General features: G+C 37.4%; 4 protein-coding genes and 2 long non-coding RNA genes across 9 annotated transcripts; 2 read left to right on the top strand and 4 right to left on the bottom strand.

Moving 5' to 3' along the window:
- Positions 1 to 10,871: 10,871 nt before the first annotated feature.
- Positions 10,872 to 12,208, top strand: LOC135418442 (homeobox protein vent1B-like). The gene is made up of 3 exons (XM_064663846.1): positions 10,872 to 11,109; positions 11,270 to 11,514; positions 11,654 to 12,208. The coding sequence occupies exons 1-3, from the start codon at positions 10,872 to 10,874 to the stop codon at positions 11,963 to 11,965; spliced, it is 795 nt and encodes a 264-aa protein (XP_064519916.1). The 3' UTR covers positions 11,966 to 12,208.
- Positions 12,209 to 20,513: 8,305 nt separating this feature from the next.
- LOC135418439 (homeobox protein vent1-like) lies at positions 20,514 to 22,013 on the top strand. Its single transcript, XM_064663845.1, has 3 exons — positions 20,514 to 20,751; positions 20,918 to 21,144; positions 21,654 to 22,013. The coding sequence occupies exons 1-3, from the start codon at positions 20,514 to 20,516 to the stop codon at positions 22,011 to 22,013; spliced, it is 825 nt and encodes a 274-aa protein (XP_064519915.1).
- Positions 22,014 to 24,558: 2,545 nt separating this feature from the next.
- Positions 24,559 to 25,983, bottom strand: LOC135418437 (homeobox protein vex1-like). The gene is made up of 2 exons (XM_064663844.1): positions 25,582 to 25,983; positions 24,559 to 24,945 (listed from the first exon to the last, which is right to left on the bottom strand). Exons 1-2 carry the CDS (start codon positions 25,981 to 25,983, stop codon positions 24,559 to 24,561), a joined length of 789 nt encoding a protein of 262 aa, XP_064519914.1.
- A 9,718-nt stretch (positions 25,984 to 35,701) lies between these two features.
- LOC135418452 (uncharacterized) lies at positions 35,702 to 37,460 on the bottom strand. Its single transcript, XR_010432449.1, has 4 exons — positions 37,111 to 37,460; positions 36,457 to 36,648; positions 36,119 to 36,163; positions 35,702 to 35,921 (listed from the first exon to the last, which is right to left on the bottom strand). It is a non-coding gene; the product is annotated as an uncharacterized LOC135418452 (long non-coding RNA).
- A 9,882-nt stretch (positions 37,461 to 47,342) lies between these two features.
- LOC135418088 (uncharacterized) lies at positions 47,343 to 55,070 on the bottom strand. The gene is made up of 3 exons (XR_010432310.1): positions 53,695 to 55,070; positions 51,324 to 51,519; positions 47,343 to 49,347 (listed from the first exon to the last, which is right to left on the bottom strand). It is a non-coding gene; the product is annotated as an uncharacterized LOC135418088 (long non-coding RNA).
- Positions 55,071 to 83,280: 28,210 nt separating this feature from the next.
- On the bottom strand, positions 83,281 to 129,388 carry LOC135418087 (heparan sulfate glucosamine 3-O-sulfotransferase 1-like). Of its 4 annotated transcripts, none has more exons than XM_064662984.1 (3): positions 128,640 to 129,244; positions 90,479 to 90,698; positions 83,281 to 86,140 (listed from the first exon to the last, which is right to left on the bottom strand). In XM_064662984.1, exon 3 carries the CDS (start codon positions 86,020 to 86,022, stop codon positions 85,093 to 85,095), a length of 930 nt encoding a protein of 309 aa, XP_064519054.1. In that variant the 5' UTR covers positions 86,023 to 86,140; positions 90,479 to 90,698; positions 128,640 to 129,244; the 3' UTR covers positions 83,281 to 85,092. The 4 variants fall into 4 exon arrangements, with proteins under 4 accessions (XP_064519054.1, XP_064519055.1, XP_064519053.1 ...); XM_064662985.1 differs by lacking the exons at positions 90,479 to 90,698; positions 128,640 to 129,244 and adding exons at positions 119,964 to 120,031; positions 121,143 to 121,188; XM_064662983.1 differs by lacking the exons at positions 90,479 to 90,698; positions 128,640 to 129,244 and adding an exon at positions 129,267 to 129,388.
- Between the last annotated feature and the right edge of the window lie 14,791 nt (positions 129,389 to 144,179).

Raw genomic sequence — 144,179 nt, 5'->3', positions numbered from 1 at the left:
GAATTCGCAGTTGCCACATTACATCAGGCCATTGCAGTAATCTAGTCTAGGATCTGGTCTTTGCATCATTCTATTTATTCTTTTTTAGTCTGATGTAAATGATGCTTTTGTAACTTGCCTAAAAGGCAGGAGTTTAATTATTGTCTTGTAAACCTGTCCTGTGTCTTAGCTGTAAGATTATTTAATTTAATTCTTATCCTAAGGTTGGTCTCATTCTGATGTTGACATTATGTAGATTTCATACACAGTGGATTTAGACACTAAAATAGATACTGTGTTTTAAACTGGTAGAATTCAGTTCAGAGTACTGGACAATTTGAGTTGCTGTTACCAGAGAGACATAATTTGGAAAGCTTAACTGGGCATGGGTGAGCCTAAGCATCACAGTCGTAATTAAAATCTCTGCAAATAGATGTTTATTTGTTGTCATATCTGATAAAACTCATAAACAGTAACAGGAATAAATTATTCACCTAAGTAGCAGATACTCAATACTTTTTTTTTTTTTTGCAAACAAGGTAGTAGAACAGGTCTAGGAAAAAAAAAGAAGGTGCTTAAATGACAGATGCACCTTTTTTTTGGATAACAACAGAATGGCTGACAGTGGCTTGTTACAAAAATGCAAGGTTGTGTCCAGTAAAGGCCTGAAGAGGTCTGCCTGCATTTGGAATTACTTCATGCCTTCAGTAACATGCTCTGGTTTGTGTGGACCTCTGCAGGCAAGCTTAAGAATGTGATTAAAATTTCAAATTATCTTGACAACTTGGAATAATGACACACAATAAAATAAGGCATGTTACACAGATATATGCAAAATTCTGGGATAATCAGCTGCACAAACATAGACTAGGATTACTCGGGTTTTTTGTGGTAAAGGGAGGGTAAAGAATAAAGTCACTAATACTGGGGAAGCAGTGTCTTGATATCCCCTTAAGGTATCTCCTAATTCTCTGTTTCCTGATGCAAGGAAGGGAAAGGGCAAAGAACTTGAAAATAAAAGGCTGAAAAAGGACAGATGACTCCTGAGATGAGAATATAGATCCACAGACATTAGCAAAGTAACTTTTCTCCACAAAGGTAAACTGCAAGTCAGAGGTTGAATGATTCTGTTAAAGACCATCGTTGGGATACAAAATCCCCTGAATTAGTTTATTTAAATAAAAGATAGTTGACCAAAAGACTGAAACCTAGAGAAGGATGTGGGGAACTCAATAGACTGCCAAACACATAAGGTGACATAGCTGATGAAATACTGAATATCTTAGGCTGCATTTAAAATTGCAAGGATGATGTATTTTTAAGTGTCACAAATAGTCCCTGATTCTTTGTTTCTCCAGACCAATGGACATACTGAATACACTGTGCTCACATCCCTACCCCTACCACCTGCTTATCCCTCTGATGACAGCCAGGATGTGATTTGCTCTGAGCCTGGTGTGAGCACAGTTTAGATATAATTGTGTACATAAGCTAGTGCTGGAACCATGGGGGATAGTCTTACTATTTAAGATTTTACAGTGTTTAATAGTTAAACTAGTTGAAAATCTGAATGTGGAAAGCAATCAAGATGAAAGCTACCATGAGACAACAGAGTTCATGATTCAAAAGGGAAAGAAAGGGATGAAAGCAGAATGATAACACTAGGCTTCAAAAGAGCAAACTTCAACAAACTCAAGGAATTGGTACATGAGGTCCTGGGGAAGGAACTGAATTGCAAAGAAAAATTAAAGAGAGATGAGAGTTTCTAAAAAGATGTCTCTAAAACAGGCCATAATTTAAGTATAACAACTGTCTATCCTCATGCAAAGGAAAGAAAACTGTGGCTGCATTAGGGACTCATCAATGACTTAAAAAAATATACTGAAAAAAAGTAGGAACAAGAAGGCTGCATTGTCAAGAATAGATATAAAAGAAGAGCACAGCAGGTTAGGAAGAAAACTGGACAGACAATGCTTTTGTCAGTAAGAGAAAAGCAAAACAATTAAAATGAATTTTTAAATATTTTCTATTATTCAATAAGAACTCTCTGCTTACCGGGAGAGGTGAATAAGTATCAGATAGTGCAAAAGGCTGAAGTGCCTGCTGTTTCACTGCCCTACCCTCTGAACAATGCCTATCAAGATCAAAGTTAACCAGGACTGCAGGTCAGAATGGGAGATTATCAAGCTAATAAGATGTATTAGAACATTAACTTCTGGTTAAATCTATTATATAATACTAAGGAGGAAAATTGAAATAATATTGGAATTATTGTGTTTTTGATTGAGGAAGAATGAGTGAGTTCCAGGGAACCAGAAAATAATACTGTTTTTTAAAAGTGGGCAAGAGCACAAGAATGAGTGAAAAGGCAAGATAAAGAGAATGACAGAGAATCAACCAAACTTTGATACTAGAAGAGTTACTGAAAAAGCTGTCTAAAAATCTGCAAGCATAGAGACTAATTTAAAAGGCTGACATGCATTTGCCCACGAAGTAATTTTTAAATAACCTAATGGTCCCCTTTGTCAGGGTAACTGTCCCAATAGATAAAACCAGTAGATTGTATGTTGAAATCAATAAATGCCTTGACAACAGATCCTTCTGAGCTGATTATATATTAGGTTGCTAAGATTCAGGTGATGGGATTCTAAAGTGAATACACAAACTAGTTAATACATCGTTTCAAGGGGTAATTACCAGTGTTTGTTAAATTGTGAAAGTAAATTGGGGGGGGGTAGGACTACCCATATGTTACAAGTGAAAAGCAGGTGCAGATCCCTCAGGGACAAGGCACAATACTAATAAGTGAAAGCTTTGGCTTTATCAGAAGTGTAGCATTCCCACAGTGGGAATCCTGGGGCCCCAGCACTAATCAAGTGGGGGCCCAATGCATTGCAGTCCTGCTAAGGAGTGAAGCTCGAGGGAAAGCCCTGCAGAAGTGAGTAATGAAACCCGCACTGATTGACATTTGTACAGATGCGATGTCCTGTTTTGCTCATTAGCTAAATGGTGTAATGCAGGTGCTGCTGTCTGAATTCCAAGATCCACAGATGTTCTACAGCTTGGCAGCCATGCAGATGTGGGGGAAGCAAACTATCCTGGCTTACTGTAACAAGGTAAAACATACTTGGTTCTCAACACACTCAGAACAAGTTATCGTAGGTTACAGTAACAAGATAAAACCTGCTTGGGACTGTATGTACTCTGATGAGGGAGGCAACCTGTCTGAGGTTACTGTAAAGTCTTCTCACGCTTTACTCTGCATTATTATGTGTAGGACCTGGATCAGTTGTGTCTGTGAATTTTACTATTGAAACAGAAGGTGGGATGGAAAGCGCACTTACACAATATACAAGATTAGACCTCACAATAATCATGATAATGGTTTCAATTTAAGCTTTGTCTTACATTTTTGAACAATAAATATTAAATGAAAAATAACTACAGAGCTTCAGAAAAAATCTCTGGGAACCATAATAGTTCACAAGCTGAATATGAACCCACGTGTACAGTTTTCAAAAAGGAAAAAAAAGAGGAAGGATGGGGGGAGTAGTAGAAGACCTGAGGTGTACTACACAAGAGCTATAGATGACAGAAAATTTTGTTCTGTTTGGCGCAAGTGAAGCATCAGCAGGAATACTTTATCATTTACACACTGCACCTAAGATACATACAGGCAAAAAGGAAAGAAAAGAGGACCACAAAAAATATATGTTTAGAAACATAAAATGAGAAAGACTGAAAGAATTGGACTTATATAGACAAGATTAGATTGAGAAGAACTGTGAATATGAAATGTTGCTGTAAAAAGCTGTAGTTGTTGCAGAGTGAGGGGTTTTTTCATGTTCTGTGAAGTTTAAATCAAGCACTATTAGATTTGAAGCAAAGGTGATTCTGTGTCAGGTTTTACATTGGAAAGCTTCACGTGAAGCACTGGAATAGGTTACCCTTCTGTAACGCACCTGTAGGATCCTTTTTCCTGTAAGTTTGTAAGAACAGATGAGATAAAACTGCCGTAAGTGCACAGACCCACTTGTTCCGGTCCCTGTGAAGGGAGAGGGACTCAGTAGAGATCTTCAGTCCTGTGTGTCTCAGTAAAGTAAATTGGTACACATTCAAATACTTAGCTGCAATCAGGGAATGCTATTAATTTGCTTATTAATTTAATTGTATTCCAGTCACTTTAATCTTCAAGGTTTTATTTGCATAAATGATTCATGCTAAAAGCAGCAGAGGGGTTAGAGCTCAAGCCTGCTGTGCACATCCATGTGTTGAGGGAGTCAGCTGCTGAGAACAGAGTCACCATCCCTGGAGTGTTCATGTGTATATGTGGCACTTAGGGACGTGGTTTAGTGGTGGACTTGGCAGTGCTGAGTTAATGGCTGAACTCGATGATCTTAAAGGTTTTTTCCAACCTAAATGGTTCTAGGATTCTGTCACTGCCTCAGCTAAATTTCAACAACTTTTCCCTTCCTTTATGTAGTAATTTCCTGGATGTGAAGTCTCAATATAACCAGGAGGTGGCACAAGAGACCCTTTGCAGACTTTTAGATGTATGTGTCGCGCACTGTGAGCAAAGGTAACGTGAAAAACGGTCTTCGGACGTCTGCCTTAAATCTGCCCATTAGAAACATCCAAACACAAAATGGCAGGGTTTGTTTGTTTGTTGTTGTTTTTAATGTGTTTTAAAACGAACATGTATTTGCATTCGGCATTCAACTGCTCCCTTTAATCTTTTAGAGAACACGCAAACACAGCTTCATAATTTTATATCTCAATTACCCTCTATCCATGTGTAATGCACTCATTCCTGTAAAACCTGGCAAAAGATGTACACTGCATTGCTCGGAGGAAACTTAGACGTCAAATCGCAGGTTACAGTGTCAAGCAGTGTTAAGCATCTAACCTAACTACGTTCCTGTCCTCACCTGCTAAGCCCAGGTTTTCCCTTATCAGTAAACTGAAAGGGGATGTTAGGACGTCTGTGCTCCCTGTTTGGTATACAGTGAAGGCAGACTTACTGTCGTTTATGCTCTGTTGCTACAGTTATATATCCTGCCAAAGTTATTCTCTTCTTCAGCCAATAGCAACATTTGCAGGATGCTTGATGAAAGTGACTGGAATAAAGAAAATAGGAAGAAATGGTGTATAGTGAGGAATACAGAAGGGGGAAAATAGCTAGAAATGAGAAATGGAGAAGAGCCTTGAAGTCAGGAAAAAAAAAGGTAACATTTATTTCCGTTTAATTTGAACAGACTGGTTTTGGAGCAGTACAAAGATCTGATTTATATTAGGTGTAAGTTAAGGGAAGGAAGAGTCAGTAAAACATTTTCACTGCTGGAACCAATGCATTTCAAAGCTGCATTGTATGGCATAAACCAGGATGGGCACAAAGGGTGATAGATGACCCAAGGCTGCCCACTGTGATAGCTCATTCTCCTGCTGACTGACTCATCATGCTCAAATGCTAATTCTAAAATCAAGGGGGAAAATGATTTATTCTTTAATAGCTGGAAGTGAAAAATTACTTTCAAGAATGATAAATGCTTTGGTCAGTATTGCTAAATTTCTTTAGAAAGTATTTGTGGGAAACATGAATGTAATGGAAATTTTCTGATTTAATGCATTCTTACTTTTCTATGTTGTTCAATGTAACTTTAGAAGTAACCATCATGAAAAAAAATATCCTTCAGCAGACTGACAAAGAAAAAGGCCTTGATGTAAAATGTGAAATTAGCCTGTTAGGTTTTGAAAAGATTTCAAGTGTGACATTTTGTGATCTTAATCAGATTGTTAGTTTGAATGTTCTGAACAGCTACTCAAACCAATGAGATTTATGTGAATTTGCATATGCACATTATTCCTTGTAAATGCATCTCAAATCTCTAGATAATTCATATTTTTAAAACAACCCAGATCCTAAAGCATATTTATGCATCTAACAATTAATACCTATCTACTTTGGAAAATAAAACCATTTCTAAAGCCCCTTTTCATGCTGCTTCCTTTCAAATAATAGTTTTTAAAGTCTAATTACTACTCTAGACAGAATTAAACCAACTACAGACTTCCGAGTAGTTTTGTTTGAGCAGTGTCCATAGAGATCTCTCTCAATGGCAATATTATAGCAATGAGTGCTGAAGAAGGATTTACATTCCTGAAACTATAATAGTTTGTCTAATAATAAATGAATAATAAATAAATAAATACATCTGGTGCTGAAGCTTGCTTCTCTACCAACAGCCGTACATGTTTTAAATGTAGTCCTGATTCATATTGAATTTTAATTTTTTTATAAGTTTAAATATGGGTAAGGAACCGTTAAAAGCATCATATGCTTATTAATATTTGCAGCATCTCTACAGAATGTATATCTTTTTAAAACATTTCACTGATTCTGCTTAGCTGCTGGTGGCAGCCTTGTGTTAAGGAGCCATGGGAGCTCTTGGCATTTTGAGTGCTGTGTTGATTTAGATCAATTCTGAACATGATGAAACATTTAATTTTCATCTATGCATTGTCACTATGTTTATTTCAGGCCCTCGTGGTATTTCTGTGCATATGGTCTTTAAATTCCTCATGGAAAAATAGTTCTTATTCTTGTCAAAGAGGAAAGATTATAATAATTGATAATACAAATGGCCTCTAACCATTGTTTTTAATGCTTTTTAAGTTCTAAATAGTGATTACTCAGCAATGGAATGGTTGGATAAACACATCAAGGCAAAGACTCTATTGTACAGTAGATGCCAGCAGCCCTTGCTTCCCCGGCAGGCCTTCCCAGGAAATCTGCATGTCCACAGGTGAACACACATCTTCCTGTGTGACATAAACTGCCTTTTTTTTAATCTTTGAGTTGCTTCACTATCTAGCTACTCCAGAGGACCACAGAGTCACTCTAATCTGGTCTCCCAGGACCCTCCACTGTTACGGTAAAGGGTCATCTGCTGGTACAAAATGACAGTCCCTTCCTTTGATCTTGTGTACCCCCACTGCAGCAAAGCCAAGTGGTAGCAGTTTTCTCCAGTATCTGTGGGGAACTTAAGGTACTTGGCAACCCTTGACTACTCTCTCTTCAGTTCCCTCATAGCTTCAGTAGAGAAGGAATATCTCAGCACAATCCTGCCCCTCTGCAGGGCTCTGAACTGGCTTACTAGGGCAGAGCCGAGCTTTGGGCTGGAAGATGTGGAGCAGCAATTAATTCTCAAAGGCCAAGCTGTTATCCCAAAATATTTCCATTATCAACTACCTAGTCAGCATCCAAGCAGTACTAGGTAGTTCTGCAGAACCTCCTCAGCACAAAACAAGCGTCGTGTGTACACATTTCTTCAAAGCTGAACGGGAAGGTGCTGACTCCACAAAGAGGGCATCTGTGTATTCTGCAAACATCTGCATAAAGTATTGCCATTATCTACTATGGTAAATGGATCTTCAGACTCCTGCTAGTGGCAATCATGTTGGTATGTCTGAGCTCTGTCTCTGCCTCCCTATAGTTGCAGAGTAAAAGCCACTATCTGTTCCTGATCTCTACTCTGACAAATTTCATTAGTGTGAGCAGGTTTTCATCTCATTGGTAATATCACTTGATTTTAAACATGGTATTTCTGAATCACAATTTAGCAGAAGGTTTTCAAACAAGCATCTAATGAATAATAGAAACAGAAAGAAGGCAGCTTAAGAATTTCAGATAAAATTAAACTAGCATCTGTTAAATGTTGTAGCAGTCATTTCATTCAAAAGTCATCTGCCATCTATCCAGGATATTTGTACATTTTATGTGTAATGGAAATGAGATTTGGTTTAACCTTGTCACAATGTGATCAGTTTGTGGCTCTGGGAGCTCAGCATATGACACCATCTTTCTGCAGTGCCATTTGCTTCAATACAATGCAATTAATAAACCAGCAGTGTATAAAGATGTAATTTGCAGCTCAGATGATAAAAATGTTTTAAAATATGTAAAGGCAGATGTATCAGTGGATGCTAAAACTCAAGATTTTCTCTTTTTTAGAGCTCCATCATAGGTCATGTATTCTTTTTGTCCTATACAACAGCTTTCCAAGTGTCCTTCTTTGTTGACATAATGGAGATAGACTCTTTCATACTTTAAAAAAATATTTGTTTAGAGATATATAACATACATAAGAATGTAAGTAGCATGTAAGTATATTATTTATAGTTATGTATAATATTCTGTAGGTACTAAGAATGGAAATAATTCCAGGCACATGGGAGGTATAGATCTCATTAGGACAGGATTTTGCCCCATCTGTGATGCAGAATGCTGTTAAAGTAATCAGAAAGATTTATATTGAGCAGGAAGCTTGCAGAAAAGTTACACTTCCTTTTTCTGACATTCATGAGAGTTTAGTCCTTGATAATGGCATTTTGCCTGACTGCTGGGAAGGCTTGCCAGGATTCTGCAAGCAGGCAGTGGCACTGGTATTCCCAATACTGACTGGAGAGGTTGCTACCAGGCCACGTGTTAAGTACATCTGACTCAAGGGACTTGTCATTTAGTAACTGAGTGAACAGAGCAGATTCCTGTATGTCTCCTCTCCATCGCACGCCTGCTTGGTCTGCTCTGTGAAATATGTTGCCAACAGAATTGTCTAATGCTCAGTAGTTCTGGTATTTTAAAACATTTGCTCAGGTTTGTGGTGGGGGTAGTCTTCACATTTACCTAATGAAAATAATAGTTAAGAAATAACCCGTGCTTGGAATATTTGAGGTGGGGAGGGGGAAGACGGGTGTGGGGGGAGGTGTTATAAAATAGAGGAAATTTAAAAGCAATCTTGAACAATTTGGTCAAGTAAACATTCTAAACTTTTAATAAAAAAATGCTTGGGAAGGATATATGGATGAGATTTCAAGTAATTAGATATCTAACACCTTCATATGATGAAAAAAACCACAAATATATATATATATATATATATCTCCTGCAGGGCTTTGTGCATTCTAGAGATGTTTGTGGACTTCTTTAAGTAGATAACATGTATGGGAGATATTAAGGCTTGAATGTTTATTTAGACATGTTTATACCAGTTGCCTCAGTTTCCTGCAGGAAGCTTGTTTAGTGGGCTCAGGCTGCTGCTGCAGTGCATGGTGCAATGTTGATCCCTACCTACACAGGCCAGAAACAAAGGGCTCTGGGAGGGCTCTGGTCATGCATGGTTGTGGTTCTAAATCGATTATTAGACACCTTTAAGTAAAGGTGACAATCGTGTTTATATTTTTATTTGGTTAGAGACAAACTCTTGAACAGTGTCATCACTGGTAGAGCAGAGCAGGACTCAAGAGTATGCCATGAGGATGAACAGTCAAGGAAAGACAGAGCTTAAAACGTGTTCAGAAGTCAAACTTGAATATGATTCAATGAAACAATTTTCTGGTAAAAAAAAACCTGTAGGATTTCACGATGAATGGATGTAGCTACTACATCTGGAGTGGACAAGAGGTTGAAATGTTTGTTTTAGGAAAAGATAGACAAAGAGGTTTGAATAAAACTTTTTACTGGATTAATATAAGGAAAAATATATCTCTTATAAGATTAAAACTGAGTAAATTGGAAGATTTAGACATATATCAGGTATGATGGTTTCAGTCTCCAAACCTCTGTCTGTCAGTCTAAGAAATATCTAGAAACATGGTTACAGTAACTGTTACCGATGAGAAATGCAGCAGGAGTGGCAGAATAACAGGGCCAGTCCCAGGGTAAAGGGACAATAGAGCGCTGGGTTTGTGTGCAGGTGGTAGAGGCAAGAACAAGGACAGACAAATCAGTCATGGTTTCTGGAGGCAGAGTGATATCAAGCTGGGGCATGATAGGAATTATCAATGGTGTGGAAGTTCCACACCAGTTCTTGTATGGGAGGGGAGGGTGAAAAGGAGAGAGAATTCGTGGTTACCCTGCAGTAAAAAACTGCCCCAAAAGCACCAGGAACCTTTTGCCAATATACTATAGAGGCATTACCGCAGCAGCCAAGTGTTTCTCTTGCACACAAAAAACAGAGATGACCGGGGACACTTCTGAAAGACACGTGTAGGTAATACGAGAAAAGACAGGGAGAGTAAGAGAGCAGAGATACCTGTGTGACCTGCATAGCTGAAAGAGATCTTGGAGGAAAGATAGGAATTCTGTAACCTCAGCAGAATGTTAATTCTAAGGCAATAATTGTCATTTTCTGATCTTTAGTCCAGAAACCATACTTTTATATAATCCACCGGAAGCTTGTCTATTCATAGAACCCAATGACCTTGACATTTATCTTTTTCTGTTTCACAACCTTCTCCTCCAATCCCCTCAGCCTGTGCCTGTTCTTATAACCTGATGCTGCAGTCCCGGAGAATGCAGTGAGTTTCTCCAACTGCCTGCCTCAGGCTGTCTCGGTAACCCAGTGTTCGGCCTGGAGAGGAGCAGGCTTGAGAAGAACCCTTTAAACCGTGAATCTAGTGCTTGAAAAGGAACGAAAAAGCGAATCCCAGGGGAAGGTAGATCGGAAGCAGCAGCAGCGTCCACTCTCCGGCCAGCGGCCGGGGATGCTGGTCCCCTTGCGCTCCCCCGGGGGTACATTCCCCAGCGCCGTTTGAGGCCGCTCAGCTCCATAAATGCCATTTGCATGGGGATAGGATGTAACAAGAGCTGTAAATCACTGATGGCGGAGTGAACTCCTCAGGGGCAGACACGGCGGAGCCGAGCCTCCGCGAGCTGAGGCAATGTGTGAACGATATCTTTGTTGGGGGAGAGGACTGATCGCAATTAGATGATACTTATCTGGCCCTTTGATGTGTATTTACGCAAACAACGTTTTCCTCCGGGAGTTGAGGTATAAAGTAGGGACGCGCGCTCTCCGACACCCTCCTTCCCGGCATCTCTGAAACAAGGCAGGATGACCAAGGCCCCTTTCTCCGTCGAATGGTTGTCCCAGAGCAGCCAGACTCTCAAGAGCCCCACTGAGGGCTCTCCGCATCGAGCATCCTCCGCGGGCCACCGCCCCGGCTCTGACTCCAGTCCTGGCTCTGGCTCCAGCCCCGGCTCGAGCGAGCGGAGCCGGGAGCAGTCTGCCGGGCCGCGGGCCGGGAGAAGCGGCAGGAGCAGGGAGCGCTTGGCGGCCACTCCCGCTGCAGGTAACCGCGTGTCCGCGGCCGTCGGGGCGTCCTGGAGCTCCCGCGCCGGGGGAGGAGGGCGGGCGGGCCTGGCCCCCCCCGGGGCCCCGGGAAGGCACCACTTTGCTGTGGCAAAGGAGTCGGGCGATTCCCTACGCGGTTCCCGGGCGTGGCTGACCCTTTCCTCCTTCTCCCCTGTCCTCAGGAGCAGACGGGCGGCCGTCGGGAGCGGGGCAGCCCGTGCCTGAGGAGGGTCCCGAGTGCTCGGGCCCCGAGGAGCCCGGCGGCCGCGGCGGGCGGCGGCTGCGCACGGCGTTCAGCGCCGAGCAGATCAGCACCCTGGAGAGCTCCTTCCAGCGGCAGCAGTACCTGGGAGCCGCCGAGCGCCGGCAGCTGGCGGGCAGGATGCGCCTCTCCGAGGTGCAGGTGAGCGCGGGGGGCACTGGCTGTGCCGTGGTCTTAGTGAATAACGACGGCGTAGTTCTGATAAATAACAAGATAAAGAACAAGCTGCGTGCCGTTGTAACCTCACCTTTTTTCCTCCCCCCCCTTGCTTTTCCCCCAGATCAAGACTTGGTTTCAGAACCGCCGGATGAAGCTCAAGCGGCAGCTGCAGGAGTTGAGGACGGAGCCTTTCTGCAGCCCCCCTCTCCCTTACGGACCTCAGGGCGGTGTGGTGCCCTTACCTCTCGCATACGTGGCCCGACCACCACCTCTGCCCCGGCAAGGGGCCGCCTCTGAGGGCTTCACCTTGGCGGCTCTGCCGGCACCCGCCCTGGACCTCAGCAGCGCCTGCAGAACACAGCCAGTAGGCTTTTGGGCGGCACCCTGTTTTGTGGGGTACAGGGATCCCAGAGCTTTCTTGCTGGGTGTCTGACCCTCTGATATGGACTATGACTAAAGAGGATTTGCACTACTGATAGATATTTGGGCTGCCCTTGTCTGTAACTGCCTGGCGGAGTTATGATGCAGCACTGAACAAAACATTTAACAAAGACATGCTGGACAACCTGGACTATGGACTTCAGGCCTCTGCATTTATAGGCAACTATGAAATAGAAACAGAGTAGGACAAACACTAATATAAATGGAATCCTTTAATAAACTTATTTTTTTTCCAGCTTTCATGTGAATTCCTTCCACGGGGATTGTAGAGCTGTTCATTCTACCCCAAAAGAAAGCTCCTCTTCATTAAAGGAAGTATAGACTCCTCATTATCTAGATTTGTTCTGCCCCTCTGCAATTTACTGAGCATGAGTGCAAAAAAGTGTGAATTTCCCCCTGCCTTCTAAAACAGGTATCCAACCCCTTCGGCTACTTCCTAGATGGGATTTTCTGTCATGGGACTGTGCCTTTAACCAAATATGTGGATGCACCTGTTACTTAATATTGGGCTTGCTATAGCAGTGGAACAGATGTTTTTGTTGGAGATCCTTAAAAAACATATTTGTAGTATCTTGAGATGTAAAAAGTTGCTTTCTAAATAAGTATGATAATATATCTTCATGCTTTCACGTGCAGCCTCAGTAGATTAGTAAGAACATCTTGCCTAAACAGATCATGGAAAGGATCTTGAAATTTCTAATCCACAAAATAATATCTCATCATCTCACATGCAGGTAATGGGGTATGAGAGTCATGATCAAAAGAAATTTAGCATTCCAGTGCTGTTTTTCTGTAAGTGGCAGTAAAATTCCTTCCCACTGTGCTGTGCACTTTTAAAATTTGAATAATGTTCTAGTAAACTTATGGTCAAAATGGCCTGATTTCAGGCCAGAGAAAGAGCTCTGAGAAGTAAGTGATCCTTGACTCATGCAAGTTGACATAAATCTTTCAAAGTCAATTCTCAACTAGCATGAAAAGAGCAAAAAATATTTCCACTTTAGAGGTGATTTCAGGGATTATTGAAAGATTTCCAGCACATTTGTAATCTGGGTTTCTGTAATGAATGGTCTCTGAAGGTTCTCTGTCAGTATCCTTGAAAACGCCTCTTTTCTTTTGTGTTCAGGGGCCAATCTGCCACTTGAGTACATTTGTCTAGTAAAAAGCAACCCGCTGCGGGCAGCGGGTTTTGCAGACACATTTGGAAGTCTCATTAATTATTTTGTAATCCGTGCTGTATTTTTCTAGCCTTTTGAGATACTACTATTTGTTTGCAATTGATTAAAATTCCCATTCAATGGAGCCTTATTTCTCGAAGTCAGGTATTACTAAACTCTTATTTATTCGAAGAAATCAGACTCCTTCAAATGTCATTAGGAAACTGGAATGTCTCCAGAAAGCTCTGAAATGGTGAATATTTCCTCTTGCTCTAAAGCAATGACGTTTAAAATACCAAAATAGTCAAGGCCAATAAATATATAATTTGCTTTTAAAAAAGTGTTAAGCGTGAGAGTCGATGTGGCTATTCCGTTTTCAAGAGCATAATTGAAGGGTTAGGTGTTCCCTTTATAATCTTTTATGGCCACAGTGGAGAACCCCGTCTCTACTCCAAATGCTCTGCTCACCCCGAACAAAAGGAACAGTAACAGTCCCTCGTGCTCTCAGAGGCGAGAGCGGCGGTCTGGGGGGCGAAGGGAGGGAGCTCTGAAGGGACCGAGGGGACCGGGACTACCTGCAGCGTTGCGGGAGCACCCCAACCCCGGACCAAATGGGGAGAGGGTGAAAGGGAAGTGGGAACGGGCAGCACCGCAGATGGGCCTGGGGAAAGTGAGAGACAGATGAAAGGACTCAGGAGGAGAGGGGGAGAACAAAGCGCTCCCACCTGCGGAGGGGAACTGTTTCCGTGGGGACAGGGTTCGTGCGGGGGAGGAGGGGTGTCGCCGTCTCCCCAACCTAAGGGTAATGAGGGAGAGGCAGGAGCACACTTTATCGAGTCCCCAAGTGTTCCCAGTAAGATGTCTTCTGGGCCCTCATCCCCTGGATCTGCCCTCCCGGCCCCCGGCACCGCTGCAGTCCCGGGTCAGTCTGGCCCGTCCGAAGGGGCAGAGGTGCGGAGCCGGCCCCGGGCTGCACCCGCTCGCCCCCGAGCTCGGCTCGACCGAGCGGGGGAACAGTTTCCCCTCCGTGCGAAAGTTAAGAGCAAGACAAGAGACAACGGGAGTTGCTCGGAGCAACACGTAGTGCTGCGATCCTTGCCATGATTTAAGCCCACGGGGATGGTGGGGTCCACGCCGGGACAGGCGGGGCTGTGCGGCCAAGCTGCACCGACCACGGGGCAGTCTCGGAGGGGGTGGTTCTGCGTGCGGGGTGGGTGTATGCGGCTCCCCGTGTCCCGGCTGAGGCTGGTGCGTTTCGTGCCAGGGGCGAGGGCTGCTTAGTGGCACGAACGGGGTGACCTGTCTCTGGGCGTACGAGCTGCAGAACGGCTGGAGAGGCAGAAGCCGGTCTCTGAAAGAGTGCTAATGGTCACTTAACATAATGACTCCTTGGCCACAGGTATACTTAGCAAGCACTTGAAATGCCTTCCAGTGTTTTGGCAGCGCTAGCTTGCAAATATTGCTCCGTTTCCCGGCAATTGCTCAAATGAATTCAAAAGATGACGCTCACTTGGCTGAGTGCCTAGTACTAGCGGATTCCTCCGAATATCCGCATGATAATTCCTCTTCCACCTGCAAAAGTCAGCTTTCTCTAGAAGGTAACTACTACATTCCAGTGGTCTAGAAAACTATATGTGAAGTTATTTAATTTTTGCTAAAGTGGTCCAATTCTCGCACTAAAACATGAATGCAAGATTTTCCTTTTATCTAGGAGAAAGAAAGTCAAACTTCATGCTTTATTCCTGCTTGTTTGAATTTCTCATCCACTGTGTTTTATTCCTGGCAGCAACAAAGGGGCACTGGTGTCAGTGCAGGCCCTTTGCCCTCTCGCAGCCCCTCGCAAGAGATCGGAACAGTCTGGCTCCTCCCGCACCGCACCCGCCGAACGACCCCGCAGCAACCTCCGGGCCGCCCCACCAGCACAGTGGGGAGCAGCCCCCCAGTTTGTGTCACACCACAATAAACCCCAGCATCGGAATGCTCTCTGGCAGGACCAAGCGGTGTGGGCAAGCCAGCTACAAATGGGGAGGGGGGTGGAACTCACAACAACAAAACCCAAAAAGGCTGAGTCGATTAGCTGGGGAGGAGCAGTTTAAGGAGCAGTTTAATGCTTCTGGGGGTGAAACTGCCGGAACTCCCGGCCCGACGGTTCTCGAGGAAGAGGCTGTATAACCTGGAAACTGGGCTCCCCCGGGAGGAAAAGAGAATGGGAGGGGGGGAAATCGCCAGCACGCTAACTTCAAAGCCTTTGTCCCCTGCAGTGCGTGAGCGGAGGGGGAGCAACATGATTGAATTAGCACCGCGGGGTGGGGGAGCCGCCGGCAGCCGCGCACGGTACCGCCCGTCCCAATTTGGCTAGAGCAGCCATCAGGGGACTGGGAATAGGATCGGGGTATATCACCCCCCCGCAGCTCCCAGACACGGTGGAGCCGCTCCAGGGACCTCTTCAAAAACCAGGTGAAGTTATTCGGCGTTGTGTGCTAATCGAGAGGGATCTCACACTGTCAGGCCATTACATCTAATTGCTGCCCATTATCTTTTTCTTTGATACGTAATTAGATGACAATTAACTTGATAAATCCCACCGAAGCGGAGGGAGAAATAAAGAGGAGAGACCTCTTGGTCTAGACGTGTTCCTTGTGTAGACTTTGCTACTTTTCCTTTATAGCTGTCTCTTAAACTCTTAGGCTTCGACCTGGTGTTACCCTGTAACACTACTTAGTAGGGAGCTAATCCTATCGTCTCTTTGGTATTCAAGCAGGTTAAGTGCTTTAGTTCTTATTTCAGCTCTTAGTTATTCTACCTGTACAATTCTGAACAACTGTGGAGGTGTCACAAGTCCTCAGGCAAGGTAGCAATGGCGTGCATAGAAATTCAAGTACTAGTTTGTTTCGAGCTAACTTAACTTATCTGGGCTCTTTGTCCACTAGTTCTGCAAAGAACACAGAAATATTTCCCCGATAATGTTTTTTTTTTTTTTTTTTTTTAATGCAAAGTGAGTGTTTGCTCCCACAGTCGCTGAATGGGAGTATCTGGGCTTGCAGCGTGTGAGCCGGGAGGGAAGAGGCTGCCGGGTGAGTCAGTAGCATTTGTCATTTATTGTGTGTTAGCCCGCATTGTTCCCGTGGGCAAAGGAGCGGCGGGGTGATGGCACTGTTAGCGTTCACAGGTACTTCAAACAGAAAAGCATCTATTCCGAAACAATCGATCTCGTTGATGCCTAATTGACTATCTAATAGCACCTATCAGGACATCAAAGGAGAAGCTGAATAACCGAGTTAGCATTTCCAAAGGAGAACAGCGGAGGGTACAAACAGCCATCAGCTATCCCACCGGTCGGGAGCCCAGCCTGGGCCCTGCGGCTGGCTATGGGCATAGGTTTCCTATGGTCCCGTCTGGAGCAGGGCAAAATATTTTGTCTGCACTTTTAGCCATGTCAAAACCTCGCTCCCTACAGTAATTAAACTTACTTACTTCTGAAGGGCTGCCACACTTCCCCAAGCTCTCTCCTCCTGCCCATTCGCGCAGCTAAACGTATTTTGGGGGGAGGATTGAGTTTGGTTGGGAGCTTTTTCTCCCCTTGGGTGGGGCGTGTGCTATTGCAGTTCTTACTGCATCGTCTATCACCCCTACTTCTCCAGTTTTGTCAAGAAGATATGGGTAAAATCTAGGCTTTTCAGAAAGATAAATGAGATTTGCCCAGGATGGAGCCAGTAAGTTTGCAGCCCAGAAGGTCCCAGGTCTGGTGGCCTAGTACATCAGCTCCTAGTCTATTATAAATGCTATGGTAGAAGGAAAGTTTGAAACATGAAGATTCACCCAGTTATGCTAGCAATTATTTTTCTTGAGAAGGACTACTCTTCTGTTTGCCAAAATGTGGGCACTTTTTTTTTAAGTTTTCATGCAACATCACTGTGATGGTTTGTTGAAGGCCTGGGCACTCCAGAGGCATTCCTGGGCAATACAAGTACTTCAGCCTCTAGCAAAGGGTGAACTTCTAGTACCTGGTGCAGGAGACACTGCAGCCTGGACAACAGGCTAGACTTTCCCTACCATAATACCTTTGTGCTGTAGAGCTGCTGCAGCTCTGCCTGTTCTCATGGGTTTATATTCCGTGTGTGCACAGAGCCTCAGATGAAATATTCCCATGCATACCAGTGAGATAAATCTACCATTTGTCCTTACAAGACTTGTAGAGCTCACATGAAAAGAGCACTCTGTCCTGATGACCTCAGCCGTAATTATCACAACATGGCATTAGTCACTGCACCTAAATTTCAGGGTATCATACTGAGTTACAAGAGTGCAGAAGATATCAGTCAATTTCTTGAAGCAGCAAACATGTTTCTTATGGTTGTAAGGCTAACGTACAAATGCAGAACAATAAATATTTTGAAATGTGATTTGGTGAAATGTGTGCACTATGTCCTAGATATAAAACAAGTAAGAAAAATATGTATATTTTGCAATATAATACAGTATCCCAAAGTTCTGAGTATACAGAATTCCATGTGAAAAGACATAATTTCCCATAAAACTTAAATTTATTTTTGATCATGGTTATATATTACACCAATTGAATGCTGTAAAAACTTCAAGTAATACAGAATAATTGAGGTAAATTTGTGTCTCCTATGAGCACCAAACTTCTGCAAGGTAAGGGGAAGATTTAACTGCAGCTGCAGGGCCTCTATTCACCCAGGGTCCAGGGTCATTAAAGTTTTCAAGTTTCTCAAGCTGCCACCTCTTGCTGATGGGAGTTACAATAGCCACATAACACCTTCCATACTCTTTCCATCTGTTCCAGGGTTTTGTGGTCCACAGATGCCACTGCTTTCATCTGGAGTGGGGGGGATTCTAGAGTTGGGTATAAATGTCTTGCTAAATAAGCAGTTCTATAAAAACGAAAAATCAGTTTTCATTGACTTTCAGCAAAAGGTGGGACAGGTCAGCTGCTTTCCTGCATTTTCAGCCAAGTGAGAAGAGGAAATGGCAGCAGGTCTGCAGGGTTAAAAATAGTTTCCTTCTATAAGATGCATAATATATAATATATGAATGCCAACGTTGGTCTCTTTGGGCACAGAACTGAATGGTCATCTCGTGTCTGGTTTAATTTTGGCAGCTGAGGAAGTGTCTCTCCCTAGATGGTAGTCACTGGATGTCTCTGTGTGCCCAGGTGAGGGGACTGCAGTGCATGGGTGACTCAAGACTGCTTGGCTTGGCATAGCTTTCTTCTGCTGGAGAAACGGTGGGGAAGACTGCCCTGGTGGAAGCGCTGGGGGCCATGCTGCTTGCTGGTAGCTGTGTGCTCAGTTTAGAAGCTCCTGAGTCTCAGTGGTTTTTAGGTATTACCTCTAAGCTTGCTTCTGATGAGGCAGTCAGGCTCTGCAGATAATGCACGATGCTTTACAAAGGACAACTTGCTGTGAATGTGTTTATATGTGGCAGTTTTGCTGCTTGGAATTGTCCACACATGGGGTTATTTAGAAATGGCTGCTCTGAAATAAGATGGAAAGTAAGTATAATAGAGCATTTGCTTCAGAAAAAGAGGGACCATACACAGGTGGAATAGTTCAGGAGCAGTTATTCGATCCTGAAGTTATTAAAATTAATGTGCAGGCACTTAGTTCTTTTAGGGAACAGTGAGTGACTATCCCTGCTTGACTGAAATGTGTCTAGGGTTTATATGTTCCCTTGTTATGGTGGTTTTGTTTGGGTCAGTGGCACTCACAGGTATGTGGTTCTGACCCAGTGTAGGAGTCTGGTCTCCGGCTATATTCAACTACTTGGACGTTTGCACTGGCTTGTACGTATCAGCCAAAACGACAGTCTTGTGCTAGCATTAAGTGAACCTCCTTTAGTGGCTACGCCCAACACCCCTTAAGGAGCCAGTCAAACTCTCTGTTGGGGCTGTGCCGGGCAAGAACAGCCTCCCCCATCCCTGCTCTTAGGGGCTGATGTTGCAAGGAAAGCTCCAGGAGGAATCCAGCTCCTGGGCTGTGGGCTTGGTTAGGTGTTTGCATTGCTCTGGTGCTTGTGTTTTATCCCTCCCCCGAGGCCAGTGTGGGGATAAGCCACCTTTGGGAGGTCGGGAGGGGTCGATAACTGCATTGTCCATTCCTGCGGCCATGGACTTACTGCAACACTTGAGACAATGAAAATGTGTGGCACGAATATGACTTTTTTTCCCAAATGATTTTTCATAATAAACTAGGGAGTTGGTTTGGTTGGGGTTTGATGTGAGAACTTAGATTATTGCTATGTTTTAGAAAGAAACAAGCTCCTGCCCTGTTAGACCCAGGTTTATGGTGCCCACTCCTTTTGGATGTGCATCCCAGCAGGAACTCTGAGGATTTTGGAATCCCCATTGAAACTGGGGTTCTGTCAGTGCATTTACCCAGTTACAGGCATGGCGATCGCTTCCACTTGTCTTCAGGAAGCATCGGGGTTAGAGTATGTGTTATTCAAGTATCACTATGGCCAGTGCTGTCATGGTCGGTGCAGTTTTTTCACCAGCGTAGCTAAAAACCCTGTGAAAACTGAACATAAGAAGAACTCGAAGACGATGTAAGTTGTCGTTATGCCTCTTTCCCCAGCCAAGCTTTGCTGGCGGTGGCCTCGTGTCCTCCCTGCATTACAAGGGCATCGTCCTTCTCGGGAAGCGACATGTGGATTGGGATAGTATGAAGTTGATGAGGTGCGAGCTCCGCTGCTCACTTAGTCCTTTGATCTCTAAACGATTGGGGAGATGGGTTGCTCTGGCTAGACAGATGGCGCCAAGTTCAAGCTGAGAAGGCCCGCAGCCCTGCTAAGCCCTAGCCTGGCTCCAGTCCCCGGGAGTGAGGGCTTAGCCTCGGGGATAGGGACTTCTTGATATCGCCCCCCAATGGCTTTTCCCATGGAGGCCGGTCTCTGCAGCTCTCTTGTTGAGCAGTGCCCGACGCCAGGGCTGCCAGGCTCTGCCTGAGTTTCGTTATCCCTCATCCCGGCCCCGATGGTGTTGGACCGGGCCGTCTCGGGGCTGGTTTCGGGCATCTGTGAAATGTGAGACCCAGTAATCAAAAAAGGAATGGTAAAACCGCGCCGTTACCGACACCGATGATGTCTTTAAATGCCTGTTTGCGGGGCTGAGCCTGCCCGTGCCCTGCCCTCCAGGGGAGAGGGACAGGTTTGCACTTCAAGGGGGTCTCCCCGGCCCCGCAGACACGCTGGAGCCAGGGGCTGTAGACATTTGCCAGACGTGTGAACTTTCCTTCTCGCTGGTAGCTGTTATCTGTGGTCGATTCCCACTTTGATGTGTGTTCACACTTAGAACTACCCCGCCCGGGACCGGAGCGCCCATATAAGAGCGGGCCGAGTCTTACGGTCCTCCAACCCATCTCAGCCATGAACCAGGCCCAAATTCCTTCGGCAGAGACCAAGCCCCACGGGGTCAGGCCCCACATCTGCTGTGTGCCCCCTCCCCGCGCTCCCACCTCGCTGAGCAGCACGCCCCTCCTGGTCAGAGCCAAGCCCCGACGAGGCAGCCCGCAGCCGAGCCAGCCCGCGGACAGCGAGCCCTGCCCCGCGGAGCGGATCCCAGACGATCCTGGAGAGACCACCGACTCGGACCGGTCGGACTCAGGTGCGTAAGGAGGGAACAGAATGGGGGGGGGGGGGGGCGTGCCGGGGACACACACGGGACCTCGACCCCCGTCGGTGCAACGGCCTGTCAGGGCCGAGAGGAGGCGGAGGCACTTCCCATGCCGGGAAAGAGGCCTCACTACTGCCCCTTCCCTCCTCCTGTGCAGCCCCCGACAGCGGCTGGTTGAGCGCCGACGAGTCCTCCGGCTACGAGAGCGAGAGCGCGGAGCGCTCCGCGGCGGCGGGCGGGACCCGCGGGCGGCCGCGGCGAGCGCGGACCGCCTTCACCTCTGAGCAGGTCTGCCGGCTGGAGAAGACCTTCCAGCGTCAGAAGTACCTGGGGGCCACGGAGCGGAGGAAGCTGGCGGCTGCCTTGCAGCTCTCGGAGATCCAGGTGAGTCCCGTAGGAAGAGGATCCTTCCCGGCCCCGTCGGGCAGGAGCAGGCCGGGTCGGCCGTTTCGCTTCGGTGCTCTCTGTGATGAAGAGACGATGAAGAGCGGTCTTCAGCTGAATTTAGCAGGGGCTGTGGGATTCCTCGGGGATTAACAAGTTACACTTCAGGAAATTTGAGGCACTTTCTACCGGGAAGGCATTAAGGTTTCGTAATTGCTTAGTAAGGTAAACTGTCTAAGCGATCCGCCTAACTTTGCAGAGCTCATATATGGTCTTTAAGACTCTAAGTGATTAATCTAATATCGATGAACACAGACACGCTTCCCCTCTACATCCCGTAGGTCCTCAGCCGTCGGGCAAGAGAATTAGTCCAATTCTTGTCAATTCCAACTGAAGCAAAATGGCAAAAGCAGCTTAGATACAGTTGTTCATAATTTGCATGTTATTTATTAAGCAAAGACCCTGATTTGTTTTCTCCATCCCCTCACCCCGTTCTTTTTGTTTCTCAGATCAAGACCTGGTTTCAGAACCGGAGGATGAAACTGAAGAGGCAGATACAGGACCACCAGCACAGCCTCGTGTCTCCTGTTCCACTCTACAGCTACCCCACGGGGGCCTCACCAGCTCTGTTTCAGGATCGTCTCCACTACCCCTTTGCTCCCCAGCACCAGAGACTCCTGCCTTTTACCCCGGTGCCTGCTGTGCAGTTCAGCTTCTCCTTTCCCAGATATGACGCATCGCAAAGCACCTACCCCTTCATAGGAAATGAGCTGCCGTACTATCATCAACACTTTCTTCCTCATCCCTCTTTCCATCCAGTTATTCAGAACAAAATGGACAGTCAGTGCCACCTTGTATATGCATTATAGTGAAAAAGAAAAGGGGCAGGCAGCAGAGGGGAAAAGCGTTATATGCTGTAACGTATTTTGTGCTCAGAATCTCTAGTCTGGTTTGGAAGAATATGTCTTTATTATTTTAAGTTAAATGTGAAAATGAATAATTTTATATTTTATAATGTTAAAATTTATTTGATGTATTGCCACTTCTACTTTTTTGTTTCATAGTTTATTAATTTTTAAAAACCTGGCAGTCTACCCTCCAGTCAATAAACAGTATACTGAAAGGAACCTGCTGAAATGAAACTGGAGAGAGAAACGCAGTAGTAGAAACTTGCTTTTGCTGAATTTCCCATGGTGTAGAGCAAAGTTATTAAGTTTAGTCTGAAGTGTGTTAAGTAACTGGTTTTCATTGCACATCCCCAGTTTTCCATAAATATATATTTATAAATAAAATTGAATAGTTACATGTCAACTATATAAAGGTTTCACTTGGGCGATGTAAACAGCAATGGTCACTTGTCCTCCTGTTTTTGGGAATGGATTTAGATGTTTTAATACATCTTATCTGACTTTCCTACACTCCCACTGAGATACAATCTGTTGTTAAGCATGTTTGGTAGCATGGACAGAGGCAACTGTACCCAGTTGCATTACACTGTGCTTTTGGCTAAGTGCATCCTCCAGGAGGAAGGATAAGCTGTTGGTGAGTTTCTCTTTGAATATAAATCAATTATTGCTTTACAATTCCAATTCCATCTTCCATGTGAAGCCAGCAGCTGTGTCAATCACCAATATTAAGTCAGTGTGTCTTTGAACAGGAATTAAACAGATCAGTTCTTCCCTATGGAATTAAAGTTTTACAATTGCTAAAACAAATACTTGGCAAAAAATACTAAGAGTGTAATTGTGTTCAATTCAAAGCCTTATCATCTGAACGGGATTTTAACCTGCAAATTTGGCCTTTTGTCTCACCACTAAGTATCAATTCTAATTGCATATTTTAAACATTTTTTAGTAAATTGAGCTACTCCCTTTAGATGTGTAAAGGGTTCAAATTTTTATTTTAGCAATCTTGAAATTGGTTCTTCCTGGGATCAGTTTTCACTACTCTCCTGAAAGTGCTCAGTTAACGTTTCTTATTTCTTGATCTTCTAGATTTTATATGAAGTTTCACTAATTCACCTGAAAGATCTTTTAAATACATTAGTTGTTTGCTGCATTGTAGTCTAAGTTCACAGTGACCGCCTAGCTGCGTCTGGGATCAGTGACGCACGGAGAAGGGGTGTGGTGGGGGAAATTCCTTCAAGTGTCTCCCAGCCTCCTCCGTATTATCTACCAAAGACTGATTTGAACTTTGCACTTCTTAAGCCCCGCAGCACAACGCGGCCGGGGTTGGGGGTGGGACGGGTATGAGAGCGGAGGAAGGAAGAGAGGAGAAAAGGTAATGCATAGCACAGGGCTGTTGCAGGCTTTTCTTTTTTTTTCCCAATGAGCAAAGGAAGGGAGCGTTTGGTGGGGTTTAGGGTTTACTTGTTTGTTTTGTTGGGGGTTTTTTTGGCACGTGAAGGAGTGTATTATTTTTTCTCTCTTTACAATTGCAGAGTGGTCTGACCATCACCTAGTGAGCAAGGTATAATGGTCTGGATCAGGGAAGGAGATGTAGTCACACCTGCTGCACTTGCTTTGTGCTGATGCGGGGTCTCTTGTTCCTCATTATTCTCTACAGGCTTGGCTTTGCCATTTTTCATAAAGATTGCTTTGGGACTTTTAGGAACGCCCCTGACTGTTCCTAATAGCAAGCCCAAATGAATCCTGCAGTTTAAAATTAGAGAGGCTGTCAAGGTAAGGCTGAAACTTTAGAAGTTAAAACCAAAATATTTTCTTTTTGAGTGTCCCAGGAAATCTGAACTTGTGAACAATTCTAATGTTCTCATAAGCAGCTTTTAATGACAAGTATGCTTGACATTGGTATCAACATACATACTTGCCAATGAATTCCTTAGCCTCACCTGTTTTTAAATGCATAAATAGAATATGTCCATCAAAAAAAACAGGTGAAACCCCTTTAGGAATGGTGCAGAATATACATGTAAAAGACAATACCTGGCAATTTGTTCAGTTTTGTTCATAGAGTTGCCACATTTGGTACCATTTTAATTTAAATGCATTTTCTGTTTCTTCTGTTAAATACCCACACTCAAGTTGAATGGACAAAGTTTTTAAGACCGTTGTCCATCACATGATATAGTTACTATGTGAATTTCAGTGTGAACAGTACTCCACTCTTTCAGTGGAGATCCCTACATGATTATAGGTTGTTTTCTGAAAACTTTTGGATAGGAAAATTTATATAGAAATTGCCATACAGCATAGCGAAAACGGTAGGAATAAAAGAAAATTTCATGTCCTCCACTTCCACTTTCAGTATTACTTCTCTAATAGAGATAAATTATATTCTCCTCCAATCAAACTTTGGGTTTTATATTAAAGAAAACAATAGAACCATCAATCTATTTAATATAACAAAATAAGTTAAATAGTTACTCTTAGAGATATTTGGCAGTTCTTTTTTAAATCACACATGATGTTTGACATTTTTAACAGGAAGGAAATATGACTGGGAAGTCAGTCTTTTATGTTCAGTGGTTAGAGTCACTGCTGGAATTACAGAAGAGTAACAAGATAATCCTGGGCTTGGAGGCAACTGTAAAGATGGATTAGGCAAAAATGGCTGATGAGACTGAGCCAAAACAGAAGGTAACAAAACAGGATTTAGCACAGTTGGATGAAGTGTAACAGCAGAGGTAGAGACATTGACACACATCCCGTGAGAATAGCTGGATGTAGCCATATCTGGGTAATAATGATGGGGCAAAAATAAGCCTGAGAAAAGAGCTTCGATCCTGGCATCTTGGGTCTGACGTTTAAACTTCATGCGACGATTCTGAAACCAGGTTTTTATCTGAGGACAAGAAAAAAGAGTCAATCCACTTGCCCCTTTTCCATATAGCAATACATCCTGAATGCAGATTTAGTATTGGAGTAGCAGAATACATTAAGAGTTAAGGGCTAATAACATTGGTCTATATTCAGTGTAATTGTCCTGACATGAGGAGAAACCAAGCTGTGAACACTCCATGATGCATGGCAAGCCAACCACCTAGGTTTGGACTGGGGCTGTAACTCAAGACTAGTGCAGTGGGACTAGAAGGGCTGGGCAGGGGTAGTTCTGTTCGAAAATCCTGCAATGTATCTATCAAGTAGATACACGACTCTGAGTGAGAAAGAATTAGCCTGCAAATTGAAATTCTGGAGATTGTGCAAGTATTTTTACCCCCGTCCCCCCACGAAAGTTTCACGGTTTTCCATTTGCACCTTGTCTCTGGCGGACACAGCAGTGCCAGCCTAGACAGGGGTGTCAGCCCCGTTTTCTGCCAGCGGGGCGAGACTGACGGACGGCCCGTCCTGCCGCACCTGCAGGAGTTGTCACTGTCACTGCCCTCGTCCCCGCGGTGACCGTGAGATGCCAACAAACTCTACCCGTTTCCCCCCGTCGGGCGGAGGGCGAGGCGGTCCCGGGGGCCCTGGCTGCGCTCACCTGGCTCTGGGAGAGGTTCAGCGCGGCCGCCAGACGCCGTTTCTCGCCGGCGCCGATGTAGCGCTGCTCGCGGAAACTGCGCTCCAGCTCCTGCAGCTGCGCGGCCGAGAACTTGGTGCGGGCCCGCCCGGGCACGGCCCCGCCGGCCGCCTCCGCTTCGTGCCCGGGGCTGCTGCGCTCCGCGGCCTCCCGGTCCCAGGGCGCCTCTTCGGGGACAGATCGGGAGGTCTGGGGGGACGACCCTTCCCTCCGCGGGCCCCGGGCCCCGCGGACGGTGCCACGACCCGACGGCCCCGGTGACCGAGGGGCACAGCGGGACCCATCGAGCACCGCGGGGCTCTCCCCGGTGCAGCCGCGGCTGCTCTGGGCCAACCAGTCCACCGAGAAGGGCCCCTTCTTCATGTCCCCCCAGTGCTGCCAGCCCTCACTGGAGCCGCCCCGACTATGAGGGCAAACATTTAAACCCCCGGCGCGGTTTGAAAAGGCCCAAAGCATCAAATGAGTCCGAGGACGAAGGACCTCATTGAGAGGCGCTTTAATCTCCCCTTTCAGGTGATTGTTACATCCGCCTAATCTTCGAGCGCAGTAGTCAGCAGAACCCAAGGCTGCCTGACCTGGCGCCAAGTTCACCGCGGAGTTGTCTCCTGATCACGTAGGTGCTGGGAATTGCATCACGGCTTGTACTCGCCATGCTGCCCAAGCTGCTCTCGGCCCTCGAACCGCCCCGTGATTTTTAATCTTTATCTGCTAGTATGAAGGACAGGGATTCAGAAGGGACTGATAACAAAGAAGAACGGGGAAAAGCCTTCTTTATGAGCCTTACACCCAAATTTTGAACCCCTCTTGCTTGTTTGATGCATGGTTTGAAAGAATCCCCTTGCTTTTCTATCAACAAAAGGAAGTAGGGGCTCGAGGTAGGAACAAGTAAGTACTCCTCGACAGGTAGAAGTCATGGAGAAACACTGATACTAGTATCTTGCCAATATGCTTGTGAGGAACACACTGCTCTTTATTAAGTCGTGGGTGGGTAGATGATGTTTGAGCTCAGAGTTAGTTGTAAATGTAGGGTTAAATATTTTTCAGCTGCCCATGAGGCAGAGTGCTGCAGTTAGGACTCTAATCTTCTTCTGAAGTGTGAGGTACGCTTGTTTTCAGTTGACTTTAGTATCACACTTTTAAGAAGTCTTCAGGAAGAGAAAGATTGAAACTAGAGCACAGAGGCATGGCAGTTTGTTAGGCCATTTGCAGAAAGTAAGATAGAGTTTTGAATAATTTGAGTTCATTCTTATGAATTTATTTAAGAATAAGATTGAGCAATGAGCAGTTACATGTCAGGATATTGGACAGGACAAGAAACACTGCGAAAATGACTAGTTCTCTTGAATTTATCTGTTCATGTCTTTAAACGTGATCTCCTTTCCCTGCACCAAGAAAGAAATGTGTGCATTTCAAAGTAAACAGTTCTGATGTTCTTATGAAGTAGATCAAAGAAGAGGAGTGTAAACTCTGTTCCGAGGCAGCCTGTTCAAGGATGATTCAGATAAGGGTGAGAAAAGAACCACTTTTACAGTCTGAAGTGGGCCTGGAATGGCACAGTCCTTATCCTCTGCAAACATGGGCTAACACATTTACAGGTTGTTTCAGTAAACAGTCACTACTGCTTGAGTTTATACAGTGAGAGATAATGAACCAGCTTCCATGCAGAGCGGAACATGCTTGAGACAACATGCTAATTCTTAAACTTCAAAGAGATTCGTGTCATCTTTTATGAAGAGTGACATATTTGAATTGAGATGGCAGAAGTAAGATAATGCTACACTTCCAGATCTCTTTCTTCTTAGATTTTCTATATTTTCTCAGGTAGGAATATTATTTTCTCCCATAAAATGCAACGGAATTTACATGCTCTTTTGTTAACTATGCTGAAGCATGACATGTAAGAATTTTCTAGACTGATTTTGAAAATTCTTAATACATATATCTGGTGTTGCAAAGACTTTTGTTCTCCTTGTAACAAAGAAAAAAATTCTCTTGAATATCCATCTGAGCAGTCTGATTTTTTTTGTTTGGGTTTTTTTGTTTGCTTGGGGTTTTTTGTTTGCTTGGGGTTTTTTGTTTTGTTTTGCTTTTAATAAGCATGACACTTCTGGTAAGTCATTACATATGCTTTGAGGTAAAGTAATGACCTCGCAGAGATGATGCTTATGTTTTACAGAAAACCTTTTCTGACTAAGCTAAGAGGGACGGCAGTTGCATTGCCTTCTTGCGCTTCTGATTCAACCCACAGCAATTTGCAGCTCTTAAAGATAATTAAAATGCAAGCTAGAAGTTGCAACCTTTCGTTTTAGTAGAAACCAGACCAAGCCCAGTATCCCTTAAAAAAAAACACACCCAAAAAAACAAAAAAATAAAACTACAGAGAAATCTGCAGAATAAATAAATGCAACAAAGCAAAGCAAAACACAAAAAATCCAGGAAGGAGACTGTTTCTAAATGGTCTGTTTTGACGTTAATCAAGGAATATGATGTCGAACCCTTTGTTCCCATAACGTTATGGCAAAAATTACTGGGAAATAATTCAGTGTTCAGGACAATTTGTCTGAAATGGACCATTACAAAAAACAGACCATTATTTTTTAGTTAGCTTGTTTCCTAATCCTAAAAACATGCAAGTTGATTCTGGAGAAAGTAAAGTTTGGTCTGGAAAAATGATAAAATCATAGATAATTTCTGAAGTGAATCATGGTAATTTATTTGATGTTACAAGTAACATCTAATCCAAAGGATTAGCAAGAAATCATTACTTTGTTATATTAATGTTTCTAGTTGTTAATTAGTATTGTGCTTGTTTTAATAGAGGAACAAATATCTTTAAATAACAAAATTATTGCCACTATGGCATTTCTAAAATTTGTATTTTAGTGATAATGAAACCAGTGGGTTTGTGGGTATTTTGGTTTTTTCTTTTAGTTCTGTGATCACTGATCACATTATTATCTGACTAGATTGCAATAATCGATTTACCAAGTTTCAAGAGAAAAGCCTTAATTTCAAAAGACACAGGATGCTAACACAATTTTTTTTTTTTTAAAGCAGTCTTTCAGACTCATGGAACTGAATCACCTGATTTGATTAAAGAGAAATTTTCTAGAATTTCAGAATTTCTCTTTACATCCTCTGAAGTAGCTTGGTTTTGTAATTGTACTTAAGAGACCAAGAGTAAGGATTTCCACATTGCTCAGCTCTTTTTGAAAATCAAGTGGTTTTTTTGAAGGGGGTGGTGTTGGTAAATCTCCTTGGCTTTACGTGCTGGTGATGAAAACTTTCATAGATTTGTGTCAGAATTGCGTTGAGAATTCTTGTGCTGAGGATGGTTTTACATTTAATACAATCACTTTGAAAACAAAGCTAGTAGCTTTAATTTATAATAGTAAACAACACAGACATACCGTTAAGAACTTCTGCTGCTTCTTGGGTGAAATAAAATGTATTGGAAATGACATTTTTGTCTTGGCATAACAGTTAGCAGAAAACCATATGCAGACAAAATGAACGTGACTGGTGGGTGCTTATGTTTTAGAGACTCGACTTTTCACTGTAAACAGGAGTAGATGACATAGTGACTAAACTTTCCTGTGTTGGCATGTGACTACACTAAAAAGGTGCATGCTGTTCTCCTATGTAAGAAACTCAATATGTGTTTTATTTTTATTAAAGGATTTTGGTATTATTTAATGTAATTCTTTTTTCCTGCAAGATCTTTCTGTTATGTTCCCTTCTGTTGATATTTAAACTTTAGTGACTTAGGTTTTTGTGGTGTATGATTTATTTATTTATTTAATGTATTTTGGGGAAGCATTGTCCTAATTAATAACAAACTTTATTTTTGTTAAACCATTTGACAAATTTTATCCATTTGTCGAACCATTTTGTGAAACCTGCAAAGTTAGAGCAAAACTTAACAGGGAGCTCAACAAAAACAGAAGAAGGAATATCAGTGGCTATGAAGGTGATAAACACTAGAAAAAGTATACTTGAAGTGAATTATTTTTAAAATGCTAATGTTCATGCCCTTAAGTGTTATTACGATGACTAAACACACAGCACATGGCCTGAGGCAAAGCTCCCATTCAAAAGACTTTGATCGAGTGATTGTAACATCATAAGCGACCATCACGTGAGAGCAATTACAGTTTAAAAGGTAATTGCCCAGTGTTTCTAGTTAGCAATTAACATTCGGGCGCGTCCTGCGATGAAACATTTATCTCATTTTCCATTGATTATTGTCAGTTTTTATGAACACATGGACTACAAACCTCATAATGACCAAAATTTTGAATGTCAATGGTAAGCTAGATAAGTGTAGTGAAGGTGTAACTGACTCACATTTTACTGCTGCTATTTAATGACAGCCTTTCTTTACAGAGCCCTCAGTGAAAATGTTTGGTATCACTTATAGTTGTGCTTTGTTGTCTCTTTAATACCACCTAATCAGTCTTTCTGCTGTGCCTTTTGCAATCGGACATGTCTATCTCGTATTGGCCTCATTAGCCACCAGCACACTTGTAACAAATGTGGATAGAGCCTTTCCCATATCTTCGTTTGCGAAGCCCAGCCATGAAGAAAAAAAAGACTCGTGTTGAAATAACTCTATGAAGCATCTCATAGTTGTTAATATTTTTAGTCATTCCATCAGTTGTGAAGATAATTTCCTGCAAAGCAGCAATTATTCTTCTGGTGTTGGTTTGATTATGGAAGATATTAATGTGTGGAAACTGTACTAGTATTTGTCAGTATGCTAGCAATCAAAAAACGCTAGAGATAGGTTAATTCAGTAATTTTAACAAATATTAAGGACATTCATCAGATAAAAATGTTATGTACTACACTAATTTCTACTCATACAAAGGAGACACATTTAGATATAAATGAAACATGTTGAGTAGAGCTATCAGCTCAGCTGGTGGAAGGAAGTGATTCACTCCTCTTCCCTCCCTCTTTCTGGGCAATGCTTTTCCCTTGTTCACAGTTTATGTAACCCCCTGATCTATCAGGAAGTCCATTTAGGTTTCCAAGCTAGCAGGAAACAGGGGAAAAAAAAAAAAAGAAAAAGAAAAGAAAATCAAATGGCTTTTTTAACAACTAAGAGATAAACTCACTCACTGAAAAGTTAGATAGATGAGCTCCCTAACTTGCACAGGGCAATGTTCGAAGCATGGAAGGAAAGAGGAAGAAACAGGATGATTCCTTTTAGTAGTATAAAGGAATCCTTTAGATTAATTTATATAAGTGTCTTTATGGTCAGTGTAATTGCTCACTCTTTCCAGATAGAGAGACTAAGGTATCACAGAATATGCCGAGTTGGAAGGGACCCTCAAGGATCATGGAGTCCAGCTCCTGGCCCTGAACAGGACCATCCTTGAGAGTCACAACATGTGCCCAAGAGCATTGTCCAAATATGTCTTGAACCCTGCCAGGCTTGGTGCTGTGACCACTTCCCGGAGGAGCCTGTTCTAGTGGCCAATCACCCTCTGGGTAAAGATTCTTTCTCTAATATCCAACCTAAATCTCCCCCGATACAACTTCAGGCCATTCCCTTGGGTCCTGTTACTGGTCACGACAGAGAAGAAGAACAAGGTAAGAACTGGATTGATGTACAGATGCATACATAACACACCAGCAAATAAATAATGATTTTTGAACATGGCTTTTACTTTCAGGACTTCCTTTTTGCCCTCTTCTCTGGGTGTCTGACTCTGCCCTCTGCCCCTGCATTTGTATTCCCTCACGTCGCTCTTTCTGTGCCGGTGACTCCACCTGGTGGCGCGGGACTGTACCGGGGGAGGCTCGGTTTGAATTAAAATTCAAATGCTACTTAATTTAGTTTAGTTTAGTTTAGTTTAGTTTAACCCTCTTGACACATTATAAGACACAATTTAAAAACAAGGCAAAGATATTTTGTTTTAAAAATTTGACCCATCTCGTGGGAAATCTGTCCCTCACAGAAGAAATAATTTTAACCTTTCTTCATTGTAATAGTTCTTCTTTTCTCTTTCTGCTTTCCCTTTTTCACTTGATCTACAGCTTCTCATGTCTATAGCAGTGAGGCTTTGATCTTGTAGAAGGGAGAAGGACTACGAGGGAAAAAGAAGCAGTAATTTATTGGGCTGAGAAGATTGAATTCAGACCATATTGTAATGCATGTTTTATGAATTAGATTTTATGAATAATGCCAGTATTTTACTTTTAAGCTCCTAATAGCTTGCCTAATAGTTACAAAGATGATTTTTCAAAACAGATAAACCCACAGTGCGGATGTGTATCAAAGCTGACTATCAAAAATGGTAAAAGATGCATTTTGCTGACAGAAATAAGCATTGTAACCCCAAGTTCTGAAGGGTGTTGCATTGTTGAAACAGACAGCTTGCAGAAACAGAGGAGCACAGAAATAAGACCCTAAAGGCTCAAAATTCTTCCATCATAGCAATAGCTCTTGTCTGCCCATATGCTCCATAAACATCCAGTCCTTTCTTTCCTTCATCTCTGCTTTCGTAAACCCAGCCTGCTTGCATTTGCCACGCCGTATCTGCTGTCTGTCTCTCTTATCTCTCGTCCCTGTGCCGGGCCGTGTCAGCAGGGGGAGCGCCGACGGCTCCGGAGCGGCCCCGGGAGAGGCGCTGCCCAGCCCGGCTGATGGGAGCACAGCTGAGGGCAAAGCTTCGGAGAATGCTGAATCCCAAAGGGTCCTCTCTGGGCGCTGTGTGAAATCTAATGGGGTTCAGTTGGCTTGTTGAGGGGCAGAGGGGCAGTAAATCTAGGACTTGTTAAAAGTTGGAACAATTTTCATGAGGAAAAGAACAGATACACACCTTCTATGCTGCGTGTCTAGCCTAAGTATTGAAAGATTGAACAATGAGAGTTCATTAATTAGCTTACTTTATCATTTGTTTGCTATAGTAAAAAACCCCCATGTTAATCCCAGGCTGAGCTATTTGAGATCAGGTATTGAGTCAGGCTTTTCTTTATATTTTCCTTCCCTCCTCTATGCACACATCCATGGTGTGTAAATTATCATTAAACTGCAGTTCTGCAGTGAAAAAGACCTCCACAAAGTTATCAAAGAGAAATATATGAAGTTGCTTTGATGTGTTGGTTTATTTTTTTCCCATTGGTTGTAGCTTGTTTGGTTTTTTCTAACCCAAACGCAAGAATTTTCCTGTTTCTGGATGTCTTTGGTGAGAATTAGCCAAGGGTCAGAAAATTAGCCTGAATTGGTCCAAGGTAATCAAAAGGAGAAAGGTATGAAGGACTGTTCCTTTTCAGCGTCAGTGAGCTGTTTAATCTGCTCAGTTTTTCATATAGAACTGCACCTCTCCTGTTCACAGAGAATAATGAAACCTATCTATTGGCATCTTAAAAAAAAAAGGTGTAAAGTAGATGCTGGAATAGTATTTGAAGATTTAGCATTAGTTTCAGTAATGAATGTAAATGTTTATAGTATGATATGTTGCTGCTGTGTGGTTTTTGTAGCAAAAAAACTGTGTTTGGATGTACAGATCACGATTCGTTATTGTTTTTCCACTGTCACTTATGCCAGTGCTGACAGGTGGTGTTTAGAAATGAAATAAATTTACAAGTGTCTGCGAGTCTTTGAAATAGGTGGAGATGACGATTTTTCTCTGGTTCAAATGTGTCATGGGTATTTTGTATGTTAGAAAAAGTGAGTATAGAGGAAGTGTAAAAACTCTTTCTTCAAACTGCAGTTTCAAAGATGTATGAAATTGTCCTTCCAACTTAAGCAACTTCTGCATCTCTTTTTTCATTATACTGATACAGCTGGTTTTGCAGGTACAAAAGGAATCAGATCAGAGAAACAGTTCCACTGGGAGGGGGGAAGCAGAACTTTGTGTCTGATACTTTTTTTTTCCTGGTCATGTTGATTCTCTGATCTTGTTTAGAGCTCAAACACAGTGAAGCAAAAGTAGGAATAGGGAGTCATGGGAACTGCAGGATACTGTTCACGTAGTGCACAAAATGTTACCAAATATGAAGGCATGATTTCTGAAAAAAGACATTATACCCTGTGTCTTGTAAGACTTGCAGTGATAATGAAAATATTTGCAATGATGTTAATTTAGTCTGACTTCTGAAAGGGCTTTTGCTGCATTGTTTTTTATATATTAAAATGCTTCATATCTAGTTGAAACTTGTAGTGTTTATCTGTATCTCACAATATGTAAACTACAGAAGAGACAATTAAGAAAATATTTTTTTCTAAATGGCGAACTATACTAACAGCTGAACGCTAGCTTTTCTCTAGCAGCTCAAAACTTGACAGGATTAGCTGGGAGTTCTAACTCTGAGATCCCAGAGACTTGTTTTGAGGTGGTGTTATCAGCACTACCAAATTTTTCTTGCAGCAATTCTTCTTCAAAAAACATAGTTTCTCCCTCTCATTGATTTGTCTGAACTATCTGTGCTCGTTAGAGAAATATTCCTCAGCTATAAGTGAGTTTACATAATAGCTTACAGTGCTGATGCACTTAACCTTTTCAGCTTCTGGGTGCGCACTCACATTCCTTCACTTTAGATAGGACTGACACTTTTTGGATTCCTTTAGCAGGGGAGGTCTTGCCTGTAACCAACCATCATAACAGAAAATTGTGGGTTTGTTTTGTATATATGTATCTATTTTTAACTGCTGCATTACTAAGTTAAAGGCATTTACGGAAGGGTTTGAAAACTGCCACTGGCAGTGCAAATTCAGGAAGAGACTATCAGGGCAGGAAGAGCTGCTTTTAAGTTGTAAGTGATAACACAGTGTAACACCATAACAAAAAGGAAATTTTAGTTGACCAGAAATTTTTAAAAGTGTAGGCCTTATAATTTAGATTAACATAATTACTTTCCTACTTCTTATGGTGATGTACCTTTTGTTGGGAGACAGTGGATTAGTTTCATAATATTCACTGCATTAGTATGCAATACATTTTTTTTTTCAGTATAGGTTTCTTTAAGCATATGTATTCATTCTTGGAATGCTTTAGAGCATTACAAAAACCAACCAAAATCCCACCAGAAATATTAAGGAATTACCTGAAATATTTTTTCATGTGTGTTTAAGAGTTGTTCCTAGAGATAACATGCTACGTTTAATAACTGTAGGAACTGCAACATTATATTATATAAATAGTACAGATTTAGTACTGATGAAATAGTATTCTGTTTGGGGAATATTTTAAGGCTGTTCTGCATCATGAAATATGGATTTTTCAATTTGCAAAATTATTCTAAGAAGCTTGGAATGAAAAAATTATTCTGGATTCTTGCTTTGATACTGCTGTGTTTGATATGATTGATCTTTGGCCTGATATTTTTATTGATACCACTGCAAGCTCAAAACAGCTTTTTTTTTTGCCTCTTTTTGGTAATAACCAATATGACATTATTATTCCCATTAGCTTTTAATTTAAATTGCATACTTTGTGTCTTAAGGAAAAAAAAGCATCAGTTGTAGTGCTGTTGCATTGGGATCTGGGATTTGTGTTAGGCTAAGTTACACAGGGGATGTATTTGAGGTAAAACACACATTTTTTTTATACAATTGCTTTTTTTTACATTAATGTAAGATTTCTGTGAAATATGAGAAACTGTAAGTTATATGGGGGTGTTGTCTCTTGTTTGTTTATATTTTTGTTTGGTTTGTATGTGGTTTTTTCCACCTTTATGTGCAATAATTCTGGAGGTTCTTATTGATTTTAATGACTGTTATTAGATTTAAAATTTTTTTATATATTTCCAAAAAAAAATCCCTTCTCTCAGAAGCTTCCCTTTACCACCAGCTTTGATATGACATCAGTGAGTAAAGATATGGTTGTGGATGTCATTTTAATTACCTTTTAATTTAAGAAAAAGGTGACATGTAAATAAGATAGTCCTCTAGCACTAGTATGTTAGAGATAAATGAAAAGTAACTTTAAAAATGTTTATTTAATATTGAATAATGTAGCATAATGATAACCACTGGGTAAAGTGATTTTTAATGCACCTTGTTTTGCTTTTTTCTAAGCCCACAGCTTTACAAGACTTGTCAGAAAATGTGATGTAGTGTAACACAAACTTTTGACCTGTGACTGAAACATAAGATTTTTATTTGACATATGTCATGTACTGTTACATTGTTTCATAGTAGCTGTATTCCCCCTCCAATTGACATGATACATTGTTATTTAGAGTAAATAAAAGTAATTGGACAGAAACATAAAAATTGCGTTTAATGACTGTTTTTCTACTGAATGAAAAAAACCAAGAGAGCTTCTATACTTCCACTTCCAAGGTACCTGTGGGTGAAAGAAAAAAAATAGGATGTTTATTATTTAATTTACTATTAACTGTCTGTGTTTTAGAAGAATTTGTAATTTCAAACGTGCATGTAAAAGGTACTTATGATCTTAGAGGTTCAAGTCCTAAGACTAAAGGGTACATTGCAGACAGCCCCCTTAGGTAGGTAGTGTTTGCATGACTGGGCTTTACATACCTGAGTCAGCACTAACTGGATTCAGTGAAGAATGATTCCCAGCACCTGTGAGACAGGGAGACAGAGCTGCATTTTTTGCACTTTGTGAGACTGCATTTCCATTATTTTCAGTTGGAGGTTCATGGGAATAAGGACTACAGGAGTAACTTCTTAGCAATGCATATGTTTTAGACAGAACATTAAACCAAGCAAGATTATATATATATAATGTAGTTGGATAAATGCTTAAACATTACTCTTGTAATAAATCGGGTTTTAAGATGAAACCAACAGAGTAAATAATACCAGTATCTTTTTATGCAGGTTTTGATGGTTAATTGGGAGTTTAACAAATTTACCTGTAATTTCTTCATACTTCTGTTTTCGATATACATTTCTACAGCTGGTTGAAATGAGTGGTGAAGTACCTCAATTGCCCCATTTTCCCATGCCCTATACCTCTTTAGAAGCAATTCTCAAAGAAGTATATGCATAGGAAAAAGGAACAACGAGCCAGATCAAGATGAACTCCACTTGTGGCAAGAGTAAACCTGGAATATAAATGTAGATATTAGGGAAAATAAAAATTAGTTATGTTCTTTACACAGTACAATTCCTTTTGAACTGTAAGGCTGTTAAAAACCTGTGCAGGTTAGAACAGAGGTTAAAGTATGAGATAGCCAACATTATTACCTAGGATTCAGCAGAGACGTAACAATACTTAGTATGTTAAAAATTCATCAGTGCATATTTTAAAATACATACAAGAAAGTGTAGAGTTCTTAGAAAAAATGAAGAGCAGCTCTGTAGAATTGACCTGAAAATTATTATAAGTTAGTAACAATATCCTCTTTTCAGTATATTGCACTATTGCACAGTATTTGAGGCTTTTATATTTAAGACCTGAGAAAATAATTATTTGAATTACTGAACAAATGCATGAGAGAGAGAAAAAAAGTTTATAACTTACAAAATACGGTAACATCATCTCTACAAGCAGCAACAAGACTTACCTGGTTCGCTGTCTTGATGCTTGAAGTGCAATAACTTCGTTTTCAAGAGAATTTATGCTCACTCAAGACCTTGAAGAAATATGAACTATACAGTGTTACTGTTTTCTTAAGTGATAATCAGTTTGCCCCTTGCCAAGGTATTTCGTGCACCTGCAGATTGGGTACACAAAAAGTGCTGCTGAAAACATAGAAAGTATCATTCATATGTTGGGGGAGGTAGAAATGGGAGTGCAATAGACAGCGGAACTGATAGGAATAATTAAAGTGGTGTCTTGAAATGTGCGCTGAGAACGAGAATTTATCGTCTGTGTTTTCTTTCACATGCGTCAATGGAGTTTGGAAAATGTAAATCTGTGAGAGGACTTTTTGTTCTCAAAGCATGTGCTGTGTTTTCAGTCTAACCCACCCCCCTTTTTCCCTAGCACACTATTTTGAGAATCTCTATCAATGTCCTTCACTTGCAAATATGACTTTACTGGGGAGATAGCAAGGTCTGTGTACAAGGCTTTCCACTGCTTATCCAGGCCCCAGTGAGGCTCCCTGCTCGATGCCAAGGCTGGGAAACATCTTTCAGCATATTTAATCCTATTTGCTAACAAATTCTTTAACCATTTGCTTTCAATTTGCTGTCTTTTTTTAGGACCTGTACTACACTATTAAAATGCATTTCCTATGTAAAGATGTCCTGTTTTATATATTAGAAGTCTGAAGTGATCAGCCAAAATTGTTTGGAATTGGTTCAGATTAATTCAGAGAACTACAGTGTCACAAGCAGTCACAGTACCAATTGTTACATGCTGTTGTCTGTTTATTCATAAGTTTGGACGCTCCTGAAATTCATTGTGTGCTCTTTCAGTGTCAGAAGATTTGTCGGTTTCCTTAATTCCCTAATTTTTTGTAACCTCAGGTTCAGTTTGTTCCTTTCTGTCATAAGAAACTGTCATTGCGTTCTGATTTGTACACACTACCTTGAATACAAAAAATATTTTTGTTTTTCAGTTTAGTATGAATCTTTCCTTAGATTTTTACAAGATATACAATTGATTCTCTCAGTTTATCTTCAGAGAGATTCTGTGCTTCTGGCCTGAAGCCATCCTAGTTGTGGCCTGAAGCAAGTACCTTATGTTTTGTGATTTATAATATGCAATACTTACTTCAACTCTACCAGGCTTTCTGCCTTCAGTCAGACAGTTATATCACCTGGAAAGAAGAAAACTATACCACACAAACCCAGAAAGTGTTCAGAGCTCTGAACACTTCCTGTGAACACTTTTCAACAGCTTTTCATACAACAGGTGTGCTGGAGGAATTGTCAGTTTTGGTTTTGCTATGTGGTGTTCTGAGAGAGAGAGAGAGAGAGAGGTTTGGGGTTTTTTGTTTGTTTGTTTGTGTTTTTTTGTTGTTTTTGTTTTTTTTTTTGTTTGGAAATTGAACACTAAATTGCTGGATTAGCAGCTGGAACACAGATACCATTAATGCTCTAATCCTGAGTTCTAGATAGGCCATCTAATGCCATCAGATGGTGTGTGAAGCTTTGGTTAAGGCCTATATCCACAAAAGACCTCAATGAAATCTGGTGTGGGGTCTGAGGCTTCTGATAAGGGTTCTCACTGAGACTAATAAGACTGCTTATTTGTGTGTGAAGTAGCAGTCCCTCGATTTTTGTTGTTTATATTTGGTATTACGTATTTGTGGATGGGGAAAATACCTGGTACACCTGATTTGTAATGTATCAGTCTCTCTTAAGAACACAGCTAAAGCTGGTTTTGATTTGGATTGCAGAATTAAGACTTTGATAAACTCTGTTTTATTCAGAAGCATAAATAGAACAGGCAACTTTGAAATTAAAAAAAAATTCTAAATGAACACACTTGTCAGTCTTTTGCCTTTGATGTTGAATACAAAGTGGTGATCTAAACCCTTTTAACCTCGAGGTATGTTTTCTGAAGTGTACTCTATTCAGGCATTCCTCTGAAAGCCACATCAATTTGGTAGCTAGTGTAAAAGAAATAGCCTAAAATTTTAATGCATACAAAGATTGATGTCTCCAGTATTTTATGTGCTATATGTGCAATTTGGTATAACAAATATTTAACAACCACTTCCTGTATAAAGATCCGTGCAAACTTCATTTCATACATATATATAGACCTGTGGATTGTGGCTGTTAACTACTGCTAAAAAAAAAAAAAAAAAAAGGAAAAAAAAAAGAAACAGTTGAATGAATTACGGAGCACTGATGTATCTTAGAGCTTATTTACTGTTTCAACACCCTCTGAGCAGTTAGAGTCAGTGGGACTAGAAATCCCAATTATCTTGTAATGCATTTTCAAAAGGACAGATTATAGTGCTTGTGAAGCTCTGGAACATGTTTTTCATCAGATTACACCAGATCTCTCTCTTAGCTTGTGTGTTAAACCGAGTGAAAGTCTTAAGCAGTTTTATTTATGGGCAGCTCTGTGTGTGTGTGTATGTGTGTTTTTGCAAGGGTTTATTTATGGGCCTTGAGCTGGTTTTCGCTTTGTGATTTTTTACTTTTTTTATTACGACACCGACGGCCTTGTGTAGATTTTTCATTTTTCAGTATTTCCGGCTTTGTGAGAAATTTAGAATAGAATAGAATATTATATTTCAGTTGGATGGGATCTAAAGTGATCATCTAGTCCAATTGCCTGGCCAATTCATGTGTGACCAAGTTAAACCACGTAACTTGTGACAGTGGTTGAAGTGTATTGGAAAAAGCCTCACTTAAAACACCACATGAATGTTTCCCACAAGAATAAAGAAAGTCCAGATTTGGGGAGGGGGGTTTGGCTACAAACTTTAATTGCATACTGATGGATTTATTTCTTTTTCAATCAAAAGTTTTTTGTTGATCATGACTGATTTTTAAGCTTTAAGTTGCTGCTTAGAGCTGCCTAAAATAAGGAAGCACTGTATTATTATGACAGATCATAACTTCTAATGTGAATATTTGGAGGTAGGTTCTTTGTTAAAGCTGAGGGCTGGCACTAATTGCCACATAAATGATCAGTGAAACGTGCAAGTGAGGGCTGAAGAAAATGATGTAGTTGTCCTTCATGCTGATTTTTTAATAAAATGGTAGGATACATGCTTTTTCACTGAGCAACTAATAGGATAGGAAGAGTTCTATATTCCAGGACAGTGGAATACAGATTCCTGGTTCGTGTGTTCTATGTATGTGATTTCTGTCCTGTCAATATTCGGCTCCCCTACGAAGCTCAAATATTTAAACAGTGACCAGGAAGGATTAAACAAAGTTTCTTTAAAAAAAGAGAATATCAACACAGACTCCCAACCCTCCCACTATCCTAGTGGTTTTGGTATTATTAATTTACTGATCATTGACTTTTGAAGAGAGAGAGTTTGGCATTTTTAAATTGATATTTAAAATCTAATGGCCTAAGTAAAAAACACACTTAACTGTATGTACCTGCCAATCTTTGAGCACTTTGTTTAAACAGTCCTTTTCTAATGTTAAAAGCTATTCCAAATTGCTCATCTAAAACACTTGTAACCTATTACATGAATGATTGTTGCAGACTTGATGCAGCCAGAAGGAAAAGCTAACTGGGCTGTATCACAGAGAGGTGAGTGAAAGCTCCAGATTTATCTACCATCAGCTGCATGATTTATAATGTTTGAATTGTAGCTTTGAAACAGAATAGGTTGGAATGCAATTCATTGGGCCTGTCTAGCAGCTTGGAAAAGTATGATTAGGCTGGAGGCACAGTTTTCAGAAACTGAAGATGTAGTAGCAGTTTGAGAGGTTTGCTCAGGGTACTATTTACGATCAAAATAAGCTCAAATTTTTAGAAGAGCATTTGTCAAAAAGCTTTGTATATGAAAGAGTTAAGTCTTTTCTATTGAATTTCTCACACATCTTAAATTTAGAAATGGTATTTGTTAGACCTTCTCCCATAGCATCTGAATTAAAGCTAGAATGCTCATTCATAATTGCACATTCTGTATGATGACCAAAAGGAGGAAGATCAGAGATGAAAACCTGTTTTTATATGACTTATCCTATATATATTATAAATACAGACTGAAGATAAATGTTAACTGAAAAGGGATCTACCAGCCTACAGTGCTGGCTTTCAAAACTGTGCATACACACATGCCCACTCTCATATATATGGTTTCTTCTTACCTCTATCTTAAGTTCCATACTTTTTTTAAAGTTTTTTTTCTTGGACCGGTGAACCTTCTCTAAATAGCAACATGATGGCAGTCACAGGTGCAATTTCAGACAGTTGACTTGTAAGGATGTTTAGTATCCACAATGAATTTTACATTCTTGATGAGTGTATGGTTGGTGCATGTATGTTTTCATGTTTATATGTGCGAGTTCAGTAGGTTTTTGTCTTTTTATTATACTTTATAGTGCTTAGCGCAGTTAAGTGTACATTCTGAAGACAGCTTTAAAATAATTCTGAAGAACTGATGTTGCTATATTCTAAAAGTGGTTTCTTCGGTTGCAGTGGCCTGAGTTGGGCTTTTTCTTAGGACTAAGGCATAAGCACTTTGTAATGTAGACATGTTTTTTTGCTTTCCACGCCTTCTGAATACGATCAGTACCTGCATCAGTCTCCTTTCATTCACTATTGAGAAGTTGATTTGTGCCTCTGATTAATCAAGGGTGACAATATTCATTGTTACTTTTTCAAACAAGAATCTTTGTCTTTCCACTCTACAACATGGATTTGCTCATACATCTGCAAAGATTTTGATTTGCTTTCTAGAAATCTTTTGTTAAAATTCACCTTTTGCTGTAGTACCTACAAGAACTATCTTGATAGATAAGTTGCTGTGGGACTGATCATGTTGCTCATCATGCTGAGTAAGTTGTCATCACTAATTAATGAGGTTAATTTTCTCATTGTTTTAAGGTACTCTGTCTTCTGTTTTGTACTTCACTGCATGGAGCAAGAATTAATTTTTTTTTTTTCTGTGATGTGCTTAATAGAATCCGTTCAGGGTCTCTCTCTTTAATGATGAATTCCTCTTAATGAAACTACAGCCCTGCATTGCCCTGTGTGATTCACCAAACAAAAATCAACACACAGTCTCTTAACAGATGCCTGGGAGAGCTGCCAAGGGCTTTGCAGACAAAACTGCTGAATTTATATCAGTCAGGTTTTAAGTTTTTGATTTATTCTGTAACATGGCATAATTACCTGGACAAACATATAATCAAATTACTATTATATGTAGCATTTGTGGTAAACATGCATAATTAAAAAATAGTGAAGATGGACATAATATTTATATGTAATGCTTTGAAGTTTTATGTAGTAGTGTTCTGGCCAGGTTCAGTTTGTTTTGTGGATGTAAATTACTTCACTGTTTGGTGCCTAAGGTCTTTAGAGGCTTAGCTTAAAAGGAGGACCAGTGCAAGTTCGTTTCAGGAAAAGGTAGTGAATGCATAAAAGCATTAGTGAGTGACCCTTGTAAAAAATGTCCATTTGCATAAAATTAATTTATATAAGCATTATATAAGCAAAGAGAATGAGCATTCTTGTTTGCCAATGACAAGTTCTTATTTTGTAACAAGATGCATCATTGTATTTTCTGTTGGTTTTGTTTGGTTTTGTGTTTTTTTTAATTAAATTGCCTTAAAGTGAAGATCCATGAAATATGACCAGATAACCGAAGCATAAATATAAAAAATATGCTAATATAAAAAAATATGCTACTGACAAGAGCGGTGATGGTCAAAGCTCTTGGAAAGAAAGCTTGCATATTTTGTGTCTGAAAAAACGAAGCTGGCAAGCATCTTGACTGCTAAAGGAATGCAAGATACAGTTGTTGGCCTTCAAAAGTGTTTTTCTCTGGGCCAAGTTATGTGAACAAAGTTGTTTGTATGCAAACTGCAGAAAGCAGCTTATGAAAATCAGCTGGAATAAACTCATATTCAGAGATCTGATTCAGTGTGCACTGAAGTCAGTGAAAGATTCCCACTGAAAACACTGGACTCCAGAGGAGGTTTTTTTCCTCTGGTTTTCTGAGGAATATATGAAGTGCCAGTATTTTACAAATCAAAGCTGAAGCCCCACTTAATGTGCATTAGAATTTCAGCACAACTGATAGAATTTTTTTTTTTAAATGAAGGTATTCGATCTGATTATTTTTAAGTTTCACTTGATATATATTAACCAATACAAGCATCTTTTGAAACTACCCTAGAAAATTTTCCTACCCCTCAATTCCCTCCTGCTGCATTTTTAAAGGAAGAAAGGCTCCTATTATTTCAAATATTTTATTTGGGGTCAATTTTTTTTCTTCCCTGCAAGTATGGCTTTTACTCTTTTTTTTTTTCTTTTAAAATGCAACTGTTAACTCATGCTTAGCTATGTGTTTGTATGGCCGATCTGTTGGTAGAACTTGAACATACACAGTTATACTTTTCACTTATGTGGTACAGAGTTGTCTTAAACTGCAGATTGCTCTGGGCTACCAGGGTACCAGGTATTTTTATTTTCCTGGGAAAATAAAAATAATTGATTTTGGTTTTGCACATTGGGGCAAGCTAAATTTGAACTGTTATTCATGTGCTGATGCTGGCCACTCTCTCCCTTGAAAGTGGTATTTTTTGTATAAAATGTGGTGCTCTTTTATGCAGAGCATTAAGTGATCCATCTTGAGCATAGGATAAAGGTTGCAAGATGTTTTTGCATGCAGGTGTCTTTCCCAGACTACAAGTGAGGAAACAGACTAAACAGCTGAGCAGCTGACAATCCCCTTGTGTCCTCAGTAGGACAAACAACTTGTTTCACAGTTCCCTGGGAAAGATTGTTGAGCTTATTGTAATATTATGACTGGGGGGATAAGCCGCCTCCTGCCTTTTATCTCTACCAAATATGTACAATATATGAACGCTCCACAAAATGGCTTTGCATTTCTACCTTCTCATCTCTGAGCTATGTCTCCCTGTATGACCCGAGTGGATCACCCCAATTAATTCAGCAATGTAGTATACTCGTACATAATTTTCATTTTAAGTCCCTGCAGACTGACTGACTTCAAGGGAACAAAAAGTCATATTTAAAGTTTAACACTGGTGGAAGTATTTAAACCATTGTATTCGTTAGAAATATAATGTATTTCTAACCTTGTATTTTGTTAGGAAGGAGCATGTGTGAACAGTTTCTAAAATTCTTCTCAAACTAACTTTGTTTGCAGGTGACTTTGCTGTTTTCATTCACTGTGCTTCATTAGTACACTAATTGAAGTACTAATGCATGCAGTATAATACTGGGAAATCCAGCATGTTCAAAGATAAACCTCACTGTTCATCTTTGCAGAAATCTACTGGAAGATACTGGTGGAAGGTAAGGTAATTAGGGTAAATCCTTAACTGAGTCAGTTCTGAATCTTTCTAAAGATTCAGTTTCTTAACATCAGCTAAGACAATCTTAACAGAGCACTACTACCTCTTTGCTTTTTCTCTTAGTCCCAGCCACATGTCTCTGCTGCTTATTCTGTGCTGACTCTGGCTTTTCATGTACCTCTTCATAACCCATTTCAATTCACTAGTTAGTTTTCAGTAAGGGATTATTTAAAGAAATAAAAAGAAGGGGAATTATAGACTCCCTGTTTTCATAAAAGCAAGATTTGCTGGCCTGACTGCAAAACCACACTTTCAAAGTGTAAATAGCCAGAATAAGAGTAATTTTTCTGTGTGTTGTCTCAGAACCACGTCACTGCTGTGTGCCATCCTCACAGACCCCAGTTTTGTCTGTATTCCAATTGAAAATGGAGTAGGGAATATCTTCTAAAGAGCATAGTGAAATGAAAACCTTTGTTATTATTTTATTTCTCTATTGTTGTTGGAGTTCTCTGCCAGACTATAAGCTGAAAGGCCATGTGTTAATACAAAATGTTATCAAGTGTGGATCAGTTTCATTCATCTGCCTGAGCTCATAATACAGATAACATAATAGTTTCAAATGGATTACATATTATTATCATCATTGGATAAAATTTTGTAAAAAGAATGCATTTCAGATAAGTGTGAAAAAACACCTACATATTAATAAAATATGAGGATTTATTTCTCCTGTAAATATGTGTATTGGCTCACAAGATTTCAAGTACTTCAAGTATTTTTCTGAGTGATGAGCAAATGACAGTAGCACATCTGGACAATCTGTTAGCCTCAAATGCAAAGTAATGCACCTCCTGTAGATCAGATCCTCAGCTGATGTGAATGAGTAAAGATTTGTGGGGTGAAATTATGTTGATTCACAGCAGCAGGCTCTAAAGGTTTTGTGCTGTTCATTGAACAGTTCATGATTTTGTATTTATGAACTTGTTCAAACTTCAAAAATGTGCATTACTAAAAGGGATTTCTGAATATATAGTACTGCTGCTATGTCTAGTCCTTAGTTTAAGTCTGAATCTATTAATTTTGTTAACAACTAAGCTGACTGTATCCAAAAGCTTCACATCCCCCAAATTAAACAAATTTACATGTTTATACTTAGAAGAATAAGAATAGTCTTATTTCAGTAGAATTATTAATGTGAGTAATACAAGGAATGGCACACTTTTTGATGGATATGATCTGAAAAGTAAAACTTCAGTTAATTTATATCATGTTTGACATTGTGACCAAGAGATTTATATTTTTCCCCCATAGAGTCACAGGGGCAAATACATTTGATCAGGTTCAAGCAAAACCACTTCAATTTTAATTACTCTGAAATAGAAATGAAGAATACAACAGCTTGCCCTACAGTGCTGTCACTGAAGGGATAAACATTCTCACCAATCTCACTAACAAGAAGCAGACAATGTTTTTTCTACGTCCTTTGAAGTATCAATATTACCTTTAGAAATATAACAGACAGACAAATTCAAACAGCAACCTTGACAAAATATGAAAACTTAATTTAGCATTAGTACAAGTTACAGATATCAAAGAAGCTGGGAAAGAAATTAGCGAGGAGACAGAATTATCTTCTTACTCTGCCAGAGGGAGTAACAGCAAAATTAACCTTGAAAACTGTTTGGAGAGCATTCTTGTGAAAACAGTTTGACACAATGTTGAAGTCATGGATATGAAGAGGTCAACAATTCTTAACTGATTATGGGCAGTTACATTTTGTTTGCTGTGTTTTTAAAGTGATGCTACAGCAGAGCAATTTGTTCTAAAATTTCTGAGTAAAAATACAATTTACTCAAATTTTCTGTAGTCTGATAGAAGGATTTTTTTCAATTATTGTATTGTTCACCCCTGTTCTTAAAAGCCAAGTTTCATTCAGGTATCTCATTTGAATATGTCAAAACCACAGCATTCCACTCTCAGTCAGACTTAAAATCCTTGCTTCAGGCTCAGTTTCTCATAGTCAGCCAAATTAAACAATAAAGTGGAATAAGAATAAAATTCAGACTTGTTCCATATATTTGAAGATCTTTTTTCTACTTCTGTCTGAAACCTACTGGAAAACTTTGAAACATGCATTCCATTTGTGATGATTAGAATTATATTTCAGGACATGAGGTTTTGCTAATATGATGTTTAGGTCATTGGGGCATGCTAACTTGGACATATTTGTGGTAGACTGCTTGCTAATATTTGATCGTTGTGATAAACAGTCTACTAGCCTGCTTTTAAAGAACACTATATTTTTTAATGTCTGTTCTTTCAAAAATAGTGTGCTCTATGGCCTTTTAGTGCTTTCATTATATGTTTTCAGATCTTAGTTTAAATAAGGTTATGCAATAATTCATATATATAATGTCATGAGATAACTGTTATACTAAAACCAAAACTAAAATAAGCCGCGAAGCATTGCATTTCAGCTTTCAAAATTGTGAATTTTTGCAAGTGCTATCTAAATCTCAGAACTGCCTCAGCCTTCAGTGACAGCCTCTCTTCCCACACCTCTCTTGGGTGCAGTCACATGGCACCTACATGTCAGATGGGGGATCAGACTCGGACAGCATGGACTTAGAAGGGGCAGATCCTGCCTGACCAAGCTGATCTCCTTTTATGATCAGGTGACCCACCTGGTGGATGAGGGGAAGGTTGTGGATGTGTCTACCTGGACTTCAGCAAAGCCTTTGACACCGTCTCCCACAGCATACCCCTGGAAAAGCTGCAGCCCACGGCTTGGACAGGGGTACCCTGTGCTGGGTCAGGAACTGGCTGGAGGGCTGAGCCCGGAGAGTGCTGGTGAACGGGGCTGCATCCAGTAAGTGGTGTCCCCGGGGATCAGTGTTGGGCCCAGTTCTGTTTAATATCTTCACTGATTGTCTGGATGAGAGGATTGAGTGTACCATTAGCAAATTTGCAGATGACACCAAGTTGAGAGGGAGTGTCAATCTGCTGGAAGGCAGGAGGGCTCTGCAGAGGGACCTGCACGGGATGGATAGATGAGTCAAATCCAAGGTATGAGGTCCAAGAAGGCCAAGCACCAGATCCTGCACTTCGGCCACAACAACCCCATAGAGCACTAAAGGCTGGGGACAGAGCAGCCAGGCAGAAAGGGACCTGGAGGTTCTGATTGACAGGAAGCTGAACATGAACCAGCAGTATGCCCAGGTGGCCAAGAAGGCCAATGGCATCCTGACCTGGATCAGCAATAGTGTAGCCAGCAGGACTAGGGAAGCAATTCTTCTCCTGTACTGGGCACTGGTGAGGCCACACCTCAAGTACTGTGTCCAGTTCTGGGCCCCTCAATTTAGGAAGGATATGGAGATGCTGGACCATGTCAGAAGAAGGCCAGCAAGGCTGGTGAAGGGACTCAAGCACAGGTCCTATGAGAGAGCTGGGGTTGTTCAGCCTGGAGAAGAGGAGGCTCAGGGGAGACCTCATCACTCTCTACAACTCCCTGAAAGGAGGTTGTAGCCAGGTCTCTTCTCCCAGGCAACAAGCAGTAGGACTAGAGGGCACAGTCTTAAGCTGCACCAGAGGAGGTTTAGTTTAGCCATTAGGAAGAAGTTCTTTACAGAAAGAGTGATTGGGCATTGGAATGGGGTGCCCAGAGAGGTGGTGGAATCACTGTCCCTGGAGGTATTTGAGAGTGGTTGTGGCACTTAGTGCCATGGTCTAGTAGACAAGGTGGTGTTAGATCAAAGGCTGGACTCGATGATCTCAGGGATCTTTTCCAACCCAGTTGATTCTGTGATTCAGTAATTGAAGGGAGGCCTACAAGAAAGATGGGGACAAACTTTGTAGCAGGGTCTGTTGTGATAGGACAAAGGGTGATGGTTTTAAACTGAAGGAGGGTCATTTTAGGCTAGGTATAAGAAATAAGTATTTTACAATGAAGGTGTTAAAACACTGGCACAGGTTGCCCAGAGAGGTGGTAGATGCCCCACTCCTGGAAATATTCAAAGTCAAATTGGAAAGGGCTCTGAGCAACCTGATCTGAATGAAGATGTTGCTGCTCATTGCAGGGGTTGTGGACTAGATGGCCTTTAAAAGGTCCCTTCCAGCTCAAACTGTTCTATGACTCTACGACTTAAATAGCCTTTACTATGAAAAAATCATAGTAAAGAGTGTACAAGTAGAAAGAGAGAAAAGGACAACATAAAGAAAAGTGAAAATGACTGGCTCTTATATTTAATCAGGTAACTATTAGATTAACTAGAAGTTACTTTATATTGTATCAGTGGCACTACAGTGGCATGAGGTATAAAATTTACCTTATTTAGGTTTTCAAGATTTAGTCTTGGCTTGCTGAGGAATTACAGAAAATAATAATCCCATTTAAATATTTTCCTCACTTAATGAGAGAGTAATGTGGTAACTTGCGTTTTTGACAAGACAAAAACTGGCTTTATAAATGTGTAAATTTGATCACTTTATATATACAGTGTATGTGAAAGAAAGTAGTTATGTATTAAAGACAGATGGAAATGGATAGACAACAGGAAAAGGTTATGGCTCAATCGAAGTAAAAGTTATATATCTCTAGCAGATCTGTGGAGGCCAAGGTTTTTCTACAGATGTCCAAATAGGTTTGTTCAGCTCTTCTTTTACTGTCTCTCACGCATCTGAACCTAAGGTTCTCCTGGTACTTCTGTAGCTATACAGACAGACAATTTTTAGTTTTGCTTTGAGGGATTCCCATTAGTAGTACTGGGTAATGGCTCATCTGTCCCAAAAGATTCATCCAGTGCAGGTTTACACAGTGGTCTATTTTTCTATCATTAGTTGAACCGTAACAGACTTCTATCCCTTTGCAGTGGAATCTTGAGCTCCTAAAACAAAGGAAGAAAACAAGAAAATTATTTCAGTTTGTGAACAAATGTAATCCATGTCTAGCAGTATCTTTAGCTGAGAATATCTCTAAGCAGCCTCTGTACCATCTGCAACAACTTTGTTTTGAGAGACTGATAAACAGCAAAAAGAGAAAAAAATATTTTCTTTTTATGCAGTAAGCATTCACTCTTTAAAAGTGGCTTCAAATCTTAACTCTTTTTGCCAAGTTCTGAGGTATGTTGGGTGATATGAGTGTGTCATAAACATATCAGAAAAACATTGAACACTATTTTGTCTAGTAAAATTAAGACAGAGTAACTATTAAAAATGGTTTCCTGAATATAAGACTTTTTTTTGGTCAGTCTATGCAGCATTTAAACACCTTTTATTATTTCATATCTTCCTTACATTTTTATTTCTGCCTAACTTTTCACTAAATTTATTTTGAAAAAGGTTTATTAATAGAAAATGAAATTCTTTGTTTAGTATATATATGTATTTGTTTCTTTAAAAATACTCCAATAAAAACAAAAATTTGAAGCTTCTCAAAGCATATATAAACCAGAACTTTGATAACACTGATTTTTTTTTTTTTTAATGGTGAAAAGTTTTCCTTTTTTTTTTCTCCAGGAAGGACTTCTTACATGGAAAACATTCTCATAAAGAATCTCAAAAGCCATTTATTTTATGCCCTTCCTCCCAGGTGATTACAAAACACTTATAAAATCAGACTCTGAAATCAGGTGAAATGCAGAACTACACAAAAATTACCAGAATCACTGTTTAAAAATTTCTTATTTAAATTGGCATATCAATATTTTCATTTTCCAATTTATAGCCAGAAAATGCATCTTGCTAGATAGTGTAGTGAATAGATCTGTATCTTCTTATTAGAATGAACTTTCTGTGCAGATGTTAAGCCTTAGGAAAAAAACCTCTTGAAATTAATCTGCTTTTCACCCTCAGTTAAGATCTGGCCTAATACTATTTTGATCCCCTCTCCCCTATTATGATTATGTTAGAAACTGTCCTGAAACTTATAAAGTAATATTTTTGTTTTGAAGCAAAACATTGCAAATGAACTGGAATTCATGAAACTCGAGGCAACAAGAAGGTTTAGAATGTTTAATACGAGGGGATTACTTAACAAGCTCTTAAGTTTTACCTTGTTACCTCTTCTGTTGAGCCTACCAATATTCACAGAATCATAGAATCAGCTGGGTTGGAAGGGACCTCCGAGATCATCAAGTCCAACCCTTGATCCACTAACGCTGCGGTTACTAGACCATGGCACTAAGTACCTCATCTTAAAAAACCTCCAGGGACGGAGAATCCACCACCTCCCTGGGCAGCCCATTCCAATGCCTGATTACCCTCTCTGTAAAGAAATTCTTTCTAATATCTAACCTAAACCTACCCTGGTACAACTTGAGACCATGCCCTCTTGTCTTGCTGATAGTTCTCTGGGAAAAGAGACCAAGCCCCACCTGGCTACAACCTCCTTTCAGGGAGTTGTAGAGAGTGACGAGGTCTCCCCTGAGCCTCCTCTTCTCCAGGCTGAACAGCCCCAGCTCCCTCAGCCTCTCCTCATAGGACTCGTGCTCAAGTCCCTTCCCCAGCCTTATTGCCCTCCTCTGGACCTGCTCCAGGACCTCGATATCCTTCCTGAACTGAGAGGCCCAGAACTGGACACAGTACTCGAGGTGTGGCCTCACCAGCACTGAGTGCAGGGGAAGAATCACTTCCTTGGACCTGTTGGTCGCACTGTTCCTGATCCAGGCCAGGATGCCATTGGCCTTCTTGGCCACCTGGGCACACTCTGGCTCATGTTCAGCTTCCTGTCAATCCAAGAACTGTTGTTTTACAACAGTTTGTCTTTCAAAAGATTACCTCATTTTTACTGAAATGTCAAAAGATGGGACGCTTATTTTTCTTAGTAATCCCTCTCCCCTTGCCCTCCACCGTGATTAATCACCTTGCATTTCTCTTTTTTCAGCTTCTCATTATTGGTTCTTGTTAGGCTATTCCTGAGGCATGAGGTAATTCTCTATTATCTAGTATTTCCTCCAAATAAAGGTACTTTGTATCGCTCTCTGAGACTGAAGCCCAAACAGCTCCTCTGCAGCTGAGTTAAGAGAGAAAACACGTGCATCCCTGTTGATCTCTGGTAGCTGCAAAGGTAGAAATACAAACCAGTATCAATATTTAGTTCCAAACTTTTCAGTATAAAACTTGTTTTTCTCATTTCACAGTAGATTGCTTTTCATTGAAAACACAAAGATTTCAATATTTAATCCTATTTAAGTAACCAAAAGTTTGATTGTCTATTTCTGGCAATTGTCTTATGTAATTTTTTCTCCTGGTAAAAGCAAAATTATTACTTCAGAAAAGATTAAGGAATCTGAATATTCATTTCTTGTAATTACTGCCCAAGAGGATAAAATGGACACTAATGGAAGGTGACAATGTATAGCTCTTTTTAAACAGTTATTTAGATAAGAACTTATTTGAATATAGATAGAATATTCTCTGAGTGCTTTGGTCTTGACTTTTGTTTGTGCTTTAATCTGCTTTCCAGTGTTGAGCAGGAGCCTTTGTGTATAGTTAAATACAAAGGTAGTGATTTCATCATTCAGTTCAGCATTCTAAGCTTTTGATCCTGCCATTTCATTTTATATTTTTTTCTACATATTTTTTTTCAGACAGTCTGTCAGACCACCTTGCTCAGTGAAATAATTACGACCTGCTGTTTCATTTAGATGTACAACCATCTGAATTTTAAGAGAAAACTGCCTTTATGGATGTTAGCTGAACTAGCAGCTGTCCACAATTTCTCAATTTCTTAGTTCACCTCTCATCAAGAAGGAGTAGATCAGAGAAAAAAAAAAAGTAATCAAGAAAAGCCACCGCTTTTTTGGATGATCTGGCTCTGAGGAATATAGGCAAAGAATTGATCATTATTTCAAAGAGCATTATAAGGGAGTACTTCTCCTGTTATATCCCTCATGGCCACTATAAGAGAGGAAGAGGCTGCTCTGCTGAACATATATCAACTGTTCAATTTATTTAATTTTTGCTTTTGCCAGAAATCAGACTTCAGGATCTTTTGTACACCCAAATTCATCATAGTCCTTTAGTGTTTTTGCTGCCCAGTAGTGTCTAAAAGGAAATAGTTTAGTCATCCTGTTTCAGGACAGATTTGCTTTAACATTGGAGCAGGCTGCACAGAGAACTTGGGCAGTCTCTGTCCTTGGATATTATTCAATAACTAAATGGATAAAAGTCCAAGTAATTTCATCTGATCTCAAAGCTGAGAAGAAAGCTGCTTTGAGAAGAAAGCTGCACCTAGAGACCTCGTTACATCTGTTCCATCTGGAAGCTGATCTTTGTGGGAGTGGTGTTACTTGATCCGTTTTATGTGATAGGGCAGTAACACTGAGCTGTATCCAGAGGAGTAAAAGGGAACAATCTTGAGATTGTTCCACCACAATGATCTCAATGATTTGAGTCAGACAAATCTTTTTTGACATAACAGCGAGAACTGGTAAACACTTGAAGGAGTGTGAACTGTGAATTGACCTAGAGATGTTCACTGCAGAGCTGAAGTGTCTGTGGCTTAGTTCAGTAACTGATTGCTGCATGTCCTGAACTTAGCAGCTGAACAGTCAAACTGCAGCTCTAAGGTTGCAAGCTCGAAAGTTTTCCCAAGTGTTATACTGAATAAACTGAAGAAAGCAAACATGACTTTCCCTGTGTTTTATCTTTGAGCATTTTAATCCCAAACTGGAACAAAACTCACAACATTTAACCCTTTCTCATTTTGCAATTGTTATGTAGATATTTGCTTAAAAAAATCACATTTATCACAGAAAAAAAATTCCATATACCTTGTGTTACTACTTTTTCAATATATGAAGATACATAGCTGACTGTGATAAAGTTGTTGTTGTGTTTTTAATTAATTTTTATGAGATATTATAGAGACTATGATTATAGTGGGTATGCTATTGCTGAATTTTATAACTTCATAGGTTGTTATTTTATAATTTCTGGCATATTGTTTTATAGGGGCTTAGTTATAATAGATTTGCCTTTATTACAGCATATAATGAATCAGTTTAATGAGATTATACTATTTTTAAACTTGACATTTAGCTCAGTCTTGGTTTTTCAATTAATCAAAATATAGTAATCTTTTTCAGCTAAATTTCTTCAATTATCATTAGAATGAAATAATTTTATATGCTGCTGAAGTCTACTATTGAAAAATTCAAGCTGTGAGTCTCAGATAATTTCCCAGTTGCAATAAAGATTAGGAGTAGGGTGGGCTAATATTTCCCACTTACCTTATAGTTGTCCTTCTACCAAATGATGGCCCAGTTCTACCTTCCAGTGTCTCTTTTCTGCTTTTTTGTTCATAAATGAAGAAAGAAATGCAATGAAAAGTGACAATACTGTGTGGATTTATTTTTTGTTACTTATGAGGGGGAAAAAGCTATTTCTAATTCTGAGGGAGACTGCAATTCAGTGGCAAACTAAACCACTATGATTTCTGTCAACTAGCCTGACTTCTTCCTGTGCCTTGATTAAACATCTCTGCTACTTTACTAGATCAGTTTCAGCATGGTTTGTTTGACCTTTTTTTTCTTTTTTTAAGCACTCAAAGTCTGTAATGTATGTCAGTGACAATGAAAAAATTGTTGTCTTTTATTCCTGGCAGTACACTGGTTGAACAAGCACCAGAACTGGGGCATAGGAGGAAGCAACACTGCATAGATGACCCTGATATGAACAATTTGGAAGCACAGCTTGAGGACAAAGTTGCACTTCATGACTGATGTGGTCTAATGGCTTGTTTTTGTGAGAACAGGTAAATTATTCTTCAGATCTGCCCAGCTGCATGACCCCACCTTTTCCCTCACACCAGCTCTAGCAATTAACTGATAGCGTGATAAATTGATTCAAGTATTTAAACCACAGACAAACTATTCATTTTCCTTTCTTTCTTAGGTTTGTTTTCTTCTAGTTCAGCAAGTTTAATTGACTCAATTCAGGGCACGATGTATGGGAGAGCCAGAATGTGAAAGTAGGAGAAAGAACAGTGTCTATAGTCTGAAGGAAGAGAAACAAGATCCCCCCCTTTTGGTCATGGTGAGCTAGTAGATCAATTCAAGATCTAACGTTAAAATTAATCCCATGCTGTTAGTTTGCGCAACAACCCAACAGTTTTCAGAGAAAAAAAAATTGTTATTTATTACCTCTATTTAATTCCAAAATTAAATAGTCAGCATCCATATTTCCTGGACTAGTTCTGGGTAACACAGTGATTTGAAAGCACCTGTCTGATCCACTTTGCTAGCTCTGGCAAGTTACAGAATTCTCAATATGAGCAGAGTGTCTGCTTTTTATCCTAACTTTGATTTTTGACACTAGCAAATGGCTTCTTTAAAAGATATTTTGTAATGCATGCTTTGAGGTCACCTCTTGTATTAGGTACATTGTTTAACTTGGTGGTTCATGAAATAGTGTAAATTAGAATTGCTAGTAGTCCATCAACTTAGTTAATTTGACAATGATCCAGTGAATGTAAGAAGTCATACATTTTCTAGGCCGCGTGATCTGTGTATTTAATTAACAGTGCTAAGACATCTGTGTTTTCAGAAGCAGCATTTTCTTTCAGTTTACTTGAGTGGTTAGAAATACTTGTTTTGAATATCTGACTGTAATATAGTAGAGTGTATATTTATTAATAGTATCTAAATCTGAAGAGATTCCAGGAAGAATGAAAATCCACTGTACGGAATACACTGTCTGAGTTGCATTTTCTTCTTTCCAATTTGCATATTAATATTATCACTTTTGCCTGGTTGTATTGTTACAATGAGATTTATCTAGGATCAAAAACTAGAAAATGCGAGAATGAAGCTGTTTGGGATTTTGGAGATGATTTTAATTAAGTGATCTAGAACTGAGGTTGCTGCTATATGTGACAATAACACACCTCTGTGCTAAATTGTGAGGTTTTATTTTGCATAGAGAGTTAAGTCCAATATCAGAATTAAACACACTTGTTTAACATTGAGAACTGGAAAATACAAGAAGAGATTTGGTAATTGGAAATATTAAAACAGAATATTCATCAGCTCACAATGATAATGTTAGTCAAAGTGCTTATTATACAAGTTTCAACTAGAATAAAGGACCCAAGCATTACTTAATTTAAACTATGTCAACGTTCTTTAGAATGTCGAAGCTAGGGGAGATACCAAGGAAAGACATCTAAACGAGTATAAAAACATGTCCTAGAGGACTGTAGAAATACTTGGAGAAACAAATCCCTCAACCTGTGAAGAAAAGGTTAATAGAGATGGGACATTTTCTGTTTTTTGAAAAGAGGAAGAGATTAGCTCCCTTTATATATTCATATAAATAATTATACATAATTTATTAACAACCTCTACAGTAACAAATAATATGGCTATTTCAAGGGAAATTTGTCAGAAGAGAAGTTGAATACATTATAAACTACTCCTTTGGCTCTGAAAAGTTTTCTTCTTATCTGGGTCTTCAAGTGCATGCTTACAGAGAAGACATTAAAAATACCACCTTTCAAAACTAAATATATATGTAATTGCATGCCAGCATGGGGCATTACATTAGCAAGTGAATGAAACACAGATTTTAGAATATGTCCTGCACATTTCCAAATGCAATATGATTTCTAAATAGAGAGTTTTGAGTATTTTAAATTGTATCGCTAGATGGCAGTAATAACCAAGTGAAACGAAACAACCATATAAAATCTTTGGCATGACATACTGCTATGTGCAAACCCAGGTCATATAATTATTATGATAATTTGTAGGTCTGTTAACAGGATATAAGATACTACAAAAGGACATTTGCAATGCTTTCTAGGACTTTAGGGGTCCTAATAGAATCTTCAATTTGTTCTATTTGTTTGATGTTTAAAAAACAAGCCAAACCAACAACAACAGCAACAAAACAGCTGGGAAGTCAGGTGCCCAATGTCCAAAGTGGATGTTTCTTACGTATTAAGACTCAGAGCCTAGAAGACAGGAAATGAACTAGTGAATATAAACTGTTATAAGCAGGGGGCAGGTGCAGTTCCAGAATATTATTGGAAGATACACAAATTAAAGCATCTAAAATAGTGTCCATTTGTAGGATTCAAACTAGCTTAAAGCAAGAAAATTTTAGAAAAAAATTCGATGGCATGGAGGAAACAAGTACAGTAATTATGAAATCAAAATAGTAACTTAAGTAACTGATTTAACAGTGTCTAGTTTTCTGTGTATTTATTAATCAATGACTGTACTATGTCACTGCTGTGACACAGTACAGATATGCCATACAGCCACTGGAAAAGGAAAATAATCCATCACAAATACACCATATAGCTCCTTTGTGAGTGTCCAATTTTTGGTCCTCCAGTACAGGAAAGGCATTGATAAACTGGACCAAGTTCAGTGGATGGTCACTAAGACAGTCAGAAAAGGGTTGAAGTTCATTTCCCTTGAGGACATACTGAGAGAACTTCTTGCCTTTGGGGAAGAGAAAGATTCATGGGGACCTAATAACAGCTTCCCAATACAAGGTTTCCAAGCTGGTCCCACGCCCTTCACAGTGGTCCGTGGTAAGTGGGAGACAATGGATATGAGCTGAAAGAAGAGAGGTTCTGACAAGGAAAAGCTTTTGACCTTGAGGACTGACAAATGTTGTGAGATTTTGCAGCTTCATCCTTGAAGGTTTTAAGAGCCGAATGGGATAAAGCCCTGACTAACCTAGTCTGACAGCCTCAGCTTGCCTTGCTTAAAGCCAGAGATTTACCTAGAGACCTCATGAGAAGCTTTCCAACATAAATTACCCTAAAATCCGGTATTAACCAGCCAGGTGCAGGTTTATGAACAGGGAATGAAACAAGGTGAGAGAAGGCACACTGCCACACTATGGCAATAAACCGAATAGCAGTTGACATCCTAAAGTAGGATATCTAAAATAGTTCAAAAGCTATTGGAACTTAATATTGTTAAAAATTTGCCATATTTACTTTGTTTATTTGTGTCCAATTTCCTCTATGTGAAATGCTATCCCATACACATTCTGGAGCCCTTTTCTAATGTTCTTTGGTCTGTTCTGCTTTGCTTTTGTTCTCACACCTGCCCGCCCCTCAAAGCTTTCCTCATCTTCCCTACTTTGTCCACTAAACTAATTTTTCTTCCCATGAATAGAAACACTATCTTGTATCAGAAAATGGAATAGCTACATATCTTTATTTGGAAAAGAAAAAAAATTTCAAAATTATTTTAGCTGTTCTGTGGCAACAAAGAAGACACTGAATCTAAATCAACATCCTGATATATAAGGAATTTTTAATTGGATAGCCTACAGGCTGGAGAATTTATAAAGCAAACGCTTCATTTCCAGTCTCCTATAGAATAAATCCTCTGTGTGTTCAGTCATGCTAAACATCTGGCTTTGTATTATTCACAATGAATTAACACTGACATAGCACCCTTTCTTCCTAGATCTTAGGATCTATACACAGTATCTCTGTGTGTGTGAGGGCTGAAATCATATTACCACTATTCTTTTTGTATGTACTTTAGGAGCAGTTAAGATTAGATAAGACTTAGCTTTGGCCTTTCTTTCTTGTATCTGAATAGGGCTCTCTTCCACAAGCAACAATTTGAAAGGAATCAACCAGCCTGACTACAGGTAGTAAAATCAGCCCTTGAATTTAAGAGAATGACTGTTTTGCTGCCTCCAGTGACTGCACCAGGAGCAGATAAGTAAGAGCTGTTATAATAGCCAAGCAGGACAGGACCGAGATTCAGCTCCAAGTAAATCTAGAGTCAATAAAGACAAATTCTGGGCTTTCCTCTGTGTTTTCTCTTTACAACATAGAGAGCTGAGAGAGCTATTGATTTTTTTTTTCCTTCCTCTCCACACCACCTCAAAAGAAGTCAGATACACACTAACCAGTTCTGCTGGAAAATGTCATATATGCATACATAAATTTCAGATTGTTCTGTTTCTCTTAATTTGAATAAATTTAGTGGGAGAATGCAAGTACTGTTCATAATCACATTCATCACTTTAGTTGTTCTTGTTTTGAGAATTTTGTAGTCAAACCAGATAGGTCTTTTGTATTTGATGCCCATATTTAAAGATCATTATGGACATTAAAGTCAAAGAACAGAGCTTTCCTGGCATACAGAGGAATCAATTTAGTTAGAACACCTGAGTAGCTGTCTTATTCAAACATTGCAATACTTGTGACAGTTTAATTGGATTTTGCTCCAAAACATGTTTTACATTAATGTTAAATAGTGTGCAAAGTTTTCAGTATACTGTAGGATCTTTGGAACGTTAAACTAATATCTTTTTTTAATATATCTATTGCTAGATGTCTGCTTTATGTACCTTCCCAGATCTAAGCTCAGCTTCTTGAGAAGAGCTGAACTCAGCTGATGAACCTGTTTTCATAGTGACCTAACAAAACGGGAAAGTGCAGCTGTTGAGTGGACTTTTAGTAGCAGAAAGGCATTCTGCCAAGTTTAAGTAAGAAGGCTCTAGGCAGATAATTTTCCCCTCCCCCTATAAGAAACAGTATGTCATTACCAGCACTGAATCTAGCAGCAGGAAAAAACATTTCAGCTTCAAAATGCAACTTAATTAGACTTTCAATGTTAAAATTAAAGCTGTGAGAGCTCAGGAAGATCTACCATCTCAGCAAACTCCTAGGTTAGTTTGCTTAAAAAAGGGGTTTTGCTATTCCTTTTGCTGTCATTAAGGTGAACTGAATTAAAACAATGAAAAAGGAGAACAAATTTAGGATATCTTGAGGTCTCTATGAATTAAAACAGCAAGAGATAAGTGAGAATAAAAAACCGACTAGAGGGGGAGGATCATTTGCTTTGGATATTTAAAATATATAAACAAAACATTTGTTACACAAGAAGCTGGATGTCTAAGGCCCAGAAACTGAACTGTAATTATGTTTTATAATTATGACACTGCAATTTACTTTGAGGAATTGATAATTTTTGTTCATATTTAAATATTACAGACTTAAAATACTATAAACTTGGCATGCATCTGTCACCATGGGGTCTTAATTTCTTTTGCTTTTTACCATGACCTTTGTAGTAAATTTAAAGATTCTTACTTAAAGGTGAACTTTTTGTTTCATGTCTACCCTGATTCGAGTTATAGGTTGCACTATCTTTTGCTTTCCCATAACAGGGATATGAAGAGTTTTGTACTGTTTATTCAATTGTTGAATTCCTCACTGGCATGGGTCCCATACTGCAAACTGTAGTTATTAAAATAAAGCCAGTGTATATTACCTCTTATGTAGAAAATATCAATCTAGATGTGCATTAGTTCCAGAGAAGCTGTTGAAGAGATTATTTTTGTGAATATTTTGGTGAATATTTTCACCATCAACACTGAGTGATTGGTTCTAGTCCCTGACCTATTCTCATGAATTATTTGTACCCACCTGAAATGGATAGTGTATGCACTGTCAGAGTATATTGTCCAGAGAGGAAGAATTATCTTTTGTAATATCTTTTGTTATCTATGTGCTAGAGGTTGCTTATATACTGTATTACTTAGAGAAACTGAAACGTATTATTTTCCACCACGCACTGACTCTTTAAACTAAAGTATTAGACAAAACTGGTATCTAGCATACAGTCAAAATAAAATGTTGAGACTTTACTCTTTACATCCATTGATAAGAGGGGATGGGTTTTTTGCATTGCTCAAAGATCCAAAATCTCAAAGCAATGAACTTCAGGGTTCAAAAGACATGGGCTATTTGTCTGGGTGCTGAATTTCAGAGTACAAAACTCATTCTTTCCTCCAGGGGAGTTTTCTGGATACAGTCATATCTTTTGCAGTCATAATAAAGACAAACTAAACCAAAAAATAAACAAAAATGGCCATTTGAAGTGGAAGTTCCATTTGCAGTAAAATTGGATTGTACAGGCTTTCTCCTCACTTGGTCCTGTACAGCATGCAATTTGTGATAAAGGATGAAGAAATAGCAAAGTGTAAAATCTCCTCATCCATTGCTACTCACTACAACTATTCATAGGCATATGTACAAACATAACTAAGATATTAATTATTGTAATCTTCCCATTTCAATTCCTTTTTTCTCCTCAGTCATTTCTGGTATGTGTTCAACCAGTCACTTCTCCCTTATCTTTTGGTCCAAACCAGAGAAGTCAGCCTAGAAAACTGACCTCCACATTTTCACATAAATTCAGCTGTTGGCAAGTGTTGACATGGCACAATTAAATACCATGCACTTGCTCAGATCTCAGAAGCAGTATAACTTAGAATATCAATGTTCTTAGGCTACTGGCTTTGCTGATAAAGCAGAGTAAGTTGTTCAAAGCAGAACAATGCAGTAATTCATCACTATCACATTTGGAACCTGATTTAGCGTGAATATCAGCACAATCTTGCATTCCTGCGTGTAAACTGACTCTCCTGATGTGGAAACAACAACTGACATTTTGCAGGTTATTGTGCCATGAATGAGTGAAATTCTGGCAACAAAGAAATCAATACCAAAAATCCTGGAGGTCGTTTCTGTCTGGGTGTTGCCACTAGATGCCAGTTGCATTTTGTTAGTGAGAAAAAACAAGTGATGTCAGGTGAATGCCTTTTAAAGTAGAGGTAGGGTCAAAGGCACAGCTTTGTGTTTTCTTAGCAGAGGAGCACAAATGAAATTAATGCTTGTGTATTAATGCAAAACCTCTGTGTCTCTTCACAGAAACTTTTGAGTTTAGGCACCCAAATTAAATGTTGAATACCAAAGCATATAATAACTCCTGTTAGTGTGGACACCGAAAATGAATTTTATGTCTGTTTAGCTTTTTCCTGACCTGATGATTACACATAGCAGCTATTCATTATCTATTCTGTTTCTTTATGCTGCCTTCTAGACTATGTAAAATGTTCTTTCCCTTTATAGAAAGACCTTCACTTTTTCTGAGGCTGAAATGTCTTTAAATCAATCCAGCTGAAGGTTAGCCTTTCAGCTCTGGTTCAGAATCCTACAGGCTCTTCCTTCCAGCTTTTAAGTTTGCTGTCAAGTCCTTTATCACCCTGTTACCTTGGAATCTGCCTGCTGGGGCTCATACTGTGCTTGCAGCAAATTTGCATGACAACTTTTTTCCCTAAGGACTTTGTAATTTCTCTTGGTACTTTAAGGAAGGCTAAAAATATTGAGATGCCTTGGTCCAATTTAGTTTTCCCAGAAGAAAGTTTTCTTACTTCTTACAAATGCTTATGATTGGATGTTCCTGTAACTCAAATTTCTTTTTGCTGTTATCTTCTTTCATTGTTTGTGTAGCTCATTTCCCTGGCACAAGTTGCAGAAAGAAACCACTACACACTTGATGCCAACCTCCTGCACTTTCCATCACCTCACTGAGGAAATTAGGATGGACAGGACATAAGTCATGGTGAAAATAAAGGAAGTTGAGACTTGCAAGTGGGAGAGGGTGTGAGTTTGGCCTGAGCTGAGACTGAGCAAACAAACACTTCCATAAGTGTTTGTTTAGTTATTTATGCTTTCTTTTTCCACATACCTGAGTCAGTTGTTATAAGTTTGTTATAAGTTTAACTGGCACTAAATTAAATTAAGTTAAAATAAATTTCCTCATTGTTAAGACTGGTTTACCTCTGATAGTATTTAATTCCTTCAGACCTTGAGTCAAAGTCCACAAGGACTTATGTGCTCGTAAGTTTTGCTATACTTTGGCTTTTCTGCCTGGTTTGCCTAGGACATCCCAGAAGTACAGAGCTGGAGACAACTGGGAACAGCTATTTCTGAACACTCATCTGTGAATAACTCCTGTCTAGTTTACATCTTGGGGTTAACCCAAACCTCTCTCCTCTTGCCAGGTTACAGAACTAAGAGTTTCAAATATCTTTTGTTGTACTATAGAGTTGCCCCAGATCACCTTCCATTCCATAAGTGTACTATGGAATTCTAGTCACCAGACAATAATTTTCTGTCTTGAATCATAATTCTCCACTGGTTTGCACCTTGTGTATTAATTTGCACATATGCAGAGTGAAATTAGGTGTTAAATGAAACCAGTCCAGTTTGGTAACAAATTGCATACCCTCTGAGGAGATGTAAATTATTGTGATGAAATTGAAGGGAGTAAGGAATTGAACCCTTTGTGGTGAAATAAAATGATTTTGTCTGATTGCTTTCACATGATATGGAAATTATAACACATCTTTTTGCCTGTCTTTATAACTAATAAAACATCTATGTGTATCATCAGATGAGATCAGCCAATAACATTTAGGACCTGAAATTGTTGTCTTTCTTAAGATATTAACAACCATGACAGTTCTTCAAAGAAAATATTCTCATTTAAATAATGACAGTTCAGTATAAGCACCAAAGATTTTGTGAAAATAGTTTTTTTTCTGAGATAATGACCATTGATTACTGAATGTCAGCAGTATCCTGTGGCTTCCAAAATGAATATTGATGGTATTCTGATGAGTAAATAGCACTAAATGCCCAATTTTATATGTATTATAAATATATATATAATATATATATTATTAATATAGCATTTAATATTGGTTTAGAAATCAACAGTTACTGAAAAAAAGTATTCCAAGAATCATAGAAATATTAGCTGGAAAAGACCTTTGAGGATCAATTAGTCCAACCTGCTGCTCAAAACCAGGCTATTGTCAACAATAGATAGTCAGCTGTGGCTTCTTAATGCACAAAGAGGGCATATAGGAAGAGGAAGCAAGAACAGGTGTCAAAGGAAGATGCTATAAAAGCATTGCTAAAGGATAAGATCTCTAAGGCCAAGCTTAGCTGGAGCTAACATTAGGTAAGGACATAATGAGTAACCATAATTGATTCCACCAGCATAGCAATAACAAAAGGAAACTGTAGGTCTGTTGATGAAAGTATCTAATCCTGTATTATGCTATTTCTGAAGGTTTTCATTTGCCTGCAGTTGACTAAGCATGGCTAGATTCAAAGCACAGGATTGCATTAACAAATCAAATAGAACTACATTATTTTATCTAGTTGTTTTACAATCTGCTTTTTATTTGCAATCTCAAGTTCTGTCTATGACAGTAGGACCGGAAATGGATTTATAAAGTTTTCCTTTTCCCTAGTTCTCCTTTGGGATAATTACACCTCAAGTTATAATATCACTGTACATCAGAGAGACATTGTTATCATTATGCCAGACATTACAGTTATAAATGTTATATGTTTTCTGTTGGTTCTATGTTATAGCTCATGAAACTTCAGCTGGTTACAGCTAGCTCAGTGAAACTATGTGCATTTCCATCAGGACCCTCAAGAAAATAAACCTAAAAGAAGCCTCAACTTGCTAGGTGATAATGTACTAACAGATTTTTATTTAGACTTTCAGCTATTTTCTCATTAAAACAATTAAATCAAAACAAAGTAGTTCCGATGTTTACAAAGTACTTAGCATTCAATATGAATCCTCTTGTCTACCATTATAGGTTCTTTCTCTTCCTTAAAAAGGAAGGTATCCAAACATCCTGTTTAGTACTCAGACCACATTCTCTTTCTCAGTGTTTTCTGTGCCAAAAAAAAGCAAATTCCCTTGGAATTTGGAAAGATAGCATCTCTCTCTGGCTTTATGCAGAATGCTGCATTACAATCCCTTTGTTCCTTTACTCCTGTACCTGGAAAGATTTGAATTTCCCAATGATGTCAATATTGGCAAACATGTTGAATTATTGTTAAACCAGAGCCCTCACAGATATTCTTTCAAATAGCTAAAGGTTTTTATTGTGATATTGTTTTTGTCATTATAGCTCAAGCCTGTGGGAAATTACTTTCAGCAGTTTTTGTGTGAACATGTGCTCGCTCTCTCTCTCTGTGTGCTTGCTCATGCTCTCTCTCTGACACTCACACACTGTTAGCCTGAATTTAGAGAAAAAACCCTGAAAACTTTGAAAAATAAATTAAGGAAACTGGAACATGTATCTGACAACATTAAGAACAGGTTTCTTAGTTGGTGATGAGGGTGCTGGAGCACCTCTCCTATGAAGACAGGCTGAGAGAATTGGGGCTGTTTATCCTGGAGAACAGCACCACGTTTAGCACCTCCCAGTGCCTAAAGAGTGTCTACAAGAAGGTTGGAGAGGGAATTTTTACAAGTGCATGTAGTGATAGGACAGAGGTGAACAGCTTTAAACTGGAAGAGGAGAGATTAGATTAGTTATTGGGAAGAAATTCTTTACTGTGAGGTTTGTGAGACACTGTAACAGGTTTCCCAGAGAACTTGCAGATATCCCATCTCTGGAAGTGTTCAAGACCAGGTTGGATGGGGCACTGAGCAACCTGGTCCAGTAAAGGTGTCCCTGCCTATGACAGGGGAGTTGGAAGTAGATGATCTTTAGGTCCCTTCCAACCCAAACCAGTCTGTGATTGTGATTATATCTGTCTTTTATTAAGAGATAAGATGTCCTGTTTATTTTTTAGGTTTCGTGGTGTGACTATTTAATGTTTATAGCTGTTTATCAAATACCATTTGGAACAATATGTATAAAGTGCCTTAGATCTGAGTGCCTCATGTTTCCATTCTCTGACAGTGATCTACAGTCAGTGACTCAATGTTGTTAATTGGTTAGTGCTTAATTCTGTATTCTTTATTTCAGTCTATGACTGAAATAGGAGCATAATTTCTTATCTGTGCATCATGACAATCAAATACAGTTGCAAAGCTTACAGTTAATTTCCAATTTGTCCTGAAAATGAAAGGCCACAAATATTCTCAACAAAGACAACCAAAGAAGTCGTGAGTGAACATCCTTTTGATCATGCAGTGAGAAAAGAAAATTAATTGGTAGAGCTACCAGAGGTGGACATAAAAAGGCAGTACCACTAGAAAAAGCCATCAGAGCCACTCCAGCTGAATACTTGCCCAGTTACTTGTAAGGCTAAGCTGCTAGCAATACTTTAAAGTCTTCAAATGGAAAATGGCCTGAACTTTACAGATGATTGAACTTGTTGGGTGTTACTAAAAGGAGATACTTTAAAGATTCAAAGCTAAAGTATTAAAAATGTTAGGACCACAAGTGTGTTCCTGTTAAAACTCATTGCTGTGACTTTCAGTGAAAACAGAATCAAGAATTTTTGTTGCTTCTCGTGATTACTAATTTGCTAGTACTGTAACACCAGTTATGTTAATCCTGATAAGGCAATCCTTGTGTTTATATTGTTCAAAAACTACTTTCAATCTGAACAAATGATTGGAGCAAAAAAAGGTGCAGATATTTAGAGGTCAAGTACTTTTGAAAAAGTGTATTATACCCAGTACCACAAAATCACAGATTGAATACAGCGGGTTTTCTGTCTATCATCTAAAAGAAGTTTATTAGTTCCAGAATCTGCCATGACTAAGAGCTGTCATTCCTCATCAAGTCCAGCTCTGAAACTCCAAAGCGCAGACAAGACAAGGTGTCTGTCTTGTTAGAAAAGTCCCTGAGGGCATTTGGGTGGATATCCTACTCTGAAGGGCAGCCTAGTTTTTCTAGAGGAGTAGCTTCTCTAAGGCCTGCTTTTCCAGGGGTTAGTACAGATCTGCTTACTGTGGCCTTCATAGTAGATAAAAACATCCTTCCAAGAGTCAATCAGAGATGTTAAATAAAGACATGACAACATAACTTAGAGGAGCTCCTGGCAGAACTCGGCAGCTTAGTGTCGCTTGAGTATTCGAATGAAAACGTCAGTTGACATGCAAGCAGAACAGAAACCGCTGCCAAGACAAGGTTTGGGCAAAACTCCTGAAGGTATATTTTGCAAGACACCTTCAGAGTGAGTAATATTAAAGTGCATTTAGACTTGGTGAAAAGGAAAGAATAAAAGGAATGTGGAACACTTTTAGCCTACAATAAATTAAGATAGGACATTGAGAAAGCAGGAGAAATGAGTGGAAGTGGATATCTTAAAAATTAGTATCTCTTCAGGGCAATAGTGGGCACTTTGAGATACTTTTGTTTTCTGGTGGTTAGGGGGTTCTTTTGGTGTGTGTGTGTTGTTTTTACTATCTCCCTGAGGAGACAGGGCTTACTTGTCATTGCTCTCTCTCTTTGCTGCTTTCCATCTGGTCATTGATGAAATTAGAATAACTCTTTTGAAATTAGAGTTATTTTCAAGCAAATTTGAAACACACTTAAATTCCTGTGAGATCTGTAATACTTAGATGCAGAAGATTTATTCAAAATAATGTCCCACTAAGTGAAAAGTAGGCAGAATACACCTGGTTCTTTGGAGTAAGGGTGAGATTCCTGAGGTCAGTAAAGCTTGATAGGGGAAGTATAGGATACAATTTCATAGGAGGGCTTAATTACTTTTGTTATTTGTAAATTAATTCTTTTTTCTTTAAAGACTTTCTTAAATTCTGTGCAACATCTAGGAATAAAACGTGTAAACTTGTAAGATCACATCCCTTATGTTGGAAAGAGGTTGTCTTAAAATATTTGTAAATATATGTCTGCAAATTCAGTTTTGGATTACAATCCTTACTGCCATGTTTGAAGATGGACATTTCTTTGATAAAATTTTGAGAAATACAAACTGTAGTGAATGATATTATTAATAAGGTCAAAAGGTCCTTGCAATGCTTATTCATTAATTAGCTCTAAACTGGTTATCATATTTTTATTGCCTTAATACAGGCTTATAGAAGCTGCAGGTGTTATTTGTCTAGAATATGGAATCATAGAATAGCTTGTGTAGGAAGGGATCTTGAAAGATCATCTGGTCCAGCCTTCCATGGGAAAGCGAGCCTGGGTGAGATTATTTGCAACCTGTCCCACTGCAATTTGAAAACCTCCATTGATGAGGACCCTCTCATGTTGCTGCAGACGTGGTTTGGTGAATGATCTCACTGGATTAAAATGTGAGATTTCTTTCAATTATTAATAATCTGTTTTACATATCAAGATCTTTCAAGGTATTAGAATAATTTTTTCCCTCTAGTTAAAGACGGATTAGTTAAGTCTAAGTATTACAAAGTTTAATAAACCTGTGAAATACAAAGAAATGTGTATCTATGATTCCCTGTATTCAAAGGTATTATATGAAAAAGTAATTTATTTAATGAGTTGGAAGGTTTCTAGGTTTATTGTTTCTTTCGAAAGCCTTGAGGACAGCACGGAAATTTGAAATTAAGACATGCAAAATTTAGATTTAAAATAGATACAGTTGTTGGTGATATGATTATGTTTAGACAGTAGAAATAGCTTATTAAGGAGATGCCATAATGACTGTTTCCAGCAAGTGTGGAGTAATTGGCTTGAGTAGCCACTTGATATCATCCTGGTGCAACAAAATCTGTTGCCAGATTTTAAAACCATTTAAAAACCTTTGATTGTTTTGGAATGATTGTTTTGGTTAACTGGTTCATTTATTTTTCCCACAGTCATGTAAAATCTGTTTAAGAAGCATTATGACAAAATGATTAAACCCCTCTTTTTTCCTTGCCTTTAGATGGCTGTAGATTTTTCAAGAAAATGTGACTTATCCTTTGTAGTCAGGTAGATAGCACCAGTTAGGTTATTTTGGCCCAAATATTCTATCAATGCTATATGAAAAATGTAGGGAATCTTTCAAGACTTCGAGTGATGGTTTTAATTCCAAGATCATTCAGCTGTGTTATGCCTCCTCTCTTTTTTTCTGAACAACAAACTTTATAAAGACAGTTACACTTTTGTCCAGGAAAAGCTGCTCTTTAATGCTCTCCCCTTGGCATGCAACTTGCTATAAAGGAGTAAAAGGTCTCAGCTGATTGCTGTGCACTTCTTTGTTGGGGAGGGGAGAGGGCAGAATAGATAAACTTCAGGTAAACTTTATAGGATTGAGAACAAAATTTCATATGAACTTTGTGGGAATTAATGTTCTCTGATACTTTTGCTGGAATAAAATATCCCTGATCTCTTAAATTGTCTTTCTTCTTCCACCTAGGCAGATTCCCTAGATCAACTAATTTTCTATTGTTTGTTTAATTTCCTATTACTTGTTCTTTCCTCTTAACTCATTCTGTTCTTTATACGTGTGCTCAGTTCTGTGACTGTTAGGTCTGCATTTTCTGTCATACAGTTCCCAGTATTTTCCCACAGTACTCCCCTGGAGTTGTAAAATATTTGTTTTGACAGATTGTCACTTTGTTTTCATGACTATGTTATGTTTACAAGAGATTACAAGTTTGTGTTGTCATTTGAAACTTTCACAAATCCTACATCTTATTGTGTAATCTAGAAGATTATTTACAGTCTACAAACTGATACAAGAATATCTTGTTTTTCAAGTCGAAGGAATGAACAAGTGTGTGCACAGGCTCACTGGCAATCTCAGAAATCCTAAGTAAGGAACTGTTTCTCTACATGTTTGAGATCCCAGTGCCTTCCTCTGGCAGCTGCCTAAGGAATATAAAGCTGGGACTGGGAGTGTCCAGATAGGTGTTAAGAAAGTGATTAAGGGTACAATAGTACTTCTATAGGAACAAAGAGTGATTGAAAAGTACAAGGATAATTCGGTCTGAATAAGGTGAATAATAAGGATTTGATTGAAGTGAAAAGATTAGTAAGAAATGACTACTGTCTTCCTTTTAGCTCTATCACGAAGTATGAATTAAGGAGATAAAGTGAAATTAAAGGACAAAGGCATTTTTTTCTCCCTGGAGTATAATCATTCACTGGCTTTTGCTGTTTCAGGAAGTCATTGAGACAAGTCAGGAGTTGATTGTAACTGCCTTTTAAGGGTTCCTTAACAGCAATTAGTAGAAATTTTTTCATTTGAGTACTTTGCAAGCACTACTTACTGAATCTTGAGCACAATGGCAAACAAAAAATAGGCAGTATATGAATTAAAGAAAATACCTCTACTTGAACTCCCACAATTATTTATGGTCACAAAAACGTTTTTGGTTGCCAGAGGGAAATAGGATTGTTTTCGTCCAGGTTTATAGATAAACAATTTTCATTTGCTCAAACTTGAACAGTTTCAGTATAAATATTTGCAAACGTTAACTCTTATGTGGATTTCAGTGAATGGCAACAGATACAACAGATACCTTTAGGGCATAATTTGTATTCTCTTGCATAGCTGTCTAAAATAGGTCAGATGAACTGTGTTCTAGAAGTGAATATTTCTTCCCCTGCTGCATATTACTTCTTATTGAACAAATTTAGATGATACTTACATGCAGATAGCTACAATGTAAGCATGTAAATTTAGGTGAGATGAATTTCATATTGGTCATTGCTCACAGTTGTTCACAACTGTCTGTCAGAGTTGCAGTATTGCAAAATGCTGAGAGATTATCTACAGCCTCTTGTGCTTTTACCTGGTGTCTCCATTCCATAAATTCTTCTGTATTCACTCCTGCAAGGTTCTATTAATAAATCATATACCTTTTATTATCCTTGTTGATGGATTTTATCAGATATGTATGGAGTCAGTCCTCTGTTTATATTACCAAGTTTTAAGATGGGACTATTTTTTGCCTACTAAAATCATGGTGCAGAAAAGTTGGCTTTTTTGTGTTTTTCAAAATTCAGACAGTAGTTTGTTTAAATGGCATAAAGTCTCTCTGACTGTCCAGTTGCTGCTAATCCACATGGAGTTCTTATCTAATGATAGTCCGCATAGTGTAACTGGATTTTATAAAATATACCTCTGCTCCCACAGACAATACCTGGTGTCTTAAGACTGAATCGCTATTACACAATAGCTCTTCTCTGCCACCATCAGGGAAAACTGAGAATAGGTGTAGATGTAATTTAATGTACTATGTGTTTCAACCTGAATGAAAGTGCAGATAAGAACCTGGTTTCTAAGGAAGCAGATGGCCACCTACCAAAAACATTTTTAGTATCGCTTGGATCATATTAGTTCAGACGTGTGGTTACTTACATATTTTAGGTCTTGTCTGTGCCTGATTGCCTCATAATCCCAAATGATTCGTCTTCACTACACTTCCATGAAATAGGGACACTGCATTTTCTAAGATGGGGGCAACCTGTAGTTGTTCCACTGTGCCTTATGTGTGCTGGAAGGAGAGTGTTTACTTAGGGCACTGTTCTGTTCTTCTGATTGATGTTCTACAAAAAAGCTCTGGGATTCAGGGAGGCTTAAGGGACTTGCCCAAAACTGCACAGAAAACAGAAGTTTTGCTATATCAACACGACTAATACTGGTAGAGCTAAATAGTTCTTATCTGTGTGTAGACGGTTATTAATCTGTCATTGCAAGATATTGCCAGCATTGATGAACCTTCAATTTAACCTTTTCCATACTTCAATAGTTTAGAATATCTTTTATCTGTCAAGTACAAAAGTTTAAAAAGTTGGCATATGTAAACTTAGTTAATTTAAACATTTAGATGACTTTAAATAGTCAAAAAGTATATGTGCTGGATGAATAGAAATTTGAAATAAGATTTCTTAGTTACAAAAGAGAATGAAAGCAGAGGAACGACAAATTGATGTATGAGAAACAATATATGAGATGTGGCTGATAAATTATCTTCTGATATGCTAATGAATTCCAGACAGAGAAGCTTACAATATGATGATTTATTGAGATTTTAATAAAGTAAATTAAAATTTGAAAGATTATCTGAGTGAAAGAATCTCCAGGAATCTTTTGAAAAAATAATTAGGAATTTTAGGTTTTAAAAAGGCTTTTTATAGACATAGACCTTTATATTCACATATACACACATTTGCATTTTAAATAGATACATCTGAAAAATCTACTGAGGTTACAATCACTAGCAGTTCTCCTAAAATACTTATTTAGAAATACATTCTGCACACTTGCATACACTAAAAAAAAAAAATCCATATTTAGTGCCAGACTCTTTTCAGCCTCCCAAAAAATCCTGTATTCCTGTTTGACACTGATGAGTAGAGAGAATACACAGACAGATGCAAAAAGTACTTGAACAAATTACATATTTGTAATTAAAACTTAGTTTTAGTCAAAACAGTTAGATAGGACTTCTTCAAGGAAGACCTTCTTCAAGGAAAATTCTGTCATGCTATTTTTTTTGCTTGTTTTGCTTTCCCTCAAGAAATACAAGCAACTACCTGCAGAGAAAAAAAAAAAGAAACTATTGCTGTGGCAGGAAAAAGTGATTGTAATTGTCAGCTCAACCTGGTAGTCATTCCAATTAATGGGTGGAACTTATACAGCTAAGATGTATCCTTAAAATCTGAAATCAGCCACCATGGCTTTATTTTTTTCTGAAAAATGTTCTTAATGTCTCAGCATCTGATTCCACATATTTGATTGTTAATGTTTATACTGTAATTTTCTATCATTAAAAGAACATTTTATAAAATAAATTTATTTGAGAGATAATTCTTATAATACATAATAATAATAATATATAATAATATTTCTAAAGCCATCGGTATTCTATTTATATTACAGTGAGTATTCAAACAACACAGATTAATTTTGAGAGGAAAAAAATCATTTGATATATCTAAAAAAATTTAGAGGATGAGATTGCACAAATTCAAATAATATATTTACATAAAATAAATGAGAAAAAATACCCCACTTAATTTTATCTATCTAATGTTCTCATTAAATGACACATTAGTTTTTCTTTGCTATTTAACTTATTATTTCTTTTCTCTTTTAAAATTAATATCTATCTAGCATTAGTTGATCACCCCACAGCATTTAAGTAAATCTGCATAATTCTGACATTTTCAACATGAAATATAGGCATCTTTTTATATTCCCCATGCATGACAGGAATGTTTTTAATGTTGACTTCTACTGTGGGTTTGAAATTTCTCTCAGTACAGAAGTTTTGTTGAATGTCTGCTTTTGGAGTAAATAAATGCATGACTTTTTCTCTCTCCTTTCTCAGACATTCCCAGTAGTCTGATATTGCACTCTCCACCTCCCAGTCTACCATTATTGAAAGATATGGATCCCTTCCATTTAAGAAATTTGGAGGAGACTTTATTTTTTGTTCCATTTTTCTTTGTCACGTTATATCAGTAGATAAGACTGATCAAGAACCACTGATACAAAACTGCAGAGAACAGGCTGCCTGTCTCCAGGGATGTTTTGCCCACAGCAAAAGTATAGGAACAGAATGGCTGCAATGTCTGCACAGTTCAGGGAGCTGCTTAAGGAATAACACAGTCCTTGTGATTGTAACTATTGGTGCAGAATTATGTACATAAAGGATGCTAATGGTGGTTCATAGCAGTAGAGGCATTGTCTGCAAAAGGAATGTGGCTTTTTTGTTTAAAATCTATAACCATGCAAAGAAATTGTTTCAGTACTCGCCTTTGCTTTTTGCAAATTTTTTCCCTGGTTAAACATGCATCCAATTTAACTACTGCTGAAGGGAGTCACAGTAAATTAACAGCTGACCAGTAAGCCTGAAGCCTTGAAGAGAAAACTGCTCCTTCCCCTTTACAAAAAGCTTTCAAACAATTTAGTTTCTCTTCAGTTACTTGATCACAGTGACTGAGGTAAGAATAAACTGAAATAGATGTGAATTGAATGGAGGAAAGATTAGGATCTACCAGCAAACACTGCTGGCTTCCAAAGACTAGAAGGAAATTTCACATTTTAATGTTTTACGAAGTGTCAAAGCACAGGTATTTGGTTGAGGATAAACTAAAAGTTTATAATGAAATGGTTGCTTCCCAGCTCTTTAAAATAATTGATCTTTCATTTGTTGATGGGCTTATAGATGCAAGGTCAATGTCATTCCCATCCATGACAGAACTTCTAGGTATTATTCATCAAGGAAACATGCTGGCTATCAAATCAGACATTTATTAAATTATGCAATTTATACTTCATTCCTGTAGGCAGAATGCCTGACATTATTGTAACATTAATACAGCCCTAATCTGATTTAACTTCTTTACTGCATAAACATCTAGCAAAGCTTCATGACTGAGCAATAGCAAAATCCACAAGAAATGTGCGTAATTTAAAGAGCTCTATAGGGCAGGGATACAAAAAGTGGAGTTTCTGTTTAAAACGTTGCACAAATATTTTTAAAGAATAATGTCTCATTACAAGAAAAAAAAGAATATATATCACTGATTATTATCAATAAAAGAATATATTCCCCAGATAAAAAAGAAAATAAATTTGTGTGTTCACGGAGTTTGATCTAAATGTTGTATATTCCCACCATAACCCAAATTCAGATTAAATTATCAGAGGAATTTGGCTTTGAGTAATGCCATAAACAAAAAATCAAATGAGGATCTGATGAGAAGATGCTGGCTCCTGTGATTTATAACTGTTCCTTTCCACCTTTTTGCATCAGCTCTTCTGACAGTGCAGATCCAGGTAGTTCTCCAGCTGATAAGCTAGAAAGAGGAAGTGATGAATCTGTCTCCAACTTTACCAGCTCCCATGTTTGAAGTTCAAGTGTCAAGGTAATTGCTCTTTTTTCTCAAATGTTTCAACTATTGAAAATCTGGGAATATATTAGTGTAAGAATCTTGCCTTACTCTTTTTCTTTTTTTTTAAATTAAATAGTATGCCTATGTTTTCTTGTTGTAGAGAGAGAAAAGCATGGATATATGACACTAGAACACGCTAAAGGCTTAAAATGGAGGCTTATATCAAATCGAAGAGTATAAAGAAACCTTTTTCTTTCAGCCTTGCGTGTCTTTGGGATTGGTTTATTTTTCTGAGCGGCCTGGGATGGTGCCAGCATAGTTCTGAAGTGAGTTATTTTCTTCCCTGTTTTTGCCTGGCATTGTGTCTCACAAGGGTCTAGTTTGGTACCTGTAGTTATGTGGAAAGCACAGTCTGACTTATTGAGAGTTTGAGAGCAAGATGGCCTGAGTTACCATTAGCATAACCTATGTCCAGTTGCAACTAAACAAGACTTGCTATTGTTTTCCATTTATATGACTGAAGTACGTGATAAAAAGGCGAGAATAGCTAAGATAGAATCCCTGAACATTTAACTTATCATGGTTGGTTTGGGCAGAAGGTCTGAAGAAAGTATTGTTTCCCACGAGGTTTTGAATCCTGATGAGGTACCATTCCTGAGGGCCAGCAGGTTGTGCAATCTAAGTGCTGTTATTGACCAGAGGCTGCAACTCAAGGACCTGAAGCCACCGGTAACTTCATTGCGATGAAAATGAGATCAAGCTCTGTTTAAATGCCCTGGTGATAATCACGATGCATATCTCAGTGGAATGGCAGACACATTAATGAAATTCATGCCGTACATTGGGCAACTTGCATAAATGATCTGTTGCCTGCAGCTGGTTCACTGTGTAATTGTGTGTTATTGTTGCAAGGAGAGATTAGCAGAAGGCAGTGTGACTCCTCGCTATGTTTTGCTATCTGTCTCAGCTGCCTGGTAACCCAGGGTTTAAGATTTTTCACGTTAATATTTAAAGTCCCAAGAGGATTGCATCCCAAGTGCATTTTTGAGCTTCTGATGCCTTGTATTCCATTTCAGTCTTGATGGTTAGGAGGGGGAGATTTCAGGCCTGAGGGCTTTCTGAAACGGAATAAGCTGAGAGTATACAGTACCTTTTCCTCTGGAGTACTGGGTGTGTGGCATTTTTTCCCTCCAGAGCTCAAATGTGTCATAAATTCAGTATATTTAAAAATATGATTTCCACCTAAGCTTTGCACAACAATACTTTTAGTTGTAATTATTTACCAGTTAGTAGTTATGATTTAAAGTAGCAGACTAAGGAAGAAAGACTGCAAAAATTTCCTGATCTTATTAAAGTCATCACTCTTTGCCTTGGACATTGGATATGAGAAGTTATTAATTTGAGTCTTTCAACTTACTTCCCAGTATGTTTAATAATCTTTGAGAGGCTATTATGATTACTTATTTTAAATCATATTACATAAGATTTTTAAGCTCTTCACTTGTAAAATGCACAAAAGTCAAGCTACTAAATATGATAAGACTCCTTTGCTAAAGGTATCTTTATTACTTTATCTGTATTTCATCTGCCTGTCACAAGTAAAACATGAGTAAATCCAAATTCATCCTCACATTCAGTGAAACTCTGACCAGTTTACTTAACTTGGGAAGATTATAACTGCACTTGAGGTTCTACTGAAGACACAGCTAGTGTGAATAAAATATCAGAATACAAGCACATTCAAATCAGTGGTTCACACCTGCAACTTCGGCTCAAGTGTTGTGTCTGTAAGAGGTGGGATTTTTTCTGGTTAAAGGCACAGAATCAGCCTCCCATTTGTTTTGTTTATTTTGAACTTCCTATCAATAAGGTATTGCAAATGTTAAAATGTTTCTTCAGACTCTTCTATTGTTTTTGCTTATGGCATGGTATTATACTGTGTATAAATTGGTTACATACAGTCTTACAAAATGTTTCAACCAGTACTACGCTAAGATAATCATATAAAGTTTGGCAGTTCTTGCCTAGCCTATTACCACTTAAAAAATACTGCTGCACAATCATTCCTTGATATTCGAAGATATCTCAATGATAATCAGTGAACAGCAAAAACCAGTCACTGAGCACACCTTCAAATCAACAGCAATAAAAAATTCTTTTGGTTAATTCAGATAAAACATTTTCTGAAGTAAAACAAAACTGTTTTAAATAATTTCTTTATGTTATTGTTAGCATTGAAAATACTGTATTTATTTAATGAACTGGTGGCTTAATCAGCACTGAAGGCATGTTGGAAAGTGTTAGAATATGTTCTGTCATTTGGCTCACCTTTAGGCAATCATACATGTAAATATAATTACTGTGGTATTCTTTTTTTAAACATATTAGTCTAAAGTTTGTGATTAATGATTCTGCAATGTGTTTTCTTGACACCTTTTTGAAGTGAATTAATCCAATATTAATTTATTTTAGATGTGCCAGAAGCATCATCCTATTACTAATAATTTGGAATAGACAGTAAGAAATGCAGGTCCCTTCCTAGCATTGCCAGAATGCATCTCTGTGTGTATCCAGCAATCTGGGTGATATGTTGACAGAATGAGGCCAGCGATGCAAATAAAGGAATTTTCCTCCCTGCGTTTCTTGCAGTTTTAGTGCTTGTCATTGACTAACTCACTGACTAGAATTTCCACAGAAAAATCAAATTAAGAGAGAAACATATTAGCATTACTATCTAATGTTTAGTTTGTGTCTTAAGAGATAAGAGTATTTATGTTTCCAAAAGTGCAGCTATTTAATCTGCTTTATCAGCCACCTAAGATTGAAGTAGGATTCTCTAGGTATATAAATTTCATGCTAAATGCTTAACACAAATTAGAGTAGTTTTACTGCAGTTGCTGTAGCGGACTGTCATCACTGTCACTTTACATTAGTGGAACACATGAATCCAAATACTTCTGTTAAATACCAAGTAAGTACTTCTTTTTTAAAATGGAAGGTGATTTTTTTTCCTATCCCTCTCAAAATATCTTCAGTCATGTTTGTGGTAGGATTAGCTATTTTTTCTTAATTGCTTACAAGTTTGTAATCTGATTCCCTGACATACTAACACATCACAGACAAAATATAGTTATTTTTGTAAGCCATAGTCTGTTTCTGCTTTTACTGTTCTTGGATCATGAAAGCTCAGTTTAAGATCAAAACTATTTATTCCATGAAAGAGAAAAGCCAGAATTCATAAGCAAATAAATAAATAAACCAAACCTAAAAAACAAACACAGAGAGAAGAATTTTTAGAGACAATCAAACATAGTGGGTGACTGGCAGCAAAGTTGCATTTATGTGAAATAAACATCCTGGGTTTTAGTATCAAAGTGAGGTAACATAATCCTGTTCCCTTTGATCATAATAAATAGATGATCAGGATAGGGAGTCATACAAGCATATATAACCGTACTCAATAGTTATTTGATAAAAAAGAGTCAAGGACAAAGGATTCTAACAAGATAGAAAACAAGCTCCCGGTTTGTTTTCTGGCTCATTGAATCTAATAGGTACAGAAAGCTGGATTAGTAGATTTTATTCATAGTCATTTGAGTAGCTTTATTTATCTAAAATAGTTACCATCTGTGACAACTAGTGCTTTGGACAAAAGTAAGGGAGGACCAAAAACTAGTAAAAGAAATTAAACGGGGCTTATAAAGTTAGTTTGCTGTTACCAAGGGAATACTTACTGCAATCTGGCAAAAGTCTGTCCCATGGGTAATCTGAGGGGTAAAAAGGCACATAATCATTCATTTTCACACAAGTACCCTACCAAGTAGAAAAAAGATTTTTCTCAGATTGAAGTCTGGATGTCTATTTGATGGAAGGGGGAAATCACTCTTTCCAAGCTCTCATAAAATGTTGCAAGAAGACATTTGGATGGCTGAAGCAGCCCTGATCTCTCTCTATCCTCTAGCACACAGCTCAGTATGATTCAGCAGGCACTAATTTTAAGTGACCATAGTTTTATTTCGTATGCCATTTTTCCCACTTATGTGGAAGTGTAAGACTTGGCTATGCCCATATCTAATCTTTGTATTTTTAATGCAAGGGATGAATATTGTGAACTCTACCCATATAACATTGAAATCAGCTGGCATAAAGGGTATTTGCTATGAAAATATATTTTCTAGGGAAAGGTGGGAGGGTGCAATGTAAGGCATGAAAGAACTAAATAGAAAGTGAACAGCTTTCTAATATTGCTAAAAATGTAGTAACCTTTAAATGGTAATTTTTTTTTTAGGACACTGAAACCAACATATGTTTAACTTCTCAGATAAATTTGAATTTTAAAATTCCAAGTTTAATATTAAACAATGTGGAGGAAGATTACACACACACACTCTCCAATTAAAGGAAACTAAAACATGAGAAAGTATTTTTTGAAAGTATGAAAGACAGTTAACTTAAACATTGTTCTAGTGTGCTCACTGTGCATAGGCAGGCCCTAAGTATGTGATCCACTAGCCATTTTTCCCAGAGAATCTGTATATCTGTTTTATTAATTTTGTCTTATGTACACCTGACAAAGGACTTCAATCACATAAACACTGTTGTCTGGCAAACACATAATAGATGAAGCTAATTTTGAATCTGAGGATACAAATCCCATTGTCTGTAAGGTGAAAATATTAAGAGCAGTATATGGTGCTAGCTCACAGAAGATACCTCGTGCATGGTGTAAACAAACTTCAGTTTATTAATATGACAAATACTAAATTATAGATAGCTCATATTGTAACTGTTGCCTCTGGTTTAGCACACCTTCAACACGGTCACTTTTGTGTGAAGCTGTAGGTTCTGCTTGGTTTTGTTTTAGACTGTAGTTTGCAAGCTCTGTACGATGTGTATGTGTGTGTAACTATAGCATATGTTGTTTATGAGCCTTTAATCTTTCTTCACTTAAGGCAGCAATGCCCCCCTCTGCAGTTTACAGTGTTCCATCTGTGTCACTTGTCTTGAGTTGTAGATTTGTATCGTGGCAGAGTATAGAAAAGGTATCTTCAATCTTCTCATGACAGCTGCACAGCATTTTTCTAGGCTGACAGTCCCTGTCAAATCAACAAACGTGCTGCTTCCAGTGCTGCTGATTTTCCAAAAGGCATTTTAAAATGCCCAACATTTTGTGTGGGCAGTTGTTACTTCCCATCCAGCTTGCCTTTATATCACTGCAGAGTTTCAGCCAAGGATAGGCATAATATACTCAACCTGTCCTACAGCACTGTAGTACTCTCCAATAAGGTGAAATATAGTGTTTTGAAAATGTATATTCGAGTGTGTCCCTAATAGCCTAATGATCATAAAATTCGTTCAGGCATGTAGAATACCTAGATAAATCCCTGGAATAGCATGTTTAGTCCTGTGCATTGTTTTACCAGGACAATCATAATTTTCATTTGTAACCGTGCCATTTTATATCAACAAATATTTAGCAGAAGAGGGCCTTCAGCTCAGGTTTTATTGCATTCTAGTCGCCCTTGTCCTATTTTTTCATATTGCAAATTTGGCTGATACATTCCTAGTAGAAAATTTATGTTCACATCAAAAGAGTTTAAAAATAAGAAAACCCTATCCAGCCCAAGAGGCACAGGGAATGGATTCTTAATTACCTGTGCTTCCTTTTTATTACTGCCATCCGATTTAAATCTCTAAGTCAGAGCTCTAGAGTGACAATGTAAGCATTTCGAGTAACATTCTTCAGAATGTTATTTTCAGAATAAGAAAAATTGTAAGAGCTGTATTAAGTAATAAAGAGAGAAAATACAGAGATTGTTAAACTATTATCTGTCCCTATATGAAAATGTTTTTCACTGAGAACTGTAATAAACAGAAGTAAAATTCTTAGTTCTGACATGATAACTCTCTACTTTTATTACAGAGTGACTCAAACCACCTTTTTATCTCTGAGGAAACAATACAAAACTAGAGAAATGGCCTTTGAGAGAAAAATTGTATCACCAGTAAAGAGTTTACATGAAGATGTTTTTCTTTACACACTTACCAAGAGGTTTTTGTGGTGGAACTGAAAAAACATACAATGTAAAAGTGTAAAGCTATTTTGCATCAGAAAATAGACTTCATAGTACTTGTGTAGATGGGCTAATACAGGAGAGGCTGTAAATTTTGCATCACATAGATTTTAAGAGAAAACTATGATTTATAGTAGTCTGTTTTCATCTGTTGTATTTTCTCTAAGTTGCAGTTCAGGGACTAATTTATACATTGCATTCTGTTAGAATCTTGGCTTCCAAAATATTTTCAGGAATTGTAGTAAGCACATGTCACTGTTAATTAACCTTAAAGACAAGACAATACAATTCCTCTGTAATCACAGAATGATACTACAGAGTCTTTTTAGCCACTGTTGGCTTTAACTTTTAAATTAGTTTTAGAAAATAGCAGCATGATTTAGTAAGTCACATTGAAACTTGAAATAATTGAAGTGGAAACTATTTGGCCAGTAGCTAAATATTGTTCATTAACTGCTGGTAATGATTAATGTGCTAGGCAAATTATTACTGATTTTATTTCCAATGTGTCTGTGTATTTCTATGACAAAATTTCAGCTTTTGAAGGAAACGAAGAAGCAAATCCACAAATATAGAAAATAATAATTTACAATTTTATATTACTTATTTTAATAATTTAAATATTCCTTTCTCTGCAAGGAAAGGTTATTGTGCAATTCTTACTATGAATCAAGGTATTGGGGAGTAAGTATTTTTCTTTTTTTTTCTATTAAACTGTGTAAGCAAACTGATAAGTAATATTTTTGTGTTTGACCACATAGATTAAACAAGAAATTAGAGGGATTATGTAAATATTAAAAGTTTTTTCTAATTTATGAAAGCATCCGAATAGGTAAAGATAATGAGCAGTCAAATTTGATAGAAACAACTTATTTTTTTAAATTTCTTTTTGATGTGTATGAAGACTGAAAACTCCTCATGTGGATGTGCTTCCATACAGTAGTCAATCTGACTGGTCATCAATAGATAATCTTTATTGGATTATTGTTTTTGTATCAAGTGGATACTGAAGGAGCTGATGTGTAGCAGCTTGCAATGATGTGCATGCCCTCTATAAAATTTTTCACAATATTGAAAAAATGTCTCTGTTTTAACAGTTATTCTTTAAGAGGAACTGTAAATGCTCTACCAAGCCTAAGCTGTGAAAGAAAAGATCAAAAGCCAGGCTAGATACAGAGGATACAAAGAAAAAATCCAACCCTATTCCTGTTAAAATAATGGGTGTGAGTGCAATAGAGGAAGTTCTTTTTTTATTTCCCATTAGTTACATACTAGGAGCTTTTTGGGGCAAAATCCTAGCTTTTAAGTTTCCCAGTAATTTTTCTTTATGTACTATTGGTAATATATATATAGTGTATATAAAAAAATAATAATATTAGACTCATGTAGATACTAAGTGTATGTGCTACTTATTGTGGCAAAGGCTAAACTGATCCAGTTACAGCTGCAGTTGCTTGATACTGTTAATTCTCAGTGATATCAGATCAAAGCAACTATAACTATGGTATTTTCACTAAAAAAAGGAACAGAACAATATTTAAAGTGAAAGCTTAGTATTCGTGGAATGTGAAACAAAATCAAATCTTCACAAGTTCTGCAGTAGTATTACACATGTGACTGTATCATCTGTTTCAGATGCTCCCAAAAACCATTGAAACAACTGCATGACCTCTTAAAGCGATCTGTGCACATGAAATTTACTTTTGCAAACACCTCTTGAGTATCAGATAATAAGTTGAAAGTCCTTTGATGATCCATGTGGAGAAGAATAGTTTATGGTTTACTATCAATTGTGGAAATTCATGAGATATTTGTAATTTCTTAAATTGAGAACTGACTTGTTAATAACAGCTTTAAACTGATTGTAAGCCTACAGGTCTTTCCAAAATTGGACTAGTTCTGAATTCCACGTGCCAAAAACTGAGTACATTTATTTCAGTATTATTTAAGTATGGCTCAGTGGATTGTCTGTAAAGTTGATCTAATTCCCATCCTGAGCATGAAGCAAGGAGGGTTTGCTTGAAGACAGTAAGAATGGAGAAGGCCAGAACTGCATGAAAGCATATTTTTCAGACCACAAAATGAGAAATTGATTGAAACAGTCTGCAATATAAAATTACAGTCTATTATATTTATTGAATTCTGTTATGCAGAGGTTATTAGACCATTTACTGAAGCTAAACTTATGATGAGAATCTTGATTTATGCAAAACCAAACCAAACCAACTAACCCTTCACCCAGATTATACTATACATAATATACTTCTCAAGATATTAGCAAACTTAAAATGATCACTGAATTCATTCCATCAACTTAATAAACTCTAAAATGATCATTGAATTCATTCCATCAACTCTGTCCTTCCCAAAAGTGCTGAGCAGGAATGAAGGGTGATAGCAAATCAAGTAGATATATGCATCACTAATCCATACAGCTCAGCTCTCCTTTAAAAGTAAATTCCAGAAAGGGACCTGCATTTTCAAAGATGCATAAAGCTCCTGCCAACCGGTGTTCCTGCATTCAGCTCATTTAAAGATTAGCTGTAAACTCAGAGAAGAAAGAGAAAGACTTGATGCCTGCAGGCATAAATATAGAAAGACATCAGAATTTTTTCCCTTCCTTTTTCTTGGAAGCCTATGAAATTGAATGTGGCATATAGATATGTGAATTCTTCAATTACTAGCATCTACCTGAAACCTTTGCTAAAGTATACATTGCTTTCAAATTTGCTTCTTGCAAGAAAAAAAAAAAGAGAGAGAGAAGGAAGAGAGTATTGGAATGTATGAGAAACAAAGTAATATATTTGTATCCAACACAAATTGCACTTATCTTCAATAATGTAAATTGCACTATCTTCAATAATGTAAATCTGAAATTAGTGGACTGGAAGGGGTTTTGTTTATCACTGAGATTACATTGGTCAGAAAGAACAGGCTGTGTTATAAAATACTGCGAATCTGAATTTGGGACTTCTGTTTTCAGACAAAAGTGCTGTGCCCACAAAATACAGAGTTGTTCTGATATAGAATCACACTGTTAATTCAGAGTTCCGAATTTTTATGGTGTAACTTTTTACTTGACAAATGACAAAGGAGATGTTCTTAACCTGTACAACTGTAATTATTACAGTTTACCTATCCAATGTCCTTGTAGAGATGGTAGAAGACCAGCATAAACAACGCATTCTTTGGCTAATTTGAAACAAATATATTCATATTTCCACAGAGTCCCATTGACATTGTACTTCTTAGTGCCCACATCTGATCAATATTAATGATTAAGAAGCCACAATCTCAGAAAAAGTGGCAGAAATATAAAAAACAATTTGGGCCTCTGTAGAAATCAAAGATGTAGTAAACAATTATACTCCAGACAGGTAATTTCAAAGATTAATTATATGCTAATGAAAATAATTTTCTCTCATATATACATATACAAGTAGTGGAACAGGTAAATAATAAGATTTATTATATTATTTTTAACATTTTACATTTATTGAGGAAATTTTGATGAACGCTGTTTCCACATACTCTGAGTTGATTCTAATTCTGTCCAGCTTCAGTGGAATACTACTACCTGCCTAATATCTAAGTAGCCCAGTCATAAAGTATTAGAAGCCCAAAAATTAGCACTGCAATACGTACCTTTTAGCCTGTGAAGTGGAAGACTGAACCCCATGCTAGGAAGAGACACTCCTGCAGGCTGAGCAGTGACAGACGGGACACAGCAGCAGGACCCTCCCCAGGGCAGGGTGGGGTTTGGTGCTGCGATGCTGGGTGGGCCCACACCACTGCAGCTCCCCAGTGCTCTCGGGGCTTGGGAGGCTGGCACCTGATGAGTGCTGCTTATACCAGGGGGTGCACCGGGGGGTCTGGATTGCAAGGTACGATGGCAAACAAGCACATCTGCATCTGTAGGTCTATCTGGCAGCAAATGTAACATTTCAAGTCGATTTTTTTCTTTGGTATTGATAATAAAATGTTTACAAGAAAAAGTAGAAAAGACCAGCACAATACTGTAAAAAAAAATAAATTGAAAATAGAATCCTAATGCAGGGCTATAGGCAGATGTGGTTCTTATATATAATCTGAGTATGTCATACTGAGCATATTGAACATTGTCTGAGATATATAACTTAACAAGGTGTTATTTTGAGAGTATTCCATGATCTTCATTAGAAATGGCAAAATAAAAACTACTCCATGCTTCAGGGGGCAAACAAATAATTAATTTTTTTTAAAAAGAATCAATGTGCCAATGGAGATATACAAACTAATGCCAGGAGAGCAACAGAATAACTAGTCACAGAATGCAAACATAAATAATATGGTAGTACTAACTAAGAACCTTTCCATTCAAGAGCAAAGTGACAAAACTGATATAATCAAATATTTGTACAGCTGTTGATACTAATAATTTTCATGCCTTTTTTTTTTTTAGTGTATAAAGTATCACTGTAAATTGAGGCTGCCTGGGATATTTTAATTTCTTTACATTCAGAATTCTCAATTTAATCTTCTTTGAACCGTTCATGCTCTTACTGTGGAGATTTTTTTGCAAACCCAGGATAGTAAGAGTGTGGTTTAATAGTTTAATATTAATGATATACAGACAGGTAGCTTCTAGTTCACCTATTCAAAATTACAGGTGAAGGAGATTCCTTTTATTATTTATTGATTAAGTACTTCAGCATATTAAAGAGGATGAATGATTTATTGGAGCCACTATTTATGCCCCTGTTTTAACATACAATTTTAGCTTATTTTATGAAAATTCTAGAAATCAACACCACTATCGTTGTGTGGGATATAAAAAAATTATAACAACGAAAAATACAGAACAGTTAGAATAATACCATTTCAAATATTTACATCTTTTACAGTTAGAAGCATTTTTCCAAAACAGCACAAATCTTGTAGAGATACACATCTGTCCTAAGTTTGCTGAAGTTAATGTATTTGCATGACGAGAGAAAGATCAGAATGTGACTCACAGTAATCATACAAATACATAAAACTTATTTTTCCCAACATAAAGAGTTCCATTTCAATGAATTAACAGATGTGTTATTCCAATGAAGCATATAACCGGTATGTTAATTTTCATAATATGGGTCTTTACAGTTTGTAAAGATATGTTTGAAAGAGTTTGCTTCAGTCCCTTTTTAAGGAACATCGGCGCCAAATGTATTAATGCCAGTCAAAGGAATGATTAACCATTCTGTAAAATTTTGCATTGTGCTCTCTGAAGTAAGAATACAATTGCTCTAAAACAGTGCCGTTAACAAGAGGATGGGGACGTCCTTTGGATTCATGTAAACATCTCTCCCTCCCATCACTTCTAATGCAGTAGAATCCCTTGGTTTGGTTAAAATAAAAATTAGAAGACATAATTCGGGAAGGAAGATTTAGAAATCTTTCAACTTTTTGTAATTCAGGAAGAGGGTCCTTGATTAAAGTATTGCCATCCACTATATGAATCTGATCCAAACTGAAATGCTTAAGCCACTTTTCCATATGAACATCATATAGACTTCTCTGAATAGCTTTGTATTTGGTATTAAGCACTCCATTCTTAATAACAATATCTTCAAAAAGCTGAACAGGCTTGTGGCTTTCTACTCTGTTGTAATATACTTGGGTATAGTCAGATATAACTCTCTCAGTGGGATCTCTTAGAATGAGCAGCAGTTTAATGGAACTATTCATGTCATGAATTCTTCCTGGAGCCTGTGGTGATGTAAAATAGCCTGGTGTTTTCTCAATTGTTATTTGATTTCCATAAGAAAATGGCATCAGATTTCTATACCAGTCTATTCCTTTCACATAATTTTCATCCCAGTCAAAGAAGTGGACTTCTGTAGCTGCTACCACAATATTAGGATGAATATCCAACATTTCCAGCAAAGCCCTTGTCCCTCCTTTACGAACTCCTATGATGATTGTCTGAGGTATTTGTCGGCTCGTGCCAGGAGGTCTCACCTGTGCTGAATAGTGTTCACTTTTATTGCTGAATAATCCTACTTGTGACTTCAGTGTTTCCAACAGTGCCCCATTCTCAACAGGAGCACCCCGAGCATGAGTCAGCAGAAGATAAGCTGACACTAGTAGGAAGGCCATGTGGAGAGGAATAATTATTTCAAGATAATGTTATGCTTACTAATGAAAGAATAGGTAAGTCCCCTCTCGAGATGGTTGGCAGAACCCGTGGTAAGCACACAGCAAGTTTCTGAAGCATCTACAAAAAAAAATAAGACAAGTCAGTATTTCCAAACCCATCATCAGCTGAAAATTCAACTCACAATTCAATTCATGAATCTGATTTGTGATCCCAACTGAAAATTTATAGTGAAGTTATTTGCTTTCTCTGATTTCATTTCAGGAGGACAAGAAGAACCCCACGTGTTCTTTTTTCCCCTTACCCATGGGTGACCAGTGATGGATACTAACCGTTCAACAGCTTTGATTTCCTCTAAGCAAAAGATTAGAATTGTTTATCTGATTTTAAATTCCTGACCATTAGTTTCTTTCTTTGATTTTCCTGATTACCTTCCATATATACACATACTTCTCTTTTCATAAATACCATACCCACTATGATATTAAAAATAATTCCAAAGTATGCTTGAATGTCAAAGCCTTTCCTCAAATTGCCTGCTAGATTAGTATATCCTAATCTAACTAACAGACCTGGGTGGGTTCTAGTGAGATATGAATCATATGAAAAAAGTTCTATTTACTTAGACACAGAACACAAAACCCAGGTATAGGCAAAATTTTGAAACCTGAGCCCTTTAGAGCAGAAAAGCAAGAATAAAGTGACTGAGTTGGATCAACCTTGGAAAAAAATAAATGAGACGGTGCATTCTTTTCAACTATCCAAGCATTGTGATGCATAGTCATGTTAAGTGTTGGGGAAATCTTGGCAAATATCAGGTAATATTCTGCAGTTACTCCAAAACTCCGTCCATATAAGAGTCAATTGGATGCTTTCTGAGCACTTAAAAATGTCTGAAGGGAATCAAGTCTGTTCGAAGTTGAGTAACTTCTTTTACTTAATCCACGTAACATATGATCATTTTAAGAAGTGGTGAATGTTAAATATCTCCAAAATTTGTAAAACTTTTAGGCTTGCAGGTATGTGCCCATGCAAATATAAGTGAAAGAAAATGCCTCTGTAACTTGATTTGCTGACATTTGAAATCTTTTGGGTAGCCTGTATATATTATTTGAAACAGATTGCTTACAGATCTGCCATCACAATGAGAATAAAAAATTCAGATCAATGCAACACTTGCACTGGAACCACTGTTCTTGGATTGCCAGTTTCTTTGTCTGAAAATCTTACAGGACAAATGCATATTGAAAGGATTCTTCGGCTTCATTCCATTTCTGAGCAATTACAGGATTTTAAGACTTGTAGGTTAGATTACATTCTTAACTTGTTTTGTTTATCAATGTAGAGTGTGGAAACAAGCCTTCTCATACAGTGAAGCAGCAGTCATTTAAAAAACAATAATCATTTTTGAAATCTATTTGAATTATTGTTCATATTTTAAAGTAGTCTCAGAACTGTTACAACTTCAGCTCCTTCTTCAGTTTCACTGTCAGTTAAGTCTTTCTTTTTCTGAATATATTGGTCACAGTAGTCTGTCTCTTAGAAACAACCTTAGAAAACACAGCCAATTCCCATTTGTCATGGCCCTGAGAAACATTCAATATTTCTATTTAAAAATTGTTTACTTTAAGGCTTACTTTACAGACTTAAAGATTTTAAATTTTTGATAATAACAGTCTAGGCAATGCAGCAGATTCATTAAATCTATTTTTTAAATCTTATTAAAACCTACTCCAGCTTCTTGGGTATCTAGGGAATGACTCTTGTTAGCCTCAATGAGTGCTAAACTCAGAGACAGATAGCAAATATTAACCCTAAAATTGTCATTTAAAAAATAAACTATTACCTTTAGTGAGGAAATCTGTGGAGAGGGTTCCCTGTTGTGTCCAAGCAAGACCTAAAGGGCAACTGCTTCTTCAAAAAGAGCACAGTTTCAACTAGCAAAAGTGTGTAAACATACAATTACTAAATATTGGAAAAGTCCAAGTACAAATTGGCTTTGTAATGCCAGACTGCAGAAAATACTGTTCTCCTTTACCAACTGGAATGGAAGTTTCATTTTAAAGATCACAAGTTTTTTACTAAGAAATGTACATGGAAGTTCTATTTGAAGTTCTCAAGAGCAGAGAATGTAAGCATTTCTAGCAACTAGAGGAGGGAAGAACAGGTATGTTTATACCAAAACCATTTGTACTTACTATTCTTTTGGATGACAAATTTGGGCAATAGCAAACATGCTATTTGGTGCTGCGAGGAATTAAAATACATTCTGCTATAATGGGAGCTAGGGTTGGTTTTGAAAAGCTGCATAGAATGTACAGCGTGAAATATGACGCATCACACCCCGGATGACTCCTGAAATGCCGGCCCTCAAACAAGTGACTCTGCTTTAATAATTTCAAGCCAAATTTTTCAACAGTTCAGTCTGAGTAATAGTAGAGCTATACATAAGATGGTCTCTGAAGTAGCAACATATGGCAGCACAGCTGCTTTCCGGAACGGTGATGCCACTAGAGTGGGATTTTGGAGTGAGGGGCAAGGGAGCAGTTAATCTTTCTTTTAACCTGTTCTGAAATCCCAGTGTCAATTTACATTCCACTCATTGTTGGTTTTAAATTAAAATTATTTCAGGAAGACTGTGAAAATGTTTTTGTAATCACCTTACCATTTTTTTTCAATTTACCTCGTTTGTGCTAATACAGCACATTATACATTACAAATGCATGTACACCTGTATATAATGTTTTGAACTAAGGCAATGCTAGCCTGAAAGTCTGCCAAGCAAGGAATGACTTGCAAATAGCAAAGTGGAGACATACAGTTTATTATCTAATTTAAATTCCAGAACTATTCTATCTTGAAACAATTTCATGAACTGATTCTTGACAGGTATTTTAGGCAACTTTATTTAAACAGAAAAAAACCATTTTTTTAGAGTTTTTGATAATAAGTATTCTTGAGACTATCTATTAACTACAGGTTAATAGTTTAAATAAAAAAAGCAGAATGGAAGAGAAAAAGTTAGGATTTTCTCTGAAATAAACTAAAACCAGATTAAAAAAAGAAACAAAAGTCTTTGAAACTGGGGACTCTGCAGTGGTATAGACAGAGATGTGTTCTTCCTAGATCTGGTGATAGATGAAAAAATGCTCAAATTCACTTTTTTATTTTAATTAAAAAACCTCAACACACTAATATTATTTTATCCCTAATTACCTTAGTGTTTTCTGGTTTCATGCACCTGGGAATCAGGTGCAAATACTGAAACCCGAAGAGATTGAATGAGAAATTCATACTTATTACTGAGGAAAGATTGGTCTTCCAGAATATTATCAGGTTCACACGTGATGTGAATGAGAGTCTGTTTTAATTTATCATCCAAAATCAATGTTTCTCTATAAAACACGCTCAGAAAGCAAGTAGCAGAAGAGATTGTGCGTTTTCTATGGATCAAAGTATTAGTAGCATTTTTTAAAACAGTTATGGTAGTTCAACCAGTTTGTAATTAATTAGTTGTTTTACAAATTTCTTAGAGTCATTGCCAGAACAAAACCTTACCCAGGAAATTCTACCACAAATAATCAAATTCAGAATGTGCTGTAAAATTGGTGCCTAAACAGATAAAAATTGCCTTTGGGAGCAATTCTATCAGAACAACATTCTAGCTTCAGTCTAAGATATTTGATTGATTTCAACCAAGCTCTAAGATGTTAGATCCTGTGGTTAAGTTATAATTGCTACATAACTGTAAAGGTTTTAAAGATGATTTATCATATATAATTGGAATGTTATTTGAATAATTTTTATGTTGCTTTTATGCCTTTATGCAATTAAATGCACATTTTTAGGAGATATGAACTGCTTTTTATAATGAAAACAATATATTTTACAGTGCTGTACTGCACACTCTTTGAATCTGAGAAGACATTTCTTAGGAAATTAACCCCATGACACATGATCAGAATGATAGTGCCTTATTACGTGTTTTTCCCCTATTATTTGGTGATGTTGGTGTTGCTTAGTAACATGAGGATCATCAACAGATATGATACTTATTAAGCAGAAATGAAGTTCAGAAATAAATTCATGCTGCAGAAAGGACTAATTAAGTAAATAATACCTTGGGCTTCTGTTTGTTTTACTTTTTTAAAACCTTAGACTAGACTGAAGAAGCTACTATGCACGCTGAAAAATCATTTTAATATTGCAGAAATGTTCTGAAGGCCCTTAAATGCTGCACTCTACTCTATAAAAAAACTTCTAAGCAGCTTATGACTTATCTTTCTTCAGGGTAAAGTGCAGCATCATAGGGTAAATCTAACTATATTATAATGACTAATTTATAATATTATTAGTTCCTAATAATACTTCCCACTGCCTGTAATGCTTTTCAGTGGAGAATTTTGCAGCACTCTGTGTTAATGATCTGTCTGCACCCTATTAAGGCACCATTCTCACCTCACAGGAAATTGCAACTGACCAACATATAGATCCAGTTCAGGAGTGCAAATGCTTTGGAAAGTCGGGGTTAATGTGCTCTGCTCAAGGTCATATAACAGGTTTATAGCCTAACCAAGAATAAAAACCCCAGGGCTTCCAATTCTCCTTCCAATTCCAACTCTGTGCCATTACATGACATCCTCTCACACCTCTTCTGATACCTGGATTACATGCTGAACTGGAAAGCAAAGAGATTCCTCAATGTTTCAGCATAACATTCAAGTATTTTGTGGAATACAGCAATTTCTTACCATTTGCTCCCCCCAAAAAATTGGAACCAAATGCAAACTCAGGATTTCGTTGTTTCAAGGTATTTGTGCAGCAATACTACTGTTGATGACTGAAAACTACAACAGGAGGAGCTGGTCAGAGGAAGTATAACAAAGAACCAATTTTTGTCTAGATTTTTAAAAATGTATTTGGATTGAAAAAAATGTACTGCTTATCCTCTTGATTTCTATTGGATATCAACTCATCCCAACACAGAGATCAGTCACTGAGAAGAACACAATTCAAACATGTTAAAGTTTACTTGCACACAAATTTGTAACAGCTCAATTATATCTCTATAATTAAGAACATCTCTAATGCTGACAATATAGAAAAGCTATAGAAGTCTAACTATTCACAACCAAAGATTATGTCAGGTGAACTGTTTCAGAAATCTTTTTGAAAGACAATCATACTGTGATGACAGTTAGACCAGTGTAAAGTATCCATATACAGACTGGATTTATGTAATAAGTAATTCTAAAGAACAACAACATTAATCAAATTCTAAAAGGTTTCAAATACCTGAAATTGGGCTGATGATTTTCTTGTGGTAAAACTAGAGCTTGTTACATGGCATAATAAATGCAAATCTGCACTCAGTACAGCTTACCCATGTTTTAAAACCAGGCAAATGAAATATCCAGGGTGTGTAGGATATATTGCTTAATACAATCCACTATCAATTTATTCAAATCCAATAAAGCAATGACTAATTCTATTAATTCTAAGCATTAAATATTAGAAATAATACTATCATCGAACAGCCTCTTCATAATACCTTAATTCTGATTTACAGTATCATTTGTGAAATAATGGACATTTAAAAATACTTGGCACATGTCCAATGGTTGAACAAAAAGGTATCCTCTTCAATATTAAGTGAAAGGAAACAGTTCAGCTACTTCTATCCACACAGTTATTCCAGCAAATGATAACACTTTAGATAGGGCATGAAATTTTTCTGCTACATTTACTCTATATTCTGTTGCCATTAAGAGTAATAACTGAATAAAATTGTCAATATGTCATTAGTGGGCTTTATCAAAATAAGTTAGGAGAGTCAGTTCCCATCGATATACATGGGCTGGACATGAAGAACTTCCCACCTGTAATCATGGAAGATGTCTGCTGCAAATTGGAGAAAGCAAGAAAGGTTTAGAGGCAGCAAAATACAAAATTTGTGTTTTGTAACAAAGCTACAAGCTGAGCTCCACTGGACTTTGGTTATACAAGGAGTAGAGGACGAAGTACAAAAAGGACCACAGATCCAGAGTTAAACCAATATTGCAGCAGTTCATATTGCTGATAAAGAACTTTAAGAGTCTTGTGTGCACTTAAGAATTTTGTTCACTTTCATTTTACTCAAATTATGGACATATTTTTAATGGGGACATGTACTAAGAATTCCTCAAGGAAACCCATGATCCCACAGACTGTCCTGAAATGCTGTCTTGCTGTCATAACTCCTCTTCAGGTAATGAAAGAGTATAAAGGCGTTTCTTTAAGCATCAATACAAAACTATATGTTATCTCATAGAAAGACAAAGACATTAACATTTTAAAGTCCTAATATCAGCAGTGAATTTATTTGTGTGAACCTTTTCTAACGACATTGCAGTTTTATAACAGTTTACAGTTACTACCTTACAGGAATAAAAAAGAAAATAGCTATTTGGTGAACAAAGATAGGAGCTGCAAAGTAACAGCAATTTGCTGCAGGCTTCTACCAGCAACATAGACTATAATGGATAAAAAGGAAAGCTAAAGAAGGTTAGCATAAACTATAAACACATTGAATCATTGGCAGGTGATAGTAGCAGATAGGAGTTTTGAAAAAAGTTTGTTTCCCTAAGGCTAACATTACATTTCCTAATTCCCTTTTCTGATAACTCAAGATAGAAAATTGCCTGATGATAATATGACTGCAAATATATAGCAGTCGTATTACCTTATATATGATAATATATATCGTATAAACACACAAATAAATATCTGAGGTAAACAAACCTTGTCCAGTGTAGACTACACACATATTTTATGGTACCTTTGAAAAGCATCATATTCAAACCATCCACATAAAAGTTACTGAATTACAATTTCATAAAGGTCTTTAATATGCTTAGTCCATAAAGTCAGGTACATTCTAAGCATACCTCTAAATAGACACAAAAAAATTCAGTTCCTATTAAGATGTAAAGCATAGATAGTGGTCGTATTAGCACAGATGAGAAGGCCAATTTTATTTGTCTAATCACTCTATCACACTGGCATATTTCAAATGGAACAGCACTACCATTTTTTTGAATTAAACTTACACCTCTAATTGTTAATTACACATCTGGATTAATATAAATTGAAGTAACAGAGATGCCATGTCAGATCTTCAGCCAAATAAGCAGTAGCTGTAAAGGTGCAAGATGTAATGATCTGTGGCTGGTAACCAGCTTTTTTTAATACTTCTACAGTACAGTAATAAGGCTAAACTTCAGCCTCTCTACCTCTGGTATAATTCATTGAACACTATTAATTTTCCCACACTCATTGTCACAAAGAACACCTTAATACTCACTGACGTTTAGGAATTAAAATTAGAATTTGATGCAGAGGATTTATGAGAGACATGTCTTTCAAAGGAAAAGATTCCTCAGAGGGTCAGAGATGGCAAAAGAAGCATTTGATAGGGATGAAGACAGGTTAACTCTCTGTGGTACAGAACAGCAAATTCCTACAGGAAATCCATGTCAAGTAAGTGACCCTAGGACCTGCTATGCTCTTTAAAGAGCACAGGTTCCAGACATTTAAAAAAACAAACAACTAACCAAAACCACAAAGAATCCTACCAACCCTACCAAAACCAACTAACCAACCAAAAAAAACCACAAACCCCATAAAGCCCTGCTAATCTGAACTGGTGGGGATTCTAAAGCATTACAACTTTGAGGACTCCAAAAAGGGATAACATTATCTCATAGGAGAATTTTTCCGAGCAGAACTTGTCAATATTATACCTTAGGTTTTCAACACTGCCTCAGTGCAGGGTGAGAGCACTCCAGGCAGAGCTCATCAGACAGTGGCAGCTGCACGGGGAGCTGCCTAAAACAGCCAGGAGTGACATGTGAGGAAATGGCCAGGGAGAGATGCAGCCAAAGTCTTGTGGGCAAGGAGGCTCCTTTGTCCCCGCTCGGAATGCTGTCCATCAGCCAGGCACTTCAGACAAGTCTCATGAGCCAAGGTCAGTATCTTACCCTCTGTTTATAGTTTTTTGAATAACTTTTCTGAGGCTCTGGCATTAGTCTCTGGGAAGTAGTTATATGATGCTGACTGATAAGAATTGCTGCATTGGGTCCTATATAACTGCTGTATATCCCCATCGTACAAGGCATGAAATAAACTGATCCTACCCTTGGTTATAAGTCCTGCTATCCAACAATCAGCAGATTGAAGACCTTCTAATGTCAAATTCAAACACTAAGAGAAGGAGCCAACTTCTTGGCTCAGGAATATACTGTAAAGCACAGGTGTAAAGTGAGCTGAGAATTCACCTGCAATAAAAGAAAGCAGCTGAAAGGCCCATCAGAGTTGAAAGGTTTTGGCCTTGTAAAGGATGACTGAATAAAATTTAAGAAAAAAATAACAGCTCAGGAGCAATTTTTTTTTCAATGAATGTGTAGAGAACAGAGGATGTGAGTGAATATAAAGAAAGTGAAATCATGTGTCATCTAGACAATTGACTTTACACTGAAAATTCAATTTTGACATTTTGGGTACTGGCATAGGCCCTGATAAGAGGAAGATCAAGATACTGATCAGAGAAAAAAGGTGTGAGTAAGTATGAATGTTTGATAAAATAATAGGATTTGCAAAACTAAGAAATGTACTCAATCCTCTCAGAGTTTAGATATGCTGAGAGACTTTGGGCATCAAAGAATCAAAAATTATACAAAAAGGGCCTCATCTTTCTCTATCTTTCCTCAAAGTAAACAAATACACACGACTTCAAGTCATAGCCCACAGAAAGCAGCTGCCTAGCAATTCTTAACACTGATTAATAATGATAGTAGTAAAAAAAGCAAAACTCTGTCTTACACTGGTAAACAAATCCTTGCTAACAAAGAAGGTGAATATACTGTGATATAGAACAGACAAACATTAGAAAAGAAACAAATAGATAGTGTTCTTCTTGAATAGAAACTCAATTAATACCTTCAACAGATATCCATTGTCAAACTACATGCATGTTCAACCCAGCAGATCGCTGTAGAGGCACAGGAATGAAAGCAAATGAGGAAACATTTGAAAATGCCTAATAACTGGAGTGTAAACCACAAAACAGCCTGGTGTGCAAAACTGATGTGTCTTTTGCCCTCCTCCTCAGGCTAAAACAGAGAGTCTAAGATGACAGTCTGAAAATATGGAGTAAGTAAAAGGCAGATTATTATCTGGCTATTATGGAAAAGAAAAAATCAGATCTTTGCTCCTTACCAAAACTGTTCCCACTGCCAAAGTAGCATGTTAAAATGCAGTAAAAGAATACTCACCATTCCAAAGAGTCTGAGAACAGTTAGCTAATACCAAATACGCCTTATATTTTTCTCCAAGACTTCTGAGTTTTAGTAGGGTCCTAACTGACTGTTCTTTGCCCTATTTAGTTAGAAAACTTCTGTGCAGTCCCAGTTTTTCAAACTTTGATATACAACCTGAACCTGTAGGCATGTCAGTAGTCCAACCAAGGATATGCATACATATGTCAAAACCTTACACTTCAGTGGAAAACAAAGAAAATTCCTCTCCTCTTTCCCCCAGTCCAGGCAGTTATCATGACAACTTCCCTATGCAAAAAACAACCTCTGCATCTACAAGCTTAAGGTCTCCCCACAAAAACCCTTTCTTTTGTTAAACCACTGCATCAAACAGCACGGTTAATTCAAGCAGAACATGGTACCCGCCATAGAGCATCACTTCTACCCCATAGCTCAGTGCTATGTTGCACCCAAACAAGCCTTCCACACTTTTCCTTTAATGCTGCTTCACTTCAAATCAGTTACAACTTCTCAGAAAGATTCTTTGATGGCTGAGAGTGCCTACAGCAATTCTTTGGCACCTTTAAGCTCTGTCAATATTCACTGAAGTCTTTAAGGTAAAATCAGATTTAGGAGCCATCACATACATTCAGGATCAGGACTTTAAGACTTCAAATATGTGGAATTTGTGACAAATGGTGAGGATTTGTCACATTAGAAACTGACTAGAAAAAGCCACAATAGATGCGGTCAGAGACTAAATAAGAGCATGGTAAAATTACCTCCCAGATTCAAATATTGTGTTTGCTGTCCATAAATAAAAGTAAATAATATTTATACCTAGTATTTTTTTATTTTAAATTGTAGTATCAATTTGAAAAACATGTATTGCACTTAGATATCTTATAATGACCTTTTAATATTTTTCTCCTTAGGTCTGAATGGTCTTACGAGTATTCAGGTATTTGATAAGGTGCTAGAAACTCCTATAGCAGAGGAGAAAGAGGCAGAGGTAAAGAAGGACTCTGATATATTCTCATAATTAACTGCATATTATTAGAGCAATAAAGTGTTAGAATGTTCAAAGTCATTCTCCTAAGAGTGGGTAGGCTGCACAGCACAAGCATTTTAATTGATTCTAAATCCCCTGATTTCAGCTACTCAAACAGACATAGTATGACAGCAAACTGGTCTTACAGTGTCACAACAATGGGACATTTCCCCAAGGACCAATATTTTAAACATAGCATAGAGGAGAAAGGTAGCTCCACTACCTTGCATTCTCCCTCTCAGTCTCCTTCTTTCCCAAATAAAAGAGAAAAAATCCCCAAAGCTCAAAAGGTTCAGACTGGCAAAAGAAGTTTACTTTTTCTATAGGAGGAGGTAATCAATTTTGTGATCTCTCATTGCCATTTTCTAGCCAAAGATAATTTTTTTTCTTACTATATAACTTACGACCCACAACATTCAATGCTGTTCTAGTCCATTCTATTTTTTCTCAGGGAATTTAAAAAAGAAAAGTTTATGATCAGTCCTCATTTCTTTTTTACCTGTTCTCCATTACCAGAAAAGCACTGTTATATAAAGCAAAGATGTAGGTGTTTGTATGTGATGGTTTTAAACATAAAATACACATTTCGTGCATCCTGATCTTGCCTCATAAACACACTTAGCAGTCCCTATGGATGGTGCAATTCTAAAGAAAGTAATTATCTCACTGTAGATTTTATTTCTGATTACATTTTTCTCCTGTTTTCAATGCATTCTGAGTTTTTCCAGAGTGTTAACAGAAGTATTTTCAGCAGGTTTTCTGCAGCATCCTTCATCAGTGTCTTAGCATTTACTTTAAACCTTTAGAAGAACAAATGTCAGCATCTGAATACCAGTTAATTTGCAAGTCCAGTGTGATCCATAGAAAAAAACAGAAAGCAAAGCACCGAACCAACAGTTTCAAATCAGACTGCCTAAAAGCATATGAAATCAGAAAGTTATTCTGCTGCTACTATTCACAGTGAACAGGAGTTTACTCCTTTAGTAAAAGGAAGATGGAGTTGGATAGCACTGAATGTAAGACTAGAGAATCTTAATTCCCTACATGAATGGTGAAGTAATCTTTAAAGATGTTGAGCATCTGAGGCTTTTTTTGTATTTTAGGATGGCCGAGATCTCCACTGAAGGTTGCCTTTTTTCAGGCACTGATATAACAATTTTCCAACTCAGCAAGATGGAAGAGACATATGCCAGTATGTGTAACAATTCTCTGTCAGACATTTGCATCCTCCCTCTTTGCAGCTGATAATGTGTCCAAACCTGGTACCATTTAATGAGAGTTTCAATATTTCAAAAAACCTCACAAATACAAAGTAGTTTGGAAAGATTAACGTGAAATTTAGTTAGGGAAGGAGGATCTCTGCTGGAATCTCCAAATTACTTATACAACCTATCCATCCTCCTGCTCTCAGCTTTTAATACCTTACTGTTTGGCCATTGATAGCTATAGTGCTTTGCAAAGCATCGCTGTAATCCTATTTTCCCTGAGCTCAGCTTCTGAAAAATGTATACTTCTATTTAAAGCAACATCATGTTTTATTTTGTGGCAATAAAAGATTTTTTTTTTGCATTCTGATTATGAGTGTTCAGACCTCTTACTCCTCTTTGCTTAAATATGTTCTCACAGGGGAAAATAAATCTGGATTTCAAATTTCATTTTTAACTATAAAATATGGAATAGTTATTTCTGTTTACAGCATACTAAAAAAGGTAGTGCAAGTAAGCGGTGTAAGCTACTGGTTATTGATGCCAGCTCTGTTTTAAAGCAATGGTAATAGCTTTTCCTCTCAAAGGAAGAAAGTATTTCTTCTAGAAACTATAAGTTGTATATTATATTATTTTACGTTTTTAATGCTGAATTTTCATCTTAGATTTGTAGTTTGACATTTCTTAGCTAAAATGTTTTCATACTCATGTCTCACTTTTTCTTTATGGCTTCTGTCAATTTAAATATGCAAAAAGAACATTAATATTAAGAGTACGTTAAATTTCTAGAACTCTTTTTGTCCAGGGGAAAAGTCTGACATGGGTGTACTCGAAAAGTTATCACACCTACTAATACCTTAAAAAGAATTATAATAAAAAGAAAAAGTCACTTTGAATTTATAGATAATAAACAGTTAAGGGCAAATTTTTGAGACAAGAATAAAGATGTTACCATCAAACAATACTGAAGTGCCAGTGTGTGAGAAATAAGGAGTTCAATTATTGAATGTGAAAGAGTCTCGGTTCCTATACTATGGAGCTTGCAAAAACTAGAGAAATTAGAGCATAGCATGTCAAAAAAAAAATAAAATGAACCTATTTCCCCTGACATTTTAAAAAAATATAAGCAATATAACTGTCATTGACAGTCTGGAAATGTTTCAGACACAAAATTTCAGTCAAATATAAAAGTACTAGGAGAAATAAATCAAGTCCAACCTGTTTCTCTGCAAGAGAAATTGAACATAAAGTACTTAAAATTATAACATGTAACCGACTTCCACTACAAGCACCACAAAGCTAGCAGTTAAAGAGGAAAGGAGTGGAAAAAGCAATGGAAGTTATGAAAAGCAAAAAATTAGCATCTGTAGGCAAACCCATGTTATTAATAATTTTAGTGACCAGAGTTAGGTACAATACCTGTGCAAATACACACGCACACATATAGCACACAGAGAAATAAAGAACAGATGGTAATAGAGAATAATGCAGTCCAATTTAAGAATTTAAATTAGTTGGGTTCATGAGCAATGCAGCTGATGCTGATAAATGTGGATTATAAAAGTGTATTGCAAACAGATAAATGTATACACTGGAAACATGTTCAGGATCAAATGTGCAAGTGTAGAAGAACTTGGAATTGTCAGAATATATCAAACCTTAAGAAAACTTAGATTCTACCATAGTACGGGTACAAAGAAAGGCAAAAGTGATAAGGATGGCACTGTAGTGGATTGAAGTGGAAATTGAAAGAATTGGAGTTCAACTTCCACATTTTTTTGTGGGGTCTGGATCAAACATACCTTGGAGAGTGATGTCATAACAAACTGAGATGGAGTTTGAATTTACAGTTGATTTCATGGTCTCCAAGTAGAGCAATCTCCTCATATGTGGATAAAATGCTCAGCAGTTAATGTGTTCTAAAATTTACACCTCAGCTTTCTCACAGTAATTTCCCCTTGAAGACAAGGCTTGAGGGTGAAATTTTTAAGAAGCATTTATGCTGATCTAATTTTAGTCCCACAGAAATCATTCATAGAATTATTGACTTAGTAGGAAAGTTATGAAAGTCCTGAAACATTCCCCTCTCTTCATCACCTTGTGCTCTTTGGAATTGTGTTTCTCACCTTGAAATGATATTACAAACACCTCGAATGTCCAGGTGACAGAAAATTGAAGGAAACCATGAAATGGATTGAAATGCTGAGTTGCATTGATACATCTCAACAATGAAGGAAATGTTGAATTACTATGCACGTTTAGAAATACATCCAGGTGTTCTGGAGGGATTTTAAATCACAGAGATGACAAACTATCATGCAAAATCAGTCCTCATGTTGAAAGATAACAATTTTAAAGCTATGAACAATAGTAAAAAAAAAAGTTATGGTCACTGATACAAATTTAGAGAAATTACATTGAAAAAATAAGAAAATGAAAGTTAGCCATGATATGCTAAAAGTAAATGAATTAAATAAAATTAAATTTATTTAGATTATACCCCCTGTCCCATAAAAACAAATACATATCCTATTTTGCTGAGCAAAATTTTTACGTGGCTTTTAAATTCCATAGACCATGCAAGCTAAATAGCATGGGATGAAAACCAGGTTTACATTGTTTACTTGATGTCTGACAAAGTGCTGCACTATTAGTGTCTGGGTAAAAAGCAAAGATTCAATGGGGATTAAAAAACCAGCTCAGAAAACAAAGTGTAGGAATGCACAGGAAATCCTCAGCATCCAGTTAATTCAGGACCATGATGCACCATGCATCTCTTCAGAAAAAGATACAGGGTGAGAGTTTCAAAGAAGTCTAAGGACCTTCAGTTACTGATTAATTTGAAATTTGAATTTCAAATTAGAGATGGACACCTAGATCCCTCAGACTTTCTGGAAAGCCTTACCCTTAGGATTCTTTGTGAAGCACTCAAAAATCTCACTGAAAACCTCAGTTTGATGCACAGCAGCAGACAGAGGCAAGCACGCTATTAGTATGCAAAAGCAGCAAGAGAAAATGACAGTACAGTTTTAACGTATTTTGGTAGACTAATGGTTCAGAGTGACTAGGAACAGTGTGTTTCATTCTGGTCAATCTCTCTCAAAAGAAAGAGGCAGTTCGGAGGTGGCTGTCAACAGAAGATTGCAAGCATAAATAATTTGTTAATATACGGCGATAGTCAAAAGATGCAGAGTCTGTACTTTGACTGCTACATTAGATAAATGAACTAGGATAACCCTTGCTCATCTCCCCACAAGTTCACAAAGTATGCTTCAGTGAAACAAAAAGGCAACAAAATTAAAACTGACAAAGTTATATGCTCTGAACAATGCACAATTAATCTAGGAGTGTCGTTGCCACTAAATGTGACTAGATCTATGTAACACAAACAAAAAGAAAGCAAGAATAGCCAGCAAAGAAAAAGGAAGTTTTCAGTTGTATTTCAAAATAGAGTATTTACTTTCTTATATAAACAATCTATTATATAAACAATCTATTAAAAGAATAGATTTTACAAGAGCTCAAGAGGAAACAGAATTCATTTTGAAAAAATCTACATTTCTAGTATCATAATAACTAGGGGCTGGATCATATAAAAAAATGTAGCAACTTACAAGAGAATTTTACCAAAGAAATTTCATATAAAGTCTAAATAATTTTTAATAAGTTTGGATGGGTTTGTTTATTGAGTTTTGTGGAAAGAGGGGCAGAGAAAAATCTCCATTTCTGACTAAATGACCATAGTTTCCACTGTCATTGCTCCAAGCATAACTTCTGTCTTTCGCTGATTTACTAAAGACCAGGAATTATACAATTAGACCATACAGTTTGACATTGATACTGAAAGTATAAGTAAGGTTGAATGATTTACAGAAGACAAGTAAAAGGACAGCAGCATGCCAGACCAGAGTCACATGTCAAAGGAGAAAAGGCTGCAAATATAAAAACTTGAGCAAGCTAACAGTTAGGTGCTTCTACATTTTGTAGATGCCAGGGCAAAAAATAACATGATTGAGTGATTAAAATTAAGGGGGTATGTGATAACAGTCACATTTCTTTTAATTTCAGCTTGCAAGTCATCTAGATTCTGACCATTCTCACTGATCTGTAGCCTCTTTCTGATGCTTTATATCCACATCACAAGACTGAATTCCAGGCCTCTTTCCTCAGATCAGACCTCACTAACACAGAGAACAACAAGCACCTGACTTGGCTTCCAAACTACGGTCCACGTAAATAATCCTTATATTCTTCCTGCTTTTTTGCTTGGATGGCATTAATTCTGGGGCAGTTTCTAGTCCAGCAAATCACATTCTTCTGTGCAGCTCTCTTAGCTAGTCAACAACTACACACCTGAAATCTACACAGTCAAACATTTCTTTTTTTTTTCTACTTATACTTGTTCCTATTAAACTGCAGCCTATTTTATACAAATTTCTCAAATATAGCAACAACATCTTGACACCCAATGCTGTTCTCCAGTATGCTTGAAGTCTCCTCACTTAGAGTCACCCTTGTCTCCTCCATAATCCAGGTAATTAATAAAAGATACCACCTATTGTTTTTCTCATGCTTAAAAATTGTGTAGTCCAATGTAGCTTTCTGCCAATAAACACTGAACTCTTCAGCCCTACTCTCATTCAAGATGTATTAAAAAGAAAGTACAGGAAGCAAATACATGACAATAGTTGATATATGATTAAATGCAGAAAAAGAGATATGGATATATATGCAGCGAGTAAATTGAAATATAATTAGCCATGAAAGGAACATACTTTCATGTAACAATAACAACAAGCATCTAGAAATCCTATGCCATTCATCTCAATTGAGATGTTAATTTCACATTAAGTAAAATAAAAACAAACAAAAAAAGAAACAAAGACAGCTCTCCATCTCTAAAGCTACATGTGAATTGAAGCATTTCTGTGTCTTGGCAGAATTTTTAACTGAAACATTTGCTAAGCTTCATCTAAAAAAGGTTAGTTGAACCAAGCATTTACTTGTCCTGTAGCCCCTCTCTAGCAGTGGCCCATCATGGACACATAAGGGAGTGTAAAAAACCAAGATAAACACATAGTGATTTTTCTAAGCATACTTTCCCAGCATCCAGTGAATCTGAGCTTCAGTGACTCTCTGAATTAGTAGCTTTATAGTCCTTACTGGATCAGTAACCAGTCTTACTTTTCGAATAAATGTAAATTCAGTTTGTGGTAAGGAGTTCCATGGCATAATTACATGAAATATGAAAAAATATTTCATTTTTTTTAAACATACCACCTACTAGTTTCATCTAATGCCCAAAGTCCTTGCAGTAGAAGAGTCAATGAAAAATCACTTGTAATACATTTACTCACCACTCATGAGTTAATAAACTTGTCATAGCCTCCTTCAACTTTATTCTTCCCAGACTGAAAACTTCTAGTCCTACTTGTCCCGTGTTTGAAAGATTTATTTAATTATCTTTTACTCATCCTACTCATTCTTCTCTTTACCTGTTCAAGACACAGGTGCAGCACTGTGACTGCTTGTAAGCATGACAATTCTATAACTGATTCTATTTCTTTCTAAAAATGTCTAATATTAAATTTGCTCCTTTTTTTTACTGCTACTATTTTCATAGCTCACTGAATACTCTGCGAATACATAATCTCACAGTGAAGTTCTTGAAGAGATAGTCAGTTTGAAGTCCATTCTTGTGCATGAAAGGACTTTTTTTTTACCCTTTGAGAACTGTTTTACATTTATTAACAGTGAATTTAACTTGTCACTTTATCACTCAGTATCACTGAGGTGCTTCCTTGCAGTTGGCTTTCACTTCTCTTAGTCTGAATAATTTACTATCAGCTGCAAAATTTGCTGTGTAAAGACAGGCTTTGTGTTCCTAATGCATTTGAAACAATGCTAGTCTTATGTCCTTAACAAATTTCTTTGTAAGATAGATTCAAATGAATGAGAATAACTTAATGGAACCTTTTTGCCTTCTAGAAGATCTTAATTTGGTACTGAAGTCCAAAACCAAAAACAACCAGACAGTTCAAGATGCCAATACACTGCTGTGGAAGTGGTCTAGATGAAAGCATCAGTTCACTTGCTAAGATTTGCTGAGGTTTCTGCAGTAAACATCCTCTACAATAAGTATACAACACAAACTCCACCTGCCACTGGAAATTATTTGCACTGAATTTGATAGCTTTGGAACAATTCATAAGGCTGGCTTAAATAATGCTAATAAACCCATAATGTCTTTACAGTTGACATTTCATCATTTGATTAAGACTATGCAACCTCTCTGAAACTGAGCAATTATTTCTTGAAGATCAGTTGTCAATATCTCAGCTAACTTTTAGTACTATTTTTTCACTTTTTCTCTCTATTCAAGACACGACTGAAAAGAGATATCCAACAAAGCTCTTAGTCATGTTCTTCAATTTAGGCACACGTCAGAATTGCTGGAGGTAAAAAAGCCATACTTCAGTCTAGAAGTCTTTGCTTATATGATTTTGTTATCAAAGGGTTTAGTACCTAAGAAAGACAACCAGGCAATATATATCTATTTATTTCCATATCATGCTGTGATTTCAGCAACAACTCCTTCAGTTGATGCATCTTCACATCAAGTCCTGGGGTATTTTAACTAGATCGTTGTACCCGAACTTCACTTCAGCAAGTGTAAAACTTAAGGCTCATGTTAATAGTTCCCTTTCAAAATTAATTGGAATTGCTCACACATTCTTAAATACTTCATTAACTGTAACAAATGAGCAACCAGAACAAAAAGAACAAACCATAACAAAAAGGCTCAAACTAGTAATTTTCTGTAAAAATTAGATTCAGACACACAACAATGTTTCGACAACTCCATATCTATGGAGGCCTAAAGTTCCCTAATGGAACCTTAGGACAATATTTTCAGAAACTTCCAGTATATTTTAATTCATCTCTTCTAAATAGAAAACCTTTAATATACAAGATTTCACAAATGCAAGACTTCTACAAATACAGCCAATATTAAAAAGAGTGCACATCACCTGATAATAAGTACACCAAACAGCTAAGAACAGAGGCATATAAAATTAATAAGTATTTTAAAAAATGCCTGTTAAATATTTTTCAAGACAACAGAAAATATTTTCTCATATTGGCTTCTTTGAACGTGGATATTTGCTTATGTGCTTACATTGTCAGCACTTATTATTTTAGTATGTCTACTCAGAATAAGAAAGTTAACCATGTGTGCAGATTTGAGGTAACTAACAGCTTATGTTGCCTACACGTTACCAGGTTTTAATCCTACTGAGGGGAAATTGTATATAGTAAGAGAATTAAAGACAATACTTTAGTACCAGACTACAGGGACTTTCATTGACCTCTTAACTATTCTATACTACATTGCTACTTCATTTTTAATGAGTGTTCTATAAACAGGGTAGCTGTTTGTATTCTGAATCTGCAAATGCTGCAAAAATTCCTAAAAATGGGTCAGTTGCAAAAACCTAAATACTTTCAGCCTATTATTGTACAGTATTTAAAGAACATTCTCAAGAGCTAATGTTTAATGGCAGACAGGTATTTTAATAACATATATATTAAATAATAATATCAAATAATGTTGACTTAAAAAAAATCAGAACTCAGTAATTAAACCCAAGATAACATATGTCTTCAATTCAGCAACAAACACTGACATGTATATGCACAGATGAAAATTTTTACTACACTTGAAAGATGACTTAACCATAAGGCATAGTTCAAGACTTAAGATATTTCAATTCTGTTCTAGCAGTGAAAATACTGCTTCACTTTCATGAGAGGTTTAATTTCAGTTAATTCTAGCAAGCTTAGAATAGCTTGCAATAAAGAAGCCATGTTGTGTTTCTCATACCAACTAAGTTATATTAATTGTACCTACATATGTACTGGAGGTCACTATTGCAAAGCCATATTCATTCCAAAACTTTCTAACTGATGTTCCTTGTGCAGAAATCCACAACTGAAACATTTAAATGTTTAATGAAAGTGGTATGCCATTAAGAGGTATTTGAAGGGCCTCTATTAGGACACTTATCTGGGCTCTGGGAGAACAGTCAAGTTCTTGTTTTGTCTGATGGAGATCTAATTTTCCATTTTTAGACCAGACGACCTCAGGAGTAACACTTTGTGTTTTCTCCTCCTAATCTGCCAGCTTTCCCATGTTACATAACAGTATACTTTTTAAACTTCAGTTTAATTAACACATCCCTTGGGTTTTCAGTTTTTGAGTTTGGGAAGTTGATAATAAATTGCAGGCAAAGCTACATAGGCATAAACATTGTTGCTGCCATCTGTTGCCATCTATAGTTTTGAAGAGTCCTGAAGGTGACTGTATCACTCACTCCATGAACAGGGCAAGGCTACAACACAACACTGAGAGGCTGCAAATGTACATTTTGAACTTCACGGAAGAACAGTCTGAATAAGCATATTATTCTAGCTCTTTCATCCACAGTCATAAATGCACAAATGGAAAAGCTGTGGCATAAGACAGTCCACTGTGTAAAGCAGTAATTGTCATTGCAACTCTTTTACATTCCCTAGGACCATGCTGAATTTGATAAGAATCATGAATCCACAGCCCTCTGCATGACTGGGATTTCACACTCCAACTCTCCACTCAACTCCCCTCTGTCATTTCTAACATTCAAGTCTCCTTTCAGGCAATGCCAGTCTTTACTCCTCATAAACTTGTCATAAGAATACTTAGTCCTGTCATTAGAGAGGCATTTAATTTAAAACACATTTAAATAAGAAAGGTTGATTAAACAAACTTGCAAGTCTTGCTGCTTTACTTTTATGTCTTCCTTTCACTCAGTCTCAAGGTAGATCTTAAAATGCATAATCCAATTAAATGGTAAAAATTTCCATAATTAATGAGGAACCATTCTCCTTTCTTTTCTACTTATGCACATCAATCCTCCAACCTTAAGAAAAGGGAGTGGGATAAAATAGTACAAATAAGCTTTTATACTGGGTAACTTTTACATACATACCTACAATATTTGGCATCGTAATGCCACAGAATCACAGAACACTGAGGTCAAGGGACCTCAAGAGGTCACGAAGTCTGCCTCTCTGCCTCAAGGCACAATCAACTATACTGAAACCATTCTTGACAGATGTTTGTATAACCTGATCTTATAAAATTTCCAGTGATGGAAATTCCATAGCTTCCTTATGTAACCTACAAAAATATTGTTACAAATTGCAGTTACTATTCAATATAGCAAAAAGTCCTTACTGGTCTGCAAGATTAATTTTTTCCCAATTTTTATCCATAATATGGTCCTCTTGAATTCATGCAGATGATAACAATGCACACATGTCTCTGTGACTAGGCATACAATATGTATGTTGATTTTCAATTTTATAGAAAGAATAATTCTGCATAGCTGATCACCAGTGCTCTTAAATTAGTAAGCTGCAGAGGACTTCACAATTAATCACAGTACAAATGCACTGAATTTTCCATTACAGTGCAGTGTATGCTAAATAAATTTATCTTATTTTCACTTACTTTTGATACAGGACATATGATTTCATACACAGATATATATATAAACATACACACACATCCCCCATGGGCGGACTGTGGTTTAATACAAATATATAATGCAAAGTATTCCCAGCAGGTCTAGGTTTGTTGAAGACCAAGGATCTAATGATAAAGAAATTAACACCTTCACAAATGAGGATTCTATGGTCAAGCCAAGCCAGATGGCTCTTGACACTTGTCTGCATCCTGACTTGCACTGAAGGGTCAATATAACAGTTTATTCACAAGCATGATTTGGGAATCCCAGTTGGTTGCAATTAGGGTAAAGAATTAATTCTCTCCTAACAGCATAAAACCCAGCAGGATTTTACTTGCAAAGGCAACAACACTTTCCAGAATTTAATACAGATTTACTAAGGTTTCTAATTTTCCCCAACTTTGGTTTTGTTGTTTTTTCTTTCTTTTTTTTTTTTTTTTTTATCCTTTATGAGAATAATTTTACTAGACAAATTAAAATTTTCATGGTGATAGAGAGTGAATGATCTTGCATTTATATGAAAAGGACTGCTTTAGGGCTTTAGTCCTTATACCTGGAAGCAAAAAAGTACCAAAAATAGATCAAAAGCTATTTTGAAAAGCAAAAAATTGAACAATCTCTTTTTTGATTTTATATCCCCCAAAAGAAAAGTTTTGAACTTACTGAGTTAAATATTGACAACATTCTACCAACAAGTGTGTGGGAACTTTTTCAAACAGCTGGAACATTATCTATAGATTTTTGCAGGTTCACAAGCCCTGTGCTCAGATTTCCAGTAAAAGCTGCTGTCTAATACAAAGCTAAATGCCCCAGGGACATCGAAATGAACATATTTTTCTGCTGTTTTAAGCACACCAGCAGTCATTTGTAGAGTTTACATGGCTTTCTTGTCAATACCTGCTGGTCACAGTTGGTGAGGAAGCAGTTTCACTTATGATCTGCTTGCTAATTAAGCATGGCAATAGCCATTCAGAGTGAAATTTTCAACAACCTGACACACAAAAGGAAAGAATCAGATGTATTCTCAGAAGACTTCGATCTTTAAATCATTTGGATTCTGTAGTTACTGCAACTGAAAGATAACAGAAATTACTAAATCAGATTAACATGCAACTTTTCTGATAAAGTATCATATTCTGTATGTAGGATGGATGTTTTAAGCCTGATGTTCCACAATAAAATTCTTTAACAGAAGAAAAGTTAAAAGGATTTGAAGCTATCCCAGTATAGGCCAAAAATCTGTATGGTCTTCTGCTTCTCATTTTCTTCAGTGGTTCATAACCTATCCTTTTCTATTGGCATCTTTCATCATCCAATTGTACCATATTCCTTTACTTGCAGGAGGATTGCAAAGTTTTCTCCTATGGTGCTCTTCTGCACACAAAACATCCTGAAAAGTATCAACAAAGCTACTTCATTGCTCTGTTTTAAATTTTTTGCTCCCTTGGCCTTCAAAAGCCAGTTGCTCTTTTGATAAATGATTATCATCCGACATCTCTTTGTTGTCTCATATTACTACTCCTTCTTGGTTTGTATCCATGTGTTGTCTTAGTTCATGCTTATATTACAAACTCATAGGCAGAAGTCTTTGGCATTTGCACAGCCCCACCCAGTGGTTCCAGGCTTGAATTCCAAGACACATTTCAGTACAGTAAATAAAATACCCCAAAAACATCAGTTTTCTTGAAAGAGTTGACATTTCTCTATTTTTTATGCCCCTTGTGTGCAAGGAGGACAAACCTGGAGTGGCTGGTAACCAAATCCTACTAATAATTAAGAACAAGCTGTATAGGCAATGAAATAGAATATTTAATTTGAAAGTGAATATTTTTCTGAGAGAAATGTTAAGATGGCAAAGGTATTAGTGTAACCACCAGAGGTGATTGAAATTCACTCTTCCCACAGAGTGAAAACTCACTCTATAAGGAACACTATCACATCCAAGTATATTTTTGATCTTTTGCAAGCCACGCCCAAATTCTTTAAATAAAATTTAACATAATAAATGTTTATCTATAGCCAATTTGTCATTGCAACTTTTCAGTTCCTGCTTTACATTCACCTTCGGTAAAAATGGACATTTGACATAATTGTAAAAAAATGCGCCTTTTGCAATTTTGGACAAGAAATATAGCAATAAAATTTTGCTTTTAATATATCCTAAGGACAAAATTGCAATAGAAGGTGCTGCTATACTGCTTGTAAAGGCAACTGGCATGGAAAAGTTTAGAAAGTCTAGCACTTTAAAAATCTGAAAGGTGGAGGCCTTTCTCTTACTTCCTTTAATAGAGAGTAGGCCTGAAAAAGTAAGCTGCTACTAGCTATGGAATTACCTTATCTACCTTAGTAAGGTAATATAGTATTCACAGCTGCCATTGGTCATGTCCCAAAAGGAGAGTGGTACTGGGTGACCAGTCAATGCCCACACAGAAGCCCTCAATCAGGCGCAGCAGACAGTTTTTAGGTAGTAACTGTGGTGCATCCCTTCCCCCTGGAAGGAGTCCTGAGGTTAGTTTGGATATTGCCAGTGGTAAGGTAGCCCCTGCCCAGAGACTGTACGGTGCTATTAATGTCTACTCTGCTCAATGTAAGTTCTATGATAAACTTCTGCTAGGAAAAAGATCTGATAGTGTTATTGCAAACCTGCTTTTGAAGAAAATAATACTTTGAAAACTACACAGACTTTATTTTGAAGCCTTTTTTTTTCATTATTAGCGACAAACTAAAGATCCCCCAGATAGATAATAGAATAAAAAGACTTCAGGAAAAATATATATAGGATTTAATTTTAGAGACTGGTATTCTTTCCCTGACCTTTGGGCACTTTTTTTTTTTTTTAGTTTCTTAATAACAAATGAGGTTAAGCCACTAACCTCTCTGGAGAGAATACACAATAGAGTTAAATAAAGAATCAGAATCAAGGCACAGTGAAAAATGCATTAGAAAAAAAACCTACCAAAATTTTTCAATTAAAGTAGTCCAAAGACTTAGAAAGCCTTTAAATTTCAATTTCATGATGTTGTACTGAAAAGGCTCCTCTGCTTCTGATAATTTTACTTCACCTTTTCCAGTGTTGGGTTGCCTTTTTTTAATACCTTGTCACTTCATTGTTAGCTATTCTTTGAAATGCATTTCTTGACAGAGGTTTTGGCTGCACCTATAATGAAATAAAAATGGCAACATGCTTCCAATAATCACTAATAATCAGAAAGTGTTACAGGAAGCAGTGCTATCAATTCATAAATGGCTTCGCACATTAAATCCTGCATTAGAGAACAAACAATAAAAAAATCTTTGAGCTTCTTTCAACCTCAACTGCTACCTATTAAATATCAGGATATTAATATATGTTTTTAAATAATACTATGCTTTTAAATAATAACTATGCTTTTAAAAAATACTTCAGTAAAAAAAAAGGTCACAAGAAAGCCACCAGTAATTTTTCTTTTTCTGTTGAAGACTGCTGTGCAAAGGAATGTTATCCCTATGCAAAAATCCAGTACCTTTTTATGATGATGCAAGGAGCACACAGTGTTGTCTGTGAAGCTAGTTTTGTCCCGAGCAAGAACTTTCTGGCATAAAACTAAACTAAAAAGAACAGATGGTTGCAGGAAATAATTAAAAAAAAAAAAAAAAAAAAAAGAAGAAAAAAAGGAAGAAGAAACAGATATCAAAGCATCACCTTCTCTATCCCTGAATCTTCCTTGAAAGAAGTAGAACAGGAAGTTTCAAGAAGCTTACATCATCCATTTCCCAAAAGATTCAATCCTACAATTAATATGTCAAACACTTGAATTATAAAGAAGAGCCAGATGCTCAATGTGGACTCACTTGGGCACTGCTAAATGGTCACTGTAGGCATTCTTAGGAACTGAATATAATTAAACAGAAAAAGTCTTTATTGGAAGTTATTATCATATTATTATTCATTATCATAGAATTCATGAAATGCAGGTTGGTTGTAAGTCTTCTCATGTTCTCTATCTGCCCTAAAGACATGGCATTTCTTGTATTTGATGACATATGGAACTTTCCCAGAGCACCAAAAAAACCCCAAACCCAAAACCAAAAAACCCAAACCAAAAAGCCCCTAACCAAAAACCAAAACCAACTGCTAGGTAAAAGACAAGAAGTATTGTTGAGCACATAATGAGCACAAAAACAAATGCATTTAAAAAAAAAAAATCCTCAATTTTAGTCATTCAAGAGTTGTTTTTGTATAGCTGTCAGACAGCATTACAGACATGATACAAAATACAGCCCTCTAAGACTTAATGTAAGAGCTACAATTAAAGCAACTTAAGCAAATATACATGAAGTTGCCATGTATTCCCACATCAAGCTGCAAAATGCACCAGCATTATCCTCAGTGTATCCTAGATGTGAATCTCTGAGTGTGCAGATTCTTTCCTGCAGTTTAATAGAGTCATTTCGTATACACACTCTGATCATGAAGGTTATGCTTAGTGTTCTGCAGTAAAACAACATTTTAATTAAGTTATAAGAATATCAATTTCATTCTAGTCTTTGATGCTTTTACAGACAATTACAAAACAACAAAAATTTCAAAAAACCACAGTTAGTATTGTTTTAATTTAATCAGACATCAAAGTTATGAGAAGCGGTAAAACCATCAGAAGTTTCTCTCAACAGCTGAAAAACCTTTTTATCTGACTAATTAAAAGTACAATACTCTACAACTCTAGCAATGTGCAGTATGGATAATTCCAGTAATAATAATAACTATAGTATATCATTTATTCTGTGGCACACCTTCAGGGGTTCAAAATAAAAAACTAGAGTTGCATATAACAAATATAACAAACAAGGTGTGAGTTAGGATGGTAATAATTAAAGATATTGACTCCTTTATAGAGTCTATAATAGCTACTTTAAGAATACTCTTGTGCTACAGTAGTATCTGTAGAGGTCACTACAGATGGGAGGAAGCTAAGAAAAAGAAAACTTGGAAACTGGGATCAAAGAATGTGCCATTAAAGCATATGTAACCTTCTAGTTAGCCCTGAATTGAGCCATTTCAAAATACTTCAGTCTGTAGTGAAAGTGATATATTCTTCAAGCTTCATCAACTATATTTTAAAGTTGGTAAGTGGAATATAAATAAATATGAATAAAAGATTACTGTGTAGTAAGGGTTACCTTGTTTATTGAAACAGTAAGCACTGTTCTTCACCACCGCTGATATACTGAATCAGGTTAGCAGCAAAGTTTCTATTTAAAATTAGTTACTTGCCTGAAGTTATAAATTGTTACCTTTCTGTATGTGTTATAATTCAAAACAGACCACTTAGTGAAGCACCTGAGGATATCAGATGTGCTTGCAACCTTTAATGTAGCTCATTTTTCCGAGTAGGTTAAAGAACAAAAAGCAAAATTTCATAAACATCACATATTTTTTAAATTATATTCATCAGACAAGGAAAAAGAGCCTAAATACATTACATTTAGGGTGTTAAAAAGGTCCATCACAGGAAGTTTATATATTTATTTGCTTGTAGAACTGGCAGGGATCCCTGTCTGTCACAATTACAGCCACAACACTTCATTCCTGACAAGATTTCTCCCTGTCTCTGTTAGCCCACAGCATGGTCTGTGGGACTCACGGTTATCAATCCGATAAATCTCAACGTGCTGTGTCAGTTTTAAGTACCACCAACTGCTCAAGCACATAAACATCAGCAAGTAGCAGGTGCTCTGTAGTACTGTAGTACTTAATATCTGTGCCCTACACTGTCCTTCCTGATCTTCATTTTCAGAAATGCATTTTCAATTTCATTGCTCTGGTACCAATATGCAAATGGCAAAAGGGTGTTGTCTGAAGCTATATCCAGTGTCCCAAAAAGATAATCTGAGGAAAAGGAGGAGCAAACTAAGCCCAAGTCAATAAAAACATTAAAAAATATTTTCTTTTATAATCTATCTGAAACAGAAGGCAATCTATAAAAAAAAATTTAAAAAAAGAAATTATGACTTCTAGATAGAGTTTAAATACACTATTTTTAAAGTGACAGATGAGATAGAATTAAAGCATTCTTTAGAACCAGTTGCAGATGTAGTAATAATTAATCCAGATGGTAAGAGACAGGGAAAACTAATGTAATGATTTTTTTCTACTCATGATTCTTTTTTTTTCTTTCTTTGGCAGTTTCTAAAAATATTTTTACAAAACAAAATCGAAAGAAAGATGTGAATGGTGCTTCTACAACAGTGACTCTGGGGTGGAGACAGTATCTTTTTCTTCTCTTCTTGAAGAAAAAATTATAATAATCACATATCAAAAAAAAATTTAGAAATGCAGAAATCCAAGTTTGGGTTAAAGACATTTCCTCTACAACATCTACCTCTTTGTATTCCTACCTCTATGTAAACCTATCTCCAAACCCTCATTTGCATTTGCAGTTAATTTTCTGGTAAATGCATCAAAACCAGGAAGCCTGAATAAAACTTCATTTAGATTTAATTAGATTTACATTTAATGCCCAGGATAGCAAAGCTTTAAAAGTTAATAAGTGAAATGATCAGCAAGGGACTTCCTAGGAAATCCTATCAATACAGGAAAAAACTTACCTAACACAGAGTCACCATAGGTCAATAATAGGAGAACAAAAATGAAAAATCATTTTCAATTAAAAATGTTTCCAAAATCTGAAAGCAACCTTCTATGTCAGAGCATGGTTATCACTTTCATGGCTGAAAGAGGAAACTTGATAGTACCAGAAATGCCTCTGAGCAGGATTTGTTCTTATTCAAGGATTGTTTATTCTTTTGGTTTTTTGAAAAATCACTTTTATCAAATCACTCCACTACAGATACAGATTCTGATACCTCTTTAAGTGTCTAAATTCCTGAAGTTAGACTCTTCTAACCATGAGTTTCATACTTGAAGTATAATCTAGGCTATTGAAATATGTTATACCTCATTTTCAGAAGTTCCAATAAAACTAAAGAGTATTGTTATAGTGAAAATTTATCTAAGCAATTGGCTTAACTCAGCACACAACTGCAAGAAAAATTCATTTAGAAACATGTCACTCTCAGTCAAGACCATGTGAAGTCCCTCCACATATCACTGAGTGCTAAACAAAACATGCACCCCACACAAAAAAACCATACATATGCTATGACTACTGGGGGGTCTTGAATGTATGTAAAAGATAGATTACATTAGATATTTGGAAGAAGTTCTTCACTATGAGGATGGTGAGGCACTGGAACAGGTTGCCCAGAGAAGCTGTGAATGCCCCATTCCTAGAAGTGTTCAAGGCCAGGCTGGAAGAGCAATCTGATCTAGTGGAAGGTGTCTGCCTGCAGCAGGGATAAGGTCCCATCCAACCCAAGCCATTCTATTATCACTACTTTGGCAGGGGAAACATACACGTCAAGCGTACTGAATCCTTAGGGTTTTATTACCCAAGGAGAAAACCAGAAGAGAGATATAATTCTTAATGGTACTGGTGGATTAACTGTCACTTTGGTAGCCAAGTAATCAAGGACTAGAAGTTTAGCTTTTGAAAGAAAATTTTTGCTTCACGTTTTCACTATTCCCAAAATAAAGTCCTCATAAAATGCTGCCATCCAATCTACTGGAGATATATTTCCTAATCTAAAAATAGAAGCCTGACAATCTTTGCACGAAGACTTACATGGCAGACATGCTGTGATAGGATACCACAGTGGATGGTTTTCTCTCTACTGTCCATGTATTTATACCGAGTTACTTGGTTTCCCCACGATTGCTTCACAGGTGAGGAAAGCCGGTCTCAAGGAATATTTCTTAATTTTTCTTAGGACAAAATCACTAGTGACATGCAACATATTTCCTACATATTTCAATTAACCAGACAATACCATGGAACAGATGCAGGTAAAAAAAAAAAAAAAAAGAAAAGAAAAGAAGTAATCACAGAGATTCTCTCCTTTTAGATTTCTCAGATTACAATAGGTAAGATCACCACTTTGGGTGGCACAGGGATCAATTTTCAATGAAACAGTTTTCACTCTTATACTCTAAAGTTCTATCTACTAGGACAAGAGGCAAGAACAGCTGACCTGTGAGGGAAAAATGTTTTAAAGAAATGTTTAAAAAACCCCAACCAAGCTCCAAAACCTGAATCACAATTTACTGAAAACTATTTTCCTTCTCCAGTTATGTGAGGGAGGAGACAGGTAAAGATGGGGCTAGAATGAATGTTCCCTTTTCCCTAAATACATAATTTAATGGAAGAGTTTTTCTTTAGATATTTAAGTTTGCATGAAATGAGGATCCTTTATGCAATCAGTGCAGACTGTGTTCCTATCTTAGATAGCTGAATCAGTCTCTGAATCCACCACTTTGGAGAGTCTAGAATCCTAATTTTAACTTTATTAGGTGCCAAAATTATAGGGCATGAAGAGAGATGTTTGTGTAATCACACGATGTCTGACTAGCTAGCTTCAACATTCTGAATTCCAAAGGATCAGCATTACCTAAATATGGCCCTTGGCACCATCAGCTCCAACTCATCCTAGCCTGAGATACAACTCCCCAAGTTTACTTTCCCAAATAAGCAGAGAATGTTGATACTTCAAGATACACACTTACCTGCAAATAAAGGACTTAAATACCAACTTAGAAACGTCTAGCAATCCTTCAATATACACTAATTTTCAATTTAGTTAATAATCTGTAATTCTTCAGTTACAAGCCATAAATCTCAAAATGCTTCTACAAGTTTTGAGTTTATCCTGTGGAAAATTTAATTCAGGCTGAAATTGAAAAATATCTTACATAAAAAAAATATATCTGTTTTGGTTTGTACACCTAGCAGAAAAAATTTCTACTAACCTTACTGCTTTATAAGAACTGAGATAATAAAAAAAGAATAATTTTTTGTTCTACAGTGACTCAGAATCCTTTGCCTTTTTTTCCTCTTGGAACAATAGGAACTGATTGGAGACATAACTCACAACTTTCACTGAAATGCTTAACATTACAGAAGTAATTAGACCCAATGCCTTTACAGATGGAAACAAGGACTTCAAGATATTTTATTCTCATGTCAACAGATATATGCTTCTGAATAAAAGGCAATTAATTAAGAACATACTATTAAAATAATTTATTTCTTCCAACAGTATTTTGGCTATTGTTCATTTGGCTTCCTTTAACTTGCATCTCATCTCATCTCTTGATCATGATGTAAAACTTACTTATCTACATGAGATTATTTTTATTATTCCCAAATAATAATAAAAAATCCAAACCCAAATCTAAAAACTTTCACTCCAGATCTCTCTGACAGTAAAAAACTTTTCCTTATGTTCAGATGGCATTCAGGTATTTCAGTTTATGCTCATTATCTCTTATTCTGCCACTGGGCACCACTGAGAAGGGTAGGGGTTCATCTTCTTTGCACTCTCCAATTAGATATTTATAACCACTAATAAGGTCTTCCTGGGCCTTCTGTTTAAGCACTCACATCTATGACAGAGAAGATCAGACACATAGGATGAATTTCCTCCAATACCTTTTTGGTATCAGAGCCACGAAAAAGGAAGCCAGTCTTCTAAGTGAGACAGAGTACTTCAACATCTATAATACTATTAACAACAAAGGAGGGCACCACAACAGCAGAGTCAGGATCTTCAGAGCATTGTGTGGTGGGAGGACACAACACAAAAGATGTAAGCTGAAACATTTTCTAGCCTGATTGCCTATAAATAAAAGCCTTTTTACTATGAGGACACTCAGGACCTGGAATAGGTTGCCCCAATCTGCCTCTGTCTCTGTCCTCAGATATTTTCAAGACAGTCTAGGAAAACTGTGAGTAACCTGGCCTGACTTCAACACTGACCCTCATTTGAGCAGAGGGCTGGACCAAGATACCTCCTGAGATATCTTCCAACCTGAACTATTGTATGAACCTATAATCTATGACAGAAGTATTCACAATTCATCTTAAAGGAACAGATTAAGGTCTGAGCTAGTTCTACCACTGTTAAACCAAAAAAAATCCAAACAAAAAATTCCAATATCTGTGTTCCGGAAATATACACAATATGACCACAAATAATGCACTCCTGTATGGGTATAGGAAAAAGGGTCTCAAAGTAAAGGTAGGTAAGAGAAATAGATGTTAAATGCTAATTCTGTAATAAGTTTTAAGTACTTAAGAATCAAAATGGTGCTGGAAACAACACTTCTAGTAGATGCATATTATCTTGTACAGTACATATGCTGCAGGTTACAAATCTTCATACTTTTAAACAAGGCCAGATAAAAAACTGTATTACCCACAACATAAAAAATCAACACTCCATTCTGGAAGAATTAGTCTCTTCCCAGTTTCAACATGACTAAGTTTGTTTTTGGCAGTTCTTGTTACTCAACAGTCATGTAACAAGTCAGATGCAGGAAGAGTGCTCAGCCCTCTCCTCATCCAATGCCTCGACTGGCTTCTCAGACTTTTCAGTGCAAGCAGGTGCAAGCCTTTCAAAAGTGAGTTAGAGTGCACTGTGCTTCCCTAATAACTGCTTCCCTAAGAGAATAGAGTGCTCCTGGTGCTCTAAAAAAATAAGTCAGAAAACTGAAGTTCTGTAGAGATCCCTTGAGACAATTACTCAGATCAGAGATGGAATGATTAAAAGCATGATGAACTTGTTTTTTCCATTCTTATCTTGATTATTTTAGCATGAGAAGAGTTGGTGCTTGCTAAAGGTGGAAGCAGCTCAACTACAGCTGACCTAGACAGCTACATAAAATTATAGCGTTCTCAAGGCTTCTTCTAATTAAGAAAAGAAACAGATGATGGAACTTGGTGTCTGATGCAATTTTGCTTATTTACAGAATTAAAGTTCCACTCTTCTTAGCACAACAAATCACAAGCAAGCAACTGTTTTCTGTTCCTTACTACTCACCTTCATCTACATTCCATCTAAAAGCTCTCACAAAGCAGTGTTTAAATTCGCACTTCAAGTAGTCATTTACACAAGGCCATGAGCATTTGGTTAATTTTTCAATTTCGTGTCATTTTCTCATTTCTTCTAAGAATTATTCAGCAAAATACCTCAGCTACATGTATTGTCATTTTACTGAGTGACATACCTTTGTTCTGGTGCTTCTTAAATGAAAGGCAGTGGCTCATCAGCTTCAGTTATCATTGTTACAAATAAGAGTTTAAATTATTCTGTCATCCTACTAAAGTGTGAAAAATAGTGACCCCATGCTTCTTCAGTGAATAATTCAAGCACTATATACCTTTAAATACTAAAGTGCTTTGACTATTTTTCTGTCTTTCCACTTATGCAACTACTCTCAACTACTGTGATTGCAGTATCCAAGAATTGCACTAAATGACTAGATCCATTTCAACGTTTTACTCTGAAGGTGCAAGCAATGAAAACTATGACCACTCTTCTGTGACACTTCTGTTGCATTAAATTGTTCCTTTGTTAGCCTTCCAAAAAGATAAATTTATCCTTCAGTGGGATCCTACTCTCACTGTCAATAAATTCAAACACAACATACAATAAAGGAATAGAGGTCCTTTCTAGAGAGACGAGAACTAACTAATAGAATCCTGTGCTGTGCTATGCTAATACTCTACTCTCACATTAATCTTTTTGACAAATAGAGGGGAAAGATGGCATATACACCAAGATTATACATAAAAACATAAAACCAAAGGTTTCAATTTAAGAATTAGAATGGCAGAGTGATATTTAGGGCAGGCAGACAGTTTTCCATGAAAAAACATTCACAATGCTTGGAGGGGGAAAGAATCAAAAAGAGAGAGGGATAAAAGTGAACTGGCAACTTTAAAAGCAAATAATCAGAATTTCAGACTGAACAAATGCTAATTCTTTGCAGTAGCCTTAGAAATGACTGAACACAGAATTCATTTAAGATGACCACAAACAAAGAGCAGGGAAAAAGAGGACCATTTGCCACAGTGAAGACCCCCTAGTTTCTAATGCTAAATAACTTAGTACGGGGAGCATGCAAGATTAACTTCACGAGGTTAATTTTTGGTGTCTTGTATTTTGTAGTGCTAGAGATAGAACGTCTCCTTTGCACCATGGACATTTTATAGTTTCTTTTTTTCATCCTACATAATTCTCAAAATAAGACAGTCAGGGTAGGTAGGCAGCATCTATTCAAACCAGAATGTGGCCAAGATGCTGGGATGAAAACCTTGCCTTAAAGCTCTGTCCTTCCCCCAGTCTTCTAATGCTCGTTCAACATCAACACTATAGCATTATCACATTCTTACAGCATCCAATTTTCTCCAGGAATTGGCTATCACTGCTAGAGACTTAATTTCTAACCAGTGCTATCTGTTGACACACAGCCGCAGATGGATTTCAGACACCAATTATATGGATGATAAAACACTAGCTCTTCCCAACAAGGCTCTACAGTTGAGCCCTTCCACACACAGCTGCTGGCCAACTGTTGATTATTCACAGCAGAAAGCTCAGTTTCATCTGAGCCCCATCTATTGATCCACCAATAAAGTCAAGCCCTGTAGATCAAAACAGACTCTCAGTTCTTGAGTTTTCAGTGCCAAATGCAGAATCCAATGAAGGGCAAAGAAGGCCATACTCAGAAATGCAGTGCCATGTACAATCACTTTCTGGTCTGTAAAGGAGGCATGAAGGAAAAAGGATGGCAAATGCGCTCTGCAGGCAAAGACAGTCTTCTTTTACACTGGTGTCATATGGAGAAATTGGAGTACCACACAATAACAAGTCCAATGAGCACAGAGAATGAGAGTAGGATAGAAGCTAATTTACCACTAGATTAATCTCAGACATTCCTCTTACCTGGACTGCATTAAAACAGGAACATCTATGTTTCCACCCTGTTGTTTGATGTGTTTCATATCTTTGTTCTGCCCAGAAAGAACAGTACAAGAATTTTTTTATTATATTCTATTTACTCTCTACTATTATCTCCAAAATAACAGTTTCACATGCAGCAGATTTAATCTGCTATTTGGCAAGAATGTACACCATTTTTTTTAACTTGACTGCATTTTCACTAGGAGATGACATGAATCTATGACTTGAGGACACAAAGTAACTACTCTGAGACAAACATGCACAGCACACTTTACTTTCCCAGAAAGGATCTGAGGTCACGTCAGTATAAGAGAACTCTAGAATATTAAGCCAAATTAAATCTAACATATTGATCCATGTGTACACATATTTCTTAAGAAATAAAATGGCCATTCAGTGAAACACACTGAATGGAGACAAGAGAGAAATATTATATATGTATTGAATTAATATGATTTAAATAAAAATTTTAAGTTCAGTTTACCTTTGAATGCTCCCATGTACATATGAGTTTACAAACTTCTATGACATCAGCATATTTGTATATACAACACTCCCTTCCCTTTTTCCCCAGCTGCAGTACTGCTGTACTGAAACTGCTTTATACATAAGGTATTCTTCTGACAGGTCCTTCTATCCCTCTGCAATTAACACACTTTCATACATAAAGTAGATCCCCCTGCCTCAGAGTAATGTTACATACCTGCATTTAACTACATCTGACAGTTATTAGCCTGAATACTTAACTAGTCTAGGTTCTTCTGTACAAAATGTGACCCTACTGTTTCTCCAAATTTAGCATAATTTGCAAACTTGGAAGCTTATATTTCAATATCAGAACCCAAATACCACCTATTGGTAATATTCACTTTTCAGAGCCATCCCACATTAAATCAGAATTTTTTTTTATTCAAAATAAGTACGTATTTACTCAGCAAGAAAATTTGAGTAAATTAGACATTAAAAGGTCAAGATGAAATTATTTCATACTTGGATACTAAGAACACTGAGGAGATCTGAAGCTCCAGTATTACAATATATTAGTCCATTTAGGAAGTAAAATTTCTTAGATAATTTGTAGAAGGGGAAAGAAGTTTTCCCCAAGCTCTTTGTTAAAAAAACCCAACAGATTTTCCATTAAGTTAGCTGAAACAAACTCACCTAGTTATACAGATTTCCTGCTATCAGCATGATAAGCTCTGCCTTACAGCTGGGATTCCTGGAACCTGTAGTTCTATAAGGTCAGTTAGGAGTAGGAAGAACAGTAATTCTATTATACATAAGGGTTAACATTTTCTCACGTAATATTAAGCTGAAGTAGTGTGTGAACAGGTGCATCCCCTCAAAAAGTTTCTTACCAACCCTAAATGATACCTAAAATTTCTTAAAGTCTTATATAAGTGCATTTTAAACTGGTAAGAACAAGCATACCTCAATTACACACTGCAACAAATTTAAACCACCGCACATGTTCGATATTATTCATATTGAACATCAGTAGCTACAAACCCAAAACCTAATTCTGAGTCTTACCCAAAGCTTCCTGTATAACAACTCACAATGTACACTTTGGTTGCTTCATCTGTTTAAAAAAATAAGGTTATAATAAGACTGTAAAAATAAATGTAATTATAATCCCATTATCCTCATTAAAATCTACAAATGAAAAATTATAAAGTATCTGTTGCTATTAATAACTGTGCACAACTAACACATTTTGTGGGACCAGGATCAACAGCACGTGACTGCACAGGCAGAGACTGTGTCGAAATACTAATGCACATATAATAAACCATATGCAGAGAAAACTGATATTTTTTGTTTCATAATTTTAAAAAATTATTCTGTAATCTTAGCATTTTTCCTGTTCTGAACCCTTTTAGGAAGGAATCATTTATAGCTAAAAGCAATATCATCTTCATCAAAACAAATACTCGCAACTTAAAACCTAGACTATTATTTCCTTCCTCACATATATGTATATAAATGATTGGTTTTATTTAATAAATGAGAATAATCTGGGATCACAAAAAGTAAATTAGAAACAGCAGAGTTGCCTGTGTTTCTTTATTTATGGTGTAAAGTACAGGAATAAACATGTTAAAATGAGTATAGTACTATTTCACAATTGGCTGAGCAGTTAATTTCCTTAATGGGTGCATACAATATTATTTGAATTTTTTTTTAATGGAAATTTTATACACTGAATATTAGAGTTTTTACAGAAACAAAACAAGCCAAAATGCTTTAACAGCATTTCCTTCTACTGCAAGCTAGCACAAATTTAAATGTGTCCCAGTGGGCAATACTGAGCTGTGTTCGATGCTTGTGTATTTCTATTGGCTTCCATTTGATTAAAAGAAACTGCTTCACTATAGTAGCAAAGTAGAACAACTCCTTGAAGCATTAAAGCACAATGTTCTGCGCCTGTGACCACACAAAGATTCAAATGAAGAGAGAGATACAATGCCATTTTCGGAATGCCAGACTATCTAACTTTGAGTAATGACTACTTAGTGAACATTTATAGTATTTTTATTTTTTAAAACTCTATGCATAATTATCATAACAGTTCTCTTTTCAAGATAAAATTAGTTTTGAAACTTTGCTTTTCTATCACCAGCCCTATTTATGTTCTCAGGATACAGGAGATAAAGTACAAGAATAAGAAGCCAATCATCAAACATTTAAATAACTGTCTTAAACTTCCCAAATTTTGCAGAAGGGAGACTAAAAAAAGAATGAAAACAACAAAAACATTCAGCTCTCTAACTTGCTAGAGGCCTAACCTCTCAGGACTGTGTGCAGTGTAAAGGTATGGATCTCACTTTAGGATCCAGAAACTTGGAGCTAACATAAGAATGCAGTGGAGTATGAAAATAACAAGCCCTTTGTTCTTCTTCATTCTCCAGTGCACATGTCAGATTTTGAATTTAGAAAACCCCAAAAGCACAAAGAAGTCTATGGATAATTTCATTACTCTGCTATAGGAAGGGAGGGAAAAATATCACAGTCAGAAAATCAGTGTTGCACAGTTACCAAAACTACTAGAAAACTCCACATTCGATAGTATAGAACAAAATCAAAACCATAAAATGAAATTATGTAAATTAAATATATGGATTTAAAAAACTCCAACAAAACACCATCTAACTAAACTGAACTATTTTTTTACAGAATAAACAATAGGTAGCATGTGGCACAAAAGAACCAAAGTCATAATTTTCTGAGGTGGAAAAGAATTAATGTTTAGGGATTAGGTCTAAAAAATGTCAGGCTGGTTCACACTGGGAAAAAAAATCTTAAATGTTTATTTGCATGTTGCATCCCAGGAATCTATCATTAGAAAGCACAAAGCTGGAAGTTGCAAATTATTTTCCATCTTAAACCTGACAGTGTTTTCCTTTCTAAATGGTAAAAAGGAAAACATGGTGATGTGGGAATTAATGTAAGGCAAGTCTGGAAGATGGTCAAGAATCTGGCTAAGATATGAACTTCTTTTATCCTGAGAATTAACTACATGTCCTTCATATATGACAAGGTCACAAAATAAAGTCTTAAAATACAATATCTTTGTAAAGCTTACTGTAAAAATTTAGTTTATCTAGAAACAATAAATAACAAATAATGAAGTTTCAGTCAAAATTTAGTTTTTGTAAATTTTGTAAATTTTGTTTTACAAGATATTGTTTGCAAGGCTTTAGTGCCTTTCCTTTAATAAGGTCTACTTACTGTACAAAATGCACAGAAGAGCTTAGCTGAATAATATGGCATTTTTGTGGCTATGATTTTAACTAGTTAAGCCAAGGAAATAGATGACAGCTATTTTATTTTTAATCTTACTCTTGAAGTAAAGCTGTAAACTTTTTCCTTCCAGAAATAATCCTCAAACTGATTGCTGTCAACTGATTGCTGGAGGGAAAGTCTGTCAACCAAGGAGGGTGGAGACAGAAAAGACAAGCTCACTCTTTCCATGTATGACTACCTTTCCACAAAAAGTGGAAGCTAAATCTGACAAAATCTTTGTAAATTAAAGATCTCTTCTGTGTAAACCTTTAAAAAACTGTCCTTTATAGTATCCAACACTTTTATCCAGGAAAAACTACATCTGACTAGACTCCATTATCAAAGGGACATGATGTTATTCAAGTGTTCAGAATGAAACTCTGTATCTTTGTTCCTTAAAAATGAAAGCATACCTTATAAGAGCAGGTTCTGAATACTGGGGGATACAATCTACCCTTCATACATTTCAAAAAACAAATTCATACCAAAATTTAAACTTTTTGCAGATTTATACATCTAAAATATATTGGCCCTATACCATTAATTGGCAGAAGAACACCTATCTACTTCAGAGGGTATAATGAAGATTATTGATACCTATGAAGAGGTTTTATACGTAGTAAATACTATATAAATGCTAAATTATGACAAGGACAGAAATAGCCCAGTTTATCTCCATCCAGAAACTCAAATTTTATGCTTAAATTTGGATTATCTTATTCATTCACGTCTAAAACCCAGTATCTCTACTAACTGATCTTTTGTTGTTTTTCAACACAAACTCCCTATTATCTTGCTTCAATTTTTTTTCAGATATCCACTAAGATCCTCTTGTAAACAAAGACAATCTTAGAACACATTTTTCTGTTGTCAATTCCTGAAACAAAAAAAGCTCTACCATTTGTAGGTTATAAAAATTTTAATTTGACCTTTTTTTCCCCCTTTAAACAGTTTTTAGGATGACAAAATGCAAGACTTCACTTGCAGACTTGAGTGACACAAAATGGTTGCTTAGCACTCTGAACAATCATAGTAGGAAAAAGATATTAAATAATCTTCTCTGTTGTTCTGCAGGTAATGTGTAACATTTTACTTAATAACTATATCTGCACCTTTTGTAGCATAAGTTGAAAAGGATTTGCTCTGCCTTTCCAAGTTAAACAGATGTACAGTGTTAACAGGAAATTTTAAACAACAGCAAAAAGAAGAAACTTTGAAAAGACATAGTCTGGAACAAATAAATTAACTTTTAAAAGCAAATATTATGGGAAAGGAAATCCAGAAGCCATCCTCTCCATATTCCAGTAAAGAATTTGATATGGTGTCACCCAGCAATGATTTACTGAGTTGGAAAAGATAGGCAGGCGTAATACAAAGATAAAGTCAATGTAAAAGTGACTAATGGTAACATATTAAATGGATTTATTTAAAATCCTTCTTCAGACTCATCTTATTTCGTCTGTGAATGTGGCAAAAAGCAGAGGGGAAGTTCTCTCCAACTTGCAGAAGAAATTGGATGACCATTTGTAGTATTAGAAATGGCAAAACCTTTAGCAACTCTTCAAAGCACATGATTACAAGTAGTAGAATTTCTGTGATTATTTCTGTGATGGTCTCTGATCATTTCAGAGCAACACAAAAAGATAAATCACACACCCATGTCTAGTTTATGACAACAGGGTTAAGTCAACCTGGCATACCTGTAAAACAAATTTGATCTTCACCAATATCTGACACAATATTTTGAGAAGACCAAGTGGAGCATTAGCACTCTTATTCAAGACTTTAAGAAAACACTTCAGGTACAAAGTTCAGAATTCACTAGAATTAAATTACTAGGCTTTGTATCTTCCTATTTATTCTGTTTCGTTAGAGAGACTATAAGGTGCTTGCTCTGCTTGTTTGATCCTAGCACATAAAAGCTGAGGAAGACACACGATCGATGGTTATAATTTATTGAGGGCTACACCCCAAGGAAGGAGTTGATTTTAAATAACAATATTGAGAGATTAAAAATTAGGAATCAAAAAATATATTTAGGCTGAAAGTTCAAAAAAAGCTCTAAACATTAGGAAAGAGGTTTTTAATCATCTTTCCAGAAAGAACAACAGGGCAATGTGCTTAACTAGCTTAAAGGTAGACTGTGATGACTTTATGACTCGAATTAGATAAGACTGTTGCCTAACTCAGAGAGGTCTTTTCTTCAGTCCTGAGTTACTGTGGTGATTAACTGTTCCCTATTTTGCCCCCTTCTTCACCAGTCTTTTTGTTGCCACTATTCCCACTGAAGTGCAACTAGGGCTATGAGAGAACTGCATGAAATTTTTTATCTCTAGGAGAAAACAGTCTTAAGACTTAAACCCCTACCCCTCTAGCTTAAATGGTTTCATAGAATATTGCATCAAAGCAGATGACTAGAAGCTCTCCTTGAGATCAAAAGATTTAATCACCAGCTAAACAGAGCAGTGCATTGCAAACATACTGAAATGATATTGCCTCTTCAGGTCTTCATTAAATATTTGTCCTCCTTGGAAGTTTAATGGATTCCTGCTTACTATATAAACAGTCAAAGAAGGCATTTGGTTGTACTCCATGCATATACACCTCAAATGCTGTCACTATGCAAAATCTCGTAACTCAACCTGTCTGTTAGGACGTACAGCTGTCTGCATCTACCATAACATAGTACTCTATGTTAACCACTGAACAACCCATTTACAAGTTTCATATGACAGTGCATAAATCAAAAACAACTGCACAAAATAGAGAGGGCATATTCACGTGCCTACAAATACTGGCCCAGTTGTCATGTAGTTATTTGTATAGCAATAAGTGAACATCATGCAGACATCTGACTCTTCTTCATTCAGCTCCTTTCAAAGATCTGTTCATCAATAAACAAGCAACACTATGGTTACACAAAAAGCATGGTCAATATGTTGCAAATGTTGAAAATGTGGGTGTGTTTGTCATTCACTGAAGTCACCAAGCCCACAATCCCTTGTATCAAACAGAAGTCATTATTGTAGAGACAATAAAGTCTAGTAAGTGTAAACACATCTCCCTGCCTCCTTCTGGCTGACAAATCATTTTTTCATTTTAGATTATAAAAGAAGCAAATGCTTTTCCAATATAACTTGATGCAACAATTTGGTGACCAAACATAAAAATGTCCACTGGACTGAAACTTATGCAGTGACATATATTGTTCAAATCCCAAATCAGAACCTCCATGTTATTCACTTATGACCTACACGGCCAAAGCACTGGCCAGAACAATGTCAGTTACACCAAAAAAGTATTTTTTATTAGAGTACCTTCTCAGAACAATAAATGTTCATCACTTAGTAAATTTTGGCCACTTCGTGGGCTGGTGTTCCTGACAGCATTTCCAGTTAGAGACAGAAGAATCAAACAAGAAAACAAATTGTTCTCCTGTTCCAAGTTCAAAAATGAACTCTACTTTTATTGACTGTCATTTGACCTCTACCATCTGTGACAAACCAAATCCTAAACAACAGAATCTCTTTTAATTGCTTGGTTATAGACTAGACCAAGGCTCCCACCTTAAATGTCATAAACTGCTCTATATGTGAGTATGACTTAGTTTAACAACATGCAGTCTTGGATTTGACAGAAAGACTCCATTTCAAAATGAGGTATTTTTTCCTCATGACTAGTCATCTTGTAAATTTTTGTCCTTTTATTTCTGGCCTATGCTTATTTTTGGCACCGTTATTTTGTTGCTGTAGAACAGTGATATGAAAACTACTGCATACAGGCTTGTTTTCAAAGTAAGCATATTGAGTGGTTAGCCTAGCTCTAGTTCTTGCTTACCTCACAGATTTCTGTGTTATTATTAGTTTCTTATACAAGCACAGCAGTCTTTTGCCACACACACTTTTACAATAAGCTCACAACTTATGAAACTTGCAAATGACATGTGCTGTCCAAGAACACAAACTCCTTAATTCCCTCATGCTGATGCAATGTACAGGATCCATCTATAATACACAACACCTTTTTAATGAAAAAGCCATGTTTTTACATAATTGGAACAAAAGAACTTAATAATATTTGCCATCTACAATATTACTAAAAATATTTTAGGCTACTAAAGCAATTAACCCCAATCTAAATCAGTTCCATCTGAAATTACAAAATCTTAGTCTAGTTTAGCCAGCAACAAAACTAGTCAAATATATGAAAATCCACTGATGTCACAAAATTAAAGTATGAATAATTTCTACAATATAAAATCATAATCTAATCAAGCTAAAACCCTCATTTTGTATTTTATGAAGAAATACCTGGCACAGGAATAACATAAACATCTGACTGAACAGTAGGTCTCCCCAGTTCAGCTCATTTAGCAGGCAAGTGTCAAGAACTATTACAGTATTGCCTTAGAGGCAGTAACTGGAATTCTTGGAAGTAGCTTATCACAGTTTTAAAGCTTTTTTTCAAAGGATGAAATCATCAAAGCAGACACAACACGGATTTTAGTTGCTGTAGTTGAGAAAGTCAACCTTTTCAATGGAAGTTGTGGTCTCCCTCATCCAAGTTTTCTCCATTCTGTATCTCAAAATATGGTCTTGTACACATTAGAAACTGAAGGTAAAATTTAACAGCCTGGTTATTCTCAGTCTTTCCACGTGAAGCAAAAATAAGAGGACATGTGATTCTAAAGCACCATCCTTACAGTCAACCACTTCCAACTCTGCAAGAAATTTCAGGCTATAATGTGTAAATCATTACTACATGCTCTAATAGTACTTTTTATTTAATCAGGAGAGAAGAAAAATGCCCTCTAGAATTACATTAAATAACTACAGATTTGTTTTAAATGAAATGATGTAGTTTATATCTGACCTGAGTTTCAGTCTTTTCCTAGTGGGAAATATAAATTCAGCATTTGGATACATAATCCTACAGCTCTCAGAAGAAGCCGACTCCACCGCGAACACTTTACATGATTTATAGCTCTCCTCCAGATTCAGATGACAAGTCTCGGCGGAGCAGGTGCAACGGGGTATTTTTTCCTTCCTTCAGACATCATTCCCTCGTATGTAAATTAATTAGCAAGTCTTCCGCACTCTCGCGTAAGCCGGGAAGATGAAGCCAAAGGAATATCAGCGTTTGGTTTCTCACGAGGAGCGGGTGACCCGGCAGAGGGAGAGAGAGAGGGAGGGGGCTCGCTGTTGTTACTGCTGGAGCCCCAGCGATTTTGACAGCGTAAGCGGCGATAAAGTGAGCCTGGCTCCCGCGCTTATGCCGAGAGAGCGATTTTTAAACCGCGTGCAGGATCTGGGGGGAACCGCGGGGACGCGAAGCGAACACACCCCCCACACCCCTCCCCGGCAACACGAGCATTTCTCTCCCCCCTGCCGGCAAGTTGGAGCTGCCCTGCCAGTACCGTCGTGCCCTCTCCGCACCCCGCCAGCCCTGCCCCTTTCCTGACGGCCGGGGAAACGGGGAGCGAGTCCCGGCTCCCATTACCTCCTCCGGAGCCATGGAGAGCGGTGCGGGCGCGGCCTCGGCTCCGCGCCGGGCGGAGCGGAGGGGCCGGCGCTCCCCGCGCTCCCCCAGCCCGCCGCGCCTCGAGCCGCTGGCACAGCCCGCTCCACTAAATGCATTAACAGCAGCCACCTCATGATTAATTCATCAGCCCCAGTGACCAGGGGAGGAGGCGGGCGGAGGGGCGCGGGGGTTGGGGAGAGTCAGGGCGCACGGGACGGTCCCCTCTCCGGAGTTCAGCCCCCGGCGCAGGGCTCCGCCAGCGCGGAGGGACGGAGGGACGGAGGGACGGAGGGAGGCAGGGAGGCATCCTACGCCGAGCGCCTCGCTCGCCGCGGGTGCCCGAGCGCTGTCCAGTCCGAGGGAGGGCGAGGGGACTCCCCCGGGCAGGTGACCGGGTGGCACCGCCGCTCCCGGCCGGCGGGACCTGCCGGGAGCCGGGCGGGGAAAAGCGGAGTGACCGCGGGAATTTGCGAAGGCTCCGCGCCACGAAGCGGGTTGCAGTCCCCGCTCAGCTCGATGCGGGAGCATTCTCCAGCTCCGCGGGAAACGGGAGGTGCAGCCCTCGCTCGTCTTGTGGCTGGTAGCGGCCCGCCAGGTGCCTTGGCCGCGGAGTGGGGCCCCGGAGCCCTGACCTGCCGGGCACGGAGGGGTGAGCCGGGCAGTGCAAGCATCCCGGGCGGCAGAAAGGCCCCGAGCATCCATGGGGCCGTGATCACATTAGCAGGACTAGGCTCATTTGCACAAGGATGTCCAACACCCCTCCCTCAGCCTTGGTAAAAGCAACGGTCGGCCACTCGCCAGTTGCTGGAGCCAGGTTTTTCCATGCAACACACCACTGGTGTCCATGTGAGCTTGCTTTGGTCTGCTAAAGCAGCAACAGCGGCTCCTTTCCCAGTCCTCCGGTGCAGAGCTTTGCTGCCCTCTCTTCTGAGGGCAGTGCCTATTTCTTCATTTATTTAAACTGGCGGTACGCCAGACTTGGAGTTTCTTCACAAAAGGGATAAAAAAACCACTTCGATTTCAAGGGCTTCAGAACAGCTGTTAAAGGCAGGAACCACTTTGCATTTCTTTTCCCTCCTTTTCCACTCCAAATATAGGTAGAAGTCACATAAGTCCACCATCCCCCTCCAATACTTAGTACAAGACATACTTTAACAACACCAATCAAGAAGCCACCTTACCTTCGTTAGTCAGGTAGCTCCCTTGACAGGTGATTAAATTTGTGTAGAACAGATGATTTATCACTCACTTATTCCTGCCTCACCTCATCTATAAAACCAGGTTTGCCTACCTGGTAGCACTGTCATGCTCCAAGGGACTGTACTTGAGTAGGATGTTATCAAGGTTTAACAATTCTTTATTGATCATGTGCCAGGAGCAAAAATCACCTCTTGTGGATTTTAGAGTAGCAAAGAATTTTCAACCTGATACAGCTATATAGAGAGATTTCAAAGTATCAAACAGAATTCCTAAGCTTTACATAGAGATATCCCACAAATTATCACAAGCCCTAAGATAGGTAATCGTAGGCAATGAGGTAGAAGAAAATAAGCGAAAAAGTAGAGCAGTTTTGTGGGGAAATTTAATTTACATGACACATGTTAATTTTCTTTTTGCATTATGCTGTAGATTTTGTATTATTCTTATACAGAAGAGTAATTAACTCCACAGCTAAGGTTGCACTGTGGTTTGCACGTATAGCGAGACTAAAAATCTCTCTGTTCAATACTTGAATGCTTGCATTTAGACTACACATTAAGCACAATAGCATTTAAGAATTACAGTTGAATTCTCCTTTTAAAAATAATATTTACTTGCCTTCTACAGGGAAAAATCTTAATTGTCCTCTCCTTCTAAATTTTCACATTTTGTCACATCTATGAATTCTGAAGGCTCCTATGTATATTGCAGGCCATTCTTACTGCAGGAAAAGAACACAACTAAAGCCAATATGGAACATTTACAATTAACTTTAGGAAGGCATCCCATTATTTGACACAGCCCAATTAAATTTGACAGAGATTTGTCAGAGAAAACCATTTCTGATTTTGTTTTTAAAAAGTGTGTGCACTGAATTAATATTCTGATAAAAAAAGTTTTTATTCTGGTGTCTGTTTTTCAGGTAGATTTAATTTTCTTCATTGTTTTCTGACTGCTTCTGGCTACATCCACCATATTATTTCATTGCACTTAGTACTAGTGTTTCCAGCATAATTATATAATATTAGATAGAATTGTTCTACATAGCTTGTATTGGAGAAAAAAAAAAGCAGCTTGTTAAAATCAAAAGTTTCAGATGAGTACCTCAGTTTTGGCAGGAAGAAGTAAAAAAAGGTGGGACTTGATTAAAACCTCTGAATCACCAATCCAAAACTCTGCTTTTTAGCAGACATTATCTAACATTTTTTGTAATCCAGTGCTTCATCTTAAAATCAGTTCATTTCACTCTTCCTAGTGAGGGTAGTGCCTGAACTTCACTCCTCTGATTAGAAATTGCCTCATTTGTTTCTCTCCCAATAATATTCTAAACTGTTATTCCCTTCTGTTCGCCTATTGATGTATTTATATACAACATTCACCTGCTTCCAGGTTACTAGTATTAAACTCTGGAAAAAGCAAAGATGTTAAATTAGATGGTATATGAGGTGTTAATTGTGATAGAGGGAAAAAGATGTAGTATAACTGAAAGGATGGAGGAGAAAAACAGGCATGGCTAGCCTGGTGAAAGTTCAGTCTATCTGCTGTGCTAGGTTTTCTACTTACAAATGGCCTAGTACTACAACTCAATTTAAAATCACCGTGGTTAGAGAGGAGGTTGAAAAGCCCTATTTTCGATGCTTTTCACTTGTTTCTTCTATTTTTGGAAATTCTCCGCATTCCTTATCACAGAACTCAATTGCATGGGCAATTTTATTCATGTGTCATCTCAGAGCTATGTAAATATGCAAGTATTCAGAATTTCGAAGCCTAGATTCCTTATACTGTTTTTATTTATTGAAGTACAACTTTATGTTTCTACAAAATTGTTAACATCCTTGCTGATACCTTATTGGTATGCAAAGATGGATAGATTTATTACCTATGGATGCATAGTTCCACTACTGCAACATCTGAATTTATATGGACACAGATTCATTGGAAATATTTCAAGTAATATGTTTGTTCATACTGTGGATCAAGTTTCAGTGCTGTCACATCAATACATTGGTGCATCCCTATCAAAGACTTCGGACAAAATCTCAATCACAGAAAAATCAAAGAAATGCTGCTAGTTCCTTCATCAGAGCTAGGATTTCATTCACTGAATTTTCTCTGAGGGTTTACCGTATTTGACATGAAATTCCTAACTACAGTAGCTTATATGAAATATAAACGTAGACATTTTCTAGGTTTATTTCTAGAAAATAAATTATATTGAAGGAAGAATATTTTTATGATGAAATTAATCCTGATTTAGTAAAACTAAAAGGAAAATATAATAGTACATCTATGTGAAATATCTCTGGCCTGAAGGCCATGCGACATTTGCTTGATTCAAGGCTTAATATTCAAAGCTTGGTCACAGTTATTCATCTGCTAAGGTTCATGAAGTTGCTTTGATTTATGATTAATTCTGGCCATGACATGGAAACTGTGGTTTCAGTCAAATTATGATTATTTGTTTCAGTCTGAAGCACAGACTAAAACTCAAGGCATAAAGGGTGTCTTTTGCCTTTATTTTAAAATAATTTTAAACGAATTAAATATCTGACAAATAATGGGGCAGATCTAGCTTTCGGGACTCAAATCACTAGGGTTCATTAAGAGTGAGTTTGACTCAACTGTTCCTCATTTTCCAAAGACGTTTTCTTCCGAGCTTTATAACAAAGTGAGATTATCTAGACAAATGTGGATTTCAATCTGTATAAAACTTAGAGGAACTTTATCATATAAAACCTGAGGGCTTGACATAAGCAACATCTGTTACTCAACACAGTACTAACCTTTGAAATACTTGAGAGGTGCATTTTCTCTCATGTTTATTTGGTAATTGACTATTGTGATTCCTGACATCTTAATTTCATGAAATGACTTTTTCTTCCTGAAGTCAGAAAGACTGTTAGAAATCCTTATTAGCCATAAAGCAATAGACACAAAGTATTGATAGGGCATCAATGGTGTTGAAAGGTGACATATCTGTTTTCCAAAAATGGGACAATTCTGTCATTCCTGAAGGGCTACTGACAGCATTCCAAACAAGTGTAAATAATTGTTGAAGCTACAACACTTTGCTATATACATTATTTCTGATTTTTAAAATTGCCCTCAATTTCAAATACCCTCATTCATATGTCCATTGTATTACTCTAAATTATGTCACCAGAGGTGGTGAACTGAAGAAAGACAGAAAATAGGAAGTGTGGATGAACAATCACAGCAAGGAATAAGATGATCCAAAAAAAAGACATTACTCCAAATTGTTGTCCAGCTGAGTTTTACATTCTGCAGAATCAGAGCAGGCTGTAACTAAAAGTACAATTGCTTTTTTAGTTCTCTCACCCTGAAAACAGTCCAAAATGATCTATACAAAGCTAGGGCAAGTTGCAGACAGGGCTGGTGTCTACAATACTCAGTCTCTGAAGATCCTCTTGAAGCCGTGCAAACAGCCGAAGAGTAAAGTGTGTTGCAGACTTGCCCTTCAGAGCCTTGATACATTTCTTGGTTTTGGAGGACCATATATGAGATCACTGGAAGGAAAAAACTTACTACACCAAAATGCTGAAGCAAGACCATTACTGTTTTGCTAGGCCCGAAGTTTCAGCTGAAATGTGGTTTATAATGCTGTAAAATTATAGGTCAGGTAAACCTCATTGCAGCTCTTGGGTATAGCTGTCCCTCTTCATTTAAGATAGATGTAAAAAACAAGTAGCTGAAATGACTGTAGTCCCTAAACCCCAAACGGAATTACATGTCCCTGTACAAAACAAAAGCTTGAAAAAGCCAAGTCAAAATGTGAATCAAGTGAGTGGAGTGGTTTTGTTGTTTTTTTAAGAAGGAAACAAATAGAAATGAATCAAATAGTGGCTATGTACGTAGGACATGCATAAACATGGAGAAAGAGACAATATGCAGAAGGAGCTCGTGTCAGATTACTGCCAAACAATAGGTACTGAGGAGCAAACCTAGACAGGTTTTGGGCTGCTGGCACAGACTGACATGGGTTGAATCTCTGGAAAAAAAAAAAAAGCTTTTTCAATATGTATAATTTCTACTATGCTCAAGAAAACAAGATTTTTTCTAATGTTGCTTTTTAGAAACAGGATTGCACTAAAAAAAGATTGATTTACAGAATTCCCACCTCACATTTTCAGAGGTACCTCTTCCTTTAAGGTGTTCATAAGAATCATTTATGCTTTGGGAGCTAAAACTGGTATATCTAGCTATCATTCAAATACCCCAAGGACCTGCTAAATCAAAAAGACATTCCTATACAAGAGAAAAAGGTTTTTAATTCTCAACTTTTATGTGAAGATTTAGGTGTCTGTAACCTCCCTCTGTAACCTCCCCAACACACCTACATTCCCTCTCCAGCAAGTCTAGAAAAAAATAAGAGAGAATGTAGGCAGGTATCTTTTGACTTTGCACCCTGAAACCTTGAAAAAACCTTAGAAAAGGACAGAGCCTTTCGGGTAGTGGGCCAAGAGTGACTTGGAGCAAGCGGTGAAGCAGTACTCCATTGCCTTGTTCAGGGAAATAGGATTTTGTATTTTCTTCTAAACAAACAGAATCAGCTCAAAGAAACACAGTTGGACCCAGCTGTACAAAAGCCATCAAGCTTTGACCCATTGTTAAACTCATTATAGTTTGAGTACATTCCTGACTTACATAGACCAGGAAACAGTTATCTCAAATTATCTTCCCCAAAGGAAACCTTAAGAATAATCCAGATAGTGCAAATGATTAATTTTCTGAGTGCACACATAACTGGTGACTTCATTATTAATCAGAGGGGTTTCTTCTATGTGAGTAAATAAATGAAACCACTCATGTGGAAGATGCAACACGATCATGAATGAAATATCTCCAGTGTGAAAGAATGAAACATAAATATTTAAAATGGACACCTCTGAGCTTTCTATATCTCACAGTGTCAGTAAGGACTCCCAAACTCCTTAAGGTTAATATCCAAGCATGGAATGTTTCACTTTGCTACATGAATGTACACCATACTGTAAAATTGTCACAAAAGGACAGTTTAAAATAAACACACACACACACATATCATATTCGATAGCAAAAAGAACCATCTTGCAGAAGACAACAGTGATTGCTCAAGTGCTCAATACACAGAAATGGAATGCTTCGCATACTGGAACTAATCAAAGGTCCAGTACTCTGCCTCCAGTATATAATTCATCTACTTTCCTATCTCTGGCCACTAGCAGATGGAAAAAGACTCTGAATGAGTTTGTGTACAAAGTGGTCCTTTCAGAAGAACATCCTCCTACCTTCAGGCAGTATTGTTTTCCAAAACAGTTTCTGTACAGATCTGTCACGTTTCATAGCCACTGATGGATTCGATGAAGAAAGAACAACATAAGCACTTCCTGAAGAGGAACAGGGGCAGCTCCTGAATCTTGCCACCACATACAGCACACTGGGTTTTCTCAAAGGTCTCCTATCTAATTACTCACCAAGTTCAACCTGCTTAGCTTGTGAGATCTGACAAGATCACAGCCTGAAGTGGAGCAGCTGGGATTTAACTTTTATTTATAAAACTTAATTAGGAGATTTTTTCTTTCTTTCCACTTTTCCACCTCTTTACCATTAAAATCACATATCATCCTACATATGCACGTACAAACACATAAAGAGTAAAAGCAAACCACAACAGTCAGTGAAGTTACTTGCTATAGAAATAGCAGTGCTGGCATTAGCACTTCAAAGGGAAAAGCTATTTTAAAATTTAACTGCCTGGCAGATGCAGCAGATATAGAACAGGAACCAAAGAGAGGTAAGGAGGGAGTGTGAGTAGGAAGAGGAGAAAATAAGTGAAGAGGGATAGGAAAACAGATGAACTGTACATTAATTAAAGGTAAAAATAGCCAAATTGTCTGTGTACTAGAAGTGAAAAGCTGGCAATGTGGAACTCAGTAGCAAAATTCCAACTGAGTTCAGGGAAATCTATATCTCACTCTGTATCAATAGTTTTATACTCATTTACTACAATGTGTCAACACAATTCCTTGATGTATTTATTTCCTTTTAGTTCATGGTTCTAATAATTTATTCTACAGTAATTCTACAAATATTGTGAAGTCAAGAAGTAAACTAACCCTCACTACCATTTTCAGTACTAAATTGGAAAATTAGGATAGAAACCTGTTAGTTTTTATGGCAAAAATTGCTATTCACACAGATGGTGTTATACAAACCATAGATAGCCATGCATTGTGTATTAAACTCCTGTATTTAGAAGCAACTGGTACAGAGTTTCATCCCCCTCGTTCCTGGGATTTGTTATCATCTATTACACTGCTGAACTCCAGAGGCAATAATGATTTCAAAGGATGGGATTTAAAACCATCTGTTGAGTCTATAATACAAGATATATGCAATGGTTAGTCGTGCATCTATGTCGATGCATAACAGATTATTCTTCAGGCTGAAAAAGTATTAATGGAAAAGTATTTTATATACAGTCAGTCTGATTGCTGTGGTAACACTGAATAACCTGAGCTGGCTCATTAAATCCATCTATGATAGAATTTTTTCTGTTTCAGTTCTTTGCCAATAGTAGTAATAATTACATAGATAAGTCGTTAGACTATTACGACTGTAATTTACTCTTAGATCTGTTCTGACAAGAGTTCAGATAGCATGCTTAAAAAGTTACTATCCTTGCCACTGTTGTTCCAGAAGATTGTTCAGATAAAGTGCATTACAGCAAATATGAAGAAATATACCCACATCAAAATAATCTAGAGAACAACCTTTGCCTTGATATCAGCAGTCCATTTTGTAAGCACTGAGTGACAACATTTCACATGAAGCTTTGAAAGAAAGGAGATACATTCTTCTCACTGCTCCTAAAACAACTAGATACCACGGGGAGTCAAATTCCATGAATCAGTGCAAAGTTTTCTGATGGCATATGGGATGTGGAAATAAGCTCATAGCTCCAGATGTATGTACCTTGTGGAGAAGCTTGGAACACAAAAAATAGCAAAGGAAAACCACAAAGTTATGTTTTATAAGGACTGTAAAAAGATGAAAGGCACAATTCCAGATTAGGCTTTCTTGGCAAACGATTTTTTTCTCTTTAAAATAGACAGAAAAATGAGAACAAAGTAGTCTGTTAAGAAATAAGAAATACCTTATTGACTTTGTTCGATTGTTTTTCTGAAAGCTGTATTTAAACTTAGCTTGGTTCCTGTAGGTGCACAGAATATGTTTTATGGGGATTTTATTTATCCAAACATTACGGAATATTATCTTATTATATATATCTTATAATTATCTTCTTATCAGGATAAAAAACTCACTATGGTTAAAAGATAACAGTAAAAGATACAGAAGAGACTAATGCAAAGAACAGGGTAAATCCACAGTTTTCAAGAACAGTGTGAAGTCTTACCAATCAGCCATGTGAAACAGAGACTGAGAGATGATTACATTGAGAAAAATCATAGAATCATACCTTTGTCTTATTCACTCCATCTTTGATGTGTTTCCTCCTGCTTATTTCTCTATGTCTGTAAAGTTCAGACCACTTAAAGTTCCTTTATCGGTATGGCTGGGTTGACAGTTATTTATTACATTTTAAAAAATCAGTGGTTTTGCTTCATGGCCTCAAATGTTGAACTCCTTGGCCGAAAAAAATGGTTTGGTAGCAAATAAGTCCCAGGGAAAGAACATTTAAAAGGAAACTCCCACAGTTAAAATAAAGAAATATATCTAAAATGGTGATTATTTAATGTGTAAAATCCTTTGGCCTTCATTTTCACATATGTTACTATAATCATTCCGGGTTAAATGCATCTGAAGAAATGTGGAAGGTTCTAAACATAAAATTATGAATAAATAATAATTTTAATACTTCTGAGTGTTTGTTCAGATATTTTGTTCAGCTCCCAAATTACTTTATAAGCTAACTGGATTTTATTGTAGCCTAGAGACTGAACCTGCTCCTTCAATACACTGCAGATTTCAAAGCTAAGAGTTCTCAACTGAGTCCTGCTTTTTCATTGAATAAATTTTCAGTTGTTTACATGCGTATCCTGAAATGGACCTCTCACATCTGCGCCTACATTTGTAGAATTCAACTGAGACTTTGCCATTGACCCAGAGGCATTGGCAGAGGAAACTGAAACTATTGGCCATTGGAGGTGAACAAAGAAATACACACTTATTACAGGTGGGGAATTGAGGAAATAACAGTAATTAAAACAAGGAAGTATGGCTCTTGATTTCATTTAAGTTTTGATATTTGGTCTCTTTGCATTAGTTTTTTATATAGTTTTTGATATTTCAGTTAGATTTTTTTTCATGGTAAGTATATGCAGTAATGGGGTCATTTTAATGCATCAGAGAACTATGGAATATTTGAACTAAATATAATCCACTTTTCTTGGACTCTAAACCATCAAAGAATTTTACTCAATGATGATTTTATTCTTTAAAAGAACAAGTTAACATTAAAAGAACAACTTACAATACCTGTCAAAAAAAGAGCTCACCTAACACAAGAAAATAATGGTATCTATATTCTTCTGTTGTTAATTATATCTTTTGCTGTTGATTCTACTCTCAAATAATAAACCTAATCCTCTATAGAGCAATCTTACCTTTAGTTTGGGATACATAACCCATGTCACAGTCAATTCTTTCACAGCTGTACCTGTAACAGTGGAGATCTGCTTAATTAGACCTCCCTCCAAAACCCAAGAAGAATAATTGCATTCCTGTGTTTTTAGGTACCACATAATGTTCTGAAAACAAAACAAAAGGCACAGGAACAAATAAACCATCCTCTGTCAAGACATAGTGCTCCATAGGCAAAGGCTACCATGCAGGTTAACACAGAAAATAATGGGTCTGTTTGCCTTAGATTTTTTTGTAGACAGATTTAATTGCTTGTTAACTCTACAGGTAGAGATAATTACAAAGATTTAAACATATGCCTTCAATTTTGACATGTCCAACCTATGCAAAACTGGGACCTGATTTTTCAGAGTGGTTTGCATTTCAAAACCCAGCTGATATTGATGTGGTAACTGTAGGTACTCATTCCTTAAAATAATATCCTTATACTGAATATAAATATATAATAAATATAAGTATATAAATTCAGTTTAATCTGGGTCTTCTGGTGCCATTATAAAAGCAAGATATAACAAGCACAAAAAAAGTCCTTCTAAGAATGTTCTTCTAACTTTTTTTGAGTTTGCTTCCAAGACACAGTTCCTACACTCTTAGTCAGATCAATCTTCCATAGAAAGCATTCTGGAGATTCCAAAATATACGTGCAATCAGTTTGTCATTGGAGATCCAAGTTTGTCACTGGGTATCAAAGCTGGTTTGGTGGTGCCTTCTCTGAAACTTCAGTGAAATTTTATGTCATTCTTAGTAACTGTTCTGAAATAATTTCAACATTAACCAACAAAAACCTGGAAGTGTTCTATACTGTAGCATTTATTCATCAGATCTGCCACTAATGGCAATGTTTTCTTTTCAAGTACGCAATTTCCTATTTGTTAATATAGATGTTTGAACTATATTAAACAGATTCAAAACCCATAAATATAAGTATTAATGTTTTAATTTTATGTTGCTTTTTTGTTTGTTTTTCTTTTTTTTTCTCTGGATGCTTGAGAGTTTTGGATATGCAATGTTGTTCTGTGTATCCAGAGGACCTTATATGAAAAATCTCTAGCAAGGGAAGTAGAAATCTTCTGGTTAGAACTAACTAAAGATCGAGTCCAAGAGCCTACTGAATGACACACTAAATCAGAGGATGTTACCAGAGTACATATCAACACCATATTTTACAAGCAGATGCAATGTCAGTCTCCCTATGTTTTGAGCTGATTAGAGGAAAACATCTTCAAAACACGGGCCATGGACTGCTGTGATATAGGATACTAAGCTATGCTTAATGCTGTACTACTGAAGCTCTATACTTCTTGGATGGGTAATATTTAGTGAGAAATATTGCTCATGTTGCTTCAGAGAAAGGGCAGGCAAAAATCACGTTTGCCTTTAAAAGCTCATATTAATATACCTAACAGTGGAAGAAGAACTAACCTCAGAATTTTTGCAGAATATGACCAAAGCTTATTTTTCTTATTGTGTTGTATTATTATTATTATTGTTATTGTTAATCTCATTTTTCTGACTGCTGGTGTTTTGGTCAAGTTCTAATTTGGGTAATTTTGCTCAATTTATTCACAGAAGTTTATTTCATGATGCATGCAAAATCATGATCTAAAGCAATAATTAGATATTTAAAAGAGAAAATTTTTAAAAGTAGACTCCCCCTCTACCCCAAAATTAGCCAAGTTAGCAAAGGATAAACTGATTATTTCTCCTTGAGATGATATATAATTTATGATGCCAAGCACGTGCCACCTGTTGACAATGTCTAGAAACATGACATGTTCAGGAATATAATAGCAATTAGACTATTACTAAAATGCATTGAATACAAGGGGCATTATGGTAATTATGTAGCTAATCACAGAAAACAAGGTATACTAAAGATACATTGGTTATTTAATTTATGTATTTAAAATTTGCATAATTTACAAGAACTCCTTTGTTTATTTAGAGAATCCGATGGAACATCTTATTACTGTGATTCTCAAAGTATATTTTAGAACAGTATTCAAATGTGTTTGAACATGAAGGAGATCTTTCTTTTAAATGAGTATCTCTAAGTTTTCATTGCTTCTTCATAAGTGCAATATACTTCAATAGCATAGTGTATGATACATGGAACTGCAATTCACATACAAGGAACAAAGGATACACATGAAAAAGGAACCATGATACAGGATGCTGGAGTGAAGCATCTAAGCTAAATGCCACTGAAGTCATGACAAAAATTGTTCCTTACACATGGAAGCATCATGGCTACTTCAGGTCCAAGTGGCCTATCAATAATAAATTAATGGTCTTGAGTTTCCACATGCATATGTATTCCATATATTTTTCATAGTACTGTTGCTTTCTGAATTTGTCAGAAACTTAAAATAACTCCCTCTTATGCATATTTGATGTGAAATACTACCTCTACTAGAATAGCTGAAATACCCTTTTGGGTATTTTTCCATTTTGCAAAGTGTCTAGAAGTTGCAGTCTGCATTTAGATGAGAAGGGTTTACATCTCAAGGCAAAAATAAACAGTCCTGAAGTTCAGGGTAAAGAAGGAGAGTTTTTAAATTTATTTATTTCTATTTTTGTGGTTCAGCTAAACAAAGGATTCAAGTTCCAAGGCTGAAGTTTCATCTGGTGATTGGTTTTTTTTGGTTATGTTTTTTGTTTTGTTCTGCTTGTTTGCTTGCTTGTTTTTTAAGACTCATGGGATCTCGGAGGCATCTCCACAAAGATATTGCTGATTTTTCAAGGGCAGTTTTAAGATGTCAGAGTTCTCAAATTCTGGCCACACTATTCTGTATTCAAGAAACACAGAAAAAAACCCTGCATAGGAGCCAGGTTCCTCTTTTTGATGGTATAACCCTGTGGCAAGACCTCATTGTCAGCCCCTTCTCTGGAACAAGTGGTGTCAGGAAACAGCGTCAGGTAACACTTTCCCTGCCTTCGCTTTTTTTACCTGGCTTGAGTATCTTGTCGAACTCTAGTTTTTACAGGTAGGTTGGCAAGGTAGGCACCTTGGGCCTGATGATGGTGAAGAAAGTGAGATAAAGGTTCATGAAGAAGGCCAAGAAAATCCCAAATACCTTTGATTATATATTATATCAAAACTCTGTTCATATGATGTTTCAGGAATCTGTCACAAAGCGCTCAACCTCAGCAGGTTTTGATGTACCTTCAGATAGTGCCCTAGCACAAAAGCTTACAGTAAAATAGAACTTCCTTGCAGCAATTATTTTCTGCTTTGTAGAAACAACACCTCAGAAAGACTCCCAAGAGTGAGCTGATGATTGTGTGGCCTTTTCTTGTTGAAGTCAGAGTCTTAACATTTTAAAGTTTTTAATAAGCATTTTAGCACAGTTTGCTAGTATGGAAGCTGCTCATTATGAGCTAATTGTTTCAAAGACTTGCTGAAAGTGCTTAAATGTTAAATATATGCTACTGTAAGCAAATATTCACAAGCCTTTCAAAGCAGATGTTTGAAAAATGGTAGGCTGTCTGCTCATGGTAGCAGTACACAAACGACATGAAGAAGTAGGATTTAATAATAAATATGCTCACAGCTACATGGATGCTAATCCACAGTGGTTTTTCTTTTTAATTTTCAATTAAATGTGTAAGGCAGCAATAACCCAAATAGTTTTTGTAAGGAAGTTCACTGCAAACACCAGTAATTCCTAGCTTTTCTCTGTTCTCCCATTAACCTTTCTCTGCAGCTTTCTTACCCACCCTCTCAAATCTGTTGGGGCCCTCCCAGTCCTGACACCCACTCACAGCCCTTGTTTTCTTCCGTCAGCTAGTGCTCTGCCTATTTTCAGTCTTTGTGCACACACCCTTTTTTCTTTCTTTCGTTCTTTCTTTCTTCCTTTCTTTTTCTTTCTTTCTTTCTTTATTTTTTTTCTTTCTTTCATAATAGTTTTGGTCTCAAGATGTTTTAAACTCCAACACAGAGCAGTAAGGTTGGATAGGAAGGCATTAAGGGTGCCATCCGTTACAAACTGCAGAAATTATAAATCTGAGATTCTGCCAAACACATGGCAAAAGCTCCATTGTCTTCTTTCACTTTCTGTTGTTGTTTTTCCTCCTATGTCCCCAAATCAATAGCATTCTGTTGGCTGATTCGTGGAATATTCCCTGGTATTGACTGGCTAGGACATTCAGCAGATACTGCATTACAAAAAATAGACAGATGTTATTACATTGTTAAACTGTCCTTACAAATTTTAAGAACTGGTATTTCTCACTTTCCTATTTTTACTTTTTATTTGTATGGTTTTCAGTTGTTTTCTTGTGCTACCTTGTTTACAGCCAGTTTTCTTTGGCAATCTGATATCTGAATGCCATATGGTTTTATTTATGGTGGATACATTTGCTAGTATTGAAATACATAGCACATTATAGTACTTTGAGGTCACTAAGGCACCTGGGGAAGAAATCTCTGCACTATGAAGCTCAAAAGTAGATGACAGTCAGACCCTTACACCTGTACATATTACAATTATAATCAAAACGATCAACTGTGAAATGAATCTCACATTTTACTCACTAAATAGAGGGGATTTCGGATCCTAAAATGCTGAACACAAGATTGAAACAGAATTAACTGCTGTTCTTCAGATCTATTGTTAATTTATATCACAAAGTTCAAAGACAGTAAATAGATTACTATAGCATGAACTTAGCCTGAGCTTATTTTTCTACTTACTAAACCTGGAATGATTTGTTGTTTGTGTTTGTGGATTTTGTTGTTGTTGTTTGTTTGGGGGGGGGTGTTTTGATTTGGGTTTTTAAAAAAATATTTCTTGTCCATCTCTCTTCAGAAGTTCTCTCAGCCTTTTATTATATTGAATTGGAGCTGAGATGACCCTTTTGATCTGGTTCCAAGGGTGAATTAGATGAGCAGCTCTGCACAGACAAGTGAAACCTGACATTCAGTCTCCCTTAGCTGCGTTTTTCTGTATTTCTGAATTTTAACCATTATTACTCATTTGTTATAACATCCTATAGCTTTTGATATACCTAGAGCTTTTTAGCTTT

Source organism: Pseudopipra pipra, chromosome 8, assembly GCF_036250125.1.
Source record: "Pseudopipra pipra isolate bDixPip1 chromosome 8, bDixPip1.hap1, whole genome shotgun sequence".
NCBI lineage: Eukaryota > Metazoa > Chordata > Aves > Passeriformes > Pipridae > Pseudopipra > Pseudopipra pipra.
The sequence above is the reverse complement of the archived record's forward strand: the minus strand, read 5'-3'. Positions and strand labels throughout refer to the sequence as shown.

Bases quoted from the DNA above. Each gene is read 5' to 3' on its own strand.
- LOC135418437 (XM_064663844.1), bottom strand. From the start codon at position 25,983: ATGAAGAAGGGGCCCTTCTCGGTGGACTGGTTGGCCCAGAGCAGCCGC. The intron at 24,946-25,581 runs GTGAGCGCAGCC...TCTTGTCCTCAG, and splicing joins TGAACCTCTCCCAGAGCCAG to ATAAAAACCTGGTTTCAGAA.
- LOC135418442 (XM_064663846.1), top strand. From the start codon at position 10,872: ATGACCAAGGCCCCTTTCTCCGTCGAATGGTTGTCCCAGAGCAGCCAG. The intron at 11,110-11,269 runs GTAACCGCGTGT...GTGGCTGACCCT, and splicing joins GGCGGCCACTCCCGCTGCAG to TTCCTCCTTCTCCCCTGTCC. The intron at 11,515-11,653 runs GTGAGCGCGGGG...CTTTTCCCCCAG, and splicing joins TGCGCCTCTCCGAGGTGCAG to ATCAAGACTTGGTTTCAGAA.
- LOC135418439 (XM_064663845.1), top strand. From the start codon at position 20,514: ATGAACCAGGCCCAAATTCCTTCGGCAGAGACCAAGCCCCACGGGGTC. The intron at 20,752-20,917 runs GTGCGTAAGGAG...CCTCCTGTGCAG, and splicing joins CTCGGACCGGTCGGACTCAG to CCCCCGACAGCGGCTGGTTG. The intron at 21,145-21,653 runs GTGAGTCCCGTA...TTTGTTTCTCAG, and splicing joins TGCAGCTCTCGGAGATCCAG to ATCAAGACCTGGTTTCAGAA.
- LOC135418087 (XM_064662983.1), bottom strand. From the start codon at position 86,022: ATGGCCTTCCTACTAGTGTCAGCTTATCTTCTGCTGACTCATGCTCGG.